The following is a 144179-nucleotide window of genomic DNA, read 5'->3' on the forward strand; positions in this document are numbered from 1 at the left end:
CAAACTGAAAGAAAAAAAAAACCACATGATAATCTCCCTAGATGCTGAAAAAGCATTTGACAAAATCCAACATCCATTCATGTTTAAAGTATTGGAGAGATCAGGGATACAAGGCACATATCTAAACATAATAAAGGCGATATACAGCAAGCCTATAGCCAACATCAAACTGAACGGAGAGAAACTTAAAGCAATCCCACTAAAATCAGGGACAAGACAAGGCTGCCCACTCTCTCCATATCTCTTCAACATAGTGCTGGAAGTCCTTGCTAGAGCAATAAGACAGTTGAAGGAGATCAAGGGGATATAAATTGGAAAGGAAGAAGTCAAATTATCACTATTTGCAGATGATATGATAGTATATGTGAGTGACCCCAAAAACTCTACCAGGGAACGCCTACAGCTAATAAACACCTTCAGCAAAGTGGCAGGATACAAAATTAACTCAAAAAAATCAGTAGCCCTCTTGTATACAAAAGACAAAAGGGCTGAGAAAGAAATTAGGGAAACAACACCCTTCACAATAGCCACAAATGACATAAGGTACCTCGGAGTAACCCTAACCAAGGAAGTCAAAGACTTGCATGAAAAAAATTTCAAATCTCTGAAGAAAGAATTAGAAGAAGATATGAGAAGTGGAAAGATCTCCCATGCTCATGGCTTGGCAAGATTAACATAGTAAAAATGGCCATCTTACCAAAAGCAATCTACAGATTCAATGCAATGCCCATCAAATTACCAACACAATTCTTTACAGACCTGGAAAGAAAACTTCTCAACTTCATATGGAATAACAAGAAACCCAGAATTGCTAAAACAATCCTCTACAATAAAAGATCTTCTGGAGGTATCTCCATCCCTGATCTTAACCTGTACTATAGAGCAACAGTTTTAAAAACTGCATGGTACTGGCATAGAAACAGAATGGTGGATCAATGGAACCAAACAGAGGACCCAGAAATAAACCCACACACTTACGGACACCTGATCTTTGACAAAGACGCCAAAACCATTGAATGGAAAAAAGATAGCATCTTCAACAAATGGTGCTGGTCCAACTGGATGTCTACATGTAGAAAAATGAAAATAGATCCATACTTATCACCCTGCACAAAACTGAAGTCCAAGTGGTTCAAAGACCTCAACATAAAACCTGACACATTAAATCGGCTTGAAAAAAAAGTGTGAAATACCCTAGAACTCATTGGTGCAGGAGAAAACTTCCTGAACAGAACACCAACAGCACAGGCTCTAAGAGCAACAATCAATAAATGGGACCTCATGAAACTGAAAAGCTTCTGCAAAGCAAAGGACACCGTCATCAAAACAAAGCGACCGCCTACAGATTGGGAAAGAATCTTCACCAACCCTTTATCTGATAGAGGACTCATATCCAGTATATATAAAGAACTAAAGAAGCTGAAAAGCAGCAAACCAAGTAATCCACTTAAAAAATGGGGAACAGAGCTAAACAGAGAATTCTCTGGAGAGGAATACCGAATGGCAGAGAAGCACTTAAAGAAATGCTCAATCTCACTAGCCATTAGGGAAATGCAAATCAAAACAACCCTGAGATTTCACCTTACACCCATGAGAATGGCCAAGATCAAAAACTCAAGTGACAACACATGCTGGAGGGGTTGTGGAGAAAGGGGAACCCTTCTCCACTGCTGGTGGGAATGTGAACTTGTACAACCACTCTGGAAATCAATCTGGCGCTTTCTCAGACAACTAGGAATAGCACTTCCTCAAGATCCAGCCATACCACTCCTGGGCATATATCCAAAAGAGGCTCAAGTACACAAAAAGGACATTTGCTCAACCATGTTTGTAGCAGCTTTATTTGTAATAGCCAGAAGCTGGAAACAACCCAGATGCCCCTCAACTGAAGAATGGATGCAGAAATTGTGGTACATCTACACAATGGAATATTACTCAGCAATGAAAAAATAAGGAAATCATGAAATTTGCAGGTAAATGGTGGGATCTGGAAAGGATCATCCTGAGTGAGTTGTCCCAGAAGCAAAAAGACACACATGGTATATACTCACTCATATAGACATACAACATAGGACAAACCCACTAAAACCTGTGCATCTAAAGAAACTAAGCAAGAGAGAGGACCCTAACTACAATGTCCAATCCCCATCCGGAAAGGCAAAGAGGATGGACATCAGAAGAAGAAGAAAACAGGAAACAACCTAGGAACCTACCACAGAGGGCCTCTGAAAGCCTCTGCCCTACAGACTATCAATGCAGATGCTGAGCCTGATGGGCAACTGTTGGGCAGAGTGAATGGAATTTTATGTAAGAAGTGGGAAATAGTAAGAGCTGGAGAGGACAGGGTCTCCACAAGGAGAGCAACAGAACCAGAAAATTTGAACACAGGGAACTTCCCAGAGACTCATACTCCAACCAAGGACTATTCATAGAGATAACCCAGAACCCCTGCACAGATGTAGCCCAGTGCAGTTCAGAGTCCAATTGGGTTACATAGTGATGTGAAGAGGGACTGCCTCTGACATAATCTGATTGGCCTGCTCCTTGATCACCTCCCCCTGAGGGGGAGCAGCCTTACCAGGCCATAGTAGAGGACAATGCAGCCACTTTTGATGTGAACTGATAGACTAAGATCAGAAAGGAGAGGAGAACCTCCCCTATCAATGGACTTGGGGAGTGGCATGCATGCAGAGGTAGGAGGGAGGGTGGGATTGGGATGGTAGGAGGGAGGGGCTTATGGGGGGATGCAGAATGAATAAAGTGTAATTGATGAAAAATTTAAAAAAAATTAAATTGAAAATTGTATTATGGTGAACAAAAAAAAAAAAAAAACATTTGTTAGGGGCTGCTAAGACGGCTCAGTAGGTATAAAGGTGCTTACCACCAAACCTGATGATTTCAGTTTAATCCCAGACCTGTATAGAGGAAGAACAGAACCATCTCTCACAAGTTGTGCTGTGACCTCTATATGTGTCCTATGTTATGCTTATTTTTCTCTCTTAAATAAACAAGTAAATATGAAAAAAAAAACATTTTCTTAGACATTTAAACATTTATAACTTGCATTTATCAACCTTAGGATGCTTTTTTAGACTCTCAAGCATGTATAACTTGCATTTACCAATCTTAAGATGCTTTCTTAGACTCTTAAACATGTACAACTTGCATTTACCAATCTTAAAAAGCTCGTTTAGATCCTCAAACAATATTTTTTTTGGCCTTTGTATCTAGTTATTTACCATGAGACATAGGTGAGACTACTATGAACATTTATTGTCCTTTAGCTAAAGGGATAGTAAAAGGTTACATCTGAGGCCTATTTATTGAGTCTGGCAACAAGGCATATTGTGTCTAGGCCTGACAATAGCAACTCTAGGACTCAGGATTAAGGCCTGATCTCCTGCATGTGAAGATAACTGAAAAGGCATCTGAAGTCTCCCAAGACAAAAGTTGGCAACATGTCCCTGGGAACCCAGAGTGAGGCCAAAACAGACTTGTAATGTTACCCTGGGCTGGGAAAGGGTGGTGGAGATGGCTGGATAAAGGAGCCATTTATTTGTCCTCCACCAGGTTAAAGATCTGTAAGGCTGGAAGTGTCTATGGCTCTTGTGCTGGTTGAGCCTCCATGGCTAGGCAAAGAGGACAAACCTGCATGGGAGCATTTTGGCTGCCAGAGACCAGGCAGGCAAACATGGCTTGTTGAAGCTGCTGTGGGACCAGTGTCACCTTTGGCTGCATTTCAAACGGTCGCCAGGTGGAACTGACTTTTGGCTATACCCAAGTGGGATGGGGCACTGCAGACCTCTTGTTTTTGTTGTGGGAATGTCAACAACCTCAGAGCAGCAGCTATGGTCTGGAACATAGCTTTTGCTGTGGATGAGCCTATCAGGAAGATTCTTCTCATTATTTTTATCAACTCCTATATGGTGACTCAAGGACCATCCTCAGCTGTTTATTAAGGATTGCAGTGAGACCATGTTTGCAATTGTAGGACTATAATATAGATTTGGACATCTATGAGATGACTATTAACTTGAATTTGTTAACCATTAAATATTCGGACTTTAGGTTTTGGCCCTGTTAAGTTGGAGCCTTAAAAGTCATAAATATAGTCCATTAAAGTGAGAGTATAATAGTTTTTAGTATGATTTAGTATATTAAAGTTTGTATCTTATAAAAGTTTAACGTTATACTATAGATTAATAATAATACCATTTTTGGAAAAATAAGACCAAGCATATTTTAAGCTTTTGATAGTAGAGATATAGCATAATGACCAAGTTTTAACATAAATACCTCTAAAATTAATAGATCTTAATTTAGAATATTGGTAAGGTAAAAACTGTATGTAGTAACCATCCCCTGCATTGTGAGTTTTAAAACTAACAATATAGTAGAACAGTATAAAGCAATTTTAAAATTATATTTGAATTTATTATAGCAAACCCATTAGCCAGAAGCCTAATGGTGAATCCCGATGATAGACAGCATATGGCAGGAGAAACAGAAAGAACATTTATTAATTTAGGAACTGAAAAGACATAGGCATTTAGACATACATTCCAAACCAACTTAATTTGAATAGACATTTATAATTTTGAAATTTTATTATATAAAATTTATTTTGAAGCAGGGTGGAATTATAGAGAGTAAAACATAACTTTGAATTTTTATAAAAATCCATACCAATTTAAAATGAGCCTTGTTGTTGTCCTAGTCTAAAAGGAGATAAAATAAACAGTTAGTTATGATTAAGGCAGTCTTGTAAACCCAATGAGGAAATTACATAAATCATTAGATAATTTAAAGCACTTAAGATATATACATATTTTTAAGAGCAGAGTGTACAGATATCAGGAAGAAAATAATTTTTTAAAGCTTGAAAATAACACCTTAAAGTAGTCAGAATATTGAGAGCCAGAGTATAAAATAAAAGCGGCTTGGAGCTCTGCAGGAGTGGGGGAGGGACCAGCGCATGGCAAGGCGGAGCAGAAACGCCCTAAGTCAAAATGGCCATGAAGCCATGTGGACTCCACAGTGAAGACATGGCTCCACCCACTTCCTCCCAAAACCAACATGACAGCGAGCTTCTCAGGGAAGATTCAAAATCTCGGAGTGATACAAATCTTAAAATCTCGCTCATGGGAGCTCGGGCAGCTGTGCAAATCTGGGTACAGGGTCCCAGCAATTGCCTAACTGAAGCAGCGGGCCAGCGATTTCCCCAAGCAGATTTTTGTCCTGCTGTGTCCCAGCGTCCAGGTGCATTGAGCAGCTGCGGTAGGGGGCAGCCATGAGCAGGTGTGCACACAAAGGCAGTGAGGGAAAGTAAAGATTTTCAGGCTTAGGTAGGGCATGCCAGCGATTTTTTTCAAGTCGATTTTGGTGCCTCAGGAGTCCCTGGGGCTTGGCGCACTGGCACGGGACAAGTCCTAGCGATGCTGTAGCCTCTGCGGGGAGCCTCTGACTCCACTGTTGCCATCAGAGCAGGCAACGGGACAGATGTGCCGTGCACAGTAAGATAGTTGAGGAAATGTAAGGATTTTTAGGCATAGATAGAGCAGAAAGGATCTGTTGTACACATCCATTGTCCCCTAGAAGGCCAAGAGGGTTTCTGGCAAAGCCAGGAAACTCTCCTGGGTTTCAGCACCATTGTTGAGGACAAAGCACAGAATGACAATTAGAGGCAGAACAGATCTTATATGAAAGAGGTTTATTAGATGGAGATGAAGAGAGAGAAAGAGAGAAGGAAGAACAGGACATGATGGGAGGGGAGAAAGAGAGCAGGGTGCCCAGACAGAGAAATTGAAGAGGGCCAGAAGGCAAGAGGCCAAGAGAGGAGACAAAGAGAGGGACCACATAGCAGGCTGGTCCCTTTAAGGGGCAAGGTAACCACACCTTCCAGGTGTGGCCACCTGGCCAGGAAAACATCATGCCATCATAGGTTGCTAGGCAACACAGGAGTAGGTTTGGTTCCTATATCCTAACAGGTTTAAGAAACTCAGAATACCCAACTTTGTACAGTAGCATGCATTCATCAAGTATTTTAATATACAATCACAATATTTAAATTTGTGAATCTGAACATGCATTTTACTTTCGCATGCCAAACAAATGTTACTACATAACAAAAATGAATTTCAAAATAAAAAACCTGAAGTGAAGACAGTTCATTAAAAAAATTGTTTGATGGTATGGACATTGGGAGGAGAAAACAGGGAACAGGACAGGAGCCTACCACAGAGGGCCTCTGAAAGATTCTACCTAGCAGTGTATCAAAGCTGACGTTGAGACTCATAGCCAAACTTTGACCAGAGTGCAGGAAATATTTTGAAAGAAGGGGGAGATAGAAAGACCTGGAGGGGACAGAAGCTCGACAGGGAGACCAACATTACAAAAAATCTGGGCCCAGGGTTTTTTGTTTTGTTCGTTTTGTTTTTCCAACCCACAACCATGCATGGAGATAACCTAGAATCCCTGCACAGATGTAGCTCATGGCAGCTCAGTCTCCAAGTGGGTGCTCTAATAAGGAGAACAGAGGCTGCCTCTAACATGAACTCACTGGCTGGCTCTTTCATCATCTCCTCCTGAGGAGGGGACAGCCTTGCTAGGCCACAGAGGAAGACAATGCAGCCAGTCCTGATGAGACCTGATAGGCTAGCATCAGATGGAAGGGGAGGAGGACCTCCCCTATCAGTGCACTAGGGGAGGGGCATGGGAGGAAGAGAGGGAGTGAGGGCAGGATTGGGAGGAGATGAGGGAGGGGGCTACAGCTGAGATACAAAGTGATTAAATTGTAATAAATAAAAAAATTTAAAAATTGTTTGACTCAAAGAACATGAAAAAACAAAAACAATTGTCATAAGCACACATGACACAATTACACAAAATCTAGGTGCACTCAGTTTAGAAAAACTAATTACAGAAAGTTTGTTTCCATCTCTTAAAGATGTCACCAAGTCTTAACACAAAAGATCAAAAGATATAATAACCTAGAATTGCAATTTTTTCCCATTGTATCCCAGGATTCCTTTTAGAAGGGAAGAACTGGCTTGGGACATGTGGGGATCAGGTTTTATGATATTTCCAAGAAAAGCCACATGCTATTTATATGACACAGGAATTAAACATGGATGGATCTACTAAACATCTATTTCTGTGTCCGTGGCACTAAACAATTAACAGATATCTGGTTAGAACAACAAAAGCAGCTTTGCCTTTAGGGTGCATCCAGGGAAACCCAGCAGTGGTGAGGTCTGCCCCTGCCTTGTGCCCTCCTTGTGCCAGTTCCTGGGTCCCAGGCCTACCTGCAATCCCAGAGGCTGGCAGCCATCAGGGTATACCAGAGACCTTCAGCCATCAGGGCCTACCAGCTCTGCCTGCAACCCTAGAGGCCTACTGTCATCAGGGACCACCAGGCCTGCCAATACCAGGGACAATCAGATGGCTAAGGGCCAGTGTAAGAACATACTCAACAAAACACAGGGCAATATGGCACCACCAGAACCCAGCTATCCTGTTGGAGGTAGCCTGCTGGTTGAGTTCTTGCCTGGACTCCGTAGCCATTAGAAGCTCTGCACTAAAGGCTGAACTCCCTCCCCTAGGCGGGGTCCCCTTCTCTCTGCCTCACTTCATCTGGAGAGTGCCTTTAGATTATAGATTCCCCTAGTCACATTTGATATAGGACCTCTGAAACAGCACACCGCTAGCTCTCCCCCTCCCTGCAAATCAAGGATACAAATCAAGCATCCTTGAAGTGCCCAGTTTCAACCAATTATGTACATCTATACTTGGAGCCCCCTAACCACTCCCCTAGCGATATATATATTCTTTGTTCTTTAGAAGTAAACTTGAACTAGCATCAGCTGTACCAGGGGCGTGTGATCCCTGTACAGTCCAGGCATGCTTCTCATCTCCAGCCTCTCCTGACTTTGTGGATTGCTGCCAGGCAGCCCCCAGGCAGGAAGAGAACAACACTATCCTACTGCAACAAGCCCTGGATATCCTAACACACCTGAAGCCCAAGAAAATGATCTTAAATCTGATGTTATGGATATGATAGGATCCTTTAAACAGGAAATTAATAAATCCTTCAAAGAAATAGAGAAAAAATATAGTCAAACAGGTGAAGGAATGGAATAAATCACCTAAAGAAATACAGGAAAATACAAGTAAACAGGAGAAGAAAATGAATAAAACTGTTCAAGACCTCAAAATGGAAATACAAGAAATAAGAAAAACACTAACTGAGGCAATCAATCCTGGAAAACCTAGAAAAAAGAGCAAGAATTACAAATTCAAGAATCACCGACAGAATACAAGAAGTGGAAGAGAGAATCTCAGATGTAGAAAATATGATCGAAGAAATTGATACATCGGTCAAAGAAAATGCTGAATCTAAAAAGTTTCTAACATAAAACATCTAGGAAATTTGGTACACTATGAAAAGACCAAACCTGAGAATAATAGGAACAAAAGAAGGATAAAATTCATAGCTCAAAGTTCCAGAAAATATCTTCAACAAAAACATAGAAGAACACTTTCCTACCCTAAAGAAGGAAATGCCTATAAATGTACAGGAAGCTTATAAAACAGCAAATAGATTGGACCACAAAAAGAAAATCCTCCCACACCAAATAATCAAAACACTAAATGTATAGAACAAACAATATTAAAAGCCGCTAACATATAAAGTCAGGCCTATTAGAATTATACCAGACTTCTTAACAGAGACTTTAAAAGCCAGAAGGGTCTAGGCAGGTATCATTCAGATGATAAGAGACCACACATGCCCAGACTACTATATGAAGTAAAACTTTCAATAACTATAGATAGAGAAAACAGGTATTTTGTGACAAATCCAAATTTAAACATCTTTCCACTAACACAGCCCTACAGAGAATACTAGAAGAAAAACTTGAACACAGGAGGCTAACTACACCCAAGAAAACACAGGTAATAAATAATTTAACACAAGCAAAAGAATGGAATATCACACACATACACACACACACACACACACACACACACACACACACACACACAAAGAAAAAAAAAAACCCACCAAAATTACAGGAATCAGCAATCATTGGTAATATCTCTCAACCTAAATGGACTCAGTTATCCAATAAGAAGACACAGGTTAGCAGAGTGGATACAAAAACATTACCTGCTGCATAAAAACAAAAAAATAAAAACAAAAACACATCTCAGCAAAAAAGATAGACATTACCTCAGAGAAAAAGGCTGAAAAAAGTTTTCCAGGCAAAAAGACCAAGAAGCAAGCTGGAGTAGACTTCTAATATCTAATGGAATAGGCTTTCAACAGAATTAATCAAAAGAGATGGGAAAGGACACTTAATACTCATTAGAGGAAATATCCACCTCTAATGGATGATGTCTCAATTCTGAACACTTATAACCCAAATGCAAGGATACCCACATTCTTAAAATAAACATCATTAAAGCTTAAATCACACATTAAACCCCACACATTAATAGTGGGAAATCTCAACGCCCCATCCTCAGACAGGTCATTGAGACAGAAACTAACCAGACATGGCTGGGGCACTGGATGAGGGACTAGGGATATGCCTAATGATGGCGGAGAGTGCATGCAGGCTATGATCAGTACAAGAACACAGTTATGTTGGACAGCTATGTCATGAAGGTTATATAAGGTGTATTAAGGATAAGGTCAAGAAAACAAACCAGGGTGCAATGTATCCCATCTTAAAAGATATATTTAGCGTATATACATATATATATATATGTGTGTGTGTGTGTGTATACATATATACATATATATAGATATATACATGTACATATACATGCATATATGTATATATATGTACATGTGTATATATATGCATATATATACATACATGTATATACATCACAGTGCTTAATAAATTGTACAGGTTTTTGAAAATATTTCTATTTTGTCTGAGATAATAATTACATCATTTTCCTTTCCCTTTCTTCCCTTCAAACCCTCCTTAATAATTCTTTCTAGTCTCTTTTAAAGTCATGCCTTCTTTATTGCTATTATATACATATATACATGTGTATATATTCCTAAATACATACATACAACCTGCTCAATCTGTATAAAGTTGCCTGTATTCGTGTTTTCAGGGCTGACCATTTGGTAACCGGATAACCAATTGGTGTGCTCTTCACTGGGGAAGAATATATTATCTACAACTCTCAGCATTCCTTAGGTGCCTGTATTTCTTTGTGTGGGGTTGAAGTCTCATGGCCTCGGTTCTCTAATAAAAAGACACAGGCTAACAGAATAGATCCAAAAACAGGACCCATCATTCTGCTGCAAAAGAGAAACATACCTCAGCAACAAAGACAGACATTTCCAGGGCCCTGACCACAAATGGTATCTGAACAGCAGCTCAGCAGTGAGAATAGAGTGACTGACAGGATGTACTGTGGACCCCAAACCCTCAACATCTGTGTTTCTCAGGTGGGAGAAGAGCCCTCAGGTAAATTGGAGGGTCCAACTTCATATCACTGGGCTAATCCTGGGAAAAGTTTCTGTGCTGATGCCCAACATGGCCTCAACATGGATATGGATATATACATATACATATATATATATACATATATGTAATAATATATATGGGGCATATACATATATATATACGCACACACACGCACAAACACACATACATAGTATTTGTCAAAAAATGGCCTAATTTTGGATATATGCTTATGAGTGGTACAGCTGTATCTTGAGGAAGCACTATTCCTAATTGTCAGAGAAAGCGCCAGATTGATTGCCAAAATAGTTGTACAAGTTTACATTCCCACCAGCAGTGGAGGAGGGTTCCCCTTTCTCCACATCCTCTCCAGCATGTGTTGTTGCTTGAGTTTTTCATCTTAGCCATTCTGATGGGTGTAAGCTGAAATCTCCAGGTCGTTTTGATTTGCATTTCCCTGATGACTGAGGACATTGAACATTTCTTTGTTTCTCTGCCATTCGATATTCTTCTATTGAGAATTCTCTGTTTAGCTCTGTACCCCATTTTTTAATTGGATTACTTGATTTGTTTAACTTCTTGAGCTCTTTATATATTCTGGATATATATAATGGATATATATATATATACTCTGTCAGATGTAGGGTTGGTGAAGATCTTTTCCCAATCTGTAGGCTGTCATTTTGTTCTGATGACTATGTCCTTTGCTTTACAGAAGCTTTTCAGTTTCATGAGGTCCCATTTATTAATTGTTGCACTTAGAGCCTGGGCTGTTGGTGTTCTGTTCAGGAAGTTGTCTCCTGTGCCAATGAGGTCAAAGTTCTTCCACACTTATCCTTCCAACATATTTAGTGTGTCTGTTTTTATGCTGGGATCTTTGATCCACTTGGACTTTAATTATGTGCAGGCTTATAGATATGGCCTATTTGCATTTTTCTACATGCATTTTCTAGATCCAGTTAGACCAGCTGTTCAAGTATACAAGGACATTTACTCAACCATGTTTGTAGGAGCTTTATTTGTAATAGCCAGAAGCTGGAAACAACCCAGATGCCCCTCAGTTTTGGAATGGATACAGAAATTGTGGGACATCTACACAATGGAATATTACTCAGCAATAAAAAACAAGGAAATCATGAAAATTGCAGGCAAATGGTGGGAACTGGAAAAGAACATCCTAAGTGAGGTATCCCAGAAGCAGAAAAACACACAGGGTCTATACTCACTCAAAAGTGGATATTAGTATATAATATAGTGTAAAATACTAAAATCTGTACACCTAAAGAAACTAATCAAGAAGGAGGAATCTGGGTAAGACACTCAATCTCCACTCAGAAAGGCAAAGAGGATGGACATCAGAAGAGGGAGAAAACAGAGAACAGGACAGGAGCCTACCACAGAGGGCTGCTGAAAGACTCTACCCTGAAGGGTATCAGAGCAGATGCTCTGACCGACCTTTGGTCAGAGTGCAGGGAATCTTATGAAAGAAGGGGGAGATAGTAAGACCTGGAGAGGACAGGAGCTCCACAAGGAGCGCAATAGAACCAAAAACTCTGGGCACAGGGGCCTTTTCTGAGACTGATACTCAACCAAGGACCCTTCGTGGAGATAACTTAGAACCCCTGAACAGATGTAGCCCATGGCAGTTCAGTGGGTTCCATAGTAATGGGAACAGGGACTGTCTCTGACATGAACTGATTGGCTTGCTCTTCAATCACCTCCCTCTGAGCAGAGAGCAGCCATACCAGGCCACAGAGGAGGACAATGAAGCCAGTCCTGGGGAGACCTGATAAGCTAGGGTCAGATGGAAGGAGAGGAAGAGCTCCCCTATCAGTGGACTTGGGGAGGGACATGAGTTAAGAAGGGTGGGTTCGGGAGGGGATGAGGGAGGGAGCTACAGGGGGGATACAAAGTGAATAAACTGTAATATAGATGTATGTAAATGGCCTACTGAAAAAGGAATTAGAGATGCCTGATAATCCTTGGCTTAGTGTTGATGAAGAGACTTTAAGGCTTAGGGAAATTACAATGCTAGGGCAGGTATTCTCTGTGAAACCTAATCCTCCACAATGGGAAGGCCCAGAAGACATGTGCTTCATGAATCCTATAAGACACAAAATAGTGAGACGAGCACAATAATATTTGAAGAGCTTTGTTGTTACCATTTTCCTTGTGTCAGGTTAAGGATGCTGCTGCTCAGCTCGGTGAACTGGTGAACTAAATAGGATAGGTACATTTGGCCCATAGTTTTGATAGTTTAGCAAGGGCCAAGTGGCATCAATGAATTGCCGAATGCAAGGTGGTTCTAGTTATTATAATGGGAAGCACAGGTAATGTGAGTTTTATGGTGGCATGACTCATATAGACCTTTGGTACTGTCTAATCAATATTGGTGCTTCCAGAAATGAAACAGAAAAGAAGACTGTTGCATTTTTTGTTTGATCTGAATAAGAAAAAAAAAAAACTCAAACAAATGAAATAAAGGCTACATTGGATCTTGGCAAGAGGGAATCTCATCCTGTGAACAAATTTCCAAACTTGAGTCAGTTTGTAAACCCAAAACACATAGAGAGAATATATGGCCAGGTCCTGTTGAGGAAGAACCTTGCTAAATACCTAGTAATTTCACTGTGAGCCTTTCTCCCACTCTTCACTAGAGAGACCTACAGCTTTTTACCTGGGAAACTACATACTAGGGTAGAGGAAACAATCAGAATTTCTGGGATCTGTTGGATATTGGTTCAGAATTGACACTGATTCCAAGAGACCCCAAGACACATTATGGCCCTCCACTTCAATTAGGGGCTGATGGAGTCAGGCAGTTAATGAAGTTTTGGCTGACTCATAGTTGGTCCAGTGTATCCCCAAACTCCTCCTAAAGTTATTTTCCCAGTTGATACTGTACAAATGGGATATATGTATATACATACACACAGACATATCAAGTTCCCACATTGGTTCCCTAATCTGTGGAGTGAGGCCTGTTATGGTTGGGATGGTAATGGAAGCCACCGGAGTTTTCTCTACCAGGTAAAATAGTGAACAAAGACAATAATACCACACCCCAGTAGGAATTGTGAAAATTAGTTCCATCATCAAGGACTTGAAAGATGCAAGTCCATATCTCCCTTTAACTCTCCTATCTGGCCTATGCATAAGACAGATAGACTGTGGGAAATGACTACTGACTATTAAAAACATAATCAAGCAGTGAGTGACTCTAATTGCAGCTGCTGTACCAGTTAAGGTGTCCCTGAGCAGATTAATATATTGGTCTTGCAAATGCATTTTTTTTCCTCAGCATTTTGTCAGCCAAAAGCAATTTGCTTTCAGCACCAACAGTATACCTTCACAGTTTTACTTCAAGGCTATATTAACTCTTCGGCTCTGTGTCATGTTATTTGAGGGGATCTCAATCATCAGTGTCTTCCACAAAATATCACATTGCCCCACTACTATATTGATGACATTATGATGATTGGACCAAGTGAGCAGGAGGTAATAAGCACTTGGACTTACTATTAAGGCATATTTGCCTCAGAATATAGGAAATAAATCCAATCATCAAAATTCAAGTAGCTTCTACCTCGGTGAAAATTTTAGGATGGGGCATACAGAACTGTTCCTCCTAAAGTAAAGGATAAGTTATACACATGGCCCTACCACCAACTTCACCACCAAGAAAGAAATACAACGTTTAGTGTGCCTATTTAGATTCTGGAGACAATACATTCCTCATTTGGGTATGTTACTCTGGCCCATATACCAAGTGGCTCATAAAGTTGCTAGCTTTGTGTGGGGCCTGGAATGAGAGACGGCTCTTCAACGGGTCCAGGCTGCTGTGCAGGCTTCTCTATCACTTGGACCATATGATCCAGCAGACCTAATGGTACTTGAGATGTTAGTGGCAGATAGGGATGCTGTTTGGATCCTTTGGTAGGCCCTGTAGATGCATCGAAGAGGAGACTGGTAGGATTTTGGATCAAGGCTCTACCATAATCTGTAGACAACTATTCTCCCTTTGAGAGACAGCTCTTGGCCTGCTGTTGGACTTTAGTGGAAACTAAATGTTTGAAAATGGGCCACTAAATTACCATGAACTCTGAGCTTCCCATCAAGGCTGGGTGTTATCTGATCTATGAAGTCATAAAATAGGACATGCACAACAGCAATCTATTATCAAATGGAAGTGTAATATACATTATCAGGCCTGAGAAGGCCCTAAAGGCACAAACAAGTTACATGAAGAAGTTACTCAAATGCCTATGGTTTCTACTTCTGTTACAATGCCATCTGCTCCCAAGCAGGCACCTATAGCCTCATGGAATCTGCCCTATGATCATTTAACTGAGGAAAAGAAGAGTAGGGCCTGGTTTTCTGATGGTTCTGCACATTATACAGGCATCATCCAGAAGTGGACTACAGCATTACATAACCCCATTCTGGGGCAACCCTGAAGGACACAAGTGAAGGGACATCTTCATAGTGGGCAGAACTTGGGGCAATACATATGGTCATATATTGTTTAGAAGGAGAAATAGCTAGATACATAATTGTTCACTGATTCATGGGATGTAGTGAATTGACTTAGATGATCAGGGCGTAGAAAGAGCATGGCTGGAAAATTGCTGAGAACGACATCTGGGGAGGAAGTATGTGGATAGATCTCTCCAAATGGGCAAATGATGTGAAGATACTGTGTCCTATGTAAATGAAAAGAAAGATTTTAGTAATCAGATAAAATAAACTATTTTAGATAGTTTAAACTATCTAAACTATTCTAGATAGATAGAATAAACTATTGTGTGGACAGTCAGCCTCTTTCCCCAGACATCCCTGTCATTGCCCAATGGGCCCATGAACAAAGTGACCATGGTGAAAAAGATGGAGGCTATACATGTTCTTGTCGACATGGACTGCTACTCACCAGGGCCGACTTGATTGGTTACAGCTGTTGATGAGTGCCAGATCTGCCAACATCAGAGACCGACACTGAGCATCTGATTTGGTTGGCATAGTTCCCCAGGGTAACCATACAGTGACCTGGTGGCAGGTTGACCACATTGGGCCACTTTCTCTATGGAAAAAATAATGCTTTGTAATTACTGGAGTACATGCTTAATCTGGTTTTGGATTTGTCTTTTCTGCACATAATGCTCTGATAAAAAATACCATCCATGAACTTAAAAAATGCCTTATCTGCCATCTTTTTGACCAAGGATCTCACTTCACAGGCAGATAAGTTCAACAATAGGCTCATGCTCAACGACTGATCTTGTGTTCTTCACCATGATGAAGCCACTGGTCTGATAGAACAATGAAATGGCTTTTCAAAGACACAGTTTCAGTGTTGATTAAGTGGCAGAAACCTAGAAGACTAGGACAGCATTTTCCATAAGGCATTTATACTTTGAATTGGAGGTGTCTTAGGGTTTCCATTGTGGTGAAAAGACTCCATGACCATGGCAACTCTTATAAGGGAAACATTTAATTGGGCTGTTTTACGTTTCAAAGGTTTAGTTCATTGTTGTCATGGCAAGATGCATGGTGGCATGCAGCAGACGTGGTACTGGAGAAGGAGCTGAGAGTTCTACTTTTGATCCACAGGCAGCAGGAGACTGTGTCACACTGGACAGCCTTGAGCCTATAAAACAACAAAGTCTGCCCTCCACCCCTGTGACATACTTCCTTCAGCAAGGCCACACCTACTCCAACAAGTCTACACCTCTTAATAGTGCCTCTTTTTATGGGCCAAACATTCAGACACATGAGTCTATGGGGGCCATACCTATTCAAACCACCACAGGTAGTTTTGCCCATAGTCAGGATTCTTGGGACTAGGCATCAAGGGGTAGAAAAAGAATGGTTTCACTAGTAATCTACTAGGAAAAGTTTTGCAACCTATTTTTGTGACTTAAGTTCTGCAAGCCTAATAGTTTGGGTTTCAGATATGGGAGCACTCCTGCCAAGACACACAACAGGCATTCTATTGAACTGAAAGCGCAGACTTCTTTCTTCTAATTACCTTAAGCCAACAGTCTAAAAAAGAAATAACAGTGTTAAGAGGGGTGATTGATCCACACTACCAGGGGAAAATTAGATTGCTTCTCCACAATGGAAGTAAGGAAGATTATGTCTGGAGTACAAGGAGACCTTCTAAGTCATCTCTTGGTTCTACCGTGTTCTGTGATTAAAGTCAGTGAGAAAGTACAACAACTCAATTCAGTCAGTATGACAAAGGGAATAGACCTTTCAGGAATGAAGTTATTATTCACTTCTCCAGATAAAGATCCTAGACTTACTGAAGTGCTTGCTGAGCGTTGAGGAAATATGGAACAGGTTAGTGTAGGAATGTAGTTATAGATACTAAGGACAGGAGAATAGTTGCAGAAATGAGGATTATAGTTGACTTGAGTGTTTCTGTCATATTTTGTTAAGAATGTCTATGCAGATCTTTGTGTTCTCTTTCCTTGATTTCTTTATCATGTAATGTAATATTAATTGAGATGTTCTTCAAGGGACATTGCCACCTATTCTAAACTATATAATGCATTTGCAGTTGTAGTGGGACAGTTATGTCATGTTAGGCATAAGTATAACTTGGCTAAATAGATAAAACATTTGTGGTTGTGCATGGGATGACTATATCATCTTATGCATAAGTATGACTTGGTTATTGTTTTTTATTTTAAATTTAAGCATGAAAATATTATGGGATATTCTCCAGAGAAGACTGCTTGGACATAGGTTCAAGCCAATAGAAAGTCTTTGTTAGCTGTGCAGTGACTATGCTAGGAGTTCAGGATCCCAATGTGGCACTGAGCCTTTCTCAGGGTAAGCTTTTAAGCACAAAAACCATGTTCTGGGTTGACATAATTTATCAAGAAGAGTTAGCCAGAAGTGGAAGTATAGAAACCAAAAAGCAAGATTATTTAAAGACTTTCCCAGAACTATAGACTTTGATGATTTAGGCCTTTATTTTCATTTTGGTGGGTGGTACTATCTATATACTGAATTTTATAGCCTGAATGGTACTTCTGTCATAGAGTCAGTTGTGTTAAGGTCTGAGAACCTACTAAGGTCTGATTGCCTGTTGTATTTCCCACTGGTCTTGATGAATAAGTGAATCTTGGACTCACCTTGCTATAAAGAGGTTCATGGTCATTTTCTTGTGTTTTGATCATCCAGGGATGCTTGCCTTGAGAAAACTGGGTTCTAGGAATGCCATATTGTTTGGGCTTTTGTTATTTTTTTTTCTTTCTGTCCTTTAGCCATCTGCTTGTCTCTGGCATTAACTGTTAGACCCTGTTGCCTATTGGAGTCCTTGAGGGTGCAGGAAGAACCCTGGGCTGGAGGCTGAATGTTCCTGCAGGATCCCTTTTCTGATTGATGGGAATTACATTGAACTAGTAGGTAGATCTCAGGGACTTAGCCAAGGTTCTCTTCAGATTTATGATATTGATGACCGAGTGGATTCTTATGAAGCTCAGGGATCCTCCTTTCACCAAGGGAAGACCTGGAGTCAACTATCCCACTACTGGCTTTCTTTTTCTGAGTATAGTGAGCCCAGGCACTGTGATTGCTGAGCTCAGACTTTTTAGAGAATCTATGGGCTCAGAGGTCTTGATGATTTCCTTGAGAAGGGTTGAGCTTTGGAGCATCATCTGGGGTTGCTTCCATGGGTCCTGAGCATTAGGATTACCATGGTTGGAGCTGTTTGCCCTGGACAGTGACAGAGTGTGCTCAGATTGGAGTCCCACCCCCAGTGCTAAAAGATGTCCATGGGACAATGAAAGTGAGCACCCGATTTTGGAGTCTTGTCCCTGGAACAGGAAAGTATCTAATCCATGGAACAATGAGATGGGAGTCCAAGGTTGGAGATGCGAGTTGCCTGTACTCAGAATTTATCCACAGATGGTGTGATTTGGCCAGTGGCCTAGGACTGAGGCCATGTTGGGCAGCAGCCCAGGAACTTTTCCCAGGATTAGCCCAGTGATATGAAGTTGGACCCTCCAATTTACCTGGGGGCTCTTCTCTCACCTGAGAAACAGACACTGAGGGTTTGGGGTCCACAGTACATCCTGTCAGTCACTCTATTCTCACTGCTGTTCAGATACCATTTGTGGTCAGGGCCACCATCTTGGATCTCCCTGGAAATGTCTGTCTTTGTTGCTGAGGTGTGCTTCTTTTTTGCAGCAGAATGATGGGTCCTGTTTTTGGATCTATTCTGTTAGCCTGTGTCTTTTTATTAGAGAACCGAGGCCATGAGACTTCAACCCCACACAAAGAAATAGAGGCACCTAAGGAATGCTGAGAGTTGTAGATAATATATTCTTCCCCAGTGAAGAGCACACCAATTGGTTATCCGGTTACCAAATGGTCAGCCCTGAAAACACGAATACAGGCAACTTTATACAGATTGAGCAGGTTGTATGTATGTATTTAGGAATATATGCACATGTATATATGTATATAATAGCAATAAAGAAGGCATGACTTTAAAAGAGACTAGAAAGAATTATTAAGGAGGGTTTGAAGGGAAGAAAGGGAAAGGAAAATGATGTAGTTATTATCTCAGACAAAAGAGAAATATTTTCAAAAACTTGTACATTTTATTAAGCACTGTGGTTCAACAATGGCTGTCTCCTCAAGTCAAGTCCAAGAATCCAATAGTTATTCTGTCCATGGAACTCGATATGTGAGCTAATCTTTGGTATACATTGGAATTCTGAAGACGTAAGCTCTAATACCAGTAAAGGAATACCACAATAGCAGGATAGGTGAGCTTTCCAGCAAGTATGAAGGCAAGCAGGAAAAAAGTAAAACCTTCCTTCTTCCATGTTCTTTTATATAGATTGCCACCAGAAGGTGTGGTCCAGATTTAAGGAGGGTATGCTCACCTTAAATTATTCAATCAAGAAAAATCCCTCAGAGGACTGATTTTTAGTTAACTCCAATTGTAGTCAGGTTGTCAACCAAAAATAGCCCTCACATCCATATACCAAAAGCATATAGGCAGCGCTAATTAGATTCAGTGGTGAGACAGACATTGGAAGAGGGAGAGAACAGGGAACAGGACAGAAGCCTACCACAGAGGACTTCTGAAAGACTCTATTCAACAGGGTATCAAAGCAGATGCTGAGACTCATAGGCAAACCTTGGGCACACTACAGGAAATCTTATGAAAGAAGGGAGAGATAGAAAGACCTGGAGAGGACAGGAACTCCACAAGGAGAGCAACAGAACCAAAATTTCTGGGCACAGGTGTCTTTCCTGAGACTGATACTCCAACCAAGGACCATGCATGGAGATAACCTAGAACTCCTACACAGATGTAGCCCTTGGCAGCTCAGTATCCAAGTAGGTTCCCTAGTAATGGGACATGAAACCAGTGGCTGGCTCTTTGATCACCTTCCCCCTGAGGGAGAACAGCCTTACCAGGTCCCAAAGAAGACAATGCAGCCAGTCCTGATGAGACAGACATGCTAGGGTCAGAGGGAAGGAGAGGAGGATGTTCCCTATCAATGGAGTTGGGGAGGGGCATGGGAAGAGATGAAGGAGGCAGGGTGGGATAGGGAGGGGACAAAGGAGGGAGGGGACTATAGTTGGGATACAAAGTGAATAAACTGTAATTAATTAAAAAATAAATAATTTTTAAAAAATAAAACTAGTAACAGTACAAAAGTTGGGAAGGAGACATGGGGAGATTCTGGGAAAAGTGGATGGAGGTAGGGTGAATACAATTAAAATAAATTGCATAATATATGAAATTCTCAAAGAGTACATAAAATGTTAAATTGTTGTAATAAATAACTGAATTTTAGTCAATCACAGAATCTTAGCTTCAGAAAATTATAGGCTAAAAACTGTTCATCCTGTGCCAAAACAACACAATAATCAAGATAAAACCAACTGGGATACTTTTTACACCATTCCCATGTGGTGTCTATAATTATTGCATGCTGACATTTCTGGGCAGAATTTTCTGAACTTTTCTTATCCAATTCAGAAACTCTGTTCTTAAATCACCCCAGCTAAACTTAATTTGTATGATGTTTTCCTGGAAAAGAGTCACTAGAGATGTACTTTGGATCCTACTCCTGATATAGATCTTTTAGAAGGGAAACATACAAATTAACATAATAGAAAAGAAGCTTATTGCATTTTTGTTTGATCTGCATAAGCAGAAAAATTCTCAAACAAATGATATAAATGCTACATTGGATCTTGGCAAGACAGAATCTCAGCCTGTGAAACAATTTTCAGACTTAATCCAGTTTGCAGATCCAAAACCCCTGAGTGAAGGGATGACCTGGTTCTCTTAAGGAAGGACCTTGCTAAATACCTAGGAATTTTGCTGTTAGCCTTTGTCTCACTGTAATGTTTACTATATAAAACCTGGAACAGAGAAAAATTTTCTTGTTCTTGCCCCCAAACCAGTGCCCACAGACAAAGCCTCTGGATTTGCACTAATCTTATTGCCTTAGGGACCACATCTATTATCCCTCCCAAAACAGCAGGCAACATAATATGACAGACATACTCCAGATGCTTGGGGTAAGACCAAGTAGTAAGCACAGGACATTTTCTTAAAATACAGTGTTAGACTTACCATCATGAAATGTGATGCTGGATAGAATTAAATAGTCACTTGAAGAAAGAGTCTCTGGGCCTGCCACAGCTCTGCTAGAATAGACTTGTATTCTGGCTTACCTTATTTCTGGCAAGCTGATAGGTCATGGTTCATAAAGGGAGTACAAGCAAAAGAAGGCAATAACATTGTGGAACTTGATCTTGCCCTTGTGTTAAGGTGGACTCAGTGGTATATAGGCTCCAGGTATGACCTAGCATTGCAGCAATGTTGATGGCATCAGATTCACTAACTGAATTTATCCTATAATTCTAGGTAGTTGAGATAGAGAAATTGTCTAATTGTGGTAGGAAGAGGCACATGTTTTTATTTTGAAGCCTGGGGCCAGACACTCTACAGTGAGGCTCAGGGCTTAGCAAAGTCCTCTGATAACTGAACCCAGACCACTGATGGTAAACAACATAGCTGGGCCCACCCTAGCCACAAGAAAAAAAAAACATTCAGGGGCACACTATCCTTTCAGACACTTCATAGCCCATCCTGAACAAAGCAACTAGAAATTTGTGACAAACTTGTGCATGGGGTACCCTATAGTGCCAGTACAGTGGCAGTATGCCTAGGATATGGCTTAACATTGAAATAGTGCAAGCAACTACATTCTCAAAGGAAGCAGACTAGTTAAGAGTTTCTAGAAGGACAGAATCAAATAAATCCAGATTGGGAAGACTAGAAAAGTGCTTAATGTTTCAATGGAAAGAATTCATATATTAACAATATCAAGAACTTCCAGGGAACCATAGATTTATCTAAAAGATAAAAATAAGGCATGAGAAATTAGTCATATAGAAACAATATCTTAAAAATCTCAGAAGAAGACAATGCAGCCACTCCTGATGAGACCTGATAGACTAGAATCAGAAGGAAGGAGAGGAGGATCTTCCTTATCAGTGGACTTGGAGAGGGACACGGGTGGGGAAGAGGGAGGGTGGGATGGGGAGTGGAGGAGGGAGGGAGGTACAGGGGGCATACAAAGTGAATAAACTGTAATTAATAAAAATAAAAATAATTTTAAAAACCTCAAAGAATTTTAAGTTCATAAAAACGAAAAATAGAACAACTGTCAGCCCTGAAATTGCACACACATTATAGTCAGTGAGACTATATTCATATATTCAACAATATATATACATATACATATACATATACATATACATGTAACAACAGTTAAAGAAACAGAGACCAGAGTCCATGAATTTGAGAAAGAGCCAGGGAGTACATGGGAGTGGTTGGAGGGAAGAAACCAGAAGTGGAAATTATATAATTATATCTAAATTTCAAATATTAAAATTAAAAATAATGATTTTGTGATTCAGGAATCTCATTAACAGGTAACGAAAGGTATATGAAATCAGTATATCAAAGAGCTACTTACATTCACTTGTTTACTGTAGCATAATTCCCAATAGTTGAATCAACTGAAATGTGAATCACTGGGTGAATGAGTAAACAGAAATGCTGTACATACACAAAATGAAATGCTATTTAGACAAAAGGATGAATAAGTGCTATTATTATGATAATAGATGGAAGTGGAAGACATTATTTTCAGTGATATAAACCTGATCCAAAAGCAAATACTACATGATATTATTCATATGTGTAATCTAATAACGTTTTTCTCATGGAAGTTGAGAGCAGAATAGCAGTTGCCAGAGTCAGAGATAAGGAAAGGGTGGAAAGGATGATCAATAGTTATACATAAATAGGAGAGTATGTCAGAATGTTTAAGTTATACTTAACAATTTAAATTAAAAAAACTAAATAATTATACTTAAAAAATTAAATAGGAGAAAAGAAGCTCTTTGTGTGTGCTTGCATTTATGATGACTATAGATGATGATAATGTACTGTACATTTAAAATACCTAAAATAAAGTAACTGATGTTTTGCCACAAAATAATAAATATTTATGGAGATACATAATACGTAAAACTTTCATATGCCAACTAAATAATAAAAAGAAATGAGTTCCTCCAAACCTAAGGAATCTGGTACTCCACCTTCAGGGACACTAGATAACTTTATTTATACAAATTATGGGTCAAAAACTCATGGTTTTTTGTTTTGTTTTGTTTTTCAAGACAATGTTTCTCTGTGTAGCCTTGGCTGTCCTTAACTCTCTTTGTAGACCAGGCTGGCCTCAAACTCACAGAGATCTGCCTGCCTCTGCCTCCATTGAGTGCTGGGATCACAGGTGTGCGCTAAGGCACCTGGCAACTCATGTATTTTTAAAATGTGTTAAATATACTAAGAAAAACTAAGAATTACAAATTAAAAACATGTATGGACACCTGATTTTTAACAAAGATGCCAAAACCATACAATGGAAAGAAAATACCATCTTCAACAAATGTTGCTGGTCTAACTGAAAGTCCACATGTAGAAAAATGCAAATAGACCATATCTACATGCCTGCACAAAATTAAAGTCCAAGTGGATCAAAGATCCCAGCATAAAAACAGACACACTAAATATGTTGGAAGAAAAAGTGGGGAAGAACCTTGACCTCATTGGCACAGGAGACAACTAACTTCCTGATCAGAACACCAACAGCATTGGCTCTAAGATCAATAATTAATAACTGGGACCTCATAAAACTGAAAAGCTTCTGTAAAACAAAGGACACTGTCATCAGAACAAAATGACAACCTACAGACTGGGAAAAGGTCTTCACCAACACTATATCTGACAGAGGGCTAATATCCAGTATATATAAAGAACTCAAGAAATCAAACAGCAGCAACTCAAGTAATCCAATTAAAAAAAAAATGTCATGCAGAGCTAAAAAGAAAATTCTCAATAGAGGAATACTGAATGGCAGAGAAATACTTAAATGTCCTTAGTCATCAGAGAAATGCAAATCAAAACGACCCTGAGATTTCACCTTACACACCCATCAGAATGGCTAAGATCAAAAACTCAAGTGACAATACATGCTAGAGAGGATGTGGAGAAAGGGGAACTCTCCTCCACTGCTGGTGGGAATGTAAACTTGTACAACCACTTTGTATATCAATCTGGTGCTTTAGGGATTAGGAAAATTAGAAATAGTGCTACCTCAAGATCCAGCTATACCACTCCTAGGCATATATCTGAACTATGCTCCTGTATACAACCAGGATATTTGCTCAGCCATGTTCATAACAGCTTTATTCATAATAGTCAGAATCTGGAAACAACCCAGATGTCCCTCAACTGAAGAATGGATACAGAAATTGGGATTCATTTACACAATGGAATATTACTTACTCAGCTATTAAAAACAAGGAAATCATAAAAATTACAGGCAAATGGATGGAACTAGAGAAGATCATCCTGAATAAGGTATCCCAGATTCAGAAAGACACACAAATGGTATATACTTACTCATAAGTGGTTATTAGACATATAATATGGGATAAACATACTAAAATCTGTACACCTAAAGAAGGTAAGCAAGAAGGAGGACCCTGGATAAGATGCTCAATCCTCATTCAGAAAGGTAAACAGGATAGACATCAGAACAGGGAGAAAGCAGGGAACAGGACAGAAGCCTACCACAGAGAGCCCTTGAAATACTCTACCCAGCAGGTATCAAAGGAGATGCTGACACTCATTGCCAAACTTTGGGCAGAGTGCAGGGAATCTTATGAAAGAAAGGGGAGATAGAAAGACCTGGAGAGGACAGGAGCTCCACAAGGAGAGCAACAGAACCAAAATATCTGGGCCCAGGGGTCTTTTATGAAACTGATATTCCAACCAGGGACTACACATAGAAATAACCTAGAACCCTGCATAGATGTAGTCCGTGGTAGCTCAGTCTCCAAGTGAGTGCACTAGTAAGGGGAACAGGGACTGTCTCTGACATGAACTCAGTGGCTGGCTCTTTAATCACCTCCCTCTGAGGTGGGGGGGGGGCAGCCTTAGCAGACCACAGAGGAAGACAATGTAGCCAGACCTGATGAGACCTGATAAGACAGGGTCAGATGGAAGGGGAGGAAGACCTTCCCTATCAGTGGACTGGGGAAGGGACATGGTAGTAGAAGAGGGAGGGGAATGAGGGCAGGATTGGAAGGGGATGAGAAGACGCTACAGCTGCGATACAAAGTGAATAACTTGTAATAAAAAATTGCAATGAAAATTGCCTTTTCTAGTTCTGTATCTATTAAAAACATTAGTGATTTTTTTTAGTGGAAACCAACAGTTGATATTAAAGGCTTTGACCTGTTAATAAAAGAAAGATAATAGACACTCCCATTTACAATAGCATCAAAAGCTTTTTATATATAATGGAACGACCCTAAGCAATGTGGTGAAAGATCTTTACAATGAAAAACTTAAACTTGCTGGAGAAAATGTTTGGGAAAAAAAAAACACTAGAAAATGGGGAAAAAACCCTATGTTCATGAATAAGTAGAATTAATATTGTGAAAATGACAACCTATCAAAAACAACTTGCATGTTAATCAACATACTTATAAAATAACCACAAAAACTATAAAATACCCTAATAGAGATATCTAAAGCATTTTTACAGTAATATTTTTAAAATCCTAACTTTCATATGGAACCAGAAAAGACCAAAGATTGCCAAAACCATCTTCAACAAAAAGAAGAATACTTGAATATTTCAGACTTCAAAATATATTATACAGTTATAATAATAAAAAGAAGATGGCTCTGGGAAAAAAAAACAAATATGTAGACATGGAATAAAGTAGAATGCCCAAACATGAGTCCTCATAACTACAGCTATCTGCTATTTGACAGAGGCAAAACAAACAACCAAACTAACTAACTAACAAACAAGAATGAACACTGAAAAAAAGACAGCATCTTCAACAAATGGTACTGAAAAAAACTGTATGTCCACACACAAAAGAGTAAAATTAGATTTAAATCTATCACCCTGTCCAAAAGTTAGATCCAAATGGATCAAAGACCCCAATGTGAAACCTAAATCACTGAACATGCTAAAACTGTATACATACAAACAACAAAAACAGACTCAGCAGGCTGTATTTATGTATTTGTGCATACATATAAATATGTATTATTCAAAAATAATAATGAAAAAAAGGCTATCAAATTGAGAGTGGGGTTCTTGGGAGGGGTTGGAGGCATGGGAAAAGCTGAAAGGAGGAAAGGGAAGAAGGAAATGACATAATTCTATTTCAATTCAAAATGTATTAAATGTATAGAAAACTATCTTATTTTTATTACTTCAAATAAAACAGAAAATATTATAGAGAGGACTATTTGAGAAAAGGATGGGAAATAACATGAGGGGTGAAGGGAAACAAAAGAGGAAAATGCGAAATGAACACAAAATATATATGATAAATCTGAGCAAATATATTATAAAGCCAATCACTTTGTACAATGCAGGTGTACTAATAAAAAGTTTAAAGAACTATTATTGTTCACAGTGACTTGTGATTCTATTTTCACAACTATTTCAAACCTTTGATATTTTTTAAATGAAACTTCCAAAATAAAATTCTAACTAAATTATTTTAATGTCTTTGAAAAAAAAGCTTTGAAATTCTTTTGCTAGGCCTTTGGAACATCTCAAAACAACATTTCTCTTTATAGAAAAAGAGTTATTAAACTAATTAGTTATACATGTATATAATATAGAAATACTGTCAAATGATAAGATATGTTAAATTTTCTTTGAGTTATATTAGAATACATATGGCACTAATATGTGCTTCAGAAATGGTATGACAACCACTGAAATATAATAACCATGATGTAAGACTATCAGCCATAGTTATAATAATTAAAATGTTGCAATAGAAATAACTAAATGTGTCTATTAATTGCATTATTATAGTATAAATTTTCATCACAGCATTAACTATGACCTTGAGACCTCAAAGCAAAACTCACTAGTGAATTTTTCCCTAACATTCAGATATTCTTTTTGACCTAGACAGTTTTCCAAAGGTCATAGGTCATGACTTCTATGCCATCATGAAAGCCTTATCTTTTTTTCCTGTTGTCCTCTTCCATTTTTCTACAGTAAAATCTATGAGAATACACTGTAGTTGGCTTTATGAAACTCTGTTTTAGTGGAGAAGTGAAGAGCTTGAGATAGCCTGAATATAACTCCATTTTGAAATAAAGATCTTGACTGGGAACTGAATTCAGGTACCAGGAAATATCACAGAATGTGCACCTGGCAGAAAACAAAGTTAATTCTCCTAGCAACAGCCTCCAGGAAATATAACAGAATAAATGCTTCATAGAAAATAGAGACAAATTCCCTGGCAATAATCAATGGTAATCATTTGAGAATTGGGTGGGAAAATTCTCCCCAATGTTTCAGATATAGTTTAGAAAAATAGCCATTGTGATTATAAGCCTTAGCCATTGTGATTGTGTGCCTCAGAAAAGGTCACCCTGCCCTGCTAAACTTCACCCAATTCTGTAACGCCAAGGCTTGTGCTTGCTGCCATGGATACCTCCGGCTCACAGACTTTCCCTTTAAAAATCCTGTTCACTCAGAGCTCGGGGTCCCACTTCTCTACTGCTGTGCCAGTGTGACTTGGGTCCCGAGTTCGATCACTCTCGTGTAATAAAGCTCTCTTGCAATTGCATCGAGTCATCTCCTGGTGGTCTCTGAGGGTCCCATGAACCTGGCATAACAGAAGAAAACAGAGCAATTGTTGGTTTTGTGGTCTCTATCCCTAAATAAGGACTCTTAATGCCAATGCCTGTCCATGTTCTCATTGAGAATTATCTGAAACCAGAAGGAAAGAGTATGAAACTATCCTTGATAATTTAGACATCTCAGTCTTAAGTGCTTTCATTGGAAATAGTACCATGAACTATACAATTAGTCACCTGATTGCTACCCAAGTATAGAAACCTTATACATCTATTGAATTTATAGGCATCTCATACTCAAGACCCAGAGCCTACATATGTGACTATGAGTAATTGCTGATATAATGTCCCAAGATTCAATTCAGTAATTCAGTAAGGTCTTCCCATGAAATTTAATTATACCTATTTGTGTTTTTTTTTCCTGCTCTAATATATACCTGCCATCAGAGTGATTTCTTTTTCCTAATTTTTTAAACCATGCATAAGGCCCTAAGTTCAATCTCCATTCCACACAAAAAGGGACCACTAAAGAAAGTTTTATACTGAGTCATGTTAAAGGACAATACAGATTAATGGATACACAAACTTAACTGACCCTTGTTCAAACACCACTAGGTAGCCCTTGTTTTACGGCCCTCCAATGGCCTATGTTGCCTCTGGAAAACTTGCTTGCACTGTCCTGTCTCCTTCCTCATTTAGACCATTCAGTTCCCTTCTGTTCTCCAAATAGCTTTTTTTTTTCTCCTGAAAAGTTCCCATATTCATAAACCAAAGCAATCAGTGACTGAAATTGCTGTCAACATTAAAATGGTGAAAAAGAAAGACTGGGCGAGAGATCGATAGGTAAAAATATTTGTTTTGAAATGAAGAACTGAGTTCAAGTCCCTAGTACCTATGTAAAAGCCAGTGTTGGTGTCAGCCAGGCTGACTAGCTAAAATGGCAAATTTCAAGTTTAGAGAGAGATCCTGATCTGCCTCAAGTGAATAAGGTAGATAGTGACAGGACACTTGGTTTCCTTCTCTGTTCTCTGCATGCATGGGTACATGCAATCGCACACAAACACACACACACACACACACACAAACACATATACACATGCGCACACACACACTGGTGAAAAATTAGTTTATTTCCAGAAAGTTTGCTGGGGCCTCAGTCTTGGAATATTTTGTATGTTATAGCCACATCAATTAGAGTTCTAAGTATATTGGACAGGTGAAGTCACTCTATGAACAGTAGATATATATGTTGAATAAAATACCACATAGCTTTAGATCTTCCCATGCTCATGTACTGGGCTTATGTATGCTATTAAACAGAACTAATCTTTAAAAGAATCTTCAATTCTGCTTTTTGTTTAGCACAACCAACAAATAATCATAGAAGAAATATCTTAAGGTGAAGGAAACAGGATAAATGTTTGAAGTTAGCTGTTAGTTGACTGGTATCGTGAGTGGTAGACGACACGTGTGCTTAGTTCCAACATTTCCCAATTTTTGTGTTTCTTTTTCTGAGTCTTCAGATTACTATGATTTGTTACCATAGCTTTGTTCAAAACAGAAACGATTACTTCTTTAGGTCAGGTCACATCACAATGAACTATGATTCTTAATTGCCACTATGACCTGAAAAAATAACCATAAACAACTACACTCAAATACTGCTGAAATATTTTTATTATCTGGACTTTGTATTAGTTTACTTTTGATGAGTTCATTTCATGGAAACTCATCTTTAGGAGCGTGTTTTGGTTTCTTGTTAACCCTCCTTTGAGATATCACAATAGCTTGCTTGGTACACGGTCTCTCAGAAGTTTTAAACAATTATCCTTTGTACATTAAGTGGTCTCCTCTTAGAATAACAAAAAAAATAATAATAAAGAACCTGTAAAAATATCATCCAATTAATTTGACATTGTGATTTTTGGATTCCTTATTGAGACCAAATAAGTCATTATGATGGTGACAGAAAAAATTATACAGTGTCTAAGGTTTTGATCAATTTTCAAAATTGAGGCCTTGACTCAAAGGATATGTATGTTAAATTAAATTAAATTTGTCCAAAATTGTTTATAGGTATAGTAAACTCTAATCTAACTTAATATATGAACATATTTCAAACTATTTTAATAATACAAAAATCCTTCCCCATTCAGTCTTTCTTTCCAGTTTCAGTCACTGCTGTCCAAAAATATTACATTTAAAATTCTAAGAACAAACAAATTTTCAGTTTTAAATGTTTTATTTCTGCATAAATTAAATTATTCTATTCTGCATAAATTTAATTATTCTATTTATAGTATATTTTATTAATATTATCAGTTTGATTGGATTGATAGGTGATTAACAGGCTAATAAAGCAAATCTCTGGAATTGCCTGTGAGATTATTTCATAGACAGTTATATCATGAAAGTCTGACCTAATCAATGTCTTCAAGGATTTAAAATTTGAAAAGAATATTTAATTGGGAAGTGAAGAAACTCTGTAAAATGGTGCCTACTGGGAGAAAGTGGATCACTAAGGTTGTTGTTGTTGTTTTAAAGGGTATGTCTTAGCCCCAGTCTGGTCTCTTCCTTTCTCTCCTTCCTGACAAATATGAGGAGAGTGGCCTCTGTTGTATACTCCCATTTCCATAATATTCTGCTTTATTTCAGGCCCAAAATATTGGACCCAGCCAACTATGTGCTGAAACCTTTGAAATCATGAGCCAAAATAAATATTTTCTTCTTTAAACTCTTTCCCTCAAGTTGCTGTCACACTAACAACAAGGATGAGTAACATGTATAGTTTTGAAAATACATATCTAGGAACTATACATGGCATACATGGTATCTGCTATCTGCTGGGGGGCTTAGAATACATCTCTTAAAGATAAAAGGAGACGATTGTAGTAATTTCATTCTTGTCATACCAGCTGAGGTTCAGTCAACTACAGGCTGTGAACTGTACAGACAATGCTAAACATCATGAACAAGCTATAACCAAGCCTGGTAATTTTGTACATCATTTCCATGTTCTATTTATAAATACCTATTGCCCATGTTGTGGGGATAGAGCTCTCTGAAACTTTCATAATACTGAGGGCTGCCAGAGTCATTAGTTTTTCTTCAATCTGTCCTAAATAAATATATCTAATCCTTTTACTTTAACAATTTGAAAGACTATTTTGACTAATACAAATTTAAATCAGAATATATAGCTTGAACTTTCAAGAACTCAAGGGTTGAGTAGAACTAAAAAGATAATTGAAATTTCAATAAAATGGTAGTAAAACTAAGATGTCAAGACAGAAATAATTAGTCACAGATAATAATTCCTACACTTCAGTAACCCATACAAGAGATGGTAGTAGCTTGCCCTAGATCAGGAGCTGGTGAATTATAACCCATAAGCCTAATCTTGCCTCCTGATTCTTGAATAAACTTTTACTAGAACACCTCCACACACATTCACTTTTGTATTTTCTGTCATCTGTGGCTACTTCTGCTTTTTAAAAATAGAATTCAGTTGTAAACAGATTGCATATGTCTCAAAAGTAGAATTTAGTTGTAAAATTGTATGTGTCTCAAAAACAGCTGAAAGTATTTATTATATGACTTTTACAAAAACATAATTCCAACCCCTAGCTTGGACTATACACAGGGAAGGCAGAGATAAATGAACTTGAATATTATATTTTGAAAGGTGAACACAAACAAGTTTAGTATGTTCTAGAAACAGAGGAAAAATATAATTGTGAGATTTTATTTTCTACTTAATAATCTAACACATTGTTCCTAGGTTGTTTGTTTGGACTTTGCCAATTTTTAGACAGGTCCTTATTATATAGACCTTACTAACATCAAACTCATGATGTTTCTTACTGGGTTTTCTTAGATTAGAGGTATATGAAACCATGCCCAGCTCTTCCTAGGTTTTTGTTTTGTTTTTAAATTAAATTTTTATTTTTATATTAATTACAGTTTATTCACTTTGTATCCCAGCTGTAGATCCCTCCCTCATTCCCTCCCAATCCCACCTTCCCTCCCTCATCTTCTCCCATGACCCTCCCCAAGTCCACTGATAAGTCCTCCTCCCCTTCTATCTGACCCTAGTTTATCAGGTCTAATCAGGACTGGCTGCATTGTCCTCCTCTGCGGCCTGGTAAGACTGCTCTCCCCTCGAAGGGGGGGGGCATCAAAGAGCCTGCCACTGAGTTCATGTCAGAGACAGTTCCTATTCCCCTTACTAAGGAACTCATTTGGAGACTGAGCTTCCATGGGCTACATCTGAGCAGGGGTTCTAGATTATCTCCATGCATGGTCCTTGGTTGGAGTATCAGTCTCAGAAAAGACCCCTGGGCCCAGATATTTTGGTTCTGTTGCTCTCCTTGTGGTGCTCCTGTCCTCTCCAGGTCTTACTATCTCTCCCTTCTTTCGTAAGATTCCCTGTACTGTGCCCAAAGTTTGGCTATGAGTTTCAACATCTGCTTTGATACACTGCTGAGTAGAGTCTTTCAGAGGCCCTAAGACAATTAGGAACAGCACTTCCTCAAGATCCAGCTATGCCACTCCAAGGCATATATACAAAATATGCTCAAGTATACAACAAGGACATTTGCTCAACTATGTCTGTAGCAGCTTTATTTGTAATAGCCAGAAGCTGGAAACAACCCAGATGTCCATCAACGGAGGAATGGATGCAGAAATTGTGGTACATTTATACAATGGAATACTACTCAGCAACTAAAAACAAGGAAATCATGAAATTTGCAGGCAAATGGTGGGATCTAGAAAAGATCATCCTGAGTGAGGTGTCCCAGAAGCAGAAAGACACACGTGGTTTATACTCACTAGACATATATAGGATAAGCATACTAAAATCTGTACACCTAAAGAAGCTAAGCAAGAAGGAGGACCCTGGGTAAGATGATCAATCCTCACTCCGAAAGACAAATTGGATGGACATTGGAAGAAGGAGAAAACAGGAAATAGGACAGGAGCCTACAACAGAGGGCCTCTGTTCCTAGGTTTTAATCCATCCAACTATTCATTCATTCCTAAAAGATACTCTGTGTCATACACTATATGAGTTGTTTAGCACACACATGCACACACACACATATACATAATCAAAGTTTTTGTGTTTTTTAAAAACTCAGTAATGTTATGTAAACATGGTTTTGTTCTAATCCCAAGTGTGGGATTTTAGGTTGTGTTTTAGTTTGTCCACAGCTGATAATTGTCTTCTGCAGGGTGTGGTCATTCCCAGCTGGTATGGCCTGCCTTGTGCAGCATGAAGAGTGGCCTGGTCTAGGACTCTGAGGATATAATTATGAGAACCCAGAAAGAGAAAGCGTGTCATGAGGTGGTAGCCTGTGTAAAGTGGCAGTTTGAAGAGACCAGAGATGGATGGTGTGGTGGAAAAAAACGTTTCAACGCAATGGTTTGGAAGATACTGCTAGCTGCATCTACTGTTGAAATTGATATAACCCCAAAAAGAACCTATCAAACATAAACAGTCTGGAGACTTAAAGGGGTCTGTACCCCACTAACTATAAGAACCCAAAATAAAATAAAGTTTAAAAATGAGTGCTTTCAATCTCTCCCTTCTTTCATAAGATTCCCTGCACTCTGTCCAAAGTTTGGCTATGCATCTCAGCATCTGCTCTGATACCCTGCTGGGTGAAGTCTTTCAGAGGTCCTCTGTGATAGGCTCCTGTCCCGTTCCGTTTTCTCCCTCTTCCATTGTCCATCTCCATAAAGGGAACAACGGAACCAAAAAAAATCTGGGCACAGGGGTCTTTTCTGAGACAGATACTCCAAGCAAGGACCATGCAAGGAGATAACTTAAAACCCCTGCACAGAAGTAGCCCAAGGTAGCTCGGTATTCAAGAGGGTTTCCCAATAATAGGACCACAGACCATCTCTGACATGAACTCATGGGATGGCTCTTGGATCACCTCCACCTGAGGGGGGAGCAGCATTGCCAGGCCACAGAGGAAGACTAAGAAGCCAGTCCTGATGAGACCTGATAGACTATGGTCAGATGGAAGGGGAGAAAGACCTCCCCTATCAGTGGACTGGGGGAGGAGCATAGGAGAAGAGGGAGGAGGGTGGCATTGGAAGGGGTTGGGGAGGGGGCTACAGCTGGGATACAAAGTGAATAAACTGTAATTAATAAAATAAAATAAAGTAAAAAAAAATGAGTGCTACACACACATACACACCACACACAAATCAAGGAAGCCAACAAGGAAATAATCCCAATGCTTTCTTTTCTTTCCTTTTCTTTTGTCTTTTCTTTTTTTTTTTTTTTTTAGTACAGGGTCTCTCTATGTAGCCTTGGTCATTCTAGAACTAGCTATGTAGACCAAGCTGGCCTCATACTCACAAAGATCTCCTGCCTTTACCTTCCAACTGCTGGAATTAAAGGCATAAACTACCACACCTGGCTTCAATGTTTAGTTTCTAACAGTAAGTCCTGAGTAAAACTGAGGGATAAATAGAACAAAGAAAATAAAATAATTTTTTTATCATCCATTTATTATTGATCAAGTTGTACCTGGACTCTATCTTGTCTGGTTGTTCATACTTTCTCTCTTTCAGTCACTAAAATTCTGTATTCTTAATAGCTGATATTGACACTGCATGACAGGCATGTTGCTTTTAACCACTATAGTCTTGTGACATAGATACTATTATTACACCATGCATGAAATAGGAAATCGATGCTCAGAGAAGCAAAGCCTTTTAACTAAAATTGTAGGTGTACTTCACAAAGTAGCATTCAGGGCATCTATTTTTCCTCCTGTCTTTGCTCTGTGTCTTGAGAACATCATGTACCAAAGTCACCCACCATCACCGCTACTGAGGCATAGATTTACAATAGTAATATTTGAGTCCAGTGGACTATTTTCTTGAAACTCTTGTCATGGTCTATTATAGATGAATGTCAAGAACCTAGAGCCAATGAACATATTTTGTTGAAAGGATTCTTTTTAGGTTTCTACTTGTGTTTTTATTGTAGTTTCCATTGTATAATATTTACTTAGGTTTTATTCTCAGCTTGGGAACTTAACTTCCATGTGATCTTGTTGAGATTGTTTAACCTATCTGTGCCTTTGTCGCCTTACCCCTAAAGTACAAATAATATAATCTGTTTTAAATGTTTATTATAACATAGGTCAAAATTTGGCAGATAGTGTAAGTTTTATAAATGTTGTTTACTATTATAATGAAGACCTTCTCTGAATTAAATAAACTTTATCAACTTCTTGCCTTTTCTTGGGGACTTTATATTTACCAGTTTCATTTTACCTTTGCTGATATCATCTACTACTGTCATGTTCCTTCATATTACTAGACATTGCATCATGCTTTCATTCTATCTGGAATGTTCCCCTTTTTCACATTTGCCTGGTCACCACTGATTACGTTCTTTAAGCATAAAATTATAAGGGTATAAACTATGTCCTGCTTTTGATCATCATTTTATACCCAGAGATCAGTACAAAGGTTGACATACAGTAGAGACTCAATATTTGTTGCATAAATGAATACCAGCCAAATTAAATTTAGAATTTTCATCTTTAGTTATTGTTCTTAGCATTAATTCACATTTTGGGTATAATCTCTAGTGTGTATATTTGGTGATTGTAGGCAGTTACTAACAAATATTGATTAAAGAATACATCTTATGCTTGGAAAAATACAAACTTTCTGCTTTCAAAAAGCTGCTTGTTCACTGCACAGAAAAGATATCCAGAATAAGTGGTATATTAGGCATATAGAAAAAGAGAATATAAATTTACACAGAAATGACAATTTAAAAAATCACAGAGGAAAGCCTAAATTGACTTTTTAAAAAAGACTATCATTTTTCCAAATAAACAACTGTAGACAGAAAGAATTCCAGGATGAAACTATAGAGAAATATTTAAAGCCTCCGTCCTAATGGAAACTTTTCATCTTTTGTTTATGTTGAATACGAAAAACTGGTTTATTTTTGTGCCTTTATGACAGATTATTTCACGTTCCATCTCTTAGTTGTTTTTAGTATATATTATTAAATTTCATTCACACAAGGTAGTCATTCCTTGTGGTTTATTCCCCCTTAAGACTCACTATATTAGCACTGTAGCTGGGCCTTTGATTCAAAATGCTCATCTGAATCCATGGAAATTTCGTAGTGAGGGATATGTGATGTGTGGATGGATAATGGAAGAATTTTAGTTCTTATAAAACCTCAGTAAGCTACCATTAATAAAAACATAGATAGGAGATTAGAGAAGAGCACGGAAATAGCAGGCAGGCAACCTGAGTTTTACATGCATTGTAACATCCTGGACCTGTCTTTCTTTAATTATTCCTCCAAATTTCTTCGGTGAAAACTACCAACTAGAACACTTTTTTTTTCCTTTTTTCTCCATTTATTATTTTTATTAATTACAGTTTATTCACTTTGTATCCCCCTGTAGCTCCCTTCCTCCTCCCCTCCCAATACCACCCTCCTTCCCTGTTCTCCACCCGTGCCCCTCCCCTACTCCACTGAAAAGGGAGGTCTTCCTTTCCTTCCTTCTGATCCTAGTTTATCAGGTCTCATCAGGGCTGGCTGCACCGTCTTCCTCTGTGGCCTGGTAACGCTGCTTCCCTTAGGGGAAGGTGATCAAATAGCAGGCCAATCAGTTCATGTCAGAGACAGTCCCTTTTCCCATTACTATAGAACCCGCGAGCAGACTTAACTGCCTAGGGAACACTTTTCTGATCTTTCCAGATCTTAGTACCGCCCTGAGGCTCCTACTCTGCAAATCCGGAAGGAGAGGGGTGGGGCCTTAAGCCTCTGTGCTGGGCTAGAGCAGGCTGGGGGAGGGGAGCTGAGCGTAGCCAGACTGCCTTAGAGGGCTGGGTAGTAAAAAGCAAAAGGAGTGAGTGACAAGGTTGCGCTTCAGCCCCTCTTTGCTGGCTTTTGCACCCGCAAACTTCTGAGTCGCGACTTCCAGCACGGGTAGGTGCAGCCCCTTGGGCCTGGGAAGGAGTTAGTGTCTGGGATCCATGGTTCTTAGTCTTGTGCTTTGGGGGCCCGGTAAAGTGGGCAGTGGCAGCTCCATTCCCCATCTGAGATTGATGATACTCATCTTACACACTTGCTGAGGCAGACAATTCTGCCTTACTGCAAGGCTGTCCTCACAATTTGTGCTAGCCCTCCTAGAGATCAGTTTAGGGCCAGTTAGGCCTAACACTGTGACACAGCTGGAGGAAGCTGGGCTTGAGACTGAAACCCAATATACCTGATTTCAAACTCAGTTAGACCTTTCAGCCCCGAATCTGTCGCTCATTTGTTCGCTAGAATTCAGCATTACCTCACTCTGCTCAGCCAAGAAGCTGAAAGGAGGAACCTGCTTTTCTAAGACTTACAGCATGGCCTTCTTTTATTTCATTTTCGCTAATGTTCTCTGACCAGATTGTACTTTTGTCTGCCCCTCTCAGAGCAAGGCTATCAGTGTAGTTGGAGAATACGTTATGGGTTACAGTAGGCTAGAAACTTTTCTTTCTGTTCTGAAAACAACTCAAAAGAACCTTTTAAAACTATTGGAAATGATATTAATTTAATGCATTAATTGAATGGTAACTGAATAATGCTCTTGTGAATACATTATTAGTAAGGATTTTAATAAAATTATTGTCCAAAATGAAAATGTAATATATTGAATGAACATAATATATCACCAGCAAGTTCCATGAGAAAAAATAGTTGGAGATTGGGAACACTTCGATAATCCATTTTCATACAGTAGTCTTATTTTGGTGTTGCTTTTATTTTATTGTTTGCTTGTCAGGATACACAGTAGTTAAAACGGAAAAGTAGTTAATTTTACTATAGGTAAGTGACTACAAAGGTTCAGGAGAAATATAATCACTATAGACCAATATTGAGACTTCCAAGTCTTTATTATAGAACAACAATGAAAAGAAAATATGATTTACCACAATATTAAAGAAGTCATACATTGTTTCATAAGCAGTGTGATGAACGAATGTTCATTGTAGTGATAGAGTCTGGGAACTTCTACCATTTGTTTCTCCTAGTTCTTTCTTGGAAATACAGACTGTGGCACTTCCTTGTCTTAATGTCTGTCTCAGGAGTTTCACCAGTACTACTTTGCCCCTGCTTGTTAACTCTGAGAATGGCAGCAAAATATCCATTCAGTGTCTATAATGTTACTGGCAGCTGTTTTTTGCCTTTCAGATCTGGGGGTTGAGGATTAAACTCAATAACCCTCTGCTCTTAGCATTCTTTACCTGGTGACCAGAGCTCCACCAGTTGAGTCCCTCAGTGACCTTTTCTACAAAACCAGGCATACCTTATGCTCACCTGAGATGAACATAAACCTTCTTTTGTCCCATGTAAAGACTAATAGCAATGAGAGAAGCTTGGGAAAACCCAGCCTGTGCTATACCTGCAGGTTCTAGGCAAGGATTGGCTGATAATGAAGGAGATGTTGAGTAAGAAAAGGAACTGATGGCTTCTCAGATGGTCTCAAGTGGATTGTGCTGAACGTCTGTTGGATGGTTTGAGGGTGACTTTAGAATTGGTCATTTGGCAGGGCCTAGTGGTGACTGCCTTACTAGCCACATTTTTACTGTGTTAATCTGCTTTGCTGTATTCCTTATACTTTGTTAAGTAGTGAATGTCTACTCTGTTCCAGGCGGCCAACCCACTTGTTGCCCTTAGGAGCACAGAAATGCAACATAGCTGGGAGACAGGATTTCAAATGTGCTCATTTATGCGCCATCCTTACCCTTTCCATCATGTTTCTAACCAGTATAGAGCCTTGTTACTTCCACATCATGTCTATTTTAAAAATCAATCCATTTCTCTTCTACTGCCCAAATTTCAAGCCAGTAAAATGTAATCAAGCTGCATTATATTCATGTATACATATATAATTTTAAAATACCTTTGTATAATGTAATTTCTTGAGTACTTAACTATGGATTGTCTATTATTGTCATATATTATTTATGTAACTTTATGTTAAATATTTTGCCAAACTTTTCTAAAAGGGCTGTGACATTTTACATTAACCCGAACCACATAACCAATCATCAGTGTATGAGAATTTTAAATTGTTTTCACCCTTTCACCCTCCTCAGTACCATTTTTTTCTTTTTAAAAAATAGTTATAGTTTTTCTTGTATGAAATAGTATACAGTCATGTAGGTCAATGGAATAGAACAGAGGCCCCAGAAAGAAACATCTAAATTTTTTGCCAAAGGGATCAAAAACATATGTTGGACAAAAGACAGCTTCTTTAACAAATAGTGCCAGAAAAACTGTATATTCACACGTAGAAGAATAAAACTAGATCTACATCTCTCTCCCTGTATGCAAATCAGTTCAAAGTGAACCAAAGACCTTAATACAAAGCCAAAAAAACTCTGAAAATTGCTAGAGAAAAATAAAGGGAAAACACATCAGGATAAAGGTCTAAGTAAAGACTTTCTGAAAAGGACTCCGACGTAACTCCAGGAATTGGCAAATAAGATTACAAGAAACTAAAAAGCTTCTGTTCAACAAGGGAAACAAGTCCTGCTGTGTTTATAAGGCCTAGTTTCCTTAGTGTCCTCTAGCCCCCTGGTTCTTATACAACTTCTGCCTCCTCTTGCACAGGGTTCCTTGAGTCCTGAGGGGAGGGATTTGATGAAAACTTCCCATTTAGGGCTGAGTGTTCTGAGGTTTCTCTTTGCATAATATCTGGCTGTGTGTCTCTGTATTTGTTCTCCTCTGCTACAAGAGGAAGTTTCTCTGATGATGGCTGAGCAAGGCACTGATCTATAGGCATCACTACATTGTTGTTTTTGTTTAGACCAGTAGTATTTGGTTTTACCCTACACCCTTGAGCTATCTTGTTTCTCAGGTGTGAGTTACAACTCATAAAGTGGACCTTAAGTTAATTCAGATATTGTTTGGTTGTTCTCATAAGTTTTGTACCACCATTGCCCTAGCATATCTTGCAGGCAGCACACCATTGTAGATCAAAGGGTTTGTGGCTAGTTTGGTATTTACATTTCTCTTTTGGTAATGTGCAGCATACTTTCCTGTACCAAAGATGCTAGAACATAGGAGTGAAGACTCTGTGTAGGCATAAACTTGATTTCTCCATGTTCAATGAGTTGTGAAGGTGTTGTATTCAGCAATAGGCCTTACTGTCAGTTTGTGGAAAACAACCTGTTGCCTCGGCAACAGCCTGGATTGTTTGGGGATTCCCATGAGCTCCCTTTGGCCAACAACTCAATTAGATGCAACTCAGTGTCAGTGCTAGAAGCTTCGTTTGGTGACAAGGGATGCCCAGTTAGGGCTGTTTTCCCAGTGATTTCCTTTAGATCACCTTCATATATGTATATATTTTAGGAAATTTCTACCATATTAGGATTCCATACTATCCTTCAAATGGCCCTTAGTTTTAGTTATCCTTCCCCATGTTCCCTCCCTCTGCCCCCACTCCCTACTTGATCCTCCCATTCCAGCTCCTTCTCCCCTCCCATAATTATTTTCTTTTCCTTTCCTAGTGAGATCTATATGTACTGTGTTTTCTAGTCTCTTCCTCTATACCTAACTTCACTGGGTCTATGCAGTGTTATTGGTCTTTCTTCCAAGGGTCCAGCCCATTGGCGAGGACAGGGGTCCCAGGCCAAGGGGGTGAGAGGTACAGAGTCACCACACAGACATCGGGAGTCGGGGGAATGCAATTGGAGAAAGTGGCTGCATACTATTCCTGAAGAGAGAGCAAGTTATATAGCTTTGGGCAACCAAGCAGGTTCCTCCACACCATCTCCGAGCCTGCCATTAGTTGTTGACTCTGGGCAGATTCTCCAACTTCAAGTCACATACTTTCTGCCTAACTACTTCCATTACTACATCAGTGGAAGCTGCTCCAGGCTGTGAGCCCTAATGGCCCTTTGCTGGGAATGCCCACAGAGTGTAGCTTGGTTATCATATACTTAATGACTAGTATCCACAAATAAACAAATATATACCATATATATCTTTCTAGGCCTGGGTTGCCTCACTCAGAATGATTTTTTTCTAGTTCTATTAATTTGCCCACAAATGTCGTAACATAATTTTTTAACAGCTGAGTAATACCCCATTGTGTAAAAGTACCATATTTAAAAAAAAAAATCTATTCTTTCGTTGAAAGACATCTAGGTTGTTTCCAATTTCTGGCTTTTATGAACTGAACAACCATGAACTTGGTTGAACAAGCATACTTGTAGTATGATGGGGTGTCCTGGTATGTCCTGGATCTTGAAGTAAATCAATTACCATCTTCCCGAGGAACTGCAAGACTGAGTGTACAAATTTACACTCCCACCAGCAATGGAAGAGTCCACATCCTCTCCAGCATGAGCTGTCACTTGTGTTAGTGATCTTAGCCATTCTGACAGATATAAGACGGAACTTCAAAGTGGTTTTGATTTGCATTTCCCTGATGGCTAAGGATGTCAAACATTTCTTTAAATATTTCTCTGCCATTTGAGATTTCCCTAATGAGAATTCCCTGTCTAGGTCTGCACTCCATTTTTTAATTGAGTTATTTGGTTTTTTTAATATCTATTCTCTTGAGTTCTTTATAAATTTTGGAAATTAGCCCTCTATAAGATGTGTAGTTGATGAAAATCTTTTCCTATTCTGTAGGTTGATGGTATCCTTTGCCTTATAGAAGTTTTTCAGTTTCATGAGGTCCTATTTATTAATTTTTATCTTAGTGCCTGCTCTAGTGGTATTCTGTTCAGAAAGTCTGTTTTATATTTTTATTTATTCTTCTCTCATACTACATCCCAACTGCAGCTTACCCTCGCTCCACTCCTTCCAGTCCCCCCAATCTCCCCTCTCTCTCTCAGATCTACCTCCCCTCTCAGATCTACTCCCTCCACCTCATCTTTCCCTGAGAAAATGCAAGCTTCCCAGGGACATCAGTGGATCATGTCACAAGATACTGTAAGACCAGGCACAAACACTCACATCAAGGCTGGGCAAGGCAACCCAATAGGAAGAAAGGGGCCCCCAAAAGGCAAAATAGTCAGAGACACTCCCACTCCCACTGTCTGAAGACCCTGTAAAACATCAAGTCAACAACTATAACATTTATGCAAAGGACCTAGTAAGACTCATTCAGGGTCTGGGATTGCTGCTTCTTCAGTCTCTGTGAACCCCCATGAGCCCTGTTTAATCCCTAGTGTCCTTGACTCCCCTGGCTTCCACAGTTCCTCCTCACCTTTTTCTGAGGGCATACCCTATTTTTCAATTGGATTATTTATTTTCTTGATATCTGAACTTTTCAACTATTTATGTATTTTCAATACTAGCCCTCTATCAGGTGTGTAGTTGGTAAAACAAAACAAAACAAAACAAAACATTCTGTTGGCTGCCGCTTTGTTGGAATGACAGTGTTCTTTGCCGTGAAAAAGCTTCTTACTTTCATGAGGTCCCATTTATTATTCATTAATCTTGGCGCTTGTTCTAATGGTGGTCTGTTCAAAAAGTCTTTTCCTGTGCCAATGAGTTCAAGGCTATTCTATACTTATTCTTCTGTCAGGTTCAGTTTTTCTGATTTTATGTTGAGGTCGTTTATCCACTTGGACTTGAGTTTTGTGAAGGGTGATCGATGTGGGTCTATTTGCATTCTTCTACATGGATGGATCCAGTTTGACCACCATGATTTGTTAAAGATGCTGTCTTTTCCCCAGTGTGTATTTCTGGCTTCTTTATGAAAAAATCAGGTGTCCCATAGCTTTGTGGATTCAATATGAATCTACTGATCAACATGTCTGTTTTTATACCAGTATCATATTGTTTTTAATACTATACCTCTGTAGTACAACTTGAAATCAGGGATGGTGATACCTCCAGCATTTCTTTTACTATTCAGGACTGTTTTACAGTATTGATTATTCTATATGAAACTGAGAATTGGCCTTTCAAGATCTGTGAAGAATTGTATTGAAATTTTGATGGAGATTGCACTGGTCTATAGATTGCTTTTGGTAGGATGGTCATTTTTTATATGGGATGAGTCCAAGCAAGGAAGTTTGAAGAGGAAGGTCTGTATGGTCCACTGGACGTGGTGACAGAGAAAAGGAGGCCAAAGAAAGTGGTTTGCTACAGAAGGAGGGACAAATGTGGGGGATTGGATTAGGATTTGGAAGAGAGGTTTGAGAAGACCTGCTGTTGGTTTACCTGCTTTCCTGGCTAGAGTGTAATTAATATATCTTAGTTTATTGTATCATTTTGGTTAATATCTAAGGTCATGAAGAGGTATTTTTGACAACTTTTCATTTTGTTTTTGCTTTTGGAAAAGGAATTTCTCCAAGCTCTTGACTAGGCCACTCCAAAGCCCTTCTATAATTAAATATCTAATTTGGATGATTTAAAAAAAATAGTATAGTTCAGTTTTTGTCTTGTCTTTTGAGCTAAAATGTAAGACTTCTGGGTTTTCAATTTCTTACTCTTATTCTGTACTGTCAAAAAGTAGAATCTAAGTTATCTTTATTACAATTCCTATTGCAGCCTTTCTGCTCAGACTTAACTCTACCATTCAGCAAGTAAAATATTGTAGCTGTTTGTCAGCAGCATTTTAGTAGTGGATATTTCTTTCTTTGTAGTATCCGTGACATTACTGATATTAGCTTACATGTGATTACATCTTCTTATTGGCATTTCCAGCTATTACTACTTAAGTATATCTGTTTATTCTTTAACCAATGATTGTTGGATTTTTTTAGTCACTTTTGTTTTATTAGCACAGTTCAATTATAAACACAAATGGCTTTCATTATGATGTTTTCTTTTTTATATAATTTTATTTTTATATTAATAACAGACTATTTACTTTGTATCCCAGCCTTAGTCCCCTTCCTCATTCTCTCCCAATCCCACCTTCCCTCCCTCATCTCCTCCCTGCCCCTTTCCAAGTCCACTGATTGGGGAAGACCTCCTCCCCTTTCATCTGACCCTGTTTTATCAGCTATCTTCAGGACTGGCTGCAGTGTCCTCCTCTGTGGCCTAGCAAGGTTGCTCCTCCCTTGGGGTCAAAGTGGCAGGTCAAAGAGCCTGCCACTGAGTTCATGTCAGAGACAGTCCCTGTTCCCCTTACTAGAGAACCCACTTGGACACTGAGCTACCACGGGCTACATCAAGCAGAGATTCTAGGTTATATCCATACATGGTCCTTTGTTGGAGAAACAGACCCCTGTGCCCAGATATATTTGGTCCTTGTAGAACTCCTGTCCTCTCCAGGTCATACTAACTCCCCCTCCTTTCATATGATTCCCTGCACTCTGCCCAAGGTTTGGTTATGTGTCTCAGCATCATTATGATGTTTTCATATCATTTCATAGCATGTAAGATATTTTTAGTCTACCTAATCCCCATTATCCTTCCTTCCCCTCTCTTTCTCTACCCCCTGATCCCCTTCTACTTCCCTAATAGTCCTCCTTCTACTTTTACATCATCATCTTTTCTGATACTTGAGATTGAACCGAGAACCTGCACATGCTACGTTAATATTAAACTACATCTCTAATCTTTTCTCCTTTCCCCTTAGATGTCACATATGAGAGAAATATATGATAAATGTTGATTATTTCACAAGCATGATGATCTTCAATTCTAATCATTTTCCTGAAAATGCCAGGATTTTAATTTGTGTGGCTGAATATTACTAAATTGAGTGTATATGCTTCATTTTTCATTCATTTATGTTGATTGACATGTAGCTTTATTCCATAACTGGGATGTTTTAAGTAGTACGCCAACAAATAAGAATGTATAAGTATCTCTTTTAAATATTGACTTTGATTCCCATGGTACATATATACTTGAGTTATATAACTATCTTATATGGTAGTTCTATTTTTAAATTTTAAAAATAATATTTGTTAATTGAAATAGAATTACACAACATTCCCCCTTCCCTTTCCTCCATGTCTCTTAAAATCTTTCCTCCCCATCTTCCACAGTGTTCTCTGCTGCACTCTTTTTTAAACTCTGTTTTATTTGGAGTTCCTTAAAGGCTTTCCCTTCCAACTCCCCAACCCTAAGTAGGAGAGAGGAGGTTACTTCTCCCAGCTGTTTAGGGTCGATGGGTTCTTTTAGGACTATACCAATCTCTGTCAGCAGCAGACACAGTAAACAGTCTCCTCCAAGGTGCTGTGTTTAAATATTTCTCTCTTTCCCAGCTGCCACACCACCCGTCTCTGGTCTCTCCAAATGGCCATTGGCCACACACCAACACCATCATTGCACACCACATTTTCTCTTTCCAGGATCTCATATTTATATCCCTCAGAGGCCTAGACCACTTCCCTCTCCATGCTGCATGAGGCAGGCTGTTACCAGCTGGCAAAGATCACACCCCCAATGAGACAATGATCAGCTCTGGACAAACTAAAGCCACACTGGGATTAAAACAAAAACATATTTACGTAACATAACAAATTTTTTAAAGAAACCAAAACTTCCATTACAGTTCCCTGAGCCATAGATACAATGTAGATGTGTCTATTAGATATCTAAATGTAGGTATCTATTACATGTATCACATAGATATGATGTGATGTAGATCTATCCATTAGAGCTAGCTCCCTATCCTGATCAATTAACTGTACATTGTGTCCAGTTGTGGTTTTCTTTGATGGTCTCCATTTGCTGTAAAGAGAAGCTTCTTTAATGAGGGTGGTAGCTACACTTATCTGTGGGTATAAGGATAAGTATTAGACTACAGTAAGAAGCTATGCTTGTCTGGCAAAGTAGTGAGAGTAGATTGCTTTCTAAGGTTCATAATCTCTCTAGCCCCAGTCATTTGAAAAGAGGTTTCTCATGCTTGGTACTATGGGTGTTGTTAGTCTATGCTTCAACGGCTTAAATTCTTTTTATTTTTGGATATTTTTTGAGAAATCTCCATACTGTTTTATGCAATGACTAGACTAATTTACATTTCTACCAACAGTATATAATCCCCCAATATTCTCACCAGCATTTGTTGCTATTTGTTTTCTTTCTTTTCTTTTCCTTCCTTCCTTCCTTTCTTCTTCTTCTTCTTCTTCTTCTTCTTCTTCTTCTTCTTCTTCTTCTTCTTCCTCTCTCTCTCTCTCTCTCTCTCTCTCTCTCTCTCTCTCTCTCTCTCTTTCTTTCGACACAGTATGGTGGTTTGAATCGGTTTGGCTACCACAGACTCATGTGTTTGAAAGCTTGGCCCATAGGGAGTAGCACTACTAGGAGGTGTGGCCTTGTTAGAGTAGGTGTGGTCTTGTTGGAGGAAGTGTGTTACTGTGTGGGTGGAGCTTTGAGGTTTCTTATGCTCATTCTGTCTCCAGTGTGGAATAAGGGTCTCCTCCTGGCTGCATTTGGATCAAGATGTAGAACTCTCGGCTTCTCCAGCACCATGTCTGCCTGCAAGCTGCCATACTTCCTGCCATAATGATAATGGACTAAACTTCTGAAACTATATGCCACCCGCAATTAAATTTTAGTCTCGATAAGAGTTGACTCCGTCATAGTGTCTCTTCACAGCAATGGAAATCCTAATTAAGACACAGGGTCTCTCTATGTAGCTGTGGCTGTTCTGCAACCTTCTATGTAGACAAGGCTGGCCTTGAACTCACAGAGATCTACCTGCTTCTGCCTCCCAACTGCTGAGATTAAAAGTGTGAGCATGGAGACACCATGCTCAGCACTGTTTGTTTTCTAATGATAGCCATTCTGACAGGAATGCAGCAGAATCTCAATGTACTTTGAATTTGCATTTCCCTGATAGCTAAACATGTTCAGTGTTTTCCCCTAAACTATAATTCATTATTTTAAAGGTGTCTTTTAAATTTATTTGTCTATTTATTATTTGAATTATTAATGTATTTGGCAATTGTTTAGTTTTTCCTATATTCTGGATATTAATCCATGGATCTTTGTCCTATCTTAGGCTGTCTCTTTGTTCTGTTATTTTTTTCTCTGCTGCACAGAAGCTCTTTAATTTTTTGCAATACCACTTGGCAAATCTTTTTGTTATTTTCTAAGCTTTTGGAGTCATAGTAAGATCTCATATTTACAGTTCCTCTCACATTTCAAGGAAAGTTTCATATAACAATAAGGGTCACTGGAAGTTGTTTAGAATTCTCCCTATTACAAATACAAAGTCATAAATTAAAAAAAGGTCTGTTACACAAAAAAGAATAAATGTAAAGAAAACTTCATCTGGGTGTATTTTAATAAAATTACTGAAAAGAAAATAAAACTGGTTGGAGCTCCAGAACCATACATCAACATTACTGCCAGGTAAGACACTTTCCTTTCTATTCCCTGAGCTTCCCAGGACATCATATGCCTCCCTCAAGACCCCAAAGCAAACATAATGTATTTGAAAAGAGACTAGTAGGAGGGAGATTGGTTGGAATGGAAGAGAAATTAAAAAGGATAGGGGGAAGGAAAAACAAATGCATTGCATGAATGTATGAAATTGTAAAAGAACAAACTTAATTTAAAAAAAACAATTAGAAATTACATGTTTTAAGAAGCATGGCAATTAGAAATATCCTTTAGAATTCTCAACAGAATCAATATGAAGATAATAAAACAACTTAGCATATGAAAGTCAATGCCAGCCTAAAAGTCTATACCTGATGAACTTTTCATAAGGGCTTTGAAAGTAAATGTGAAAGAGATGTTTTCAGATGCTCCTTAACCTATGGAACTTATGACCAAGAACTGAAGAAAATATTAAAGATCTTCAGGAAGAAAAATAAAATGAATGCTTAGATACTTAATGGAATGAAATACAATAAAGAAGTTAAACATCTATATAGATGTCAATGCTTAATAATTGTATAAAATGTCAGTATCATATGGAATATGTATAGACGTAATTAAAAGAGAGAGAGAACATGAAGGGTGGTAGGGAGGTTGAGAGGATATAGGATGAGTTGGGGGAGCAGAAATAATATGATCAAAATATAGTATATGAAAAGCATTTAAATATAACAAGACACTATAATAGCACTTGAGTAAATGGACTTAGTATAAATTTTCTAATTTTCATTACATTTTATTTTTATTAACATATATAAATATTGCTTATTAATGAGATTCACTGTGTTATTTTCACACCACATGCATAGTTTGAAATGATGAAATATAATCTTACTTATCCATCTTCCCCCGAATCTATACCCTTCCAAACCTTAATTAAACACCATCCAATATATAGATCAAGTATAGTTAGCCTCCACATAAGAGAACATGCCTCTAGTTTTACTTCAACGACAGGATTTCATCCTTCTATTTGGCTGAAAGTACTCCACTGTATATTCCACGTTTGCCTTATCTACTCATCATTTTAGAAGCACATAGTCTAATTCAATATCTCAACAATTTTAAATACTGCAGCAATGATTATGTGTATGTAATCATGTATGTTGTATGTTGAGTTTAGTTTAGAGGTTTAATTTTTATATATAATTAAAAATGAGAGAAATGGGAAAGGGGAGCAAATTTTCCACTTTTCTAAGCAACACACTTGGTATTGGTTGCTTTCCTCATTGCTGTGACAAAATACCTAACAAAACAACTTTTAAAAGGAAAGATTAATTTGGCTAACGGTTTGAGATGATATAGCTCATCATGATAGGGAAGGTCTGGCAACAGGAGCAGCTGTATCTTTGGTGACAGGGGTAAGCAAGCAGGGAGAGATGAATTCTGGTGCCCATCAAGCTTTCTCTTTCTTTCCCTTTTATTCAGTCTGGGTATCCAGACCAAGTTTAGAGTAAGCAGTTAGTATTTTCTCTTCATTTAAACCTTTCTGGAAATGTCCTCACAAGCATTTCTAGAAGTGTGTCTCCTAAGTCATTTTAATATCTATATGTATATATCTATTTAGATATTTAATGTTTATTGGGTAAAATGAGAAATGAATGAATTTACAACTGCTTACAAATAGATTTGATAATTTGATGGGAATTGCATTGAATCTGTAGATTCCTTTTGGTAAGATGGCCATTTTTACTATGTTAATCCTACCAAGCCATGAGCATGGGAGATCTTTCCATCTTCTCATATCTTCTTCTAATTCTTTCTTTAGAGACTGGAAAATTTTTTGACTTGCTTGGTTAGAGTTACACCAAGATACTTTATGTTATTTGTGGCTATTATGAAGGGTGTTTTTCCCTAATTTCTTTCTCAGCTCATGTCTTTTGTATACAGGAGGGCTACTGATTTTTTTTTTTGGAGTTAATTTTGTATGTAACCACTTTGCTGAAGATATTTATCAGCTGTAGCAGTTTCCTGGTAGAATTTTGGGGGTCACTCATGTCTGTTACCATATCATCTGCAAATAGTGATACTTTGACTTCTTTTCGTGATTTGAATCTCCTTGATCTCCTTAATTATCTTATTTCTCTAGCAAGGACTTAAAAAACTGTGTTGAAGAGATATAGAGAGAGTGGGCATCCTTGCCTTGTCCCTGATTTCAGTGGGATTGATTTAAGTTTCTCTCCATTTAGTTTGATGTTGGCTATAGGCTTGCTGTATATTGCCTTTATCATATTTAAAATGTTTTCAACATTTTAAAAATATGAAATCTATTCCTTATTTATGGGACCCATCATAGATATATTATATATAATATATTATTATAAAATATAATATATTTTATATGTATAATATACTTACATATTATATATAACATACATATATGAAAGGTCCCATAAATGAGGAATGGATTTCATATTTTTAAAAAGTTGAAAACATTTTAAATATAGATGCAGTTAATATGTGATCTGTGAAGTCTAAAATATTTTCTAGTGCTTAAAAAAAAAAACCCTAGCTCAAAGTCTAATACTCAATTTTTACTCAAATACATCCCACAACATAAAATCACTCTTTAATTTATTTATTTTATTTAAGTTTTATTTTTTCTTTACAATTTATTCATTATATATTCCAACTGAAGCCCCCCTCCCTCAACTCCCCCAGTCCCACCCTCTCTCCCTCTTCCCTTCATCCCCTTCCCCTAGTCAACTGAAAGGAGTTCTCCACTATTGCCATCTGCCCATAGCTTGTTAAGTCTCATCAGGACTGCTTGCATCCTCTTCCTCTGTGTCCTGGCAAGGCTGCATCATCAGGGGCAAGTGATCAGAGAGCAGTCAACTGATTTCATGGCAGAGGCAACCCCTGATCCCCTCACACAGTGATTCACATGGAGACTGAGCTGCCAATCGGCCATATCTGAGCAGGGAGTCTAGGTCCTCTCCATGCATGGTCCTCCATTGGCACATCAGTCTCTGCAGGACCCCCTGAGCTCAGATCCTTTAGTTTTGTTAGTCTCCTTGTGGATCTCCTGTCCCCTCCATGTCCTTCTTTTACCATCCCTCTCTTCTTCCATATATTATATTACAATGCAACAATATAATATTATATATTATGTAAAATATATAAGATTTTATATATATAATGGTATCCGGATACTTATCTTCAAGACTACTATAGAAATCACAAGAAAGACAAGACAAAACACTAGGCAACATTAAAATCTCAACTTAGTTAGGGATAATACTCCAGTGCTCCAGCCAAACTCCTTACCCGTGTGTGTGTATGTGTGTGTGTGTGTGTGTGTGTGTGTGTGTGTGTGTGTGTGTGTTTATGGAGAGATTCATTCCATAAGTTCTGTGACTATAGAGAACCCTAACTAATACACATGGCTTTCTTCTTCTCTTCCCATACCACAAGATAATTTATAACTATGTTTTTCAGATTATCTGGTTTGTCAAATAATTATTGGTTTACAATACTTATATTTATAGTTGTAGCATTATCCTTATGGCCTCATAAAAATGTGTTATATTGTTACTCGCTCTTGTCTTCTAGGATGTGGTGCCATAAATTATTGTATGTACAAAGCAGGCTCCAGAATTTGATGAAGAGAGGAGACATAGGTCATGTTCTTCATCTGTCCAACTTTAGAAGTTTATTTTCGCTATCTATCCATTGGTGCCATACAGCTTCCAAGTCTGTGAATTGTACTTGGCAGCAACATGAAGATCATTTGGGTAAGAGATGTGTGAGGAAATCTTATTATTTTTTATTTGTGGTTAAAATAAATGGCATAAAATATACCGTATTAACCATTTAAATATACAGCACAATAGTATTAAATACATTCATTTTGTTGTACAACAAAAAAATACTTTTTGTATAGTCTGAACATGCTTTCAGTAGAGGTGAAATGGTATCTGGAGACTTATCTCCAAGACTAGTGTAGAAATCACAAGAAAGACAAAAAAAAAATAAAAAATAAAAAAAAAAAAAACAACAAAAAAACACAAGGGATCATTAAAATCCCAATTTAGTTAGGGATAACTTTGCAGTGCTCCAGCCAGACTCCTTACCCTGTATCATCTAAGAAAAAAATGAAAGCCTCAATCTCCATGGGAAAGTGTTTAAAGCTATAGACCAGGAATATTACAATCACAGAAAGTATTACAAGGTAAAGGGTAGACAGTGCTTTACCCTTTGTATTGATTTCTAAGGCTTCTGAAAAAATTTCAAACTGGATAGTGTCATCACCGTCCAAGGATGGAGTTATGTGAGGGGAATTCTGAATGCTTGTGAGAAAACTCCAAGAAAACAAGAGTCTTGCGACCTCAGTTTGTTCAAAAACATGCAGTTGTTCTTGGAATGTGTTTCTGTGTTTATCCCAGGAGTAGTGGATAAGAATGAGTTTACAGTTCTTGTTATTCATGTGCCTCTATGGAAAAACTTTTTTTGTCACATGTGGCTTTTACTATATTATAGTAAAAATGATCAATCAGAAGGAACCAAACTGTTTCAGTTTATGTACCATAGTTCTGAGATTGAGAATTCTTGAAATAGCTTATAGACCATACCAACTATTATTCAAAAGTTTTTCATAAAAACCTTAAACTCTGATAACTAGGGGAAGGGGATCAGGGGTAAGACTGAGAAAAGGTGGGACTGGGAGGAGACAAGGGAGAGGGCTACAATTGGGATGTAATGTGAATAAATTATAAAAAGAAACATTGAACCATCAATGTTTATACCCTCTGTCAATAGATATGCATGTGAACCGGGTGACAATAATATTAATGCTGTATAAAGGTCTACAGTGATTTTTACTTTCTCATTTTCTCATGTCTTTATACCTGCATGAGGCTTAATTTTCTTCCAGGGACAAGTACAAAACCCTTGCAATTATCCATCTCTCCTCAGTGGGCACACAGCCTAGCATAAGTGTCCATCTTTCCAAACACAAAATGTTTGTTGGAGCTTTTCAAGACCCTTTAATTATCTCCTTCATTGGATCATCTTGTTAGATTTCTGGGTATTCTTTTAGTGTGTTGCTTGCCTACACAAAACCCAGGGAATGGGCTTCTCTGAACTCTTCTCCAAATCAAGTTAGTTCACTTTAACAGCATAGTTGCTGGTTTTCTTGTCTACTCTTATAGATATACTGATAGTAGAGCTAGAGTCAGAATAAGGAATGTTTAAAACAGACCACATGTTCCTATTTTTATTACTTAAAATTCAATATTTTTCTTGAATAAATGTTTATTTTTAAAATAAATTTTATTGTGTATATTTAATGTACATAACATGATATTATGAGATGCATGTAGACAACAAAATGATTGTTTATTAATAAAATTAACATTTTATTCTCTCAAACAGTTGTTTATTTTGTGTACAAGCACAGCTATAATCTCATATAAAAAAATTCCAACTACAGTACACTATTAACTATACCCTCCACATTGTACATTAGATTTATAGTCTTCATCATCTTACTACTCTGCTACTTTGTATCTTATGATCTATATTTTATATTTCCTCCCAGTTGTCTTTTTCCCAGTAACCACTGCTTTATTCTCTATCTCTGTATAGTTGATTTTTTTATTTTCCATACATATGTGAAATCATACCATATTTTCTGTTCTGTATTTGAGTTATTTCATTAAGCAATATGTCCTGCAGAGCCATTTATATTGTGGTGTCCCGACCCGCAGGACTGTCAGCATGGACCCTGGAGCAGGGAGTGGGAATGGGATGGGACAAGAAACAATAAGAATGGAGACAAGACAGTATTCTGATCAAGTCTCATTTAATGCTCTTTAGGTTTCAGCTTATAAGGGGTAAGAACTAGTTTGGGCAATTTGGGGGGGAGGAACTAGTTTCAGTGAAAGCAGCAAAGCAGAATGTTCTCAAAGTGGGAGGAAAGTTCTCAAGCTATACCTGCCAAATCTAAACGGTTGAGCAAACGTTTAAAGAACAAAGAACACCTGTGGTCCAGGGGTGAAAAAAATCACCATGCCGTGCTAAGCACACTGTGCTTCATGGATTCCAAGCAGGCTAGAATCAAGCAGCCATTTTATGGCTCCACACATTGTGGCAAATGGCAAGATTTTCTTAGTTGTCTGTCTGTCTGTTTGCCTGTCTGTCTGTCTATCATTTTAAAGACATTTTCTCTTCTTTGATTCTATACTTTGTAGTCCAAGATTATCTAGTACTTATTATGTAGCCTGTATTGGCCTCAAACTCAAGATCCTCCTATCTCAGCTTCCTGAGTGCTAGGATTACAGACCCATGCCTTAGGGAATTAGCTCTGATGAAGAAGAGAAGCCAAAGTTGGAGGCGGTGAGGGCCTAGCTAACTGTGATGACTAGCTTTATGTCAACTTGTCACAAAGTAGAATAATCAGAGAGGAGGGAACCTTAATTGAGAAAATGCTTTCATAAGATCAGGCCATAGCCAAGCCTGTAGGTCATTTTCTTAATTAATGATTAATGGTGGAGGGCCCAGCCCTTTGGTGATCCAGTGGTCCTGGATTCTATAAGAAAGTAGGCTGAGCAAGCCATGGGGAGCAAACCAGTAAAGAAGCACTCCTCCATGGCCTCTGCATCAGCTCTTGTTTCCAAGTTACTGCTCTGTTTGAGATTCTGTTCTGACATCCTTTAATGATGAACAGTGGAAGTAAGCCAAATAAACCCTTTCCTTCCCAAGTTGCTTAGGTCATGGTGTTCCCTCACAACCATGATAACCCTAAGACAAAAATTGAAACCAAGAATGAAATATTGCTGGTGACAGACCTGACCATGTAGTCTTTGGGAGGACTGTGTTAGAAAGGACTTTGGAACTTTGTGTTAGAAAAGCCATTGAGTTTGAGAGCACAGTAGGCTATTCTGCAGAAGCTTGGAAGTTAAGAATGTTGAGGGCAGTATAGATAATGGAGTCCTGGCTTGTCAAGTTTCAGAGAGAAGCAAAGACTCTCAGGCCATTTGCATCAAGAAACTGTGATGTTTGGTCAGCTGCAGCTGAAGAATCAGCTGTGAGTAACAAGAGCCCAAAACCACTAAAGTAAAACCTTTGCTTTTCTGGGACAATAGATGATGGTCAGTTGAGGCTGAAGAATCAGTTATGATTAAGAAAAGACCAGTGTCATTGAAGTTAAGTCTTCTGGGAAGTGTTATCACAGGACCCACACACGGAAGCTGCGTTCCAGAGGAGGCCAAGGTTTTACCTTGTGATGGCAGCTAAACTTGGTAATGTAAGAGCCACCAAGATGGTACTGGTTTTGAAGCCATGAAAGGGTCATGGAGAGTAGCTGAGGCCTGGCACTGTACGGCAGCTCTGGGGAAAGCCCAAGAGAGGTTACTGATGAAAATGCAACCCAGTTTCAGCAAGAGACCCCAGCATTTTTGATATGCCACTACCATGAGGTGACCATCACCAAAAGCAGCAGTGGTGGAGTGGAGCCAGCCAGAGCCTAGAAATACAGCTATATGTGCTGCAGAGAGAAGAGCTGGAAAAGTGACCCAAGCCCTTTGGAGAAGCCCAGAAGATCATGAGTGGATCCCAGGCATTGGAATGAATTATTTATACTGTTGCAGTTTGGTAGGGATTTTTGGGGTGAGTGTACGTCATTGGCTGGGGCTGAGGTGCTGAGAATTCTTCATTTGTATGAATATGAATTTTAGGTGCTTGCTGGACATGTTCTCACAAGGAGAGAAGAAGAAGTTTAACCTGAAATCTGAAATGACCAGGCTATTTAAACACCTCAAGAGTAGGAGGGGGGGGGGTTAAGGCGACATGCACTAGAACATGCAGGCTGAGGGGAGGGAGGAGACAGTCCTACTCCTACCAGTCTCAAGAGGAAATTTCTGGGGTTTGAATACATCTCATCCTCGAGCCCCACAAATTTGGAATTTTACAGAGACTTTGGATTAGAAAAGTGACTGGATATTTTAGAGACTGAAATTTTAAGTGTTTAATTTTTTTAAAGTTTGTGGAACTTTTAAAATTTGAACTTTATATTAATGTGTATTGGGGATGAACAAGAAAGGAAAGGTTATGGCTTAGCAGTGATAAGTCTATAATTGGATCATATGGTAGATTTTTTTTTTTTTTTTTTTTTTTTACATTTTGAGAATTATCTATACTGATTTCCAGAGTGGCTGCAGTAGTTTGCAATTCTACCAACAGTGAATAAGATTTTCCCTTTTCCTGTATTCTCACCAGCAATTGTTGGTTGTTTTGTTATCCTTTGCAATTCTGACCCAGTAAGATGTTGCCAAAGTTGATTTAATTTTAATTTCCTTAATTGCTCGAAAAGGTGAACACTGTTCGAGATATTTCTTAGCCATTTTTTCCCAAAACTCTCTATTTACCTTTTGACCTACAATGGTGTCCTGCCTGCAAGATATTCTAATGCAATTTGGGCCCAAAACTTGTGAGAGTAACCAACCAATATCTGATTTGACTTAAGGCCCATTCCACAAGATGGAACCCATACCCAACACTGCTTGGGTGATCAAAAATCAGAGACTAGATAGTCCAGGGCTCTGGGAACCAAGCACTACTGTTCTACTGAAAGAATGTAGCAATAAAATGACTCCTAATGACATTCTGCTACATTCTGCGCCTTGCTCAGCCATCATCAGAAAAGCTTAGTCTTGCAGAAAATGGAAACAAACACAGAGACCACCTGTTATACAGAGTGTGAGAGACCTTGGAACACTCACCTCTAAATGAGATCTCTCCATCAAATATCTTCCCTATATCCTGTGGAAGAGGAGGCAGAAAGAATTTAAGAGCCAGAGGGGATGGAGGATAGCAAGAAAACAAGTCCCTCTAAATCAACATGATCCAAACACCTATGAATTCAAAAAGACTGAGACAGTGCAGATCCTGCATGGGTCTGCACCATGGCTTCCTTGGAGAAGAGGAGAGAGAAATAGTGTAATAGCCAGAGGACATGAAGGACACCAAGGCAACAAATAAGGCCTTCTAAATCAACAACACTGACACATATATGAAGTCACAGAGAATGCAGCAGCATGCACAGGGCTGCATGTATCTACACCAGATGAAGGCCTACGACTGAAAGGAGAAGTGGACACATGCCTCCTATTCCTAACCTCGAAGCAGTTTCCAATTGATAACCACTTACAAATAAGAAATTAGTTTTCTCCAAGGGAGTCTTACTGGGGAAACAAACTACTCAAGCATAGGCTACATGCCCAGCATTAGATGGCCAACAGAAAATGACCTCAATGGCATCTTTGGAGGTTATTTGTCTCATAAAGTGATGTCAAGGTATTTCCTTTTTTAGAAAAAGTTATCGTTTATTTTTATTTAATATTATATATGTATGTATATTTTCTTCTCTATTTTTACCCTACAGGTCGTTTGTGTGCGTGCGTGTGTGTGTGTGTGTGTGTGTGTGTGTGTGTGTGTGTGTGTGTGTAAAATGGCTTCCAGTTTAATGTTTTTATGGGATTTCTGAGTGTACAAACAAATGGGTCTCTTTGTCTATATCCATTTATTGTGTCTTTTCTTGGACTCTTTTCCTTCTGTTTGTTTTGTCCTATTCTGATGTGTTAGTCTTTGTTTTTATCATTTTATTTATTATTTTTATCCCTTACAAGCCTGTTTGTTTTCTAATGAGAGAAAGGGAATAGATCTGGATGGGAGTGATGGTGTGGAGGAACTGGGGGGAGTAGTGCAAGAGGTAAGCATAATCAGGATATATTATGTGAAAAAATCTATTTTCAATAAATAGGGAAAAGGCTAGAAAATAGAAACTAGGAGTATTGAAAAGATGTGGGGAGACAAAGTGAGAAAGAAAGTGCAGAAGTATGCCATGCTCAGAGCCCAGCAGCTTTCCTCTACTCTACTAGGAAAGACTGGGTTCTTGTGCTCTCTTTCTCTCATTCTCTCTCTCTCTGTCTCTTTACTTAGTTCTTATAACTTCAAGCTAATTGGAGTGAGCTTTGTACTTCTTCACCAAAAGATGTATTGTTTTTCAAAGCTTTTCATGACAGAACCTGCCATAGGTAATTGGGATCACAACGGAGAGAGTGGGGATTGAGAAAGAGAAAGGTCAAGAGAAAGAGACAGAAAAATTAGGATTGATTGAAGAGGGCTATTAGTCAGTACTGAAAAAAGCCTCGAGTTTATTTTCCAATTCCTTTTTAATGACAATTCAAACACAGTTCACATTGGTCCAAGGATAGTGTTCATGAAACAGTTAAGCTTGCTTTCAAAGACCACATTCCTGTATGGGAGACACGGTCCAAGGTCTCGCAGACAGGTTAAAGAAACTTGGCAAAAACTCCTGCTTATTTCTGTTTCAAGGTAAAGGCTAAAACATATTTTTCACTGAATAATCTAAAACAAAGCAAGCTTGACAGACAAGCAGCTATCCACAGCTTGAGAAAGAACTTTGGCTTCCCATATTTTCATTATTTAATTTTAATACATTTTAATTAAAATAGATTGTCTCATTTTTCCCCTCCTCTTTTCTCCCTTCAGGTACTCCTAGGTGTCTTCCCTCCAACTCCTGTCCAACTCCCCATTCTCAAATTGAGAATTTCATTATTACTATTACATAACATACCTATTTATATAAGTGTCTGCACACATATATAAATATAACCCTGAAAAAAAATCTTCTCTGTTCAGATCCATGACCCATTTTTTTTTAACTTGGGTTCTTTATTTTCTTGAATTTTTCAGTTCTTTCCATATTCTGGGTATTAATCCTCTGTGAGATGTATAGCTGGCAAAAATTCTCCCTCATTCAGTGTGATTTTTCTTTATTTGATTAATTATTTCTTTGGTTGTACAGAATGTTTTTATTTTGATGAGTTTTATATGGTGTGTGTGTGTGTGTGTGTGTGTGTGTGTGTGTGTGCATGTGTGTATGAGTCTTTGTTGTATGTATTATGTATGGTATGTGTGAGAGAGAAAGAGACAGAGACAGAGAGAGACAGAAAGAGAGACACACACACAGAGAGAAAGAGAGTTCTAGAATGGTAATCCTGCCAGTATTGTTCCTTTTGCTCAGGATTGTTTTGACTATCTGGGATCTTTTATGGTTCCATATGAATTTTAGGACTTCTTTTCCTCATAAAACTTCCTTGTCTATTGTTGACCTTAATTCCTGGGCAAATGGATTCTATCTAAATATTCCTTTCCTACACCTATATTTTGTAGGGTACTATCTAAGTTTTCTTCTAACAATTTCAGTGTTTCAGGTTTCATATTGAGGTCTTGGAATTAGATTATGTGCAGAGTGATAGATATGGGTCTAATGTCATCCTTCTACAATGGTCACCTAGTTTTTCCAGCACCATTTTATTGAAGATGCTGTCTTTTCTGAAGAGTGTGATTTTTGCCTCTTTGTCAAATATCAGATGGCTGTTGTTACATGTATTCATGTTGGAGTCTTCTTTTTTGTTCCATTGGTCTATATGTCGTGTGTTTGTGTGTGTGTGTGTGTGTGTATCTTTGTAGTGTGTATTATGTGTGGTATGTGGGAGAAAGAAAGAGACAGAGACAGAGAGAGAGACAGAGAGAGAGAGAGAGAGAGAGAGAGAGAGAGAGAGAGAAGCACACAGAGAGATTTGGAATGGAAATCCTTCCAGTATTGTTCTTTTTGCTCAAGATTGCTTTGACTATCTGAGATCTTAAATGGTTCCACATGAATTTTAGGAAGTTTTTCCTATTTCTATTAAGACTGTTGTGGGATTCTGATTGGAATTGTATTGAATCAATGAATTGGTTTTGTTACAATGGTCAGTTTCACAATATTGAGTTTACTAATCCATGAACATGGGGGAATCTTTCCATTTTCTGGTATCTTTTGCAATTTCTTCAAAAATTTAAAGTTTTTTCTGTGTATGTTTTAGCCTATCAGAAACTGACTTTTAAAACAATATTAAGAATTTTCTGTTCCCATACAATTTTTCCAATGTCATTTATAGAGAACTCAATTTTTCTTCTGCTGTTTTATTTATTTTTTTAAAGTTTTTTTTTTAATTTTTTTTTTCAATGCAGTTTATTCAGGAACCTTGAACAATCCTCGGACCCTGGGGAAAGCCAGCCCACAGCTTAAATAGCCTCTGGGTAGCCAACCCAGGCGTGCCACGTGGGCAATGCAGATAGGTCCACATACATGGAAGCAAGCCAGATCCTCAGCCTTAGCCAAATGTGGAATTGTTCCTGACAGAGAGCACTCACCATCGGGAAGGTGGAAGGCAGAAACCAGCTCCATCTTTAAGGCATAGCATTCCGCAGCTCTCTCCAGTTCCCCCTTTTTGTTTTAGACGCATCAGGCAAGAGTAGAGGTCTGATCTCTGATATTAGAAATAAATTGGGACTTTGTACCGATGTTCATTTAGGTGTCATCCACCCAAAGAGCATCAGACCCGTCCGATACCTTTTTCTCAGAGGCGGGACCTGGGGCATCAACCCGCATGCAATCAGACATGCTCTTCTCTGGGTCCAAAGCGGCTGACCCTGAGTGCAGTGCTTAGCCTCGCATCCTGAGCATAACATTTTAGCTTTTTATGGTATCCAACCATGCTTGGGGAGAATGTCCTGCTTCAATGGCTGTAAAGGCATGAATGATCATGGCTGCATCACACTGTTGTGAAACTCTAAACTTGCATATATACCACAGGCAAACCAAGGAGACCAACACCAGAAGGCCTGCTAACGCTCCCGTGCCCGCTCATTCCTTCAGATGATTCATGGCTGCGGCAATCCATGTTGATAATCCTGTGGCTAGTCCTGCATCCACTCTGGTAGAATTTACTGTGACCATGGCCACTCTCAGCTGCTCCATCGTAGTATCGAATTCTCCAGTCCAATTACCTAAAATATAGCTCGACAATTGTTTAGACAGATTTGCAGCACAGGAAAAATTCTCATGTTATATGCTAGTGACTCAAAGTCCAGCATATTTTCATTGACAGCCAAGTTGAGCGATTTGCCATAGGGTATCAATTTGCTCCTGCACAAGGTCAATCCTCTGATTGAACACCATCAAGCTTCCTTTTAGTTGAGCATTAATTCCTTTATGTACAACTAAGGCATGAGCTACATTGGCTAAATGATTATTCAGGGTCTGAGCAGTCTGCCCAGTATGACTCATGGCTAATGCTCCGGTGGTAGCTCCAACAGCCACCAATGAGATGGTAGTAACAATGGTGGCTGTAGTTCCAAGATCCCTTTTCTGTCTGAAGAGAGTCATAGCGTGAGGGGCATCAACGGGCACAGGCACCCAGTGAGGCATGCGAGTAACCAGGGCATACCTAAATTTACTAGCATTCCAGCATTGGGCAAAAAAGCAAGTATCATTACCACAATTACTTGGCTCTATCTGGCTAATAATGAATAGAAATGGGTGATATAAACAAACAGGTTTTAAAATGACACCTTTTTCATATACCATATTTCCATGTACTTATGGGTCTAGTTGGAAATACCATTCTTTTTTCTTGATCTATTCTGTACTAATATATTTAAATCTAGAATTTTATAATGTACTTTTATAGCTGGTATCTCATACCTTCTTTTACAAAATTGTTAAACTTTATCATTTTTCAATGTGAGTTTTATAATTACCTTTTCTAATATATGAAAATATCTAAGATATAGATTAGCATTACATGAAATGTGTACATTAATTTCTAGAAGAATTTGTTTCTTTCTAGTTTTGAGATTGCTTATCTGTGAACATGATATTTCTATATGTTGGTTTTCTTCAAGTCTTCTAGAATAGTATTAGAAATTTCTTCATATTGCTTCTCTACATTTTATTTCCAGACATATAGTTTCATTGCTTATGTAAATTTTACTTTATTTTTACTCTCTCTAAATAAGTAAAGTGTTGTATAGGAAAGTCACTTACTTTCTGTTGATTCTAATTATTTATAACTTCAACATAACAATAGAATTTCTTGAAGAGTTCCAAAATAGCTTGTTCACTCTCAGGTATATATCTGAGCTTTTCATATTCTTATGTGTTCTATATACCAAAATCGTACTGTTTCTATCATAGAAATTGTATAGTATTTTTAACAATTGACAAAGGGCTGTCCTTTGTTATTCGTACTTTTTTGTTAGTAAAAGTCTTCTAGAAAAAAACTGTTTTTGACTTTTAGTGTTTAGTTTTCTTAAACAAGTATTTGTTAAATCTGTTCTCTTCCCTAGAACTGCAATATGCTAGCACTGTAATGCGGTTTGATTATGTCTGGCTTCGAGACCACTGCCACTCAGCATCATGCTATAATTCTAAGACTCACCAGCGGAGCCTGGACACTGCCAGTGTGGATTTATGTATCAAGCCACAGACCATTCGTCTGGATGAAACCACACTCTCTTTCACTTGTAAGTGTAAAGGGGACTTGGATATCCTTCTGAAGAACAATGATTTTATTTAAAAAAATGGTTTGGCTCTTTCTAATATAGGGAATTTTTCTGTTAGTTTTCCCCGTTGCTTTGGGAGCAGTTTCAGTAACCGTTTAATTTTGTTATGTTACACCTAGCACCATACTTAATTTTGAGACAGGATAATCTCTAACCTAAAACATTGCAACAATGTCTGCTTTTACCACACTTTGTTTTGTTTTGCTTTGCTTTGCTTTGTGTTTTCTTTTTGAAACAAGGGCCTGTAACATATCAGTGTCTGTCCTTAAATTTACTATGTAGATCAGACTGGCCTCAAACTAGTGATTCTCCTGCCTGAGCCTCCTGAGTGCTTTAGTTGCAGGTATAAGAATCAACATACTCAGCAGAAAGTAGGAGATCTTACTTCCCTTGCTTAGACTTACTCATATCTCCCTGAGAAACTCCTGTACCAGGAGACTAGATTGAATGGCTTCCTGAATACCACTACTCCTGCTGATGTCCTCCTGCACTTCCTGAAAATCATGTTATAGGTACCAGTTACTGCCTCCTGTACCAAGATTACCAGGATCCCAGGCTACATACTCCCTATAGCAAGAAGGGTACCAGGTTTTCTCTGCTTAGGCCCACCCATATTGTCCAGGTACCTCTTAAACTAAGGAAAAAACCTGGGTCTCCCCTGCTTAGGTCTACTTGTATATCCAGGAGCCACCCTTCAGGCAAGGATCATGGGCTTCTGTATCACGCCCACCTGTAGCTCCCAGGAATTTTGCTCCAGAAGTACAACCAGCACAAGCTTCTTTCAGAAACAAGAGAATCTAGCTTAGCCTACTTGGGCCTACCACTGAAAAACTTCTTTTGCAAGCCCCACAGAAGAAAATTACCATCTCCAACCTTCTCGTGAACATTATACATTTCCATATTAAAAGACAGAAGTTTAAAAAGAAAGGCATAAAGGAAGAAAAGAAAAACTCAACCAATAAATTATTCAAGATGTGCAAATCCCAGGACAGGAGAAAAAATAAATGCACACCAAAAGACAAGACAGCATGTCTCCTCCACAAGTTGACAATCATATAATGATGACACCTAAATGTAAGTGACCTCGAAAAACTTCCAGACAAAGAACGTAAAAGAATAGTTACAGCTATGTTCAAACAACCCAAAGACATGAATGAAATGCAGAAGTCAACCCAATATACGAAAACATAATATAACAAAAAGAATTTATGAATAAAAGCCAGGGTGAAATGATGGTAGAAATAAAATTTCAAAAAGTAAAAAATCTCAGTGGAAAACCCCACCAACAGAATAGATCATGTAGAAAACAAAAGACTCAGCCCTTTAGCAGCAGGCAAAGGCCAGCAGTACGTGTCCCGGATTCGCGTGGCAGCTGCACCATCCTCCCAGGGCCCAAGTCTGCTAGACGCCATAAGAGCTCCGCAGGATCGCCATCACTGATGGTACGGCCCGCCTAGTCCCACAGTGAAAGAGAATACGCTATATACTCACCAAAACCAGGCAGAAACGTCATACAACATAGACACACCAGGCTCTGGGCCTCCCAAGCTTGGAGAGCACAGTGAAGAGACCCCAGGACTTCCCAGAAAGCATCGGGACTAGCGACCCAGTCTCCAGTTACAGGGGGACTTGGCGGCAGAGCATCACTGAGCTGGCGGGGCACAACAGCCCTCCAGTTTAAGACTAACCAGGGCCAAACCAGAGAACAGAGAGCCTGGTTACGCCAATCCCTACTGACGTGACCACCCTGAAATCTCCAGCTGCAGCAAGACCTCAGAACCTGGCAGTGACAGCAGCACAGAACTGGTGGAACACATCAAAGAAGCAGAGCCAAACCAGAGAGCAGAGAGCCCGGATACCACGATCTCTGCCAAGTGACCTGCCTGTAAGTGAGTGTACCCTTGAGAATCTGCAGTTCCCCAGATCCTGGGTCCTTCTAAAACAGAAGCCAGGCATCGAACACCCTCCCACCCACACACCCACTTTGGGAAACAGAGGGGCACTAGGGACATTGAAGTTCCTGCTCTGTGGGTCTAATTGAGGAGTTAAGGCAGTTAATGCCAGAAATTGCGCAGCGATCATCACTAGCGCCTGCGACATATACAGTGCAGAGCCCCTCCCACACACTCAAGGGTTCAACATTAGCCATCACTCTGTCCCTCGAGACACACGTCCACGCACACTTACACACACACACACACACACACACATTTGCCCCATTTGCGCCTGCGTACTTTCCTCCCACAGGTACAGCTAGTCCTCAGCACACGCTGAGAGTGCTCAGCTTCCTGAAGAACTCCCCAGACACCAGAGAGAGACAGTACCAGTCTGATCTGCAGAATCCAAAAACAAACAGGGAAGGTTTCAGATAAGCCAATGGCCAGGGGTAGGCGAAAGAACACTTCCAACATAAATAGGACATCATGACTTCACCAGCAAACCCCAAAATCAATGGATACTCCAATTCAGCAGAAGCACAGGAAAATGATTTTAAAGCCATGCTTTCCCAATTATTTGAGGCACATAAGGAGGAAATGAACAAATTTTTCGAAGAGTTGGCCAGTCAATTGGAGGTAAAGAAAGAAGAAATAGACAAAATCCTTAAAGAAACACAGGCAAATATAGCCAAACAAATAGATACACAAGTAGAGGAAAAATTAGTGACATATAAAAAGGAAATGAACAAAGAAATAGAGGCCATCGTAGAGAAACAGGAATCCAAATTCAAACACATGAAAGAAATGGTGCAAGGCATGAAAACAGAATTAAAATCAATAAAGAAAACACAAAATGAGAAAGCCCTTGAGCTGGAGAACTTGGAGAAAAGATCAGGAACCACAAAAGTAAGCATCACCAACAGAATACAAGAGATGGAAGAGAGAATCTCTGGAGCTGAAGACACACTTGCAGAAATTGATATTTCTCTCAAAGAAAAAGTAAAATCAGAAAAGTTCCAATCACAAAATATCCAAGAAATCAAGGATGCTATGAAAAGACAAAAATCTAAGAATAATAGGAATTCATGAAAAAGAAGACAACAGGCTCCAAGGTCCAGAAAATATTTTCAAGAAAATCATAGAAGAAAATTTTCCCAACTTAAAGAAAGATGTCCATAAATATACAAGAGGCCTACAGAACTCCAAATAGACTAGACCAGAAAAGAAACACATCAGGTCACATCATAGTCAAAACACTAAATCTACAGAACAAAGTAAAGATATTAAAAGCAGCAAGGGAAAAAGGCCAAGTAACATATGAAGGTAGACCTATCAGAATCACACCGGACTTCTCATCAGAAACTATGAAAGCCAGAAGGGTCTGGGCAAGTATCATGGAGACTCTAAGAGATCACAAATGTCAACCCAGACTACTATACCCTGCAAAGCTTTCAATCAACATAGATGGAGAAAACAAAATTTTCCATGACAAAACTAAATTTACACAATATCTACACAGCAAACCAACCCTACAGAAGATATTAGAAGGAAAACTCCAATCCAATGAAAACAAATTCACCCAAGAAAACAGGGCATACAGATAATATCCCAACAAAAATGAAAAGAAAACAAGCAATGAAACAGGGTTAGATCATCGACTCCATTACAAAAGGAACTAACATGCATTGGTCACTACTATCTATCAATATCACTCACCAATAAAAAGACACAGGCTAACAGAATGGTTACGGAACCAGGATCCAACATTCTGTTGCATCCAAGAAACACACCTATGCAACAAAGATAAACACTACCTCAGAGTAAAGGGCTGGAAAACTGTTTTTCAAGCAAATGGTTCCAGAAAACAAGCTGGAGTAGCCATCCTAATATCTAATAAAATAGACTTTCAACCCAAATTAATAAAAAAAATAAGGAAGGCCACTATATTCTCATCAAAGGAAAAATCCACCAAGAGGACATCACAATTTTGAATATCTATGCCCCAAATACAAGAGCACTGACATTAGTAAATGAAACATTATTAAAGCTTAAATCATACATTGATCCTAATACCTTAATAGTGGGAGACTTCAACACTCCACTCTCACCAAGGGACAGATCAACTAGACAGACACCAAATAGGAAAATAAAAGCACTCACAGAATCCCTAAATCAAATGGACCTAATAGACGTCTACGGATCGTTTCACCCAAACTCCAAAGAGTATACCTTATTTTCAGCACCACATGGAACCTTCTCCAAAATAGACCATATAGTGGGTCACAAAGCAAGCCTCAACAGATACAAAAGGATTGAAATAATCCCTTGTATACATACTATCTGACCACCATGGACTAAAGCTACACATCAACAACAACAGAAACAACAAAAAGCCGACACGCACATGGAAACTGAACAACTTACTACTCAATGACAGCTGGGTTAAGGAAGAAATAAAGAAAGAAATTAAAGACTTCCTAGAATTCAATGAAAAGGAAGGCACAACATATCCAAATTTATGGGACACATTGAAAGCAGTGCTCAGAGGAAAATTTATAGCACTAAGTGCCTGCAAGAAGAAATTCGTAACATCACATACAAACAACTTAATGGCCCAACTGAAAAACCTAGAAGAAAAAGAAGCAGATACACCCAAGAGGAGCAGACGGCTGGAAATAATCAAACTAAGGGCTGAAATAAATCAACTAGAAACAAATAAAACTATCCAAAGAATCAATGAAACAAAAAGCTGGTTCTTTGAGAAAATCAACAAGATAGACAAACCCTTAGCCAAACTAACTAAAAAGCAGAGAGAAACTATCCAGATCAGCAAAATCAGAAATGAAAATGGGGACATAACCACAGACATTGAGGAAATCCAAACAATCATTAGGTCATACTACAAAAGCCTATATGCCATAAAATTTGAAAATCTAAATGAAATGGATAATTTTCTTGAAAGATTCCATCTATCAAAACTAAGTCAAGATCAGGTAGAAAGACTGAATTGCCCTATATCTCCCACGGAAATTGAAGCAGTCATTAACAGTCTCCCCTCCAAAAAAAAAAGCCCTGGACCAGATGGCTTCAGTGCAGAATTCTACAAGACCTTCAAAGAAGTGCTAACTCCAATTCTCCTCAAGCTATTCCACAAAATAGAAACAGAAGGAACACTACCAAACTCATTCTATGAAGCCACAGTCACCTTGATACCTAAACCACACAAAGATCCAACAAAAAAAGAGAACTTCAGGCCTATCTTTCTTATGAACATTGATGCAAAAATACTCAATAAAACACTTGCAAACCGAATCCAAGAACATATCAAAGATATCATCCACCATGACCAAGTAGGCTTCATCCCAAGCATGCGAGGGTGGTTCAACATATGGAAATCCATCAATGTAATCCACCACATAAACAAACTGAAGGAGAAAAACCACATGATCATCTCCTTAGATGCTGAAAAAGCATTTGACAGAATCCAACACCCATTCATGTTTGAAGTCTTGGAGAGATCAGGGATACAAGGCACATACCTAAAGATAGTAAAGGCAATAAACAGCAAGCCTATAGCTAACATCAAACTCAATGGAGAGAAACTTAAATCAATCCCACTGAAATCAGGGACAAGACAAGGCTGCCCATTGTCTCCATATCTCTTCAACATAGTACTTGAAGTCCTAGCCAGAGCAATAAGACAACTAAAGGAGATCAAGGGGATACAAATCGGAAAGGAAGAGGTCAAAGTGTCACTATTTGCAGATGATATGATAGTATACATGAGCGATCCCAAAAATTCAACCAGAGAACTCCTTCAGCTGATAAACACCTTCAGCAAAGTGGCAGGATACAAAATCAACTCAAAAACATCAGAAGCCCTCCTGTATGCCAAAGACAAAAAGGCTGAGAAAGAAATTAGGGAAACAACACCCTTCACAATAGCCACTAATAACCTAAAGTACCTTGGTGTGACTCTAACCAAGCAAGTGAAAGACCTGTTTGAGAAAAACTTCAAGTCTCTGAAGAAAGAAATCGAAGAAGATCTCAGAAGATGGAAAGATCTCCCGTGCTCATGGATTGGTAGGATTAACATTGTGAAAATGGCCATCCTGCCAAAAGCAATCTACAGATTCAATGCAATTCCCATCAAAATACCAACTCAATTCTTTACAGACCTTGAAAAAAAGATTCTCAGCTTCATATGGAGAAACAAAAAACCCAGAATCTCCAAAACGATCCTGTACAACAACAGATCATCTGGAGGTATCTCCATCCCTGATCTCAAGCTGTACTACAGGGCAACAGTAATAAAAACTGCATGGTATTGGCATAGAAACAGAAAGGAGGATCAATGGAACCGCATAGAAGACCCAGAAATAAATCCACACACCTATGAATACTCGATATTTGACAAAGAAGCCAAATCCATTCAATGGAAAAAAGACAGCATCTTCAACAAATGGTGCTGGACCAACTGGATGTCTACATGCAGAAAAATGAAAATAGATCCATATTTATCACTCTGCACAAAACTAAAGTCAAAGTGGATCAAGGACCTCAACATAAAACCAGATACCCTAAATCAATTGGAAAAAAAAAGTGGGGAACAGCCTAGAACTCATTGGCACAGGAGACAACTTCCTGAACAGAACACCAACAGCACAGGCTCTAAGAGCAACAATCAATAAATGGGACCTCATGAAACTGAAAAGTTTCTGTAAAGCAAAGGATACCGTCATCAAAACAAAACGACTGCCTACAGATTGGGAAAGAATCTTCACTAACCCTTTATCTGACAGAGGACTAATATCCCAGTATATACAAAGAACTAAACAGCAAACCAAGTCATCCAATTAAAAAATGGGGAACAGAGCTAAACAGAGAATTCTCGACAGAGGAATATCGAATGGCAGAAAAACACTTAAAGAAATGCTCAACCTCATTAGCCATCAGGGAAATGCAAATCAAAACGACCCTGAGATATCACTTTACACCCATCAGAATGGCCAATATGAAAAAACTCAAGCGACAACTCATGCTGGAGAGGTTGTGGAGAAAGGGGAACCCTCCTCCACTGCTGGTGGGAATGTAAACTGGTACAACCACTCTGGAAAGCTATCTGGCGCTTTCTAAGACAATTAGGAATAGTGCTTCCTCAAGACCCAGCTATACCACTGCTAGGTATATACCCAAAGTTTGCTCAAGTACACAAAAGGGATACTTGCTCAACCATGTTTATAGCAGCTTTATTTGTAATAGCCAGAACCTGGAAACAACCCAGATGTCCATCAACAGAAGAATGGGTACAGAAATTGTGGTATTTCTACACAATGGAATAAAAAAGGAGGAAATAATGAAATTTGCAGGCAAATGGTGGGATCTAGAAAAGATCATTCTGAGTGAAATATCCCAGAAGGAGAAAGACAAACACGGTATATACTCACTTATATAGACCTATAAGATATGATAAACATAATGAAATCTATACACCTAAAAAAGATAATCAAGAGAGTGGACATGGGGTAAGATGATGAATCCTTGTTTAGAAAGATAGATGGGATGTGCATTGAATGTATGACAGGAGTCTACTGAGCGCATCTGAAAGACTCTAACTAGCAGTATTTTCAAAGCAAAGACTCATGATCAAACCTTTGGCAGAGTACAGGGAATCATAAGAAAGAAGGGGAGTTAGTCTGATACAGAAAGGATAGGAGCTCCACAAGGACCAAATATATCTGGGCACAGGGTCTTTTCTGAGACTGACATTCAACCAAGGACCATGCATGGATATAACCTAGAACCTCCACTCAGATGTAGCCTGTGGTAGCTCAGTAACCAATTGGTTTCCCAAAGTGAGGGGAACAAGGACTAGTTCTAACAGGAACTCAATGACTGGCTCTTTGGCCTCCCCACCCCCCAAAGGAGGAGCAGTCCTGTTAGGCCACAGAGGAGGGCTTTGCAGCCAGTCCTGAAGATACCTGATAAAACAGGATCAGATGAATGGGGAGGAGTTCCCCCCTATCAGTGGACTTGGAAAGGGGCACGGTGGAGATGAGGGAGGGAGGGAGGGCCTGGGAGGGAATGAGGGAGGGGGACACGGCTGGGATACAGAGTTAATAAAATGTAACTGATAAGAAAAAAATAAAATAAAATAAAAGAGTTTATAGAAAAACTAAAAAAAAAAAAAGAAAAAGAAAACAAAAGACTCAGAGATGGAAGAAAAAGTAGAGAAATTAGATTACTCAGTAAAAGTTAGTGAGAAGTTTTTTTTAATTAATTTTTTTTATTTTCTTATATTAGTTACAGGTTATTAACTTTGTATGCCAGCTGTAGCTCCCTCCTTCATTCCCTATTCCCTCTCAATCCCACCCACCCTCCATCATCATCTCCTCCCTGCCCCTTTCCAAGTCCACTGATAAGGGAGGTGCTCCTCCCCTTCCATCTGACCCTAGCTTATCAGGTCTCTTCAGTACTGGCTGCAGTGTCCTCCTCTGTGGTCTAGCAAGGCTGCTCTTCCCTCGGGGGGGGGGGGGGGAGGACGGTCAAAGAGCCAGCCATTGAGTTCATGTCAGAAACAGTCCCTGTTTCTCTTACTAGGGTACTCACTTGGATACTGAGCTGCCATGTGATATATATCCGAGCAGGGCTTCTGGGTAATGTCCATGCATGGTCCTTGAAAGACCCCTGTACCCAGATATATTTGGCCCTTGTGCAGCTCCTGTCCTCTCCAGTTCATACTAACTCCCCCTTCTTTCATGATTCCCTGCACTCTGCCCAAGATTTGGTTATGAGTCTCAACATCTGCTTTGATATACTGCTAGGTAGAGTCGTTCAGAGGCCTTCTGTGGTAGGGTCCTGCCCTGACTTGTTTTCTCCTACTTTCAATGTCCATCCCATTTGTGTTTCTAAGTGAGGACTGATCATCTTACCCCAGGTCCTCTTTCTTGTTTATCTTCTTTAAGTGTACATATTTTAGTATGTTTATCTTATCTTATAGGTCTAGTACCGACTTATAAGTGAATATATACCGTGTGTCTCTTTCTGCTTCTGGGATATCTCACTCAGGATGATCTTTCCTAGATCCCACCATTTGCCTGCAAATTTCATGATTTCCTCGTTTATAATTGCTGAGTGATATTCCATTGTGTAAATGTACCACAATTTCTGTATCCATTCCTCAGTTGAGGGACATCTGGGTTGTTTCCAGGTTCAGGCTATTACGAATAAAGCTACTACAAATATGGTTGAGCAAGTGTCCTTGTTGTGTACTTGAGCATCTTTTGGATATATGCCTAGGAGTGGTATAACTGGATCTTAAGGAGTGGTATAGCTGGATCTTGACAATTCCTAATTGTCTGAGAAAGCAACAGATTGATTTCCAAAATGGTTGTATAAGTTTACATTCCCACCATCAATGGAGGAGGGTTCCCCTTTCTCTACAACTTCTCCAGAATGTGTTGGCACTGAAGTTTTTGATCTTACAATGTGAAGTTTTAAAATATATATATTAACAGGTAAGAGCTAGAGGGACAGAGAGTTTGCTGTAAGATTCTGTCTCCCAGTAATGTCAAAAGCTACATCCATAAAGTCTCACCAACATGGCTGCCTAAACATGAGCTAAACAAGAACAGCAATAGATATGTTAATATGGATGAAGGAAAAGCCCAGGAGGCCTTAACCCTACACAAAGAACTACAGGCAACTGAGGAGTGGTGAAAGTGGGAGAAGTAATCTTCACCACAGAGTACACCAACTGTTTATACCATTTATACCAAATCGTCAGCCCTGAAAACATACATACAAGTAACACTATACAGACTAAGCATGTTATATTTATGTATTTAGAGAAAAACACATACAAAAACAATTAATGAAAAAGAGGCCTTAAATTTGTGTATGTGTTAGGGTGTGTTAATGTGTTGAAAGGTTTGGAGTAAGGAAAGGATATAATTATATTATAATAAAAAAAATAAAAGGAATTTTAAAAAATATCTAAGAATGTGCCCTGGAAAGGTGGATCAGTATGTAAGAGCAGTTGCTGATTTTGCAGAGGATGTAATTTGGTTCTAAGCACCCATATGCCTGCTTCCAACCATCTGTAACTCCAGTTCTGGGGGCTCCAGAGCCCTATTTTGTCCTCTGTGGGCACCAAGCATACACACACACACACATACACGCACACACACACATACACGCACACACACACATACACACACAAAGTACAATTGCATTCATGTAGACAAAACATTTATACACATAATAAATATATTTTTTATATATATGTATAACTATACATACATACATGTAATCATACATACATATACAAATACATATATGTAATCAGAAACTGGGAAAGCTCTAGAATACCATTTAAAAAACCCTAACCTTTGAATTGTGGTCACAGAAAAGTACATAGCCAAAACATAAAGGATAGAAGAAAACCTTGCAAACCAAGAGAATAAGCTGCTCATTCAGGTACAACACCAGAGACAGGACCAGAAAAGGAACTCTGCATTGCATGTTGTATATAAAACTTTAAGAACACAATCTAAGAAAGGTTAGGGAAAGTTACAAGAGAGAAAAGTCAAGTGACTTATAAATGCAAGCCCATCAAAATAAAATCTGATTATTAGACAGAAAATTATAGAAACAGAAAGGTTTGAAAATATGTAGTTAAAGTTCTGAAATCACAACCATCAAACCAGACTACTATACCCAGTAAAACTACCTATTAAGACTGAAGGAGAAGTAAAAACATTCCATGATATAAATAGATTAAAGAAATTTATGATCACTAAGCCAGCACTGCAGAGGATACTTGAAGGACTACTTCAGTCTGAAGAGAAAGATAAAAATACCCAAGAAGTCACAGGTAATCCAATGTTTCCAGAAGAGTTCATTCAAGGAGGTTCAAGAAAACATGACAAAATAGCAAAATGACACAAAAATACACAACTTTCAATAATGTCTCTTGATTTTAATGGTCCCTGTTATTCAATAAAAAGACAAAGATGAGCAGATTTGATTAGAAAGCAGGATGCATCTTTTTATTGCCTCCAGAACCACACCTTACCACCAACAATAGATTAACACTGTAGGGTTAAGGGATGGAAAAATGTAGTCCAAGCAAACAAAGCTAAGTAGCAAGCTATTCTAATATCTGACAAAACAGACTTCAAATTATAACTAGTTAGAAGAGATATGGAGGGTAACTTCATAATCATTAAGGAAACAATCCACCAAGAAGATACTACAATTGTAAACATACATGCACCAAACAGATACATCTGTAAACTACTGTTAAATCCGCAACCACAAATTAAACCAACACAGTGATAGCATATGACTTTAATACCTCACTCACAAATAGACAGGTCAAATGAAAAAGAAAGAAAGAGAGAGGGGGGGAGGGAGGGAGGGAGGAAAGGAAGGAAGGAAGGAAGGAAGGAAGGAAGGAAGGAAGGAAGGAAAGAAAGAAAGAAAGAAAGAAAGAAAGAAAGAAAGAAAGAAAGAAAGAGAAAGAAAGAAAGGAGAAACTAAAGGGAGAAACTCTGCAGCTAATTGTCATAAAATAAACATAAAATCAAAAGGAACTAACAGACTTTACAAAACATTCCAATCAAACACTAAAGAGTATATCTTCTTTTCAGCAGCCCATGCAACTCTCTCCAAAACTGTATTTACTATGATACAAAGTAAGTCTCAACAAATACAGGAAAATTAAACCACAGTGGAATAAAGGTAGATATCAAGAGCAACAGAAACTACAGAAAGTTCACAAAATCATGGAGACTAAACAACACAACTCTACTGAATGATAACTGGGTAAAGGAAAAAATCAAGCAGGAAATGTTAAAATCCCTGTGAAAATACAAGAAAGTCTTGAGACACAATGAAGGCAATTTTAAGAAATTCTAAGTTTACAGCACTTAGTGCCTACGTCAAAAGAATTTAGAGATCTCAAATTAATAATTTAATTATGCACTTCAAACCTTGGAAAAACAAAATGAAACTACACCCCAAAATAGTAGATAAGAAGTGATAAGCAAAATCATGGATGAAATGGAAGCAGAAAAAATAGAATCAATGAAACAAAGAGTTGTTTTTTTTTAAAGATTAATATTTAATAAACCTTTAACCAAATTAGTTCGAAGAGAGACGAGCCATAAATTAATAGGAGTAGGGATAATTAAAAGGGAGATAATACATCAAAGACTGGGAAAATTTAGAGAATCATAAGGATATAGTATAAAACTTATATTCAGCTGAGCTCAGTGGTGCACACCTGTACTCCCAGCACTTGGAGAAGGAGAGGCAGGAGGATCTCTGAGTTCAAGATCAGCCTGGTCTACAAAGTGAGTCCAAGATAGCCCAGGCTACACAGAGAAATTCTGTCTCAAAAATAAACAAGCAAACAAACAAAAGAGCCTTTATATTCCAGAAATATGGAAAATCTAAAAGAAATAGATTAATTTTTAGATGCATATAACTTCCAAACTTAAATTAAGATGAAATAAACAATTTAAACAGACCTATAACAAGCAATTAAAATAAAGAGTGTCATTAAAAATATCCCAACTATTAAAAAAATAGTCTAGGAACAGATGAATTCAGGACAAACTACCAGACCTTCAAAGAACACCAATACTCTTCAAATAATTGAATGGAAGGAACATTTCCAGATTATTTTTATGAAACCACTAAAAACTGAAAACCAAGCCAGATAAAGATCCAAAAAGTTTTTTAAATTGGATTTTATAAAAATTCAAAGTTACATTTTAACTTTCTTTTTTATTTATTTTTTATTTTTATTAATTACACTTTATTCACTTTGTATCCCCCTATAAACCTCTCCCTCCTCCCCTCCTAATCCCTCTCCCTTCTCCACACATGTCCCTCCCCAAGTCCACTGATAGGCGAGGTCCTCCTCTCCTTCCTTCTGATCTTAGTCTATCAGATCTCATCAGGAGTGGCTGCATTGTCATCTTCTGTGACCTGGTAAGGCTGCTCCCCCTTCAGGGGGAGGTGATCAAAGAGCAGACCAATCAGATTATGTCAGAGGCAGTCCCTCTTCCCATTACTATGTAACCCACTTGGACACTAAGCTGCCATGGGCTACATCTGTGCAGGGGTTTTAGGTTATCTCCATGAATGTACTTGGTTGGAGTATGAGTCTCTGGGAAGTTAAAAGAAATAGGATATAGAGCTAAACAGAGAATTCTCAACAGAGGAATATAGAATGGCCAAGCAACACTTAAAGAAATGCTCAACGTCCTTAGTCATCAGGGAGATGCAAATCAAAACAACCCTGAGATTTCACCTTACATCCATCAAAATGGCTAAGATCAAAAACTCAAGTGACAACACTTGCTGGAGAGGATGTCGAGAAAGGGGAACCTTACTCCATTGCTGGTAGGAATGTAAACTTGTATAACCACTCTGGAAATCAATCTGGTGCTTTCTCAGAAAACTGGGAATAGACATACCCCAAGACTCAGCTATACCACTCCTGGGCATACACCGGAAAGATGTTCCACCATAGAACAAAGACTTTTTTCTCAACCATGTTCATAGCAGCTTTATTTGTAATAGTCAGAAACTGGAAACAACCTAAATGTCCCTCAACTGAAGAATGGATAAAGAATGTATGTTACATTTTACACAATGGAATACTATGCAGACATTAAAAAAAAAGGGAAATAATAAAAATCCAAAAATTTATAGAGCAATCCCTCTGATGAACACGGATACAAAAATTCTCAAAAATATATTTGTGAAATTAATTTAAGAGCATAAGAAAAGATCATTCATCATGATCAAGTGGGTTTCATCCCAGACACGCAGGTATGTTTCAGCATACATAAGGCAGTAAATGTAATTTGCCATAGGAATAGATTCAGGGACAGAAACCACATGATCATTGTATTAGATGCAGAAAAGAACTTTGAGAGAAATACAATTCATGATAAAGGTCCTAGAGAGGGTCATAATGCAAGGGATGTATCTCAAATTAATAAAGGCAATACACAACAAGTTAAAAGCCAGCATCACACTGATCAAAACAAATACATAAACAAACAAACAAACCTCCAAGTTTTTCGACTAAAATAAAAAACAAGACAAAGATGCCCACTCTCTTGACTCCTGTTTAATATAGAACTTAAAGTCTTAGCTAGAACAACAAAATAAGAAGAAAAACTGGATACAAATAGTAAAAGAATTCAAACATCCTTATTTGCATATGATAGGATAGGATAGGATATGAGGTGATATGCATAAAAGATCTTAAAGGTTCCAAAAGAAAACTCCTACAGCTAATAAACACATTCAGCTAAGTTGCATAGTACAAAATTTAAAAGTAGCCATCCTCTATACTACATCTGACCAAGGAAGACTTATATAATGAAAACATCAAGACGCTTAAAAAGGGAAAAGAAATAGATACTCGAAGATGGAAAGCTGTCTTGGGCTTATGGCATTGTGAAATGGCCATCCTATCAAAAGCAATCTACATATTCCATACAACCCCATCAAAATTCCAATGCCATTCTTCACAAAAATTGAATGATAGATGTCAGCAATAATACAGAAGCACAAAAGATCTAAGACAGCCAAAATAATCCTAAATAATAAAAACACTGCTAGATTTATCACCATCCGTGATTATCAATTTATACTACAGAGCTACAGTACTAAAAACATGTTACTAGTATATAAATAGACATATTGGAGCTGGAGAGGTATGTCAGTTGTTAAGCTCACAGCTGCTCTTGAATAGAATTCATTTTAAGGTTTTTTTTTTTTTTTAAGTTTACAAGTAAATTTACTTTAGGTGAATTTAAGTTTACAACAGCTTATAACTCAAGCTCCAGAAGATCCAATGCCGCTGGCTTCCAAGGGCAGCTACACTCAACATGCACGTATCAATATAGCTAGGAGATGGAAACAGACTAGAATCTATCAGCTAATGTGTGATATTTAAAATGTGGAATATATGTACAAAAGAATATTATTCAGTTGTAAAGAAAAGTAAAAACAGGTGGATGGATGCAGCTAGAAATTATCGTTCTGACAGGTAACTCAGACTCAGAAAGACAAACACTGAATATTCTCATTGTGAGGATGCTTTGAATGTTTAGACATGTGTTAAAATTGGAGTGCCAGAGAAGCCCAAAAACTAGTAAAGGGACATGAGAGTGGAGAATTTCAAGGGTGTGTGTGATAGATATCAGGTAGTATGAAGGGAGAAAGGGGAACAGAAGAACAGAAAGGCTTAAATGGAATTGGCAGATAGGAGAGCAGGGTAGAAGAAGGAGAAATGACAGAGATAACTGACATTTGACAAAAGCTATGTGGAAATTGATTACTGTGGAAGCTTCCTAAAATACATAGTAAAAAAAAACATTAAAAAGAGGTTAGTGTTACTCTGTAGCAGAGGGAACAATGCCTGTCTCACCAGTATAGGCTATCAAGTAAAAACTAAAGTGCCTACTAGGTAAACTATTTTACAGTGATTGTTTAACGGAAGAGAAGCAATGGGCTAGTGTTCATTCTTTTGGTCAATCCTTCAGCTATGCCAGCATATTAAAGTGCTTAGCTGAAACCCTTCAGCTTTGTTTTGTAACCTATGAATATGGGAGAATTTGAAGTCTCCTAGAGGACATCTTTCTCTGTCTCTCTCTCACACACACAACTGAGAGTCCAAATGTATATGTGGTTCAACTATTCACAGAACTCATCTTGATAGATGTGTGCTTCCAGAGTACGTGATATTACTAGGTAAACTTGTATTTTGAGAGTTGGATAGCATTTAGAAATGTAAACTCTCTTCCTCCATTTCTGCTGATCTTTTCATAGTCCTCTTCATCAAATGTTATACACATTAATTGTAAAAATTTGACAGACACAATTTAAGGCTTTGAGACCCACAACTGGTCAGCATACAAATCTAAACAAAGTGGAATTCTTAACTCCAAATAGGACATATAAATCACATGCGCATGCACACACACACACACATACATATATGAAGACTCAGGAATCATTTATGAAGGGGGCAAAAAGATGGTAAGAACCAGAGATAATAGATTGCAGCAAAACAGTAGTTGCTGGACACAACAAGGACATTGCACACAATTCACACTGATTGTCACTGTTTCTCCATGATTAAGCCAGCCAAAAGTCCCAGGATGGATGAGGGAGGAACTCATGAAGTCCCATTCATACCTGGGGAACTATTAGCAATTGTTAGCTGCTGGGGGAGGGAGAGACAGTTTTCTTCAGGAATAAGGCCCTTGAGAGACTACCCATGCCCAAGTTCATGGTCCTATGCCCATACATGTACAGTAATACTAAGTAGACTCAGGGGAAAGTGTTGAGCAAGAGGAAATGGAAAAGAGGGAATGGGAGGTGGATTTGATCAAAATATATGCATCTATGAAAGTATCAAATAATTAAAATGTAAAACTAATGTTGAAAAAAGAATGAACATTTTTAAATAGTAAATAATTGTAAGTATTTCTAAATTTTATTTTAATGTCTTTTTTTTCCTCCTTAAAAGGGCCAGATGGTCATATGACTAGATATGATCTGGATTGGCTGGTAAAAAATAGCTATGAAGGACAGAAACAAAAGGTTATCCAACCTAGAATATTATGGAATGCAGAACTCTACCTGAAAGCCCAAATTCCATCTGTTGATTTCCAGAGTTTCTTAGAAACAAATGAGGGACTGAAGAAGTTTCTGCAGAACTTTCTGCTGTATGGAATTGCATTTGTAGAAAATGTCCCTCCCACTCAAGAGCACACAGAAAAGTTGGCAGAAAGGATCAGCTTAATCAGGTAATTACTAATTTTCTGAAATTCACAGTAACTAATTTCTAGGACATGAGCACCAATTAAAAGATATAAGAACTAGCTCATGGAACATTTACCTCAGATGCATCAGGCCCAGGTTCAATCTCCATTACTGACATGCCCCCAAAGTAATTTTTCTGTACCTCACTCCCTCTCTCCTCACCTCTCTTTCTTCCTCTCTCTGTCCTCTCTGTCATTACTTCTTCCCTGTACTGTATTCTGTTCAAAGGGGGCTTTAATTGTTCTGTATTTTTCAAAACTAGGTTGATGTCCCTGGGAGGTCTGCCTTTTTTTCTGAGGAGAGGAGTATGCGGAGGTGGATCTGGGGAAGAAGGGCAGTGTGGGGATAGTGGGGAGAGACTCAGGGAAGGAGAGGTAGGGGAAATAGTAGTTGGGGTGTAATACATGAGAAAAGAATCAAAAGGGGGGGTCAAAAATCATCTCATTTTCATCTTTTTAGATTTTTAACTTTCAATCATAAATTGGTTGTTGCTGCTTTATTCAATATCTTGTATTGCATTTAATTAAAATATTCACACCCTGTATTTTATTTTGATCTTAACATTAACCTTTTTATTTGTTTTATTCTCTGTTCTGCTGCTAAGCACCTGAGGCTAAGATGTAGTCAGTGACTTTTCTAGGATTACTGTAACAGTAAGCAATAGTATAAATATTTAAATATCTCAGGTTTCCTGATCCTAAATATAGTATTACTGTCATTACTATGCTTCATTTCTTACTGGTATATGAATTGATCTTCCATAGCATTAAATGTGACAAAAGACTTACTTCTTTGCTAATAGTATTCATGGAGATAACCTAGAACCCCTGCACAGATGTAGCACATGGCAGTTCAGTGTCCAAGTGGATTACATAGTAATGTGAACAGGGACTGCCTCTGACATGAACTGATTGGCCTGCTCTTTGATCACCTCCCCCTGAGGGGGGAGCAGCCTTACCAGGCCACAGAAGATGACAATGCAGCCACTGCTGATGAGATCTGATAGACTAAGATCAGAAGGAAGGAGAGGAAGACCTCCCCTATCAGTGGACTTGGGGAGGGGCATGTGTGGTGAAGGGGGAGGGAAGGTAGGATTAGGAGGGGAGGAGGGAGAGGTTTATAGGGGGATACAAAGTGAATAAAGTGTAATTAATAAAAATTAAAATAAAAAAGTAAAATAAAACTCATGTGTAACTAGTTCACTGTGTTACTCAAAGTAACTGTGTTACTCAAAGTGTCAAACTGCCTGTTTGACAGTGCTAGGAGAGCATAATCAGCATTTATGAGCCGTTCAATTTGAAGCATAATCACAAAGCTCTCAAATAAAGGAAACTGCTGCTAAGCAAACAACTGAGAAAGTTTGGAAACTTTCATTTCAATAGGAGAAGCATTTGCTTTTGAATAATGAATAATATATAAACTATGGAAACTCTTCCATCACCCTTGGTTATTACATTATCTAATATATTAGAAAAGGATTATTTGTTAAATATGAGTATTAATTCATATTTATGAATATGAAAGATGGTAGTTGTTATATAAATTAAAATTGTCACTTACTACAAGTAGCCACATCATTTCTATGAAAGGAAAGTAAACATAAGGAATAGCCTTGAATGAGGAGACTATTAAAGGTCATGTAAACAATTTGCAGTGATCCTTGAGATTTCATATAATGTCAAATGTTTTGATTGTTTGTAGTTTGTGTTTTTAGAATGTCCATTGGTGACAGAATTTTTAAGATTGGTAATTTTAACCGTTAATTTTACCTTATAGGTGGCAATCTGTAACAACAATAACTATTATATATATTAAGTGGAAACAATGATGAATGAAAGACATTTACAAATGTCTAATAGTTTTTTCTTAATTTTATTTGGCAGAGAAACTATCTATGGAAGGATGTGGTATTTCACTTCAGATTTTTCCAGAGGTGACACTGCATACACCAACCTAGCTTTAGATAGGCACACCGACACTACCTACTTTCACGAGCCCTGTGGGTAAGTATCTTAAACTTTTCCAGTGTAGTGTCTGTCCTTCTATTTGATGATCTTGAATCGTTTCTTTTTTTTGTTTGTTTTTTTTTTTGTTTTTTTTTAAGATTTTATTTATTTATTTATTTTATGCATATTAGTGCTCTAAGAAGGCAGTAGAGGGTGTAGATGGTTGTGAGCCACCATGTGGTTGCTGGGAATTGAACTCAGGACCTCTGGACAAGCAGACAGTGCTCTTAACCACTGAGCTATTTCTCCAGCCCCCCTTGAATCGTTTCTTAATCGTTTTTTATTTTATTTCAATGAAGGTTATAACTACTTACTGTGCACTTACATGAGTGTATCTCTGTTTTCCCCTGGAAGCATACTCATTTTGAAATATATTCTAGTTCAATCTCCATTAAACTTTTAGGAATAACACATGTATTTAAAATGTAACACCTATACATGTGGTGTATGTGGGAAGAGACGGACCCTGGCTTTACACTGGGCTGCTTTGTCCTAGAACTAGAACTCACTATGTAGCCTAGCGTTGAATAGTCCTCCTGCCTAAGTATTCCAAGCTGCTACACAGGGCTACAATATTTTCTCAAAGTAACTACAACTCACCAAAAAAGTTAGTTAACTATAAACTTAAGAAATTACATTTTGGTGGGATCAGGCATGGTGGCACAGGCCTTTAATTTTACCACTCAGGAGGTAGAAGTAGGTGGAACTTACTGAGTTCAAAGAGAGTATGGGCTATACAGTAAGAATTTTCCAGGGAACAGGACAGGAGCCTACTACATAGGGCCTCTGAAAGACTCTACCCAGCAGGGTATCAAAGGAGATGCTGAGACTCATAGCCAATCTTTGGGCAGAGTGCAGGGAATCTTATGAAAGAAGGGGAAGATAATAAGACCTGGAGAGGACAGGAGCGCCACAAGGAGAGCAACAAAACTAAAATATATGGGCCCAGGGATCTTTTCTGAGACTGATACTCCAGCCAAGGACCACTCATGGAGATGGCCTGGAACCCCTACACAGATGTAACCCATGGCAGCTCAGTGTCCAAGTGGGTTCCATAGTAATGGGAACAGGGACTGCCTCTGACAGGAACTGATCACCTCCCCCTGATGGGGGAGCAGCCTTACTAGGCCACAGAGGAAGACAATGCAGCCACTCCTGATGAAACCTGATAGACTAGGATCAGAGGGAAGGAGAGGAGGAACTCCCCTATCAGTGGACTGAGAGAGGGGCATAGGTGGGGAAGAGGGAGGGAGGGTGGGATTGGGAGGGGAGGAGAGAGGGAAGTACAGTGGGGGTACAAATAAACTGTAATTAATAAAAATTAATATAAATTAAAAAAGAAAAAATACATTTTCTTGATTTTAGTTATATTATAGCAAAGGAATCATTCCTACAGACATTGCTGTTAGGAGCATGATATTAAGAAGACTCTGAATCTTACAAAAAGGAGAAATAGCTGAAAAATAACTTTTTTTCATAGTAAATCAGTAGCTATTGAGGCCCTGATGTCATATACTATATTCAGATTCCCTACTGTTTGCTACCTAATAGAGGCTCTGTGGCTGTTACTTTGTGGTTGTTGATCTTGCTTCTGCATACAGATTATGAGGCTGAGACAATGATATTACTAAAATGATTTACATGTACACCTGGAGTTAAAAAGATAGTAGGAAGCCAGGCATGGTATCTCATGCCTTTAATCCCAGCATTCAAGGAGGCAGAGGCAGGTGAATTGCTGTGCGTTTGAGACTAGCCTGGTCTACAAGTGAGTTCAGGACAGCCAAGGTTACACAGGTAAATCCCGTCTAAAAAAAAAAAAAAAAGTATGGTCCTCCTCCTGCCTGGGGAGCTCTTTCTCACCAGCCCAGGAAGGCAGGAGGGGCAGGAGACAAGGCACAGAGCCTTGTCAATATGACAGAGATCAGACTCTCTGGGAACCATTTCAGGGAGCAGATTCAACATTAATTCCAGAGAAGAAAGGCTATATAGGCCTTAAAGAGTGGATGGGGATGTTGCAAGGTTATTTGTATATATTGGTTAAAACTAGGCACTTCACAGATGCTTGATTCCCATTAAATAAACAGCATACTCCTATCATATGAATGGGAACACAGTGCCCAATTATCATATAGGCGTGGGAAGGGGAGAGCTAGCAGGGAGCTGTGCCAAAGACTATACATATATGAAATGTGGTTGGGGTATCTCTGTCTAAAGACACTCTCCGGATGAAATCAGGCAGAGAGCAGAAGAGGGAGTCTTGCACCTTAAAGGGAAGCTAAGAATGGCTATCAGGTTTGGGAGGATTGAAACCTCAAACAGCAGGCTCCTTCCAACAAGATACTAGAAGAAGATGATGGTACCCAGCTGAATACTGTTGCATTGGCTTATTTGAAGAGTTTGTATCTTAAGAATATTTTGGGCCAATGAAATGAGTCAGCTGATTAAGATACTTGTCACCAAACCTGATGACCTGACATCAGTTCCTGGGACATCCATGTGGTAGACTAGGAGAACCAACCCCCACAAATTTTCTTCTAGTCTCCATACATTGCATGCACATGTGAGCACATTCTATAACCAACACCAGAAATAAACAACTACGTTTACCTTTGACCTTTCTAGTCAATTGTAAAGATTGAGTAGATTTGCAGGATAATGATAGTAGTGAATAGTTAAGGCTGTGACATCAACTAGACCTTGATGTGCAATCCACTCTGAATATGAATTATTAGTTTTTTGTTATTGAGCATATTAAGTTAAACTCTCCAAGCTTCCATATCTTCATCTGTAAAATGAGATCAGCAATGGAATATATCCGTTAATATTGATAAGAGTTTAAATGATGAAATAAATTTAAATCACCTAACATTCTGCTCAATACATACTAAGTATTCAGTATTCGTTGTGATTACCACTTTAGTTATTGTAATCACCACTATCATCTTCATTATTACATGCCTATCTTTTCTAAAGCCACCTTTGCTCTGGGTTGTCATTTTTTTTTTTAATTGAAAAAGTTTTTTTTATTACTTTATTTTTTTTATCAGTTACATTTTATTAACTCTATATCCCAGCCGTGTCCCGATCCCTCATTCCCTCCCAGTCCCTCCCTCCCTCCCTCATCTCCACAGTGCCCCTTTCCAAGTCCACTGATGGGGGGGACCTCCTCCCCATTCATCTGATCCTGTTTTATCAGGTATCTTCAGGACTGGCTGCAAAGCCCTCCTCTGTGGCCTAACAGGACTGCTCCTCCCTTCGGGGGTGGGGAGACCAAAGAGCCAGTCATTGAGTTCCTGTTAGAACTAGTCCTTGTTCCCCTCACTTTGGGAAACCAATTGGTTACTGAGCTACCACAGGCTACATCTGAGTGGAGGTTCTAGGTTATATCCATACATGGTCCTTGGTTGAATGTCAGTCTCAGAAAAGACCCTGTGCCCAGATATATTTGGTCCTTGTGGAGCTCCTATCCTTTCCCCATCAGACTAACTCCCCTTCTTTCTTATGATTCCCTGTACTCTGCCAAAGGTTTGGTCATGAGTCTTTGCTTTGAAAACACTGCTAGTTAGAGTCTTTCAGATGCGCTCAGTAGACTCCTGTCATACATTCAATGCACATCCCATCTGTCTTTCTAAACGAGGATTGATCATCTCACCATTGATATTGATAGATAATAGTGACCAATGCATGTTAGTTCCTTTTGTAATGGAGTCAATGATCTAACCCTGTTTCATTGCTTGTTTTCTTTTCATTTTTGTTGGGACATTATCTGTATGCCCTGTTTTCTTGGGTGAATTTGTTTTCATTGGATTGGAGTTTTCCTTCTAGTATCTTCTGTAGGGGTGGTTTGCTGTGTAGATATTGTGTAAATTTAGTTTTGTCATGGAAAATTTTGTTTTCTCCATCTATGTTGATTGAAAGCTTTGCAGGGTATAGTAGTCTGGGTTGACATTTGTGATCTCTTAGAGTCTCCATGATACTTGCCCAGGCCCTTCTGGCTTTCATAGTTTCTGATGAGAAGTCCGGTGTGATTCTGATAGGTCTACCTTCATATGTTACTTTGTCTTTTTCCCTTGCTGCTTTTAATATCTTTTCTTTGTTCTGTAGATTTAGTGTTTTGACTATGATGTGACGTGATGTGTTTCTTTTCTGGTCTAGTCTATTTGGAGTTCTGTAGGCCTCTTGTATATTTATGGACATCTCTTTCTTTAAGTTGGGAAAATTTTCTTCTATGATTTTCTTGAAAATATTTTCTGGACCTTGGAGTCTAGAGTCTTCTTTTTCGTGAATTCCTATTATTCTTAGATTTTGTCTTTTCATAGCATCCTTGATTTCTTGGATATTTTGTGATTGGAACTTTTCTGATTTTACTTTTTCTTTGAGAGAAGTATCCATTTCTGCAAGTGTGTCTTCAGCTCCAGAGATTCTCTCTTCCATCTCTTGTATTCTGTTGGTGATGCTTACTTTTGTGGTTCCTGATCTTTTCTCCAAGTTCTCCAGCTCAAGGGTTTTCTCATTTTGTGTTTTCTTTATTGATTCTAATTCTGTTTTCATGCCTTGCACCATTTCTTTCATGTGTTTGAATTTGGATTCCTGTCTCTCTACGATGGCCTCTATTTCTTTTTTCATTTCCTTCTTATATGCCACTAATTTTTCCTCTACTTGTGTATCTATTTGTTTGGCTATGTTTGCCTGTGTTTCTTTAAGGATATTGTCTATTTCTTCTTTCTTTGCCTCCAATTGACTGGCCATCTCTTTGAAAGACTTGTTCATTTCCTCCTTATGAGCCTCAAATAATTGGGCAAGCATGGCTTTAAAATCATTTTCCTGTGCTTCTGCTGAATTGGAGTATCCATCGATTTTGGGGTTTGCTGGTGAAGTCATGATGTCCTGATTTATGTTGGAAGTTTTCTTTCGCCTACCCCTGGCCATTGGCTTATCTGAAACCTTCCCTGTTTGTTTTTGGATTCTGCAGATCAGACTGGTGCTGTCTCTCTCTGGTATCGGGAGAGTTCTTCAGGAAGCTGAGCACTCTCAGCGTGTGCTGAGGACTAGCTGTACCTGTGGGAGGAAATTACGCAGGCGCAAACGGGGCAAATGCAAGTGTGTGTGTGCGTGTGCGCGTGTGTGTGTCAGTGTGCGTGGATGAGTTTCTCGAGGGACAGAGTGATGGCTAATGTTGAACCCTTGAGTGTGTGGGAGGGGCTCTGCACTGTATATGTCGCAGGTGGTAATGATGATCGCAGCGCAATTTCTGGCATTAACTGCCTTAACTCCTCAATCAGGCCCACAGGGCAGGAACTTCAATGTCCCTAGTGCCCCTCTGTTTCCCAAAGTGGGTATGTGGGTGGGAGGGGGGTTCGATGCCTGGCTTCTGATTTAGAAGGACCCAGGATCTGGGGATCTGCAGATTCTCAAGGGTGCACTCACTTACAGGCAGGTCACTTGGCAGAGATCGTGGTATCCGGGCTCTCTGCTCTCTGGTTTGGCCCTGCTTCTTTGATGTGTTCCGCCAGTTCTGTGCTGCTGTCACTGCCAGGTTCTGAGGTCTTGCTGCAGCTGGAGATTTCAGGGTGGTCACTTCAGCAGGGATGGGGTAACCAGGCTCTCTGTTCTCTGGTTTGGCCCTGGTTAGTCTTAAACTGGAGGGCTGTGGTGCCCCGCCAGTTCAGTGCTGCTCCGCTGCCACGTCCCGCTGTAACTGGAGCCTGGCTTGTAAGTCCCAATGCTTTCTGGGAAGTCCTGGGATCTCTTCGCTGTGCTCTCCAAGGTTGGGAGGCCAAGCGCCTGGTGTGTCCAGGTTGTATGACGTTTCTGCCTGGTTTTGGTGAGTAAATAGCGTATTCTCTGTCACTGTGGGATTGGGCGGGTCGTACCGTCAGTGATGGCGATCCTGCAGAGCTAGTATGGTGTCTAGCAGATTCGCGCCTTGGGAGGATGGTGCAGCCGCTGTGCGAATCTGGGACTCCGGGGCACGTACTGCTGGCTTTTGTCTGCCGCTAAAGTGCTTGGGGCTCCGTCTCAGCGGCTGTATACCCCAGGCAGTTCGGTCTGCGCTGAGAAAGATGAGTCAGCTGTGCCGCTGTGCGGAGGAGGAAGGAGGTCTGGGGGAAGGGAGTGCAGCAAGAACAAAGGATCGTTTCTCTCCTTCCCCAAGCAAGTCTCCGGGTGACCGGAGGCCAAAGTTTTCACCTCCTGCGATGTTCCCTGCTGTTCAGAAAGCCTCGCTGTGGTTTTCCCGGGTTAGGGGTCCTTCCATTCTCCAACTCAGAAGATCAGGTATCCCACCACTCAGAAACTGTGTGTGCTAGTCGCCATCTTGGCTCCGCCCCCAATCCTGGGTTGTCATCTTTTTTCATCTGGAGAGTCTCCTCTATCTTTAGCCTTCCTATATCTGCTGACTTCCTATCAGTCAGCTTTTTATTAATTCTCTACTTTTGTATAGTTGCCTAGACTCTGTATTCTTGTGTGTGTGTGTGTTTATATCCTTTTATAGTTAAGGTTTTTTTTAAATCTATATTTAATATCTTTTAAAAATTATTATTAGCATACATTAAATATAAGGAGAGGTCTCATTATAATAGTTCTGTACAGACTTGTAATGTATTTTTATTATATCCATCCCTTATGTTGGTCTTACTTATCTACACTCTCCTCTCCCTTTCTGTTTTATTATCCCTAGTAGCCCCCTTTTGGTTTCACGTCTTTTTTTTCTCCTTATCTACTTCATGTTCAATAAAACATATAATATTTATTTTGTGGTGCTGACTTACTTTCCATAACATGTTGATCTCTAGTTCCTTGTTGGAGGAAGTATGTTATTGGGAGTGGAATTTGAGGCTTTAAAAAGCCTAGCCATTCCTAGTTATCTAATTCTCTCTCTCTCTCTTTCTCTCTCTCTCTCTTTCGCTCTCTCTCTCAGAGTGTGTGTGTGTGTTGTGTTTGTGCATCAAGATGTACACATACACACACAAACACACCTGGATATAGAGCTACAACCTGCTCAGTTGTCTGTTGTTATTTGTATGTATGTAACTGCAGGACTAGCCAAGCACTTAGTATTGGATAAACCAATTAAGTGGCTCATCCCTGAAGAAAACTATTTCACCTGCTCTCAGCATTATTTAATTGCCTATACATCTTTATTTAGGTTTAGGGCCCTGTGAGGTTTCTCTCTTCCATGTTAGCATGTCTAATGTTTTACTTCTTTGGGTCTTATTTAGGAAGCCATATTGTTGAGGCATCATGAGCAAAGTTTCCCTGTGGAAGGAGACACAACATAGGAGGCACAGTCTCACAGCAGACTTCTTGGTCTTCTGACTCTTTCAGGTTTTTGTTGTTTTTTTTGTTTTGTTTTGTTTTTTTTTTTGCCTTCTCCTTTCTGCAATGTTACCTGAGCCTTAGGTGCAGGAGTTGTATTGTGTATGTATCAACTGGGATTGGGCAACCCATGAAAACTTTTCTTTGCTTTTTGACTGGTTGTGCTTTTCTGTAATAGTTTCTATCTTTCGCAAGAAAAGTTTTCTTTTGTTTTGTTTTTGTTTTGTAATAAGGTGAGAGCTACACTTATCTGTGGGTGTGCGGATAAATATTTAGAATGCAGTTAGGAATCATGTTGGTTTAGTAAAGGGGTGATAATAGGTTCTCCTCTAAGATCCATGACTGCAATAACCTTGTGTATTTGATGAGATTTCTGGTGCCAGGCATGATTTCCATCCTGTTGAGCAGACCTTAAATATAATTAGAAAGCTGGTGGTTACGACTAAGATGTAAGTGTCACTATTGCACCCTTAAGGCTATTGTGCCATCATGGCCATCCTTATGTTTCATGGGTATAACAGCATCATAGAACATTGATTGACTCCCTCCCTTGAAAGTTGCCATAGCACCTTCTTGTGTCTGAAGTACGTGGTATCTTAAGCAGTAGGGATCTATTCTCAACTTCAGGGTGGCAACTAAAAGCAGAAGTAATAGCCTATTATTTGTTGGGAGTCTCTTGGAATCCCTTGACAAACAACTCCAAAAGAAGTGTTTCTCATGCCTGATACTGGGGTTTTTATTAGTCACTGTCTTTTGGGAGTAATATTGTTATCCCAAATAGGATAACTTCATTTAAACTGTATTTTTATGTGTACACATAGATTTACATGTGCTATATGTTATTTTAGGTGAATAAATAACAGTATGATTACGTATGGCCTTTAAATTTTGTTTTTCTTTTATTTTTACATAATTTCTCCCTTCCCTTTCCTTTCTCCAACCCCTATACATATTCCCATCTATTTTCTTTCAAATTCATGGCCCCTTTTTTCATTAGTAATTGTTGCATGCATTTATGTATATTCATGTATATTCCTAAGTAAGTCCTTCTCAGTCTGTACAATGTTACTTGTATGTATGTTTTCTGGGCTGACCATTTGGTATTGGATAACCAATTGATGTTTCAGACATTTATTTATTTTACCCTCTCTTTCATCCTTCCTCCACAATTAAACCTTCCCTCTGTTTTACCCCATTCCCCCAACTTGAAATCACTTGCACCTTGCTAATCCCCTAGAGTTATATCTATAATCTTGCCAAAAAAGAAAATCCAAATGGATCAAAAACCCCAATGTGAAACCTGAAACTCTGAAACTGCTAGGAAAAAAAAAAAACATAGACAGTACCCTACAAGATATAGGTGTATGTAAGGAATTTCTGAATAGCACTTCCTATGCCCAGGAATTAAGGCCAACAATTGACAAGTGGGAGCTCATAAAACTAAAACACTTCTGCACAGCTAAATAAGCAGTCAATTAAGTAAAAAGGAAATGTCAGGATGGGATAAAATGTTTACCAGCTATACATCTGACAGATGATTAATATTGAGAATATATACAGAATTCAAAAAACACTCAAGAAAAGAAATCGAGTTTTAAAAGTTCATGGGGTTATAGATCTGAACAGAGATTTCCCAAAATAAAAAGAAAAATGGCTAGGAAATATCTCAAAAAAATGTTTGCCTTCTGTTTTAGAGCTTCTGTTATTCTGATAAAACACCATGACCAAAAGTAACTTGAAAATGAAAGGGTTTATTTCATCTTACAGCTTGTAGTTCACTAGCCAGGGAAATCAGGGCAGGAACTCAGTACAAGAACCTGGAAGCAGGAACTGATGAAGAGGTCATGGATGAGTGCTACTTACTGGCTTGCTCCTCCTTGCTTTCTCAGATTGTTTTCTTATACACCCCAGGACCTTCGTACCCTGGAGTAGCACCACCCATGGTGGTCTAGGCCCTCCCACATGAAGCATTAATCAAGAAAATTCCCCTGTAGGCTTGACTACAGACCAATTCTACAGGGATTTTTTTCAATTGGGAGTTCCTCTCCTCAGATCATTCTAGGTTATGTCACAACATAAAACTAACCAGAATTTAAGGAAATGTGAATTTAGGAAAACTTTAAGATTTCATCTAACTCCAGTCAGAATAGCCAAGGTCAACAAAACAACCCACAACAAATGCTAGAGAGAATGTAGGGAGAAAGGAACCCCCATTTATTCTTGGTGAAATTTCAAAGTGATCCAGTCTCTCTGGAATGAGTGTGAAGAATCCTGAAAAAACTTAAAATGAATCTACCATAGGACCCAGCTGATATATGTCATAGGACTCTTTGACATATATCCAGAGGACTCAACTTGCTGCTCCACTGATACTTGCTCAGCCATGTTCATTGCATGCTCTATTCACAATAGCTAGGAAATGGAAACAACCTAAATGTCCTTTAAGCAAAGAATAGCTAATAAAAATGTGATAAATATATACAGTGGAATACTATTAAACTATGAAGAAAAATGAATTAATGAAATTATAGGTAAACGGATGGTTGTTGTAATCATTTGTTGTAATAGTTAATTAATATTTACTATTGATATATCTTTTTGTAAAGCTGCTGTTAATCCTAACCAGCTGTATAACCAAATCACCACACAGAGACTATGATATATATAATTAACCTAGAGCACAATGCTGGGTGTAGTTATTCCATCCTAAATCTCTAAGCCCTCATAGTTTCCTCCCATTCAGATTTCACCCACTATACTTGCTTTTTGTGAAATCTTAGGTCCAGTTCATTCTCCACGTTGTTCCAAGACTCTTCTCTCACTCTCTCTCCCAGCTTCTCTCTTCCTCCTCTGCCTCCCACTCCTTCCTCTCCATTGCTCAACATTGTGGCTGGTTGTTTTATTTTAGTATGTTTACACAAAGTTGAGAGAGGTGATGCTTAGAATAAGTATCACAGTACAATGTCCGATTGAAACCAGAGAGTGGGGGAGAGAAATCAGCATTTGAATGAATAAGGGTAAGGTGTATACATTTCAAAAGAGCAAAGAATAGATAATGAAAATGTGATAAATATATACAGTGGAATACTATTAAACTATAAAGAAAAATGAATTAGTGAAATTATAGGTAAATGGATGGTAAGGTAATAGAAAATATTATACTGATTGAGGTAACCCAAACCCAGAAAAATGGATCCCCACTTGTTTTCTCCTATCTGTGGTTAATAGCTCCAAATCTTCAGCTATGACTATATAACTCCTGGAATAACCACAGAAACCTGGAATGTAAAAAGGAGGACATGAGATGGGGGATACTAGTGAGAGTAATAGCAGGAAATAAGTGCTATTAATTTTATTTCTCATCATAAACTTCAAATTTCTGCTTCAGTTTTTCAGACTATTAGTAGTCACCTTCCAGAACATTTTTCTCTTTTAACATATTCAAACATACATGTTTCAATCATTTCAACATACCAGTGAACTGAACAACTTCAAACCATCTCATCACATGTCTACCTACATTCTATTAGTAAACAGCACTATCATCTTTAATGTTGCCCAAGTTAGAAACTTATAGTTACTCTCAATTCTTGCCTATACTTCATCCTGTACATGGTTTTCCAAGTTACTTTATCGTCTTTGTTCCCACCGCACTTTAGTACTGTTGGCATACTCAACTTTTTAAATGATTTTCTTTCTACGAAGCAAAGAGTTTATTAAGGAAAGGTGGGGATTTTTTGTTGGTGGTAGGTTTTTTCTATTTGTTTTGTTTTGTTTAGACAGGCTCCCATGTAGTTTGGATTGGCCTCAAACTCACTGTGGAGCTGACAAGGATAGTCCTCTTAAGTGCCAGGATTACAGGCATATGTCACCAAACATTGATTATGCTGGTGCTGTGGTTGAACCCTGGGCTTTGTGCATTGTAGGCAAATACTCTACAAATTGAACTACATCTCAAGAAAAAAATTTAAACTTTGTTTCAGTTTTATTTATTTATGTAGAGAGTGTGTGTGTATGGAGGCGGGGGAATAAGGTTTGTGTGCCAATGCACACAATGGTAAGTGAAAAGATACCCTGTGAAAGTCACTTCTCCTCTTCCAGTTCATAGTTTTTAGAGTTTAAACTCAGGTCATTGGGCAGAGGCAAATGCCTTTCTGCAATGAGCTGTCTTACCAGCCAGACTAAACTTTCAAAATGCTAATGTAGCCATACATTTTAACAATTTAAGAGCATTCTGTGGTTTGCTATGCTATGACAACAGAATTTCATATGCTTTTCCTTGAATATGCCCTGTTTATACCACTGTATTTGGTTATGGTTTGCCTTTCCTAGGGTCCTTTGTCCATGCTTAAATCTCCTTCCAGTTCAATTCTTGTTCATTGTTTAAAACCAAACAGAGCTGTTTCCTGTCTTACTCAAATATTTCTTTAATTTTCTTTTTTATGGACCTCACTACATCTTGTGTACAGCTTTACTTTTTATTCAAATGTTACTAGTACTAGATTCCTCGCTTCTTAATAGATTATGAGCTTCCTCAAAACTAAGACCACATCTTCTTCATATCTGTATTTCCAGGTCTTCTTTGGCATACATATCCCTTAATACATATTTTACATCTTTGAAATAAATGTGTAGTAACATTAAGATTAAAACAGTACAACTTTCTATGAGAGAAGAACACTTGGGAAATGGTATTTCTTTCTTCATGAAAATTGCCAAAGTAGGTTTAGAAATCATTTCTGATATAATATACTAAAATCTTAATATCCACTGAACAGAATAATTTGCTTTGCTTTCTTTAGCATTCAGGTATTCCATTGTCTTAAGCATGAAGGAACAGGTGGCAGGACACTGCTAGTAGATGGATTCTATGCAGCACAACAAGTACTTCAAAAAGCACCCGAGGAATTTGAACTCCTCACCAAAGTGCCATTGAAGCATGAATATATTGAAAATGTTGGAGACTGTCACAACCACATGATTGGAGTTGGGCCAGTCTTAAATATATACCCATGGAATAAAGAGCTGTATTTGATCAGGTGAGTACCAAACAACTCTTCTCCCGTGTTATATATTTATTCTATATGAATCTCTTGATTAGTTTATCCAGTTCTCTCCTGGAGTCATCATTTGGTTGTCTTATAGAGTTTATAATGTATCATATTCAAATTCTTGCTCATAGACTCTGTTTACCTTAGGCTCACCTTACTACATATTCACTCATGTTTCATTGAATGACATATCCACCCAATCGCCCAAACAAAAATCTGCCTTCAGCTTGTCAATCTCTCTCACACTATGTAACCAATCTAACCATGCTTACCTACTATTTTTTCTCAAAGGAGCCAGTGCTTCCTATCCACAATGCCACTCTTTTTTTGTGTGAGACCACTGTCACTTCTATACAATGATTTCACCTTTACCAACCTTTTATCCATTTTATGTACTGTCCCTAGAGAAATCTTTAAATTTTTTATTGGTTATTATGTGTGTATGTGTTTATATGTGAGAACATACAGATATATACATTCATGTGTGTGTGTGCGTCATTGCACATGTGTGAAGGTCACAGGAACACTTTTCAGGAGTTGGTTTTCTCAGTATTGGATCACGAAATCAAAGACAGGACAGACATGTCTTTAATCCCAGCACTTGGGAGGCAGAGGCAGGCAGATCTCTGAAAGTTTGAGGTCAGCCTGTTCTACAAAGAGAGTTCCAGGTCTGTTATACAGGAAATCCTGTCTCAAAAAACTAAAAAATAAAAAAAATAAAAATAAAAAAGAAATCAAAGTCAGGCCTTTTGTATGTATGTTATAGTAAATATATATTGTATAATATATACACTTGTACACATATGTACACTTTTACAAGTGTATATATATATGTATATATACATATATACTTGTACATATATACATATGTATATATGTGTATATATACATATATGTGTATATATGTGTGTATGTAATATATAAACACATATATATACACATGTACAACAAGTACCTTTACCTGCTGAGCCATCTCCCTGGCCCTAAAGTAATTTTCTGGAAATACAAATCTTACTTTCTCACACTCCTTTTAAGATCCTACATCCAAGCTAGGAAGTGGCAGTTGCAAGCCTTTAATCCCAGCATTAGGGAGGCAGAGTCAGGAGGATCTCAGAGTTTAGGGGCTGGTCTACAGAGCCAGTTCCGGGATAGCCAGAGCTGTGACACAGAAAAACCTTGTCTTGAAAAACAAACAAACAAAAACCCAACCAACCAACAAACAAAAAGATCCTACATTGACTCATTATCTTCTAAGGAATCCAAGTAATTCTTATAACTTATACAATTCTACATGGCTTGACCCCTTCTTACTGTTGTTCAACTCATACTATATTTTCTAAACACATTCTGCCTAAGATATACTGCATTACTTTAGGTTTAAGTTGTTTTCCATGTTACAGCCATTTTTTTATGTTATTTTACTTCCACCTAAGCTAGCTTCTACAGTGCATTGTTCTTCCACAAATAACTTTCTTGAGTATCTACAAAGACACAGACACTGTTTTTTTATTCCAGAGATATAATTGTGAGAAAAGCATGAGAAAATTCATGCCTATATAGAATTTTAATTATAATTAAATGGGGCTATTTTATTTTTTAAAGGCAAATGTATAGTATATCAAATGATATTAACTACTAGAAAAAAGGAAGGAATGCCCCGACCAGCGGGGGCTTCAACGGGGTTCCTAAGGGAGGAGTGTGGAAGGAATTGGGGGGGGGGACGAGAAGTGCAAGGAAGAAAGCCAAGTCTGTTTGTCTGATCGAGGCTTCATTTATTAGAAATTTTTACCCAACTTATATAGGGAGAAGGCAAGAAAGGGGGAAGAGAGACAGGAGAGTGCTGCAGGAGACAGGAAGAGTGCTTTCATGTGTTAAATAGGGTACCTGCAAGATGCCATAGGGATGTTTTCTCACGGATACTCTAACAAAGGGATGTCCTCACAGTCTATCACCCATGAGTTAGGGTCCTAGATAACTTTCACTAAATAGCTTTAGGTCTCCACTAAATGACCTTTGCTCACTATTTGGCTTTGGCCTAGTAAACACCTTTTGTCTCCACTAGATAGCTTTGACTCACTAATTGACTTAGGCTTCAGTAGATAGCTTTGTCTCCACTAGATAGCTTTGACTTTGGCTTCAGTAGATAGCTTTGGCTCCCAGCAAAGGAAGGAAATGTGGAGTACAGAGGTAGCTTGAAAAGAGCTACAGAAGGTAACTTGATTTAGTACAAAAAAAGTCAAATCACAACTATCATTCAATGATTTATGGCCTTGATCAAGTCACTTAACCTATTTGTCATGATTTTGAGTTCCAATAATAATATCTACCATACCCATTGTTGAAACTAAGTTGCCATCTCTGTTCTTTACCCTGATAGGTAGAAGGAATTGTGTCAATAGTAATTCATTTTTCTTATCCCAGACACACTCTCTCAGTCATTTCTTGTATACCCACTACATAAAATAAGGAGTAGGTCCAACATTTTATTATGAACACCTTAACAAATGGAAAAATTAAAGTCATTTAATGTGGAAAAAACCCAGCCTCCCATCTACATCCCACCATTAAGATATTGCTATTCTTGTTTTATCGTGGAGCCCTCAATTTCTCTATTTATCTGTCATAGTTAGTTTTTATGTCAACTTGACTCAAGCTCGAAGTCATCTGAGAAGAGGGGCCTCAAGTGAGAAAAAATGTTTCCATAAGATTGGCCTGTCCAGCATGTGTTGTCACTTGAGTTTTTGATCTTGGCCATTCTCATTGGTGTAAGGTGAAATCTCAGGGTTGTTTTGATTTGCATTTCCCTAATGGCTAGTGAGGTTGAGCATTTCTTCAAGTGCTTCTCTGCCATTTGGTATTCCTCTACAGAGAATTCTCTGTTTAGCTCTGTTCCCCATTTTTTAAGTGGATTACTTGGTTTGCTGCTTTTCAGCTTCTTTAGTTCTTTATATATACTGGATATGAGTCCTCTGTCAGATAAAGGGTTGGTGAAGATTCTTTCCAAATCTGTAGGCAGTTGCTTTGTTTTGATGACGGTGTCCTTTGCTTTGCAGAAGCTTTTCAGTTTCATGAGGTCCCATTTATTGATTGTTGCTCTTAGAGCCTGTGCTGTTGGTGTTCTGTTCAGGAAGTTTTCTCCTGTACAAATGAGTTCTAGGGTTTTCCCCACTTTTTTTTCTAGCCGATTTAATGTGTCAGGTTTTATGTTGAGGTCTTTGATCCACTTGGACTTCAGTTTTGTGCAGGGTGATAAGTATGGATCTATTTTCATTTTTCTACATGTAGACATCCAGTTGGACCAGCACCATTTGTTAAAGATGCTATCTTTTTTCCATTGTATGGTTTTGGCGTCTTTGTCAAAGATCAGGTGTCCATAAGTGTGTGGGTTTATTTCTGGGTCCTCTGTTTGGTTCCATTGATCCACTATTCTGTTTCTATGCCAGTACCATTCAGTTTTTAAAACTGTTGCTCTATAGTACAACTTAAGATCAGAGATGGAGATACCTCCAGAAGATCTTTTATTGTAGAGGATTGTTTTAGCAATTCTGGGTTTCTTGTTATTCCATATGAAGTTGAGAATTTTTCTTTCCAGGTCTGCAAAGAATTGTGTTGGTAATTTGATGGGAATTGCATTGAATCTGTAGATTGCTTTTGGTAAGATGGCCATTTTTACTATGTTAATCCTGCCAAGCCATGAGCATGGAAGATCTTTCCATCTTCTCATATCTTCTTCTAATTCTTTCTTCAGAGACTTAAAATTTTTTTCATACAAGTCTTTGACTTCCTTGGTTAGGGTTACTCTGAGGTACTTTATGTCATTTGTGGCTATTGTGAAGGGTGTTGTTTCCCTAGTTTCTTTCTCAGCCCTTTTGTCTTTTGTATACAGGAGGGCTACTGATTTTTTTTTGAGTTAATTTTGTATCCTGCCACTTTGCTAAAGGTGTTTATCAGCTGTAGGAGTTCCCTGTTGGGCAGAGTGAATGGAATTTTATGTAAGAAGTGGGAAATAGTAAGAGCTGGAGAGGACAAGGTCTCCAGAAGGAGAGCAACAGAACTAGAAAATTTGAACACAGGGAACTTCCCAGAGACTCATACTCCAACCAAGAACCATTCATGGAGATAACCTAGAACCCCTGCACAGATGTAGCCCATGGCAGTTCAGTGTCCAAGTGGGTTACATAGTAATGGGAAGAGGGACTGCCTCTGACATAATCTGATTGGCCTGCTCTTTGACCACCTCCCCCTGAGGGGGCTGCAGCCTTACCAGGCCACAGTAAAGGACAAGTCAGCCACTTTTGATGAGAACTGATAGACTAAGAGCAGAAAGGAAAGGAGAACCTCCCCTATCAGTGGACTTGGGGAGTGGCATGCATGCAGAAAGGGGAGGGAGGGTGGGATCGGGAGGGGAGGAGGGAGGGGCTTATGGGGGGGATACAAAATGAATAAAGTGTAATTAATAAAAAAAAGAAATAAGAAAAAAAAAGATTGGCCTATACGCAAGCTTGAGGACATTAGTGATTCATGTGGGAGAGCCTAGCCCATTGTTGGTGCAGGTACCCCTGGGCTGGTGATCCTAGGTTCTATAAGATATCAGGCTGAGCAAGCCATAAAGTTCAAGCCAGTCAGTGGCACCCCTCCATAGCCTCTAGCTACAGATTCTTCTCCTAGGTTACTGCCCTGTTTGAGTTCCTATCCTGACTTCCTTTGATAATGAGCTATAATGTGGAAGCTTGAGCCAAATGAATCCTTTCTTCCACAGGTTGTTCTGATCATGGTGTTTCACTACAGCAATAGAAGCCCTAACTATGACACCATCCGTCCACCCATCAGTTGATCATATTTTTTAAATACTTTAAAATATCTACCCATCAGTTGATCATATTTGACATATTTTAAAGTGCTTTTATAGATGTAAATATATTTTGCACTAAAATACTTCAATATCTATATAAAATAGAGTTCAATATGGTTTTATACTTTTTGTTTTCAAGTGAAAAGTACATATAGTGATGTTTTAAAATGTTAAATATAAACTTATAGATTTTGAGAAATTAGTGTACTTCTGTGGCATGAAGTATATCAATATATCTATATCAGTATATAAAATAATATCCTCAATAGAGAAAGTATCTTTCTATTTTCCAGTCAGACTCTGCATATGTACCTCACTGTTTGTTTCCTTTTTTCTTTAAAAAGCTATATCTAAGTTTTTATAGTTTGATTTCATTATGATTGAAATTGCTATAAAAATTCCCATAAAAGTAATTTTTGAATATATATTTTCATTTCAATCAAATAATACCTAAGGGTGAGTAGTAATTACTTTTCTCATTGCTACGACAAAATACCTAACAAAAGCAATTCACAGGGCAAGACAGGTTTGTTCTGGCTCGTAGTTAGATAGTTACATAGCTGGCAGCAAGTTACAACCCACAGTCAGGAATCAGCTATGAATGCTGATGCTTAGCTCACTTTTTCCTTTGCAGTTAATGCAGGACTCTGGCCTATGGAATGGTGCCATCCACATCCAGGGTGGGGCCTTCTTTTCCAATTAGGTGATTGTAGATTCTGTCAAGTTGATAATCAGTGTTAATCATCACAGAATAGAACTGATATGTCATAGAGTCCAAGAATGTTTAGTTTCAGCAAATAACATGTTTTTCCAGACTATTTGCACCATTTTATACCTTCATAAAGGATGAAAGTCAACATCTGCTCCAAGTCCTTGCCTATACTTGGTGTTGTTACTTGGTGTTAATTAATTAATTAATGTTACTTGGTGTTAATTAACTTGGTGTTGTATTAATTTTAGGTGCCTTTATAGACACTTTTTTTAGGATGGCCTTATGAGCAAGTGTTCACAGGAATTGGCTAATTCTTTCCTCACGATATTGTCAACAACAAGTAAAATATTAGAGAGATCCAATTACCTAAAAGTAAGATGCACAGATTTACTCTTTCCAAGTTTCAGTTGTGTTATGTGTAGAAGGGGACTATTAACAGTTTTCCTTCTAGGATGGTGAAATAATCCACTGAAATAGTATTTATACAGGTACCAAATCTATAGAACTAGAAGTCTCCAGAAATGACATTTACTGTCAACACCTTATTAAAGACTGCTTCCTCACCTCATAGGGACATGGATACTAAAAGCCTGAGAGAAAACACTATTCATTATGGTCTTTCATTTGATTCTCTGATAGTAGTCCTGTGAGTCCCACTAGTTTATTTCACATATGAGAAAAAATAATATTGTAAATATCTGTGTTTTCTGATGAACACATGTGATGGTTGGTTGAACCATTTGAATGGGTTGGTTGAAAAGGGGCATGACCCACAATTTGAGAACTGCTGGTCTAGGGGGACCACAAAGGACCAGAGCTTCCACTGAGGTGGTAGCCACGCCCATCTACATTGGTGCTTCCCACAACCTTCCTCCCGCAGAACATGACTCCTCAGCTACAAAATCACAAACGATAGCCACATTCTTCTCCCAGGATGCCTTATGCTGCATCCCATGTTTGTACATGCACATTCCCTTCCAACCCATAATAGATAAAACTTACTAGAAGCTCAGATACAATTTCAGAACAAGAGACAAATTTTCTATCAGTGTACAGTACAGCACTGCATCTATTGTTGCCTGAGAAAATATCCAGAAGTCACCATAGTATATCAAAAATATAAGATGTATCTTTCATAACAGTAGCAAAATTACAGTTATGAAGTACTAAGGGAAATAATTTTATTCTTGATGGTTACCACAACATGAGAAGCTATATTAAAGGATCATGGCACTATAAAGGTTGAGAACCACTAACTTAGAAAATATTACATGGTCATATTCAGCTTTTGGATATACTCCCAGGATTACATGATAGAGATAGATGGATTTTTTTGTTCTTCCTTTAAGAAGTCTCAGAATCACTGCTCAACGCACAGATCCTCCTGCTTCTTACTGCCTCCATGTGTCTTATTGTTCTTTTAAGGAATGTGGTTGTTATTGGGGGTGCTGTAATGCACATGCATCCAAAAGCATACTAAATTCAAAGCAGTTATTTCTGTATGTTCTGTCACAGTTCATAGATCTCAATGAATGCATAATAAACACTAATAAAATGTAGAGAACTTTTACAAAAAAAAGAATATTGGTTTTGATCATGCTGTGTACTAAACCCAACAAATGTCATGTAATGTCTTGAAAAGAACCATTTTTTTCTCTTTGAAAGAAAGACCTTTGACAATGTCTACTAAAATCTGACAATATACATGCCTTACAACCCAGAAATCCTATCCTTAAGTTTATACCAGGAAAATTGTTGAATGATTATTAATATTTAATATTGATTTATATTTTAATAAAGCAGTGGTTATTCCTTAACTAGCTATATACCCAAATCACCACACAGAGACTAGGATTTATCTAATTAACTTAGAGCACAATGTTGAGCTGTGAAGAGAATAGGGTGAGATATCCTGGTCTGGTGAGGGAAGGAGAAAGGGTAGAGTGTAAGGGAGATCAAGAGAAGAGGACTGGGAAATATCATGAGAAATTAACTAGACCGAAGATATAACTAAGAAGCAAGTATAATGTAGGAAATCTGAATGAGAGGAAGTTATAAGGGCTTGGAGGTTTAAGATGGAGTAATTATAGCACAGCATTGTGCTCTAGGTTAATTAAATAAATCCTAGTCTCTGTGTGGTGATTTAAGGAATGACTGCTGCTTTACTGAAATATAAACCAATATTAAATATTAATAATAATTCAACACAAAATGAATACTTACATTTATCAAAATATGTAATAGAATGTTCATGTAAGCACTACTTATAATAGTTCAAAGTGAAAACCACTCAAGTTCATTAACAATAGAATTAATAAATTATGGAATGATCATGCAATTAAGTTTCATACAGCACCAGTAATGAGTAACTACTACTAAATGATGAATTTACTAACTGCAATATTAACTGAAAGATGCCAGACACAAAAGAGAAGTTACGATATGATTCCATTTATGTAAAACTTATTAAGTAATGTTTAATGAGAGCAATCAGATGACAATTATCCTTGGGTAGGAGAAAGAGTGAGACTGGAAAGGGGATCAAGAAAATGATACAGTGTTCTGGCAGTAATTGCTATATCTCATTAGCAATGGCATGAATGTCACCCCATCATGAAAATCCATCAAGATTTATTTGTGTCCTTTCATATATATATGCTCCTTAGTGTTATGATTAGAGGTATTCACACCACACCTGAACAGAAGAACATTATCTTAATAGAGACTTTTCAGTAGTCCTCATTGTAAGTAGACAAAGCCCAAGGCTTTGCCATGCCCTGTATAACTGCAAATATAATCATGCCCCCGGCTACTTCCTTTGTGTCCTTTCTTTGATCCTACTTCTCCTTGATTACTCAGTATCTCAAGGAGATGTTGGCCTTCTTGGTGGTTTGTGAACAAGATAAAATGCTTTCTATCTGATGACTTTGTATTTGTTATTCTTTCTGCCTAGCCTGAACTTCTGTCACTTCTACGAAAATCTCTTCAGCACTCAAAAACAAAAATTTTAGTTACCTGTAGACACACATAACTGTATTTTCACACAGCATCCATAACTAGCTGAAATTATCTTAATTATAAATTATATATATATAATTTATAAATAAGATATATATATAAGATATATATATACATATATATATGTTGCATTTATAACTTTACATCCTCAATAGATTAAAAATTTCCCAAAAGCGTAGTGTAGCACTCATTTTTAAACTCTCTTTTATTTGGGGTGTTTAGGCTTCTACTTCCCTTCCAACTTCCCAACACTATGTAGGAGAGGGAAGGTTAGTGGAGAGAGGGGCCACAGACCCCTTTACTTCTCCCAAATGTTTAGGGTTGAAGGGTTCTTTTGGGAGTTATACCAGTCTCAGTCAAAAGCAAATACAGCCAGCAGTCTCCTCCAAGCCACTGCGCCCCAAAGCATTTCTCTCTGTCTGTCCACATGCCACCATTGCACACCACACCTTCTCTTTCTGGGATCTCAAATTTATTTTTTTCTTTTAGTGTTATTATCATTATTATTATTATTATTATTATTATTATTATTATTTGCAATTTATTCACTTTATAGCCCGGCTATAGCCCCCTTCATCATCGCCTCCCAGTCCCACCCTCCTTCCCACTAACTTCCTATGCCTGTCCCTTAGTCCACTGATGGGGAGAACCTCCTCCCCTACTATCTGACCTAGACTATTATATCTCATCAGGACTGTCTGGATCTGCTTTCTCTGTGGCCTAGTGAGGCCACCTTGCCAAAGGGAGGTAGATAATCAAAGAGCAGACGACCAAGTTCATGCCAGAGACTGGCTGACCCTGCCCTCCTTACTAGGCAACCCAAATGGACACTGAGCTGTACATGGGCTACATCTGACCAGGGGGATCTAGGTCCTTTCCATGTATCATCCTTGGTTGATTCATCAGTCACTCCAGGACCCCCCAGGCCCAGATTTTTTAATTCCGTTGGTCTCCTTGTGGAGTTCCTGTACCTTCCAGGTCTTTCTATCTACCCCTTCTTCCATAAGATTCCCTGCACTCTGCCCAAAATTTGACTATGAGTGTCAGCATCTGCTTTAATACCCTGCTGGTAGAGTCTTTCAAAAGCTCTCTGTAGTAGGCTCCTATCCTATTCCCTGTCTTCTCCTGCTTCTGGTGTCTATCCTGTTTGCCCTTCTGAATGAGGATTAAGCCTCTTCCCTAGGTTCCTCCTTGTTGTTTAGCTTCTTTAGGACTATAGATTTTAGTATGCTTATTCTATACTATATGAATAATATCCACTTCTAAGTGAGTATATACCATGTGTTTCTTTCTACTTCTGGCTTACCTTACTCAGGATGATCTTTTCCTTGATCTTTTCTTGGATGTTTTGTTTCAGGAACTTTTTTGTTTTTATGTTTTCTTTGAGAGATATATCAGTTTCTTAAATTGTATCTTCCGCACCTGAGAGTCTCTCCTCCATCTCTTGCATTCTGTTGGTAATGCTTACCTCTGTGGCTCCTGGTATTTTGTTAGATTTTCTGTCTCCAGGATATTCTCAGTTTGGGTTTTCGTTATTGATTCTAATTTTGTTTTCATGTCTTTCTCCGTTTCCTTCACCTGTTAGATTGTGGATTCCTGTCTGTCTATGATGGCTTCTATTTATTTGGGTGTATTTGTCTGTATTTCTTTGAGAGATTTGTTTGTTTCCTCTTTATGTGCCTGTAATAACTGGATAAGCATAGATTTAAGATCATTTTCCTGTGTTTCACGTGCATTTGAATATCCATTGATTCTTGGGGTTGCTGGTGAAGCCATGATGTCCTGGTGTTTGTTGGTTCTGTTCTTATGCCATCTGGTTGCCAGTAGCCTTGGCTGATTGTTTCTGGAGCCTGAACTGCAGACTAGGTCTATCAGTCTCTGGAGTCTGGAGTAGTCTTCAGGAATATGAAAGAGTTCAGGGGCTCGAGAATGGGTGCTGGTGATTCAGATGCAGCTAAGGAAGGAACGTCACTGGCACATGTGTGCAGACGCAGGAGTGTGCATGAGAGCATGCCTTGAAGGCTAGGGGACAAGCGGGCACAGGTACCTGGAAGAGCAGGGCATAAGTGCAAGTTGGGTTGCTGGCACTGTTTGAGGGCACAGTGGGCATGAACAGGTGCCCTGAATGGCTCAGTGTGGGTGGCAATTGCAGAGTCTGCACCTTCTTGGATCCAGGAACCATGTACTTCTGCTGTTTGCCTGGTCTCCACCGGGTGACCCACAGAACAGTGGCTTTGATGTTGGGAATGCTGTCTCAGGAATCCCGAAGCTGCCCAGAGGGGAGTGGGCGGGATCCAATGTCTGGCTGCTAGAGCTGAGGGTCCCTGGATCTGGGTCTCCACAAACACTAGCAAGAATAGGTGGAAAGTGCAAGGTCCCCACAGTTCATGACTCTCAGATTTGGGCTACAGAGATGGGGACCCTGGATCTGATGGACTCCAAATGTCTCAGGAAGCCAAATGCTGCCCACAGGGGAACAGGAGGCATCCAACATCTGATTGTTGGGTCTGAGGGTCCCCAGACATGGGGCTCCACTTGCACTTGCCTGAGTATGCAGACAGCTCAGGGGGCTCACGGTTAGTGACTGTCAGATCCGGGCTACAGCTATAGAGGCCGGCCCTGGATCCAACTGACCACAAATGTCCCAGGATTCCTGATGATGCCCACAGGGGAGTGGGAAGGATCCAAAGTCTGGCCGCTAGAGCAGAGAGTCCCGACCTGGGGCTATTCATTTGCCGATGGGGCACACAAAAGTGCTGGGGGTCCACAGCTCACCACTCCCAGATCCCAGAGATATCCATGGGGAGGAGGGGTAGATCCAATCAGCCCCAACTCACAGATTGTCCCCTCTAGCCTGGGAAGCCTAAAGTCAATGCTCTGGATCCAGCTGCCTGTCTTCTCATCAGTTTCGGAGTTTCAGATCCTCTGTCCTTCAGATACAATGCAAACTGGTCACCACCATCTTGGAACTCTACTAGTCTCCAATTTATATCCTCAGAGCCCTAGACTATACCCATCTTGGAGCCACATGAGGCAAGCCTTTGCCAGCTGTTAAAGTCCATGCCCCGCATGACAGTTACCATCTGTGGACAAACTAAAGCCCAAACTAAAATCCCATAGTTGGGAGTAAAGCAAAAACATATTTGTATAACATAACTGAGTTTATAGAGAAACCAAAACTTCTAATACAACTCAAATGATGTCTTCTATGTTCATCATTGCATATTTATTTCCTAATAAACTCCTTGGTAATAGCAGGTGCTCATGTAAGTGTAATTGCTGAATAAATAACATACTGAATGAAGATCTCCGAGTAAGACTGTCTACTAAATTATAGCTAGTATTTTTTTCCACAAAGGGAAATAATTTTGGAATTATTCTGTTTTTTTTTAAGATAGCTTTGTTTTTACAACTTATGTTGTCTTCCTTAGTTTAATGTAAACAGCTAAAATCTCCTAATGCTTTCAAGAAACACACTTTAAAGACCAAATCTTAAAAAACAAACAAAGAAACCAAACCAAACACACAAAAAACCCAACAACATCCTGAGATTGGAGAAGTCAACTAGAGCTTAACTTTGACTCTCTACCCCAGAGTCTCCAAAGAAAAACAAAATGTGACCAGCAGATACTAGAATTTTTTTTCCCTCTGGTGCTGTATTCCTGAGAGTGTCTTGATATATTGACATTTCAAGTGTGAAACTAACAGTAAACACAGGGAAAAGCATTATCTGAAACAGTTCAATAAGCAATAAATGTCTTTATCATGTTTCTGAGGTCTTTATTTATCATGTTTCCATATAAGGTACAACAACTATGACCGAGCTGTCATCAACACTGTGCCTTATGATGTTGTCCATCGTTGGTATATAGCACACCGAACCCTAACACATGAATTGAGAAAGCCTGAGAATGAGCTTTGGGTCAAACTGAAGCCTGGAAAGGTAGGTCCCAAACTCTATAACGATATCAAGTAAGCTTGCCATGCAAAAATAAGAAAAGAATGAAACTTGTTTAATATGTGAGGTCATGTTACAAAAAAAAAGATTTTTTTCGTAAGTCCTAGGTATTGCTCCTGGTCCTTGCCATCCATTCACTGATGATTGGAAGCAGGCACCACTCCATCTCTAAATATGAGACACTCTTAATGATGAAAGGATTTAAGTAGGATCCTTCCAGCTTAATGATTCCATTTTTAAATCTTGAGATTTCCTCTAACTAAAGATTCAGGTAGCACTATACCTAATTATCTGAGAAAGCGCCAGATTGATTTTCAAAGTGGCTGTACAAGTTTACATTCCCACCAGCAATAGAGGAAGGTTCTACACCTAGGCATATATCCAAAATATGCTGAAATATACAGTTAGGACATTTGCTCAACGATGTTCATAGCAGCTTTATTTGTAGTAGCCAGAATCTGGAAACAACCCAGATGTCCCTCATCTGAGGAATGGATACAGAAATTGTCACACATTTATACAATGGACTACTACTCAGCAATTAAAAACAAGAAAAATCATGAAATTTGCAGGCAGATGTTGGGAAGTAGAAAAGATTATCCCAGAAGCAGAAAGACACACATGGTATATATATACTCACTTAGAAGTGGATATTAGACATATAATATAGGATAAACTTACTAAAATCTATACACCTAAAGAAGCTAAGCAAGAAGGAGGACCCTGGGTAAGATGCTCAATCCTCATTCAGAAAGGCAAACAGGATAGATATAGGAAGAGGTAGAAAAGGGAACAGGATAGGAACCTACCACATAGGGCCTCTGAAAGACTCTACCCAGCAGGGTATTAAAGCAGATGCTGAGACTCATAGCCAAACTTTGGGCAGAGTGCAGGGAATCTTATGAAATAAGGGGGAGATAAAAGACCTGAAGGGAATAGGAGCTCCACAAAGAGAACAACAGAACCAAAATAGCTGGGTACAGTGGTCTTTTCTGAGACTGATACAACAAACAAGGACCATGCATAGAGATAACCTAGAACCCATGCACAGATGTAGCTCCTGGCAGTGCAGTGCCCAAGTAAGGGGAACAAGAGCTGTCTCTGACATGAAATTAGTGGCTGGCTCTTTGATCAACTCCCTCTGAGTGGGGAGCAGCCTTACCAGGCCACAGAGGAAGAAAATGAAGCCAGTCCTGATGAGACCTGATAGGCTAGGGTCAGAGGGAAGGGAAGAGGACCTTCCCTATCAGTGGTCTAGGGGAGGAGCAAGGGAGGAGAAGAGGGGGGGGATTGAGAGAGGATTAGGTAGGGGGCTACAGCTGGGATAAAAAGTGAATACACTGTAATTAATAAAAAACTTTTTTTAAAGAATAGCTTCAGCCTTACACAAAACATAATTGAGAAAGTATAAACTGAAGATTACAGAGAAAAAAAAAAAAAACAACTTCCTGATTGGCTTTGAAGAAAAGAGCATAAGTTTCTTAGGTGCACAGAGTTTATAAACTATTTTCTTTTTAATTGCTGTTTAGCCTGCTACAGGGCTAGATATATCTTTTTTCTTTAATTTGCTTAACTTCAAAAGAAAAATATTTCATCAGGTGTAACCTATAGAATAATCTAAAATTATCTCTTCTGACTTAGATTCCCTAAGATTTGCCCTTGTTCTGATTGTTTACTGTCTTTTTTTATACATTCACAGGTATTATTTATAGACAACTGGAGAGTCCTTCATGGCAGGGAATCATTCACTGGCTATCGTCAGCTCTGTGGCTGCTATTTAACAAGAGATGATGTATTGAATACTGCTCGTCTCTTGGGACTTCAGGCTTAAAATTGCAAACACTTGGATTACAAATACACTAGGCACCCTACTACCAAAATTTTATATCAACAAAGCAATATTTTGTCAAAATTTGCTTCATGTTGTCACCTTACCATACTATAAAACAGAAGCTTTTCCTTACTTTATAAAAGAAACTTGTTAAAGAAAGGGGGCTTCTGAGTTATCTAATGTCACCACCTAGTATGATAGCCTTCTTCCCAAGTTATAATTTGAGCCTTTTGATGTAATTATAATCACAGTACTAATAATCTCCATATTAAAAGGAAACCAATAATATTGAATAATTTGTCTTCAGCTAAATCAGAATGCAATACATTCTAGAAATGACAAAATACTGATAAAGCAACATTTGTAAAATGTTTTCATTTTTTATAATTCATTTGACTAATAAATTGTGCTTACTTGTATTTTGAATATAACCTATAATATCTTCTATTCCCTTCCAGTTTCCGCAGATGATAGGAAATTGCTTTTCTTTTTAGTGACTGAATGGTATTTCATTGTGCCACATTCTCTCTCTCTCTCTCTCTCTCTCTCTCTCTCTCTCCCCTTCTGTCTCTCTCTTTCACACATACGCATATGCACAAACACACAGAACTGAGGGTCCAAATGTATACTAGGTTCAACTATTCACAGAACTCATCATGATAGATGTGTGCTTCCAGAGTACATTGTGCCACATTTTCATTACCTGTTAATGGAAAACAAGATTGAGTCCATATTTTAGCTACTATGAATACTATATTGACAAACATGGGCATGCAGATATTCTGTAATACACAGGTTTAATTTTCCTTGGGTATGTAATATACCCAGAGAGGTCATATGGATAATACAGTACTTTTATTTCTTTAACATTCTTGAGTTCTGTGTACTGTTTCCAATAATGCATATACTAATTTACATTCCCACCAACAGTGTAATAAGCCTTTTCAGAGTATATTCTCACTAACTTTTGTACTTTTTGGTGTTGATTATTGCAATTATAGATAGATCAAAATGGTATCACATTGTGGTTTTTCAATTGGCTTTTTCATGAGGCCTAGTGATTGTTTAGCAACTATTCAAATATCTCTTGACCATTTTATGTGTTCTTTTGAGAAATGTCAATCTAGAATTCTTGCCAATTCTTAGTCAATTATTTGTACTTTAACTATTGAATTTTTGAAGTTTCCTACATATTAAAGACAATATTACCATTTCAGATGTATAGTTAACAAACATTTTTATCATTCTGTAGGTTTTCCTTTACTCTGCTGATACTCCTTTATTCTTGCTATGTGAAAGCACATTAACACCCTTAAATGTTACCCAGGACTCCAAAGTTAAATCTATTAATACTAACTATCTTCAATACTGAGAGGAATCAAAAGTGCTTAACTGCTAAAAACAAAACACCTGTCTAGTAGCTATCAAATATAGGCCATTATAATATGTCATGCCATCTGTGGTCTCTTTGTGCAAGTCAGATAATGAGAATGAAAAAATATCATCTTAGTATTGTATTACAGAAATAGTTTTTAGTCTTACAAGTGTGCTAAAAGATGCCCAGGAACCGTAGTACATCCATCTTTAGACAGTATTTTAAAAAGCAAAGGGCTAGAATCTTGGTTCTTTGGGTCAACCCTTTAACTATGCCAGCATATGAAAGGGCTTAGCTGAAACCCTACAGCTTTGCCTTGTAATCTCCTATGAATATAGGAGAAATTGCAGTCTCTCTCTCTCTCTCTCTCCCCACTTCTGTCTCTCTCTCTTTCACATATACACATATGCACAAACACACAGAACTGAGGGTCCAGATGTATACTAGGTTCAACTATTCACAGAACTCATCAAGATAGATGTGTGCTTCCAGAGTACTTGATATTACTAGGTAAACTTGTATTTTGGCAGTTGGATAGCATTTACAAATGTAAACACTCTTACTCCATTTCTGCTGATCTTTTCATATTCCTCTTCTTTAAATGTTATACACATTAATTGTAAAAATTTGACAGACACAATTTAGTGCTTTGATTCCTTTATGCCTTCAGTGGTGGTGGCATAGGCATATGATGATTGTTTAAAAATATTTTTTCTTTGATCATTTCATAATTGCATATAATATACTTGATCATATTTACCTCCTGCCATTATCCTCAATTATCTCTCTCCCTCTTCAGCCAACAAGTCCTTCTACTTTCTTGTGTTTACTATGGCCAGCAGGTTAGAAGAGGGTGTATTGGGCAGGATAACTAACATTAAAGACCTTTGGAAAAGCCATGTGGAAACCTCCTACTGTAGAAGCTTCCTAAAATAAGTCGAACCCAGTAACCCTTTGGACTCTCAGTGGGGGGGGGTGTTGTATGCATGGGTTAACACTTTCAAAGTTGTTGGTCAGTGGAGTTCCTTAAACGGCCCTCCCAAACATTATATGCTATTACCAGTGTTCATGGTTATCCTCCAGGACTACATTATAATACCCTGTTTACTGAAGACACCACATAGTCCAGTCATAGAACAGAGAGAAACCAAGCTTTGTACTGACTGGGAAGCTTCAACCCTACTGGCTAGCTCTCATAATGCTGGATGGTACTGTGCAAACTAACAGGTGCAGGGTAAATTAATCAATAGTCTTACCCATCTGTTAACTCTACAAGCTACAACAGTGACTAGTTGGGCAAGATGATCCTACTGTTGTAATTGGCGTCAATGTTGTGGAAGTAACCAAACACTTTCTGATTGGATTTAATGCCCACTCAATAAGATGGAGCTCATGCCTGGTATCATTAACTGGTCAAAAAAACCTGTGGCTTGCTAGATAATTCTCCCTAGGAGAGAACCTAATACCATTATTCTACTAAATAGATGTAGCAATGAACTGCCCCCTAAGTTTTTGTCTTTATACCCATAGATTAGAGTAACTTTCAACACTGCCCCATAAGTATTTGTCCATATATCCCTGGATCAACCCTCATCAGAGAAATTTCTTTTTGCAGTATATGGTAATGAATACACAGATACCCACAACTGGTCAGCATACAAAGCAAAACAAAGTGGAATTCTTAACTCCAAATAGGACATCTATAACACACGCACACACACACACACACACACACACACACACACACACACACCAGGACTCCGGAACCATTTATGAAAGGGGGCAAAAAGATGGTAAGAACCAGAGATAATAGATTGCAGCAAAACAGTAGTTGCTGGACACAACAAGGACGTTGCACACAGAATTCACACTGGTTGTCACTGTTTGCCCATGATTAAGCCAGCCAAAAGTCCCAGGATGGATGAAGGAGGAACTCGTGAAGTCCCATTCATAACTGGTGAACTACTAGCAATTGTTAGCTGCTGGGGGAGGGAAAGACAGTTTGCATCAGGAATAAGGCCCTTGAGAGACTACCCATGCCCAAGTGGATGTTCTCATGCCCGTACATGTACAGTAATACTAAGTAGACTCAGGGGTTTAAAAACAGAGCAAGAAAAGATTTAAGGGGAAAGTATTGAGCAAGAAGAATTGGAGAAGTGGGAATGGGAGGTGGATTTGATCAAAATATATGCATCTATGAAATTCTCAAAATATGTTTATGAAAACTAATAAATGAAAATATCGAATGGCAGAAAAGCACTTAAAGAAATGCTTAACCTCATTAGCCATTAGGGAAATACAAAACAAAACAACCCTGAGATTTCACCTTACACCCATGAGAATGGCCAAGATCAAAAACTCAAGTGACAACACATGCTGGAGAGGTTGTGGAGAAAGGGAAACCCTTCTCCACTGCTGGTGGGAATGTAAACTGGTACAACCACTCTGGAAAGCAATCTGGCACTTTCTCAGACAACTAGGAATAGTGCTTCCTCAAGATCCAGCCATACCACTCCTAGGCATATATCCAAAAGAGGCTCAAGTACACAAAAAGGACATTTGCTCAACCATGTTTGTAGCAGCTTTATTTGTAATAGCCAGAAGCTGGAAACAACCCAGATGCCCCTCAACTGAAGAATGGATGCAGAAATTGTGGTACATCTATACAATGGAATACTACTCAGCAATGAAAAACAAGGAAATCATGAAATTTGCGGGTAAATGGTGGGACCTGGAAAGGATCATCCTGAGTGAGTTGTCCCAGAAGCAAAAAGACACACAGGGTATATACTCACTCATATAGACATACAATGTAGGACAAACCCACCAAAATCTATGTATCTAAAGAAACCAAGCAAGAGAGAGGACCCTAACTAAAATGTTCAATCCCCACCTGAAAGGCAAAGAGGATGGACATCAGAAGAAGAAGAAAATAGGAAACAACCTAGAAACCTGCTACAGAGGGCCTCTGAAAGCCAGAAGAAGAAATCAGGAAACAAACTAGGAACCTCCCACAGAGGGCCTCTGAAAGCCTCTGCCCTGCAAACTATCAAAGCAGATGCTGAGCCTGATGGCCAACTCGGGGGCAGAGTGAATGGAATTTTATGTAAGAACTGGGAAATAGTAAGAGCTGGAGAGGACAGGAACCCCACAAGGAGAGCAACAGAACAAGAAAATTTGAACACAGGAAACTTCTCAGAGACCCATACTCCAACCAAGGACTATTTATGGAGATAACCTAGAACCCCTGCACAGATGTAGCCCATGGCAGGTCAGTGTCCAAGTGGGTTACCTAGTAATGGGAAGAGGGACTACCTCTGACATAATCTGATTGGCCTGCTCTTTGATCACCTCCCCCTGAGGGGGAGCAGCTCTACCAGGCCACAGACGAGGACAATGCAGCCACTTTTGACGAGAACTGATAGACTAAGATCAGAAAGGAGAGGAGAACCTCCCCTATCAGTAGACTTGGGGAGGCGCATGCATGCAGAAACCGGAGGGAGGGTGGGATCGGGAGGGGAGGAGGGAGGGGCGTATGGGGGGATACAAAATTAATAAAGTGTAATTAATAAATAAAAAAAACTGCAAAAAAGAAAAAAATAGGAATTTCTCCAAAAAAAAAAAAAGAAAAGAAGAAAAAGCTAGTTAACTGATAATCTGTTTTCATAAGTACTTGATAAATTAAAGCAGTTTTTGGAAAGATCATTTTCAAAACTCAAAATCTCACCTTCTTAATGCTATATATTTTTCTTTACTTTTCTTTACCCCTTTATGTGCAAATGTCTATAGAATGCAAACTGTGTACTCCATGACAAACAAACAACAACAACAACAAAAAGATTAGTGAACTCTGGAATGCCGTGATAGGTAGGCAAATGGGCCACTCCTCACCTATTTATTTATTTATTTATTTATTTATTTATTTATTTATTTTTTCTCATACAATACATCTTGACAGCAGTCTCCCCTCCCTCCACTCCTCCTAGTGTTCCCCACTCTCTAAGAATGGACACCATCCAGCCCTCTAGGGAATTCTAGTACACTCCAGTTGTTTGAGAAAAGCTCAAGAACAAAGCCCTGTGCTGAATCCTTTACTCCCTCCCTTCTCCACTAAATGGTCAGAGGAATGTCCCACTCCTATGCTGAGCTTCAGTTTGCTCTTTGTTGAATTTTGGATTAGACAGCCTCTAAGGGTTCTGCTCCTCTTATAGCTATATGAGTTTAGTTATTGTATAGATTTTCATCGCTTAAGTTTTAGTATATAGGTACATTACAGGAAATAACCTAATTAATATGGTTTTCTAACAATTCTATGGTTATTGAATGAGGTGTTTTTCATCACATATTGATGCCTATTAACAATGATCCATAGTCCATTTTATGCACTATTTGTATTGGTTTTGTTTTTTGTTGCTCTGATAAAATACTCTGATAAAAGCAGCTTAAGGGAAAAAGGGTTTATATTGGCTTTAGATGTATACAGTCCATTATGGTAGGGAAGACATAGCTGCAGGAACAGGAAGTTGGCTGGTCACATTTGAATTTGTATTCAGGAAACAGAAAGAAAGCAGGACTTAAGGGTTAGTTGTAAATCCTTAGAGCCTTCCACCAGTGGCATACTTCCTTCCCCAAGGCTCTACCTCTCAAAGGTCCCATAACCTAGTGCAACCATCTAGGAACCAAGTGTTCAAACACACAAGCCTATAGGTCATATTCAAGCAACAACACTGTTTAAAATGCTTTTAATGGGAACAACAGGCCCAGACCTATTATATAAATGAAAAACAGAGGTAACGAGAGATTAAGCACCTCAGCCAAGGTCACAGAGCAGAATTTTAGAAATATTACAGCAAAGTTAATTCTTCTAGTTAGTATGTCATATCATATATTAAATGTTAGATTACTCTTTTCACACTTACATACTCTATTCATAGTATAACAACAATCATCACACTCACAGTTGGTTTAGCCAAATCTTTTTAAATGCCCCATGATTATATAGTTTGACAAACAGTTTACAAACATTAAAAAGTGATTTTTAAAAAATGCTCAGAATGGGCCTCCCTACTCAGCTGCTGCATCGGGCAGTGGCCACTGTCCCAAACGCTGGCAGTGGTTACCCCAAACAGGAGCATACATGCTAGGTGACTGAGAAAGCAGAGGCAGAGGTTGTCAGGACCTCCCAGCTAGGTGACTGAGATGGCCAAGGTGGGCCCAAGCATGGGTCTTTCTGCTTAGCTGCTGCTACAGCAGCTACCCCAAGCACAAGCCTCCATGCTGGGTGACTGAGGCCCCAATTACAGGCCTACATGCCCAGTGGCCAAACAGAAACCCCATTGAAAGATCTCCTACACTTTCACTTGCCCCTGTGGGCCAAAATCTGAGTGTAGAGAACCAGGAGGGGAGGAACCCTGTGCTTTCTGCATAGGCCTGCAAGCAGTGAGTGCACTTTAAAGTGGGTGTGTGCATAACCCCAGAGTGTGTGCAAGGTCCCTCTACACTAGCAGCCAGACATCCAATCCCTCCCACCCACACCCCCACTGTGAGCAACATAGGGATCCTTGGGACAGCATTCTCAACATTGAAGCCTGTTCTGTAGGTCTACCAGTGGGGTCCAGGCAAACAATTCCAAGAGTCAAGATTTTGCAACACAGACAGATCTGAATGCCTCGAGGACAGTATAGGCCACTGAGGCATTCAGGGCACCTGTGCAAGTGGACTGTACCCACACAACACGCCAGCACTCCCACCTGTGTTTACACTCCACCCTTCCAGGCATCTATACACAGTAGCACCCCGTTCTTCAAGGCACATTTCCATGCACACTCCCATGCTTGTACACATGTGCCAGCGACCTTCCTCCCTTAGCTACAGCTGAAACACCAACATCCACTCTCAAACCGGTGGACCTTTCTCATCTTCCTGAAAAATACTCCAGACACAAGAGAAAAATGGACCCAGTCTGTAGTGCAGGCTCCAGGAACAAACAGGGAAGGATATGGATAAGCAGATGGCTAGAGGTCTGCGTAAGAACACATCCAACAAAAATCAGGACATCATGGCTTCACCAACAACCACAAAAATCAATGGATATTTTAATTCATCTGAAACATGTTCTCAAATATATGCTTATCTCATTATTAGAGGCACTTAAAGATTGAACAAACAAAGCTCTCAAAGAAATACAGGCAAATACAGCCAAACAAATAGAGGCACATATAGAGGTACATATAGAGGCATACAGACATGAAACAAACAAACAAAAAAATTGAAGCCATCATGGACAGACAGGAATCCAAATACAAATACATGAAGGAAATGGTGCAAGACATGAAAACAGAACTAGAATCAATAAAGAAAACACACAGAGATAAACTCCTGGAGATGGATAACCTAGCGAAATGATCAGAAACCACAGAGGTAAGCATCACCAACAGAATTCAAGAATGGAGGAGAGAAATCTCAAACGCAAGAGACACGATTGAAGAATTCAATACATCTCTCAAAAAAGACATAAAATCACAAAAGATCCTGACACAAAACATCCAAGAAATCAAGGACACCATGAAAAGACAAAGCCTGAGAATAATAGGAATAGATGAAAAAGAAGATTCCAGGCTCCAAGGTACAGAAAATATTTTCAAGAAAAATTCCCCAACTTAAAGAGATGTCTGTAAACATAAAAGAGGCCTACAGAACACCAAATAGACCAGACCAGAAAAAAAAACTCCTCATGTCACATAATAGTCAAAACACTATATCTACAGAACAAAGAAAGAAATATTAAATGAAACAAGGGAAAAAGGTCAAGTAACATATAAAGGTAGACTTACCATAATTACACCAGACTTCTCCAGAGAAACTATGAAAGCCAGTAGGGCCTGGGCAGATGTCATGCAGACTTTATGAGACCACAGATACCAACCCAGGTTACTATACCCAGCAAAGCTTTCAATCAACATAGATGGGGAAAACAAAATATTCCATGACAAAACTAAACCACAGCAAACCAGCCTTACAGAAGAAAAACTCCAATCTAACAAAACCGACTACACCCAGGAAAACACAGGATGTAGATAACTTCACAACAAAAAAATTAAAAGAAAACAAGAACAGAAACACATTTTCACCACCAACTCCACAATAAAAGGAACTAACATTCATTGGTCACTATTATCTATCCATATTAATGGACTTAACTCTTAATAAAAAGACACAGACTAACAGGATGGTTATGGAATCAGGATCCAAGATTCTGCTGCATCTACCAAACACACCCCTGCAACAAAGAAACACTGGTAAACACTGCCTCATAGTAAAGGGCTGAAAAAAAAAAAGGCTTTTCAACCAAACTGACCCAGAAAACAAGCTAGAGTAGCCATACTAATATCTAATAAAATCGACTTTCAACCAAAATTAATTTAAAAAGATGAGGAGGGACACTTCAATATCATCAAAGGAAAAATCTACCAGGAGGACATCACAATCCTGAAAATCTATGCCCCAAATACAAAAGCACCTGCATTTGTAAATGAAACATTATTAAAGCTTAAATCACACATCAATCCCAAAACCTTAATAGTGGGAGACTTCAACACCCCACTCTCACCAAGGGACATCATCTAGATAGGTGCTAAATAGAGAAATAATGACACTTACAGAGGTCCTAAATCAAATGGACCTAATAGATGTCTACAGAACTTTTCACCCAAACTCAAAAGCATATACCTTCTTTTCAGCAACTCACAGAAACTTCTCAAAAATTGACCATATAGTCAGGCACAAAGCAAGTCTAAATAGATACAAGAAGATGGAAATAATCCCTTGTTCAGACCACCATGGACTAAAACTAGAACTCAAAAACAACAGAAATAACAAAAAGCCTACATACACATGGAAATTAAACAACTCTCTACGCAACAACAGCGGGGTCAGAGAAGAAATAAAAAAAGAAATTAGAGGCTTCCTAAAAATCACTGAAAATAAAAGCACAACTTGCCCAACCTTATGGAACACAATGAAAGCATTGCTAAGAGAAAAGTTCATAGAACTAAGTGCCTTTATAAGAAAGTTTGGGGGGGGCAAGATGGCGGCATCAGGGGAACACTGCATCTGAGGAGCAGTACATTTTCCATACAGCGACCAAGAGACTGAACTCTGGGCCCTAAAACAACAGTGATCGTGTTTCCCAGGTGAGAGGAAACCCCCACAGCGTGGAATTCAGTCGGGTCCGCTCTCAGGCCACCCAGCCAGAACCTGGAAGAGATCCCGGGTCTCACAGGCACTAGGTCGCCGGACCAGAGCCACACGCCTGCATGTCCCAATCACCTTCCCAGGCTGATTGGTGGGCACAAAAAAAACACCAGAGACTGGGAATCCCAGTGGCAAGAAAAACCCACAGGGAAGGAAAGCAGCGGGACTGGCCACAGTTCACCCAGTCTTTTTCTGGAAAAAGTCTCGCAGACCGGTGGGTATGAGCTGCCATCACTGAACTGGCCTCCCGCCGCCAGCACTGAGTGGCTGCACCCAACTCTCCAGCACAGACGAAGCTGTGTGCCCCAGTGCAACAGAGACTGGAAGTCCCTGTCGGGAGAGGGCCCCACAGGGAAGGAAGGAAACAGTGCTGACTCGGGCCACTCAGGATTTACCTGGGGAAGGTCTCACAAACAGGTGGGTATGAGCCACCATTACTGATCTGGACCCAAGCCCCAAGCACAGAGAGTAGTTGGGCACCCAGCTCCCGCAGACTAGCAGGCAGGCACCTGCGCCACCAGCTCAGAGACCTGCTTTATACCAACTATTCCTCACAGACAGACAGTGTGCCCCAGGACACCATAGACATGGAGTCACTCTCTGGAGAAATCCTCACAGAAAACTAAGCAAAGGGGATGGGCTTAGGCCACCCCGTACATCCCCAGAAAAGGTCCCGCAGACTGACACAAACCAGAGACTTGCTGTGCACCAGATAGCCTGCTGTTACCAGGAGAGCAGTACTCACCCGCCACAGATTACTACTTGGGTACTGGGGCACAGAGCCCCAACCTCAGACCTACAAAAGCCCAGGATCCCCGAGATCAACCCCAGATACTGCTCCAAGGGGCAACCAGTTATCCCAAACAAAACCAACCAAACCACGGGAAACACAGGTTACAGCAGCAGATCACTAATTCACAGCAAGAAACTGGGCAGCTCTCTTCAGGATTTCTCCTGGCGAGAGGAGAGCCCTCTCAACTAATAAGGACCACAGTTACCATTCAGGTCTCCACACCTGAGGTGAGCAGTGGCAACTCCTGAAAAACACCAGCCATCCAGTGACTATACCCAAAAAGCTGAGAAGGCTTCCTTCAGAAAAAAACCGTCTTCCTGCCAAAGGGATTCTCTCCACCACAGGATTCCAGGAAAAAACAGAAACCAACTTCAAAAACCTAAGATAACCCAATCGGTAGAGGCCAGCGTAAAAGTTCAACCAACAAAACCCAGAGCAATATGGCATCTCCAGAACCCAGTTATCCAGGGACAAGTAGCCCTAGACACCTCAGCATAATTGAAATGCAAGAAGAGGACCTAACATCTATGATCATGAAGAGGATAATAGAGGAAACAAATAAAATGCATAAAGAAACAAGAATATAAAAACAAACAGTTTATGGCCATGCATAAAGAAATAGAGGAACTTGCAGCCAAACAGTTTGTGTCCTATAGAGAGGAAATGCTTAAATCAATGAATGAAATAAAAGAAAAAGAGGATTGTTCAAACAAACAGCTGAAGGAATTGATGGAAAAAGAGGAAAATACAGTCAAACAGGTGAAGGAAATCAACAAAATGGCTCAAGACCTGACGATAGAATTGGAAAACTTAAAGAGAACATAAATGGAGGAAATTGTGGAAAGAAAGAACTTAGGGAAGGAAACAGGAACCACAGAGGTTAGCATAACCAATAGACTACAAGAGATGGAAGAAAGAATCTCAGGTGTGGAAGATACAATAGAAGAAGAAATAGCTGTATCTGTCAAAGAAAATGTTAAATCTAAAAAATTCCTGACACAGACGGTCCAAGAAATTCAAGACAACATAAAAAGACAAAACCTAAAGATAATATGAATACAGGAAAAAAAGGTTGCCTGCTCGAAGGCCCAGAAAATATTTTCAACAAAATCATTGAAGAAAATTTTCCCAACTTAAAGGAGAGGCCAATAAGAATACAAGAGGCCTACAAAACTCCCAATAAATTAGACCAGAAAAGAAAATCCTCCCGCCACATAATAATCAAAACCATAAGTATACAGAACAAAGAAAAAATACTAAAAGCTGCAAGAGAAAAAGGCCAAGTAACATATAATGGCAAACCCATTAGAATCACACCTGACTTTTCAACAGAGACTATGAAAGCCAGAAGGGCCTGGACAGATACCATGCAGACCCTAAGAGAACACAGATATCAGCCCAGGCTACTATACCCAACAAAACTCTCAGTCCTCATAGACGGAGAAAACAAGATATTCAATGACAAAAACAAATTTCAACAATACCTACACACAAATCCAGCATTACAGAAGACACTAGAAGGGAAAATACAACCCAAGAAAACTAGCTACTTTCAAGAAAACACAGGAAATAATTAACATCACTACAGTAAAACAAAGAAGCAACCAAATACACAACCTTATGACCACAGCCAAAATCAAAATCAAAGGATCTAACAGCCACTGGTCATTAATATCTCTCAATATCAATGGACTCAATTTTCCAATAAAAAGACACAGACTAACAGAATGGATGCATAAACAAAACCAGGCAATCTGTTGCATACAAGAAACACACCTAAGACACAAAGATAGACATTACCTGAGGGTAAAGGTCTGGAAGACAGCTTTCCAAGCAAAGGGACCCAAGAAACAAGCAGGAGTAGCCATTCTAATAGCTGATAAAATAGACTTTCAACCAAAATTAATCAAAAGAGATGGGGAAGGACATTTCATACTCATCAAGGGAAAATTCCACCAAGAAGACATCACAATCCTGAACATCGATGCCCCAAATACAAGGGCAACCACATTTGTAAAACAGACATTAATAAAATTTAAACCACACCTAGATCCCCACACATTAATAGTGGGAGACTTCAACACCCCACTCTCAACAAAGGACAGGTCAGCAAGACAGAAATTGAAAAAAGAAACAATGTCTCTAATAGAGGTCATGAATCAAATGGACCTAACAGACATTTACAGAACCTTACACTCAAATATAAAAGAATTTACCTTCTTCTGAGCACCTCATGGAACCTTCTCCAAAATAGACCATATAGTTGGTCACAAAGCGAGCCTCAACAGATACAAGAAGATTGAAATAATACCCTGTATCCTGTCTGATCATCATGGAATAAAGCTGGACCTCAACAATAACAGAAATAGCAATAAGCCTACACACACATGAAAACTGAACAACTTCCTCCTAAATGACAGCTGGGTCAGGGAAGAAAGAAAGAAATTAAAGTCTTCCTAGAAATCAATGAAAATGAAGACACAACATACCCAAACTTGTGGGACACAATGAAAGCAGTGCTGAGAGGAAAGTTCATAGCACTAACTGCCTTCAAGAAGAAATTCGAGACAGCTCATTCAAGCAACTTAATGGCTCACTTCAAAACCCTAGAAAAAGAAGAAGCAGACACACCAAAAAGGAGTAGATGGCTGGAAATAATCAAACTCAGGGCTGAAATCAATCAATTAGAAACAAATTAAACAATTCAAAGAATCAATGAAACCAAATGCTGGTTCTTTGAGAAAATCAACAAGATAGACAAACCCTTAGCTAAGCTAACTAAAAGGCAGAGAGACACCATCCAAATCAACAAAATCAGAAATGAAAAGAGGGACATAACTACAGATACTGAGGAAATCTAAACAATCATTAAGACTTTCTTCAAAAGTCTATATGCCACAAAATTTGAAAACCTAAATGAAATGGACAATTTTCTTGATCGATTCCACTTAACAAAGCTGAATCAGGACCAGGTAAATCAATTAAATAGTCCTATATTCCCCAAGGAAATAGAAGTGGTCATCGAAAGTCTCTCATCCAAAAAAAAAAGCCCAGGACCAGACGGTTTCAATGAAGAATTCTACCAGACCTTCAAAGAAGAGCTAACTCCAGTTCTCTTCAAACTGTTCCACAAAATAGAAACAGAAGGAACATTAGGAAACTCATTCTATGAAGCCACAGTCACCTTAGTATCTAAACCTCAAAAAGACTGAACAAAGAAAGAGAATTTCAGGCCAATCTCCCTTATGAACATTAATGCAAAAATACTCAACAAAATACTTGCAAACCAAATACAAGAACACATCAAAGATATCATCCACGATGACCAAATAGGCTTCATCCGAGGTATGCAGGGGTGGTTCAATATATGGAAATCCATCAATGTGATCCACCATATTAAAAAACTGAAAGAAAAAAACCACATGATAATCTCCCTAGATGCTGAAAATGCATTTGACAAAATCCAACATCCATTCATGTTTAAAGTATTGGAGAGATCAGGGATAAAAGGCACATATCTAAAGATAATAAAGGCAATATACAGCAAGCCTATAGCCAACATCAAACTGAATGGAGAGAAACTTAAAGCAATCCCACTGAAATCAGGGACAAGACAAGGCTGCCCACTCTCTCCATATCTCTTCAACATTGTTCTGGAAGTCCTTGCTAGAGCAATAAGACAATTGAAGGAGATCAAGGGGATACAAATTGGAAAGGAAGAAGTCAAATTATCACTATTTGCAGATGATATGATAGTATACGTAAGTGACCCCAAAAACTCTACCAGGGAACTCCTACAGCTGATAAACACCTTCAGCAAAGTGGCCAGATACAAATTTATCTCAAAAAAATGAGTAGCCCTCCTGTATACGAAAGACAAAAGGGCTCAGAGAGAAATTAGGGAATCAACACCTTTCACAATAGCCACAAATGACATAAAGTACCTTGGAGTAACCGTAACCAAGCAAATCAAAGACTTGTATAAAAAAAAATTCAAGTCTCTGAAGAAGGAATTAGAAGAAGATATCAGAAGATGGAAAGATTTCCCATGCTCATGGCTTGGTAGGATTAACATAGTAAAAATGGCCATCTTACCAAAAGCAATCTACAGATTCAATGCAATTCCCATCAAATTACCAACACAATTCTTTACAGACCTGGAAAGAAAAATTCTCAACTTCATAAGAAACCCAGAATTGCTAAAACAATACTCTACAATAAAAGATCTTCTGGGGGTATCTCCATCCCTGATCTTAAGCTGTACTATAGAGCAACAGTAATAAAAACTGCATGGTACTGGCATAGAAACAGAATGGTGGATCAATGGAACCAAACAGAGGACCCAGAAATAAACCCACACACTTATGGACACTTGATCTTTGACAAAGATGCCAAAACCATATAATGCAGAAAAGACAGCATCTTCAACAAATGGTGCTGATCCAACTGGATGTCTACATGTAGAAAAATGAAAATAGATCCATACTTATCACCCTGCACAAACCTAAAGTCCAAGTGGATCAAAGACCTCAACATAAAACCAGACACATTAAATTGGTTAGAAAAAAAATGGGGAATACCCTTGAACTGATTGGCACAGGAGACAACTTTCTGAACAGAACACCAACAGCACAGGCTCTAAGAGCAACAATCAATAAATGGGACCTCATGAAGCTGAAAAGCTTCTGTAAATCAAAGGCTACCGTCATCAAAACAAAATGACTGCCCACAGATTGGGAAAGAATATTCACCAAACTTCTATCTAATAAAGGACTAATATCCAGTATATATAAAGGAAGTAAAGAAGCTGAAAAGCAGCAAACCAAATAATATAATTAAAAAATGGGGAACAGAGCTAAACAGAGAATTCTCTGTAGAGGAATATCGAATGGCAGAGAAACACATAAAGAAATGCTCAACGTCATTAACCATTAGAGAAATGCAAATCAAAACGACCCTGAGATTTCACCTTACACCCATCTGAATGGCCAAGATGAAAAACTCAAGTGACAACACATGTTGGAGAGGTTGTGAAGAAAGGGGAACCCTCCTCCACTGCTGGTGGGAATGTAAACTTGTACAACCACTCTGGAAATCAATCTGGCACTTTCTCGGACAACTAGGAATAGCGCTTCCTCAAGACCCAGCCATACCACTCCTAGGCATATATCCAAAAAAGGCTCAAGTACACAATAAGGACATTTGCTCAAACATGTTTGTGGCAGCTTTATTTGTAATAGCCAGAAGCTGGAAACAGCCCAGATGCCCCTCAACTGAAGAATGGATGCAGAAATTGTGGTACATCTACACAATGGAGTATTACTCAGCAATGAAAAATGAGGAAAACATGAAATTTGTAGGTAAATGGTGGGACATAGAAAGGATCATCCTGAGTGAGCTGTCCCAGAAGCAGAAAAACACACATGGTATATACTCACTCATATAGACATATAACATAGGATAAACCTACTGAAAATTGTACATCTAAAGAAACTAAGTAAGAGAGAGGACCCTGACTAAAATGCTCAATCCCCATCCTGAAAGGCAAAGAGGTTGGACATCCAAAGAAGAAGAAAACAGTAAACAACCTAGGAACCTGCCACAGAGGGCCTCTGAAAGCCTCTGCCCCAAAGTCTCACTCTGCAAACTATCAAAGCAGATGCTGAGACTTATGGGCAACATTTGGGCAGTGTACATGGAATCTTATGTAAGAAGTGGGAAATAGTAAGAGCTGGGGAGGACAGGAACCACACAAGGAGAGCAACAGAACCAGAAAATTTGAACACAGGCAACTTCCCAGAGACTCATGCTCCAACCAAGGAATATTCATGGAGATAACCTAGAACCCCTGCACAGATGTAGCACATGACAGTTCAGTGTCCAAGTGGGTTACATAGTAATGGGAAGAGGGACTGCCTCTGACATAATCTGATTTCCCTGCTCTTTGATCACCTCCCCCTGAGTGGGGAGCAGCCTTACCAGGCCACAGAAGATGACAATGCAGTCACTCCTGATGTGATCTGATAGACTAAGATCAGAAGGAAGAAGAGGACCTCCCCTATCAGTGGACTTGGGGAGGGGCATGCATGAGGAAGGGGAAAGGAGGGTGGGGTTAGCAGGGGAGGAGGGAGGGGCTTATGGGGAGATACAAAGTGAATAAAGTGTAATTAATAATAAAATAAATAAATAATAAAAAAAGAAGAAAGTTTGAGACCTCTCATACAAGCACACCTGAGAGCCCTAGGAAATAAATGAAGCCGACTCACCTAAGAGGAATAGATGATTGGAAATAATCAAACTCAGAGCTGAAATCAATAAATTAGAAACAAAGCAATTCAAAGAATCAATGAAACCAAGAGCTGGTTCTTTGAGAAAATCAACAAGATAGACAAACCCTTAGCCAAATTATCTAATAGGCAGAGAGAAACTACCCAAATCAGCAAAATCAGAAACGAAAAGGGAGACATAACAACAGACACTGAGGAAATGGAAATCCAAACAGTCATTAGGTCTTACTACAAGAGCTTATATGCCACAAAATTTGATAATTTAAATGAAATGAACAATTTTCTTGATAGATTCCATTTAACAAAATTAAACCAAGATGAGGTAAGTACATTAAATAGTCCTATATTCCCCAAGGAAATAGAAGCAGTCATCAAAAGTCTCCCTTCCAAAAGAAGTCCAGGGCCAGGTGGTTTTAGTGCAGAACAATACCAGACCTTCAAAGAAGAGCTAACTCTAATACTTTTCAAAATATTCCATAAAATAGAAACAGGAGACAGTACCAAACTCAGTCTATGATGCCACAGTCACCTTGATACCAAAACAATACAAAGACACAACAAAAAAAGAGAACATCAGAGCTATCACTTTTATGAACATTGATGAAAAAATACTCAATAAAATACCAAATCCAAGAACACATTAAAGGTATCATCCACAATGACCAAGCAGGCTTCATCCCAGGGGTGGTTCAACATATGCAAATCCATCAATGCAATCCATCATATAAGAAACAAAGAGAAAAAATACAAATGATCATCTTCTTAGAAGCCAAAATGCATCTGACAAAATGTAACACCCGTTCATGTTTAAATTCTTGGAAAGATCAGGGATACAAGGTACATACCTAAACATAATAAAGACAATATACAGCAAGCCTACAGACAACATCAAACTATCATTTAAATGAAGGACAAGGCAAGGCTGCCCAGTATCTCCTTATCTCTGCAACATAGTACTTTAAGTCCTAGCTAGAGCAATAAAACAACTATCGGAGATCAAGGGGGTACAAATAATCAGAAAGGAAGAAGTCAAAGTATCACTATTCACAGATGATATGATAGTATGCATGAGTGACACCAAAAATTCTACCAGAGAAATCCTTCAGCTCATAAACACCTCCAGCAAAGTGGCAGGATACAAATTTAACTCAAAAAAATCAGTTGCCCTACTGTATACAAAAGACAAAAGGGCTAAGAAAGAAATTAAAGAAACAACACCCTTCACAATAGCCAAAAATAACATAAAGTACCTTGGTGTGACTCTAACAATGAAGAGGTAAGAACTGTTTGAAAAAACTTCAAGTCTCTAAAGAAAGAAATTGAAGAAGGTATGAGAAGATGGAAAGATCTCCCATGCTCATGGATTGGTGAAAATGGCCATCCTACCAAAAGCAATCTATAGATTCAATGCAATTCCCATCAAAATACCAACACAATTCTTTACAAAACTTTAAAGAACAATTCTAAATTTCATATGGCAAAGTAACAACAAAAAAAATTGCTAAAATAATCCTGTCCAACTACAGGTCTTCTGAAGGTATTTTGATACCTGACCTCAAGCTGTACTACAGAGCAACTGTACAGAAAAACAAACTGCATGGTACTAGCACAGAAACAGACTGATGGATCAATGGAATTGAAAAGAAAACTCAGAAATAAAGCAACACACCTATGATTACTTGATTTTTGACAAAGAAGCCAAAACCACACACTGGGAAAAAATTTAGCATCTTCAACAAATGGTGCTTGTGTAACTGGATGGCTACATTTAGAAAAATGCAAATAAATCCATATTTATCACCTTGCACAAAATTAAAGTTCAAGTGGATCAAAGTCCTCAACATAAAACCAGACACACTAAACCTGTTAGAAGAAAAAGTGAGGAAGAGTCTTGGACTCATTGGCACAGGAGACAACTTCCTATACAGAACACCAACAGCACAGGCTCTAAATCAGTGAATAAAGGAGACCTCATGAAACTGAAAAGCTTCTGTAAAGCAAAGGACACTGTCATCAGGACAAACAGACTGGTAAAGGCTTTTCACCAACCCTATATCTGACAGAGGCCTAATATCCAGAATATATAAAGAAGGCAAGAAGTTAAACAGCAACAGACCAAGTAATCCCATTACAAAATGGGGTACAGAGATAAACAGAAAATTCTCAGTAGAGGAATACTAAATGGTAGAGAAACACTTAAATAAATGCTCATTGTCCTTAGTCATCAGGGAAATGCAAATCAGGACGACCCGGGGATTTCTTCTTACATCCATCAGAAGGGCTAAGATCAAAAACTTAAGTGACAATACATGCTGGAGAGGATGTGGAAAAAAGGGAACCCTCCTCCATTGCTGGTGGGAATGCAAACCTGTGCAACCACTTTGAAATCAATCTGCCGCTTTCTCAGACAATTGGGAATAGTGCTTCCTCAAAATCCAGCTATACCACTCCTAGGCATATATCTGAAATATGTTCAAGTACACAACAAGGACATTTGTTCAACCATGTTTGTAGCAGCTATATTCATAATAGTCAGAATCTGGAAACAACCCAGATCCCCCTCAACTGAGGAAAGGATGCAGAAATTGTGCTACATTTGCACAATAAAATACAACTCAGCTATTAAAAGCAAGGAAAATTATAAAATTTGCAGGCAAATTGTAGGAACCAGAAAAGATCATTTTGAGTGAGGTAACCCAGAAGCAGAAAGGCACACATGGTATATACTTACTCATAAGTGGTTATTAGAAATATAATATAAGATAAACATACTAATATCTGTACACCTAAAGAAGCTAAGCAAGAAGGAGGACCCTGGGTAAGATGCTCAATCCTCATTCAGAAAACCAAAGAGGATAGACATTGGAAGAAGGAGAAAACAGGTAACAGGACAGGAGCCTACCACAGAGAGCCTCTGAAGGACTCTACCCAGCAGGGAATTGTGTACTTGAACATATTTCAGACATATGCCTAGGATCATGAGGTAGCACTATTCCCAATTGTCTGAGAAAGTGGCAGATTGACTTCCAAATTGGTTAAAATTAAAGATGCTGAGACTCATAGACAAACTTTGGGCAGAGTTCAGGAAATCTTATGAAATAAGGGGGAGATAGAAAGACCTGGAGGGAACAGGAGCTCCACAATTAGAGCAACAGAACCAAAAAAAAAAAAGGGGGGGCCCAAGGGGTCTTTTCTGAGACTGATACTTCAATCAAGTACATGCATGCAGATAACTTAGAACCACTACACAGATGTAGCCCATGGCAGCCCAGTGTCCAAGAGGGTTTCCTAGTAAGGGGAATATTGGCTGTGTCTGACATGAACTCTGTGGCTGACTCTTTGATCACCTCCCCCTGAGAGGGGAGCAGCCTTACCAGGCCACAGAGGAAGACAATGCAGCCAGTCCTGATGAGACCTGATAGACTAGGATAGAAGGACCTCTCCTATCTGTTGACTTGGGGAGGGGCATGCGTGAAGAAGGGAGAGGGAGAATAGGGCTACAGCTGGGATACAAAAGAGAATATATCTATCTAGCTAGATATAGATGTAGATAGCGATAGAGATAGAGAGAGGGTAAAAAAAAAAAAAAGGGCTGGGCATGGTGGTGCATATCTGTAACTCCAGCATTCAGGGAGCCAGAGGCAGGCAGATCTCTGTGAATTCAAGGCCAGCCTCATCTACAAATCAAGTTCAGGACAGCCATAACTACACAGAGAAACCCTGTTCTGAAAAAAAATTAATATGGAAAGTGACAAAAAGATTTTTCCAAAAATATTATTCAACTCCTCTAGCTTTGCTTCTTCCAAAAAGAAGCTTGGCAGAAGGAAATCAGCTTACTCAGCATTTTCCCCTTTTAACTAAACTTCCAAATACTAGCAGTTGTTAGATTCAACCCCATTTTACAGAACTGTCTTAGCTGTTTGGGAAGTCTACTCAGAGCCCATTGCTGGGTAAAATCACCTCCTGCTTGTGAGGCCATGCTGTATCTATATCATGACCCCCATAAGCCAGTACCTAGCCAAAATCCAAGACCCTGGCAGAGTTTCTGACTTATCAGTGTATTCCCTTTCCAGCTTTGTCACTATTTTTGTAAGACCTATGGGTAAAGGTTACTGAATTTGTAAGTACCTTCCCTTGAAGCAATGAACCTGGCCTATGACAGGCATTTCACAAACACTATTTTTGGAATACTCGTGCATTTCAGGAGATTAACTGCTATATACCACAGTTTTCTTTCAGAGCAGTAAGCCTGACACTTCAGTATGGAAATAATTATCTGGTCTTTTTGTTAATCTGTTTTGGTCATCAGCTCTTTTCCAACTTATCTTTTATATTTTATCCATCATTACCATGTGTTTGGAACTGTGGGCTTTTCATATTATGAATTCACTATACCTTTTTGAGTAAGAAATCTATATATTTCCATGTAGATTTTACTCTTCCCCCATTCCTTACATTGGACATACAAAGTATGACTGTATACTTCCTTGATCTGGGTTTATCTTTATAACTGTTTCTGCACCAGGCTATAAAGCAGTATAAATGTCTTAGCTTGAGTAATAGAGTCCAAACTTCCTTTTTTGGTGACCAGAGGGTGGAAAGTTTAAAGAGCAGAAGAGCAATAGAGGTTTGTGAGACAAGTAAATTCTGGAAATTGTTAAGGACTGTAGCTTGTAAGCAATAACTTATATAGTAAATGAGACAGACGGCAGATGTGCATGGTTATGATTAAGGTATATTTCAAAGAAGCCATATAAATTCAAATCTGGTTTATATCCTCCCAGAAAATTATTCCAATTAAACCCTAAAATCTCTATTTAAACAGATGGGAAGGAAAAATTTTAAAGGAAAAAACTAGAACAAGAGAGAAGGCAGCACCTAAAATTTACATGCTAAACAGCAAATGAATGAGTCACAAGTGACTTAGCAGATCTGCATAAAGCACAAGCCAGGAATTGTGATTTCTCAGTCAAAAACAAAACAAGCAAAAATGCAAGCCTGATTTACAGGCTATCTTGGAGGATCCTTCAAGGATATAAAGGTAACTCTGGGAGTACACATGAAGTGATTGGACACCAAAATAATGAAACCTGTTAATAATGAATATACTGTTTCAGAAGTATATTCATCCCAAATCTTTCTGGTAGACAATCTTGTATGTTGGTGCTCCCTGCCTGCCTTCTCTGGACATAACTCTACAGGGTTATTCCATGATAGGAAATAATAAGTATTCTGGGATAGAATTTTCTACATCCAGCCCAGGGTTGGATGGCCATACCAAAAATGTGTGTTAAATGGATACATGCATTGTTCAAGCTGTGGATATCCATTATTCTTCCCTGACTCTGCTTCTAACTCTGGCACCTGTGAGTCACTTAGTCAATCAAGACTATATTGATCTAAGAATGCTGATATTGAAGATTGAGAAGATTAACCCAGTAAACAGCCCATACACATTATGATCATATGCATACTTTGCCTATTGTGAGGGAAAAGAGGACCATGACACACAAGTAGTTGAGAGTACTAAATACCTGGACAGCTGCCAAATCATTTTATCTGTTAATGAAGTCAGCCTTCCTTTTTGTTGGGGGGAGGGAGTGGGGTGGTTCAACACAGGGTTTCTTAGTATAGCCCTGGCTGCCCTGGAACTTGCTGTGTAGACAAGGCTGCCCAAACTCACAGAGATCCACCTGCCTGCCTTCCCTCTTAAAAGCAGTTGGGAATGCAAACTTGAGAGAATACAACTCACCAAACACACACATGAAATAAAACAAACAAAAAGAGTAGGAAAGGGGGAAATGGGACACATCCTTCCCAACAATGCACAAGTACAGCAAAGAAATACACTTGAGGATGAGGGTAGAGGGAAAAGAGAGACAGAGAGAGAACAGCAAGACAAAACAGCCAGTGAGACACCTCCACAAAGTCACTACCCTCAACACAGGAAATTTAATGTACTGAGATAGCTGAAATGCCAGAAAACTAACTCAGATTCCCAATTTTTAAAAAGGCTCCGAAAATCACATAGAGGACTCAAAACAACAGATGAATAAAGTAAGGTCACCCAGCAATTAAATTAGTTATGTGGATGAAACAGTCAGCAATTTGGGGTAGAAATCTGCTATCCTGGAGTTCCTGGCCCACAGGCTGCTGGAGCTGGGAAGTAATGAGGCCCAACACCAAGGCACCCAGAGGCTCATCACCCTGGAGCTGCCACAACAATACACTTGGAGAACTGTTCCTGTTCATCACAATCTCCCAGGTGGCCCCAGCTCATAGCAGTTGTAATAGTCATAGTCCTAGCTATCTACTAGATGCTGCTGCCACCTGGCTCTGGGTTGCTGAATGGCCCATCTGCCTGCTATGTATTCCCATGGCACATCAACAGTTCCTCCTGTCCAGCCTCTCCCATGGTCAGCTCTGCATAGCTAGTCGCTTGCTATCTATCCCCCAGTTGTGTTCTTTTAAAGCTTTTGTTTGAGAAACCCATAAGCTTGGTTCCCTGGCTACTCCCTCTGTTGGCCATGGGAAGGGGTAGGGGTGGGTGGAATGATGGCAATAGAGGAGGAGTGTGAGTTGGGCCTAGTTGAAAGAACACTGGGTGGAAGTGGTGCTGGGTGATCATGGGTTGATTCCCCTAGCTTTTCCTTTGGGCATGAGATGGAAGAAGAAGGTGGAAGATGAGGGTGAAGTGGGCCTAGTTGGAGGAACTGGAGTGAGGAGGGTGGTAGGGTAGGGGTCACCTACAGCCTGGTTTCCCTAGCTTTTCCTTTGGGAATGTTGTGGCAGTAGAAGGTGGGAGACAAATGTGAGGTGGGCAGAGTTGGAAGAACTAAAGTGAGCTGGGCAGGACAGACAGATGTTGTGCGATGGATAGACAGTGCTGGCCGACAAGCCCATCAGCAACCCAGAGCCAGGCTGCTGCAGCATCTAATAGCTAGCAAGGATGATGACTACAAAGACTGCTATTAGCTGGGGCCACCTGGGAGATAGCGATGAAAAGGAACAGTCAACAGAGTAGTGTATTGTCATAGCCAATCACGACCAGCAGCTCCAGGGTGATGAGCTTCTGGGTGCCTCGGGGTTGGGCCTCATGGCTTGCCAGCTCCAGCAGCCTGCAGGCCAAGAACACATGAATGGCGGTCAGTAGGTTGGGCACCATTTCACTTAGCCACCAGCCATGGCAGCCTTCCTGAAGATGAGGCTCCACCATGCTCAATGTGAAGGCAAGCTATTCTCTATGAGCAATGAGATGAAGACCCTCTCGGCTGCTCTGCATGGTCCTGGGCATGCTGGGCTTGGCATAACTCTTCACGGACTGGCTTGGCTCCACCTGACTGCATTCTGCTAGCCTGATGGACTCTGGGCCTAGAAGCCTCAGATGCCCAATATCCATTCCCTTCTGTGGCTGGCTGCATATCCTATATCCTAGGGAACCCTCTTGGTTGCAGCCCAGTCCAGTTCCCACTGATGATGTGTTTCTGTGGGAGGAGCGCTTTGCTCCCCTTAACACCTTGGGCCACTCAAGGAGCCTTGCAGGAAATAAGACACAAGGGCAGTGATGCGACTCAATGGTGCTATGGAGAACCAATCCTGTTGTAAATAATGATTAATATTTACTAATAATTATCTTTTAGTAAGGCTTGCTGTTAATCCTAAACAGCTGTATAACCAAATCACCACACAGACACTGGGATTTATTTAATTAACCTAGAACACAATGCTGGGCAATTGTTACTCCCTCTTAAACCTCCAAGCCCTCATAATTTCCTAACATTTAGATTTCCCACATTATACTTGCTTTTAGTGCTATATTAGGTCCAGTCCATCTCTCCCACTCCAAGATCTGTCCTCCAGCTCTCCCTCCTACCTCTCTTCACCTTTTTTCCTCCTACTCATTTCGTGCCCTATGGCTCCTCCCCTCTTTCTTGTCCTCTGGCTCCTCCCATTGCACAATATTGTGGCTAGTTGCTTTATTTTGGCCTGTTTACACAAAGTTGAGACAGGATGCTTAGAATAAGTATCACAATGCAATATCCGGATTGAAACCAGAAGGGGGGGGGAGAAATCAGTATTTGAATGAACAAGGGTAAGGTGTATACATTTCAAAAGAACATTATACCAACACAATCCCTTCACAACTCTAGGCTTCTAAAGTGCTTCCATTGTGCCCCTATCCATTAAACATGTGCTCCTTCTCCCTCCCCCAAAATGCAGTGCCACCACCTGACATTTAAAACTACAATAACCTGATGTTGTAGTGGGGCTGTGGCATTTCCCAGAGATATTGAAGATGAGGATGGCAGGGTTGGCTCCATTTTGTTTCTCAGACTCTATCTTAAGTTGACTGACCTTGGAGTGACTTGACCTCCACCTTTGGGTTCCAAGAAGGGACACATAACCCTCCACCCTGCAGGTTGTCATAAATGCCACAGAATGTGTTAATGGGTCCTCCACTCCACCCAGCAGGCTATCATACAGATATCTTAGATATCTGTTGGTTTGGCCAGGTGGATTGGAACAATTTGCCTAAAGGACATCTCAATCTCCAAACCACCCCCTCCCACCCAAAACTTTCCCTTCCCTGTAACTGCAAGGCTTGTAATTCCCTGATCACTGTTCTTCCCTTTAAAAACTTTGCCTCCTTGAGACTTGGGGGCCTCACTTCCTAACCTGCTGCATTAGGGGAGATTGGCAGTCCAAGCTTAAGTTTGAATAAAGATTCTCGAATGATTTGCAATGGACTCGACTTTAGTGGTCTTTTGGGGTCTCTCGAATCAGGCATAACAATATCCCATGCAGGTGTTAGTTTTTCAAATGCTACTTTATTTGTGTGTTCCATAAAGCTTATACCTCCCTTCCAACCCCCTATCACCAGGCAGGGGATAAAGAAGGTTAAAAAGGAAAGAGGACATAACCCTCTTTACTTCTTCCTGCTAGGTATGGTCATAGGATGCTTTTGGAGGCAATACCAATATCAGTCATCAGGAAATCCAGATGTCCAGGTAGCCAGCAAGCCAACAAGAGCAACAAGCAGTCCTCCATCTCCTCCAGAAAACCATGCCTTCTTCCTCAGGGATATCATATTTACGACCCTAACAGTCCTCAGAATTCAACTCATTCCAGCTGGCAAAGATCATGCTGTGCCTGAGACAATTGACAAGTGTGGAAAAACCAAAATCCCCCAGTTGGGATTATAACAAAAAACATGTTTACATATCTTAAACAAAAATGTCCACAACAGAGAGAAGACAAGGTCAGAGATATGTTAGGAGCCAGCATGGGGGTGGAGTCGGGGGCTGAGCAGGTACTGCCTGGAAACTGCAAGAGAAGGTATAAGATTGTATCCTGAGAGGGAGTCCTTCATGATCCATGATGTGAGGACACCAAGGAGCAGGAGGCCCAACCTAGACTTCTGACACAGTGATCCGGGATACAGAGTGGGAGCAGTCAGTGTGGCTATGGCAGAGAAGGTGGAGACTTAGCTTTCAGTGTTTGGATTTCAGACCCAGTCCCAGAGGAGTAGAGGGAAAGGCCTCACATCACAATAGCATGATGATGACTGACTGTCCTTTAACCTGGAAAGGAGAATGAGGTTTGGGGTACCTCAGAAGCCTAGAGTTGTGAAAGGGTTGGTTCTCCATAGCAGCACTGAGTTGCACAGCTACCCTTGTGTCTTATTTCTTAGAAGGCTCCTTGAGCATCCCAAGCTGTCAAGGGGAGCACAGCACTCCTAGCAAGGGCTGTGCAGGAACACAAACACACTTGTGAGAGTGAGCGCACACACACATCATCAGTGGGAGACGGACTGGGCTGTGATCATGAGGGGTGTCTAGGATACACAGGCTAGGATACACAGCCAGGCACAGAAAGGAATGGATATCGGGCACTGACAATGGAGGCATCTAGGCCCAGAGCCCAGCAGGCCAGCAGAGTCCAGCCAGATGAAGTCAAGCCAGCCTGTGAGGAGTTATGCCAAGCCCAGCATGCCCAGGACCAGTCAAAGCAACTGTGAGGGTCTTCGTCTCATCGCTCCTGTACCTCCATGGCTGAGGTGATCTTCTCTGTGAGCATGGTGGGGCATCATCTTCGGGAGGGTGGCCATTGCCAGGGACTAAGTGAAATGGTGCCCATCTTCCTGACCGCCATCCTGGAGTTCCTGGCCTGCAGGCTGCTGGAGCTGGCAAGCAATGAGGTCTAACGCCAAGGCACCCAGAGGCTCATCACCCTGGAGCTGCTGGTCGTGACAGTCTATGACAGTACACTACTGGGAGAACTGTTTCAGTTCATCACCATCTCCCAGGTGGCCCCAGCTCATGGCAGTTGTACCTAGCTATTAGATGCTGCCGCCGACTAGCTCTGGGTGGCTGACCAGTGTGCCTCCTGCCCTGTCTACCCATGGTACATCATCAGTCCATCCTGTCCAGCCTTGCATAGTTGGTCCCTCACTACCCCCCTCCACCCAGTGGTGCTCTTGTTAAAGCTTTAGTTCAAGAAACCTTGGTTCCCTGGCTTTTCCCTCCCTTGGCCATGGGGAAGGGGTTGGTGGGTGGGTGTGAAGGTAGCAGTAGGGGAAGAGGGTGAGGTGGGCCTAGGTGAAGGATCACAGGGGATGGGAATGGTGCTGGGTACCCAGAGGCTGGCTTCCCTAGCTTTTCTTTGGGCATGAGGTGGGAGTGGCAGGTGGCAGATGAAGGTAAGGTGGGCCGAGTTGGAGGAACTGGGGTGGGGAGGGTGGTGGGTTGTGGGGTGCCAGTGACCTACAGCCTGGATTCCCTAGCATTTCCTTTGGAATGAGTTGGGAGTGGGGGCAGAGGATGATGCTGGCCTACTTGTGGGGACACTGTGGTGTTGGTGTGCAGGTGTGGAAGTCAGGCAGGGATGACAGTGGAACACTGGATGCCTTCTCTGGAGAAGACAAGGAGGGTACACAGGAGGGTACCTCTTGTCCCTGAACCATATTGTCAGCCTGGGCAGCTTTTCAGAAAGCTGGCCTTCTCATAGGAGACCACGGGGGAGGGGGCACATGCAAAAGTGGCCTTTAGTTGAGGATGCAGACCTAAGCACAACAGTGGCATGTGAGGACTAGGGTCACAGAGGGCCATTAAGCTTGTTTGTGTCGTGATTCATTCTAAGATGGTCAGCACGAACTGCCAGGAGGCTCCCTTGACAATGGATATAAAGACGTTGTAAGCTAGCAATGGCTCTGGCCAGGCCAGGGCCAGCTCTGGCTTGCCCAGGAAGATCTCAGGTTTGTGGTGGCTGCTGGAATCCCAAGACTAAACCCCACCCCATAGACATTATTTGTGTACTTGGCAGACTCTGGACCCCCCTCTGCAGACTGTTACAGAAGGGGCCTGTAGCCACAGGGACCCTTCTTCCCTGAAAAGCTGAAGTGGCTGCTTGGGCCCCGCCTCCAGCATTACACTTTGCATATCACCATGGCAACGGGAGAGTTGGAAGAGGAGTGAGCTGGATCCTGAAGCAAAGGCCTGGGTGTTGCTAGCTCCCAGCAGGTACAAAATGCCAGCCCAGCAGTTGTTGAGCTCATGAGAGCTCCCCGCCCCCCACAACTGGAAGTTAGGGGGCATGACCGGCTGGTCAACATGGCAACAGGCTAGGTGTCCTCCATGGACGGTGGTGCATGGCCATGCTCAGAGAATGGGGACCTTTTGGCCGGTTACCGGCAGGTGTCCAAAAAGCTCAAAAAGCTCTTCTTGGGGAAGCCAAACGTGGCTTAGGCAGGGTACCAGTTCCCGCAGCTAGCCCTTGAACTATGCCCTCAGGAGCGCCTGCCCTATGCCTGCTAGCGCCAGCTGGCTGTGGCAGGCTGCCATCAGGCACTCTTCCAAGGGCCCTGGGAAGCACAATCCCTCACTGAGGCCACCCAACTCTTCCTGAGGCAGTAATGCTATGCGTACTAGCGCCTGGACTGTCCACAGCACCTATGCCTAGGTGTGGCCTTGTCACTGAACTTTGAGCTGGGCCAGCCCACTGACGTAGCCAGTCACATTCACCATGCTGAGCAGCTGCACCTGCCCCTAATGCCACTGGCCAGTCTGCAGATGCTTGTGCGCAGATTCCTGCCAGCTGCTGGCGCGCGACTACACAAGAGACCTGGCATTCTTTACACGTATGCAATGTCTGGCTTGGGTGCATGATAGCCACCCTGTGCAGCATCCCGGAGCTGCTGTTGTTGCTGCTGCTGTTTCTTCTGCTGCAGCCGCCGCCACCATCGCCTCCTGGGCCCCAGCCACCCCTGCTTGGACCCCAGCCAAGACCTGACTTGGCCCCAAACCTTGCCCTCCCACCAGATGATTTCGTAGACCTCCTTGTCAGGTGCAAGGGGTCCCTCATGCTATTGCTTCTGCTCCTACAACCACCGCCCTCCAGACTGCTGCAAGAGCACACCCAGAGCCTGGAGAAGTACTCCTGGGAGGCTTTGGGTAGCCACAGCGAGGATAGCAGCGGCCAGTTTCCTGAGGAGCTGTTTTTGTTATTGCAATCCCTGGTCATGGCTGCCCACGAAAAGGACACTGAAGGCATCAGGAAGCTGCAAGTGGACATGTGGCTGCTGCTGACTGCTGAGCAGAACCACCTCCTCCACCAACTTCTGCAGGAAACAGTGTCCCCCCTGGGACAGGAAATCTGATAAGTCTGAACCTAACAGCCTTTTCCCTGGTACCAATTTGTTTTATCTTTGGGGACAAGTGATGAAAGATGTGGTCTTGCTTCTATATATTTTTTTCTCTCAATTCTCTTGTCACAGTGGTAGTTTAGCTGTGTGCACCCAGCTTGTTGCTTCAATTAGTGCCCTCCTTGGTCCATCCATATTGCTTCAAAAGAGGTAACATCATCCTTAACGTTGAATGAGACAACACTGGACCATTCTGCTTTCTTTATGCATTTGTCAGTTGCTAAATACTGTGTTGATTCATCTGTCTGGCCATTTTACCTATAACTCAAATAAAAACAGGAGGACAGATGTTCCTTTGACATAGTGGTTTCCTTTCGTTTTATTCCTGCTATGGTTTTTGCATCATCAAAACTGCATGGCACTGGCATAGAAAACAGCTGGTGGATCAATGAAATTGAACAGAAGACTGAGAAATAAACCCACCCACGTATGGACCCCTGATTTTTGACAAAGATGCAAAAACCATACAATGGATAAAAGATAGCATCTTCAAAAAACGGTGCTGGTCTAACTGGATATCTACATGTATAATACTGTGAATAGATCCCTGCACAAAACTAAAGTCCAAGTGGATCAAAACTAAACCTGTTAGGAGAAAAAGTGGGGAAGAGCCTGGAACTCATTGGCACAGGAGACAACTTCCTGAGCAGAACACCAACAGCACAGACTCTAAGAGCAATAATCAATAAATGGGACCTCATGAAACTGAAAAGCTTCGGTAAAGCAAAGGACACTGTCCTCTGAACAAAACAACAGCCTACAAATTGGAAAAGGATCTTCACCAACCCTATATCTGACAGAGGCCTAATATCCAGAATATATAAAGAAGGCAAGAAGTTAAACAACAACAAACTAAGTATTCCAATTTAAAAGTGAGGCACAGAGCTAAACAAAGAATTCTCAACAGAGGAATATTGAATGGCAGAAAAACACTTGAAGAAATGCTCAAAATCCTTAGCTATCAGGGAAATGCAAATCAAAACAACCCTGACATTTCACCTTACACCCATCAGAATGGCTAAGATCAAAAATTCAAATGAGAACAAATGCTCGAGAGGATGTGGAGAAAGGGGAACACTCCTCCATTGCTGGTAGAAATGTAAACAACCAATTTGGAAATCAATCTGGCACTTTCTCAGACAATTGGGAATAGTGCTTCCTCAAAATCCAGCTATACCACTCCTAGGCATATATCCAAAAGATGCTCAAGTATACAACAGAATACAACAAAGACATTGCTCAACCATGTTTGTAGCAGCTTTATTCATAATAGCCAGAAACTGGAAACAACCAGATGTCCCTCAGTCGAGGAATCAATGCAGAGATTGTGGTACATTCACACAATGGAATATTACTCAGCAATTAAAAACAAGGAAATCATAAAACTTGCACGCAAATGGTAGGAACTAGAGAAGATCATCCTAAGTGAGCTATCCCAGAAGCAGAAAGACACACATACTGATTTCCTTTTGTTTTATTCTTGTTACAGTTTCACATCATCAAAGCTGCATGATACTGGCATAGAAACAGGATGGTGGATCAATGGAATCGAATAGAAGACTAAGAAATAAACCCACACACTTATGGACACCTGATTTTTGACAAAGATGTTAAAACCATACATGGTATGTACGCACTTATAAGTGGATATTAGACATATAATATAGGATAAACATACTAAAATCTGTACACCTAAAGAAGCTAATAAAGAAGGAGGACTCAGGGTAAGATGATCAATCCTCATTCAGAAAGGCAAACATGATAAACATCAGAAGAGGGAAAAAAAGGGAACAGGACAGGGGCCCAACAAAGAGGGCCTCTGAAAGACTCTACCCAGCAGGGTGTCAAAGCAGACACTGGGACTCATAACCAAACTTCAGGTAGAATGCAGGAAATCTTATCAAAGGAGGGGGAGATAGAAAGACCTGGAGAGGACAGGAGCTCCACAAGAAGAGCAATAGAACCAAAAATCTGGGCACAGGGGTCTTTTCTGGGACTGATATTCCAACTAAGGACCATTCATGGAGATAACCTAGCATCCCTGCACAGATTTAGCCCATGGCAGCTCAGTGTCCAGGAGGGTTCCATAGGCATGGGAACAGGGACTGTTTCTGATATGAACTCAGGGGCTGGCTCTTTTATCACCTCCCCCTGAGGGGGAAGCAGCCTTACCATGCCACAGAGGAAGACAACACAGACAGTCTTGATGAGACCTGATATGCTACTGTAAGATGGAAGGAGAGGAGGTCCTCCCCTATCAGTGGACTGGAGGAGAGACATGGGAGGAGATAAGGGAGGGTAGAATTGGGAAGGAGTGAGGGAGGGGGCTACAGCAGAGATACAAAGTAAATAAACTATAATTAATATTAAAAATAAAAATATTTTTTTAAAAAAGAAGTATTTACAAAAAGTTACAAATGTTTGTGTCTCTAAAATCATGAGGATTTGACAATTTGGTCATAGCCTTCCTTGTAATACATTATCCCTTGATTTCCATATAAATTAGCCCAGCAGTCTGGGGAGGGGGAAAAGCAGCAGATGACATAAAATGTAATTGTCATAATCTATTGCTTTCTGGACCTGAGGACTATGTTGGTAGGCAGAACTGGCATGTTCTGTCACACATTCCAAATTTATTTTACCTTCTGCACACTCTGCTAGCCTGGGTTCTTCTTGATGAGGTGAGCAAAAACCTTTCTTCTGAGTAGCACATGTGATCTCTTGGTGTTCCTGCTTTTATTAGGAGGTAGCCGCAAGTTCCCATTACCCAGAAGTCTGGGGCAAGAGATTGCTAAAAGTCTTTGGAATAGGTCCTTTGTTTCCAAACCAGAGTTCTGATTGTGCTCATAATGAACTATAACACAGTTGCTCCTGTGCAATCAATGCAATCAAGATCTATCTTCCCAGCCAATGCCTAGAGTCTCTTTCTACTTGTCAGTGTCCTGAGAAATCTAATTCCCTAAAGCTATAATTTTACTTCCTTAAATATTCTTGCTTTGGAGACTAGAGCCACTAAACTGTGTAACCCAGTGCAGCTGGGGCAAATAACAAAGAAAAGTTTCCAACTGAGTAGTAAGTGATACAAGGCCAATTTTACTTTTCTCTGTAGTTCCTGGGTCCATCTTTCCTTTCAGAAAGATGGTGTCATATATTGAAAACTGGTTTAAGGCACCTAGCATATCTGGCTGGAGAGCATTCCAATTTTCCTAAGTGCTTTTTCCCTTGTTGTCACCCTATCTAAGCCCGAGTTAGACCACCATCCTATAAAGCCAGCTGCTGCCTGGCCAATGGGGTATATGGTACAAAACCAATGAATTTCATGACTATAATGCCTTACTCTATTTCTTATTGCTAATAACATAATACCACCATTGGTTCTAGCTGTAAAGAAAGGTTTATCTTGGCTTATGCTTCAGCTCCAAGGTCTGCTGGTGGCTTTCTTGCTGTCAGAATCTCAAAGTGGTACATGACAGTGATGGCAAAAGGCTGGAAGATGCAAGAGACCTAGGCAGACTGGCTTTCCAATGAGCTACACTTTCAGAATAAGATACACCATGCCTTCTGATATATGCATGAAATAATGGAAATGTGAACAATGTAGTCAGTGGTACTTAGATAATTACTAGATAGTTATTTTCTTCCCAGAGCTAAGGACCAAACACAAGGCCTTGTACTTGCTAGACAAGTGCTTTCCTGTTAAACTAAAACCTTCACTCCAGAGATAATCTTGAAGAGAGTTTATGAGCAGGCTATTGAGGATAGAGATTCTTCTAGGATCCAAATTCTTACTTCACATGAGCATATACTTTCAGTACCACTGATACCAAGGGCCACCAGATTAAGAATGAATAGAAATAACCAAATATGAGCATGGGAGGTTGGCTGTGGGGAAGAACTATTTTTCCAAAAGCATGAGCACCTGAATGTGGATTCTAAGCACATACAAAAATATCAGGGCCTAGCTGTGTGTAGGTGTAATCTTTGCATTGGAGAATGGAGACAAGTGAATAAAGAGATCTGTGTGGGCAATGACTTAAACAAAATGTTGAGCTTCCATTTCAGTGAGGGACCCTGTGTCAAGACAACAAGGAGGATGCCACTGACCCTGTCTCAAGGCAGGACTTGATTTTGCCATGCCCTATGTGTAATGGAAGTTTTGGCTTCTTTGTATGTAAATATGCCTTTGTTTTAATCCCAAGTGTGGGATTTTAGTTGGGCTACAGTTTGTCCATTGTTGGCATCAGTAAGCAGGCATCTCCACAGTTGATCCTTATTGCTAGACCTCCATCTCTATTAGGGCCTCAGTTTCCCCTGGGAGAGCTCTCTCGGTCGCACATGGTCTCTTCTCCCTCCCTCTCGCTCGCTTGCTCATTTGCTCCACTCACTTGCTTGCTCGTGGGAAGACCTAGCTAGGCAGCCCTGTGCTCTTGGCCGTGCCTCCTGGCATTGCGCCCCAGTCCCTGGCCAAAAGCTGAGGAGCTATTGGATCAGGTAACACCTCTTGTTAGAGTCGCACCATCCTTTGGGGTGCCTCTGGAAAGTCACTGGCTCTCTTGCCTCCCTATGGGGACACCCAGACGCCGTCCATCCCTTCAATGTCCCCACTGGGATGTCTTCTGGAGAATTTTAAGACTTTATGGTTAAAAACTTCCAAAGTCATACACCTCTGTAATAAGACTTGGCCTACATACTCTTTAGGTAAGGGTCCAAATTGGCCGATTAACGGTATGTTAAATCCCAATATTTACGGGATCTTCTTAATTACTGTCAACAATCTGGTAAATGGAAGGAGGTACCCTACATTCAAGCTTTCTTTCTTCTCCGTTCTAAACCTCTTCTCTGTTCTTCCTATTCTCCCACTCAACTCCTCCTAACCATAAAATCTCAACCTGAGGAGTTCTCTACCTTTGACCCAGAGGATGAAGCTCCACCCCACTGCCTTCATCCTCCAGTTCCTCCGGAATCCATACAACCTCCGGTGCCTTCTCCTTCTTTTCCCAGCCTCTTCTCCTCCTGCTCCTCCGGAATCCTCAGAACCTCCGGCGCCTTCCCCCTCCCCTTCTACTCCCTCCTCTTTTCCTTTGGTTTCTCCAAAACCCTCACTCCCTTCTCCAGCAGTAGACTATCCTAGTCGCCTCACTCTGGAATCCACTTTCACCCCACCAACTATCAGCCCACCCACAACCCATTCACGCTCTATAGCAAAGTCCGATCCCTCTACTCAACATAAGCCAGCCTCTATCCTTTCCTTGCAGGAAGTAGAAGGTATAGATGGCTTAATTAGGGTACACCTTTTCTTCTCATTAACTGAACTTTCCAAGTAGAAAAGAGATTAGGATCCTATACCTCTAATCCTTCTACCTTCATTAAAGAATTTCAATATTTCACTCAATCTTATAGTCTCACCTTCCATGATATTTATATGATCCTTGCCAATAACCTATTACCTGAGGAACGCAGGTGAGTTTGGGAACAGGCTAGAATGCATGCAGATGAGGTTCATTAAACAAATACTTCACACCCTGTAGGAGCTGAGGCGGTACCTGACCAGGATCCACAGTAGAATTACAATACTCTGGGAGGCATTGTAGCAAGAGATCAGTTTGCAACCTGCCTTCTGGCTGGTCTCCGCAAGGCTGCCCTTAAGCCAGTTAATTATGAAAAGCTCCAGGAGGTCATTCAGGACAAAAATGAAAACCCATCTCAATTCTTAGAGTGCCTTACAAAGGCCCTCTTACAACACACTAATCTAGACCCTGAAAGTACAGAGGGAAGACAACTTCTGATGACCTACTTCTTCTCCCAAAGTTACCCCGACATCAGGGTTAAGCTTAAATCCTTGGAGAGGGGACCTCTGACACTGCAGGCAAAAAAGTCTTAGTGCTGGCCTTTAAGGTGTTCCATGGGAGAGATGAAAAAGCCCGCAGACAAAAATACCAAATGCTGGCCCAGGCCATCCGACTGGCCTCAGCCACTACCCAGGCTCCCTTGCATTCTAAGGCAAGAGGACCACCGGGTCCCTGTTTCAAATGTGGTCAAAAAGGTCACTGGGCCAGGGCTTACCCTAACCCCCGATAGCCACCGGGGCCATGTCCAAAATGCTATCAAGAGGGACATTGGAGTGTTGATTGCCACCGTTTCTCCCATGATATGGGGGCATCACTCCCAGATCGCCCTCTGGCTGACATCCTAGGCCTGGCTATGGACGACTGAAGGTGCCCGGGTTCCCTTGACCCGACCACTGTCATCACTAACAGGGAGCCACGGGTAATTATCATGGTATCAGGGCGAGCCATCTCCTTCCTTGTGGACACCAGAGACACTTACTCAGTCCTAACGGAGTACTGGGGACCAACCTTTCTTTGTAGTTCCTCTATTGTCGGGGTAGGGGGACAGCCTTGCCAGCCTTGCTGGACTCCACCACTTAATTGTATTTTTTAGGGGAGTTCCCTTGACTCATTCCTTTTTAGTAATGCCAGCCTGTCCACTTTGGCTAAAAGGGACTTTTTAGCCAAAGTGGGAGCCTCTATTTCCTTTACTCCACCCATCTGCTTGACTCCTTTACTCCACCCATCTGCTTGACCCCAAGCTTGCCAGCGTCCTCTCTCCTCCTCCTTCTCCTTCTCCTCCTAGCCAACTTACCTACCAGCTCTAACACGTTGCTTCTGTGGCTAGGCACCATTCCCCTGTAGTCATTCGGCTATGGGACCCCACTAGGTATATTGTTCAGTCTCAATACCCTCTTCTTCTTAAGAGACTTAGGGGACTTAAGCTTATTATCTCTGACCTTCTAAGAAATAATCTCCTCTGCCCCACTTTCTCTCCTTTTAATACCCCCATCCTTGTGGTTAAAAAGCCCAATGAAACCTATCGCCTGGTTCAAGATTTCCAGCTATTAAATTCTGCAGTCATTCCTCTCCACCCTGTTGTAGCTAACTCTTATATCCTCCTCTCCACTATCCCTCAGGCACTTCCCATTTCTCAGTTCTGGATCTCAAGGAAGGATGCATGTTTCTCTATTCCTTTAGACACCCAGTCACAAAATATCTTTGCCTTCACCTGGAGTGGCCCTGACACCCTGGTCTCTAACTCAGCTTACCTGGACAGTTTTACCCCAGGGGTTCCGGGACAGCCCACATCTTTTTGGCCAGGCCCTAGCCTCTGATCTACTCTCCTTATCTCTCCCTAAATCTAAACTTAAACAGTATGTAGATGACCTTCTCCTCTACAGCCCATCCCTACAAGTTAGCCAAACTAACACTTCTGCTCTTCTAAATTTCCTATCCAGCAGGGGCTATGGGGTCTCACACTCCAAGGTCCAGTTATCCACTTCTGAGGTTACTTACCTGGGACTAACAATAACCCCAACCCACAAGGGCATCACCCTAGACAGAAAAGACCTAATACGGTCTCTGGCAGTTCCCTCTAATAAAGAAGAAATCCTATCATTTCTGGGAACGGCTAGTTTCTTACGGTCCTGGGTCACCTCTTTTTCCCTTCTTGCCCGCCCCTTATATGAGACAGACTTAGGCCCTTTGCATTAACCATTCTAAAACCTATTACTAAGCCCTTTCAGAGGCTCCAACAGGCTCTTCTTGAGGCTCCGGCCTTACATCTTCCAGACTTAACCCGTCCCTTCTCCCTTTATGTAACAGAAAAAGAGGGATATGCCCTTGGAGCCCTGGGTCACCAATTGGGACCCTCCTTTGCACCTGTAGCATATCTATCACAAAAA

The 144179-nt window shown here is 39.7% G+C and overlaps 1 protein-coding gene and 2 pseudogenes across 3 annotated transcripts; all 3 read left to right on the forward strand.

Annotated features, from left to right (window-relative positions):
• Window positions 1-36561: 36561 nt before the first annotated feature.
• On the forward strand, window positions 36562-109170 carry LOC110543623 (trimethyllysine dioxygenase, mitochondrial). Of its 3 annotated transcripts, XM_060374356.1 has the most exons (8): window positions 36564-36721; window positions 50633-50814; window positions 61280-61456; window positions 77996-78275; window positions 80175-80294; window positions 92417-92653; window positions 105052-105190; window positions 106905-109170. In XM_060374356.1, exons 2-8 carry the CDS (start codon window positions 50634-50636, stop codon window positions 107034-107036), a joined length of 1266 nt encoding a protein of 421 aa, XP_060230339.1. In that variant the 5' UTR covers window positions 36564-36721; window position 50633; the 3' UTR covers window positions 107037-109170. The 3 variants fall into 3 exon arrangements, with proteins under 3 accessions (XP_060230341.1, XP_060230340.1, XP_060230339.1); XM_060374358.1 differs by lacking the exon at window positions 92417-92653 and having other exon boundaries at window positions 36562-36721; XM_060374357.1 differs by lacking the exon at window positions 80175-80294 and having other exon boundaries at window positions 36562-36721.
• A 24472-nt stretch (window positions 109171-133642) lies between these two features.
• On the forward strand, window positions 133643-134080 carry LOC132649876 (histone H2A-Bbd type 2/3-like; annotated as a pseudogene).
• A 484-nt stretch (window positions 134081-134564) lies between these two features.
• On the forward strand, window positions 134565-136399 carry LOC110544299 (40-kDa huntingtin-associated protein-like; annotated as a pseudogene).
• The last annotated feature ends 7780 nt before the right edge of the window (window positions 136400-144179 follow it).

This window comes from Meriones unguiculatus, chromosome X (genome assembly GCF_030254825.1).
Source record: "Meriones unguiculatus strain TT.TT164.6M chromosome X, Bangor_MerUng_6.1, whole genome shotgun sequence".
Lineage (NCBI taxonomy): Eukaryota > Metazoa > Chordata > Mammalia > Rodentia > Muridae > Meriones > Meriones unguiculatus.

What these genes read in the sequence shown, in the direction of transcription:
- LOC110543623 (XM_060374356.1), top strand. Translation starts at nt 50,634, where the DNA reads ATGTGGTGCCATAAATTATTGTATGTACAAAGCAGGCTCCAGAATTTG. An exon ending in GCAACATGAAGATCATTTGG is followed by an intron (nt 50,815 to 61,279) that starts GTAAGAGATGTG and finishes TCTCTTCCCTAG; the next exon opens with AACTGCAATATGCTAGCACT. An exon ending in AAAGAGCTGTATTTGATCAG is followed by an intron (nt 92,654 to 105,051) that starts GTGAGTACCAAA and finishes TTTCCATATAAG; the next exon opens with GTACAACAACTATGACCGAG.